Here is a 140,318-nt window from a genome sequence, read left to right on the forward strand (position 1 = left end):
GTGTGAGTCTTTACACTACATTTAGTGATTTTTGCGAATAATATATACTTACGCAGTTTTATATAACATTGATTAGAATAATATCACGCTAAAGACGTTAATAACAACCGACGTCAAAAACAACTAGGTTCTAGAATATTTGCCACGTAATAAAGATTACCTACTTATTGTATGCTTATCGTTAATAAATTGCGATATCTTAAAACTTAACCGTCGAGATCTTTAAAACTACTGAACCAGTTTTGATGAAACTTGTACTCATCATTATCGTCAGCTTGTTGCAGTCCACTGCTGGACATAGGCCTCCCCCAGATGCGCCACAAAGCACGTTTTCCCGTTTTCTGCATCCAGTCCCTGCCAGCTACCTTCTTTAGACGCCCACATAGACTGACATTTATAAATATTATGCAACTCTAACAATATTACATATACAAACACAAACAACCCACTGGCGAGAATAATTCGTGTATAAGCAAAATTTGGTACTATTGTAGTTGAAGGTGCCTTACACAACATACTGAAAGTACTGATGGATGGTGGTGGCGCTAACGGGGGGGGGGGGGGGGGGGTTAAAGGTCCCCTTTTTCAGTTTATCTTAAATATCTCGTAAACGGTGGCCCATAGCAAAAAATGTTCTTTAACGTAAATAATATATATAAAATTTCCTAATCGAAAGATTCAGTGCACTTTTTCGCTAGGATCAACATTTAAAAAATATTAAAGCGGGAAAGTTAATTAAAATCAATTTTATGGTCCATTTTACTATATTTTCGTGAAGAACCCGTAAATAGCAAAAACCTTGTTAAACGTAAATAATTTACACATTTTTTTTACAAAAAAGATTCAGTAAACTTTTTGAAAGTATCAATATTTCAAAAGATATTAAAGGGGGAAAGTCAATTAAAATCAATTCTAAGGTTCCTTTTCTTTCGTTTTTCGTAAATAATTTGTAAAGTATGATCCATAGCAAAAAATCTCTCATACATAAATATTGACCATAATTTTTTTTACAAGAAAGATATATGAAACTTTTCGCTAGGATCAACATTTAAAAAGATACTAAAGCGGGAATATTAATACTAATCAATTTTAAAGTCACTTCTTAGTTTTTCGTAAATAACTCTTAAACGGCAGCTCATAACAAAACAGGTTCTTATACATAAATAATTAACATAATATTTCCTACAAAAAACATACAGAACACTTTTCTCCAGGATCAATATTTAAAACAAAATTAAAGGGGGAAAGTAAATCACAAACAATTTACAAGTCCCTAATTTTTTTGTTTTTCGTAAATAACTCGTAAACAGTGGCCCAATGCAAAAAGTTCTTTATACAGTAATAATAGAAATGTAATTTTGTACAACAAAAGTTCCGTAAATTTTTTCGCTAGGATCAATATTTAATGAGATATTAAAATTTATTATAATCAGTTTCCAGGTCCTTTTTAGGGTTCCATACCCAAATGGTAAAACTCCGCTGTCCGTCCGTCCGTCTGTCACCAGGCTGTATCTCATGAACCGTGATATACAGTTCAAATTTTCACAGATGATGTATTTCTGTTGCCGCTATAACAACAAATACTACAAAGTACGGAACCCTCGGTGGGCGAGTCCAACTCGCACTTGTTGGGTTTTTTTTAGTCAGAGGGGCAAAGTTACTTACAATGAATCCTCAGGTCTCTTTTTTAGTTTTTAGTAAATAATTTGTAAAGTATTATGACCTATAGCAAAAAATATATATGTGTATATAAACAATTATAATATTTTTTTTTACAAAAGTCATGCGGAACACTTTTCCCTAAGATCAATATTTATTAAGCTTTTAAAGCGAGAAACACAAATAATGTGCAGAATTGATTAAAATTAACTTTCGCGGTTTAATATCTCAATAATATTGATCCTAAAGAAAAAGAATAGTAATCTTTTTTCTAGAAAATTTTATGTAAAACATAAATAATGTTTGAACGTGTTTTGCTACGGGCTACCGTTTACGAGTTACTTACGAAAACTAAAAAGGGTTTTTTAAATTGATTATTATTAACATTCCCGCTTTAGTATCTTTTTAAATATTCATCCTAGCGAAAAGTGTGCTACATATTTCTTATAGAAAATTTTATGTTACTTATTTATGTACGAGACATTTTTTTGCTATGGGTCATACTTTAGAAATTATTTACGAAAACTAAAGAAAATGAACCTTAGAATTGGTTTTATTAACTTTCCCTCTTTAATATCTTTTTAAATATTGATCCTTTCACAAAGGGTACTGAATCTTTTTTGTAGAAAGTTTTGTGTAGATCATTTATATTTTACAGCGTTTTTTGCTAATTGCCACCGTTTACGAAAATATAGAAAAATGGACCATAAAATTGATTTTAATTAACTTTCCCGCTTTAATATATTTTTAAATATTGATCCTAGTAAAAAGTGTACTGAATTTTTCTTGTAGGAAATGTTATATAGATGATTTGCGTGAAAGAACATTGTTTGATATGGGCCACCGTTTACGAGTTATTTAAGATAAACTAAAAAAGGGCCATTTAAAGCTAGCAGCCGCGTCGATGCAATTGTCTCACGTGCGCTCCAAGCGATATCATTGTCGCTGGTTACGTTTAGAATTATAGTTTGGCATGCTATGACAGAAATATTTATATGTATTTCTGTTGCCGCTATAACAACAAATACTAAAAAGTACGGAACCCTCGGTGGGCGAGTCCGACTCGCACATGTCCGGTTTTTTAGTCAAAGAGGAGCAAAGTTACTTACAATGAATCCTCAGGTCTCTTTTTTTAGTTTTACGTAAATAATTTGTAAAGTATGACCTATAGCAAAAAATATATATGTGTATATAAACAATTATAATAATTTTTTTTACAAAAGTCATGCGGAACACTTTTCCCTAAGATCAATATTTATTAAGCTTTTAAAGCGAGAAACACAAATAATGTGCAGAATTGATTAAAATTAACTTTCGCCGTTTAATATCTCAATAATATTGATCCTAAAGAAAAAGTTTAAGAAATCTTTTTTCCAGAAAATTTTATGTTAAGTATTTATGTTTAACATTCTTATTGCACTGGAGCACCGTTTAAGAGTTATTTACGAACAACTAAAAAAAGTACATATGAATTGATTTACCCCCTATAATATCTTCTTAAATATTGATCCTAGAGAAAAGTGATCGAATTATTTTTTGTAGGAAATATTATGTGCATTCTTTATGTGTAAGAACGTGTTTTGCTACGGGCTACCGTTTACGAGTTACTTACGAAAACTAAAAAGGGTTTTTAAAATTGATTATTATTAACATTCCCGCTTTAGTATCTTTTTAAATATTCATCCTAGCGAAAAGTGTGCTAGATATTTCTTATAGAAAATTTTATGTTACTTATTTATGTATAAGACTTTTTTTGCTATGGGTCATACTTTACAAATTATTTACGAAAACTAAAGAAAATGAACCTTAGAATTGGTTTTATTAACTTTCCCTTTTTAATATCTTTTTAAATATTGATCCTTTCACAAAGTGTACTGAATCTTTTTTGTAGAAGGTTTGTGTAGATTATTTACATTTTACAGCGTTTTTTGCTTATTGCCACCGTTTGCGAAAATATAGAGAAATGGACCAGAAAATTGATTTTAATCAATTTTCCCGCTTTAATATCTTTTTAAATATTGATCCTAGTAAAAAGTGTACTGAATTTTTCTTGTAGGAAATGTTATATAGATGATTTGCGTGATAGATCATTTTTTTGATATGGGCCACCGTTCACGAGTTATTTAAGATTACTAAAAAAGGGACATTTAAACCCTCCCTCCCCCGTACACAGTAGCGCCACCCCCATCTATCAGTACTTTCAGTATGTTATGTAAGGTACCTTTATCTACAACTATGCCAAAATTCGCTTATACACGAATTATTTCCCCGTTTTTTCCTTCGTTTGGTGGCCTAATACGTACGACTCGAATTGAATAAATTGAATTTAAGAATATAAATATTTAAATTAGACACATCGCATAACCTACCTACTTCATTTGTAGGTACGGTAGAGACTATACTTACGGTAGGTACTACACAGACAGGCAGGCATACGGCAGGTCAAAAAAGAAACAAGTAGAAATATTTTTTAAAACAGTAACCTATGCACCTAGGCGATACGCGAATGAATAGAGAAGTAGCAAGCTGCCACCGCCAGGCAGGCGCGGCGCGCGCGCTGGCGGCGGCTGGTACCGCTCCCGCACCCCGCTTGTACACCCCGCTCCCTACACACTGCTCCCGATATGTTAAGTTTTTAATAAGCTCGTTATTTTTTTGGATGTTTTTATAGTTGGATTGAAATAAAACTGTGATCTTAATTCAATAAATAAAATGGATAGAGAAATTTTTCACAGCGAGTAAAAAGGCAATTTCTGAAAATAGTATAGTTACATGGTTTTTTTTTAGATTTTCATTTTGTAGCTATAAAACGGCAATAAAATGGCATTCCAGTGGAAAAATTAGACGGAGTAATTTTCCGATCCAAGACACGTCCAAAAATTATATTTTATTAATATTGGTATTTCTGCTGGGATATTTTTTTGGATATTTCATATATTGTTGTAATACGTTACATGAATATGTCTGGTGAAGAAAGTTTGAACGGAGCATTTTTCCGTAAAAAGATATTAACGATTTAATACTTTAGGTATTTACTTAAATCCTATTATTATTATTCTTTGGAAATTAAGACAATACTTTTTATTTATTGATACTTTATCATACTGTAAAGTTTTTTCTGGCAGAGGAGTTACTGCGGGGTCCACTACCTTTCTTTCCTACACTATTAAATATTTATTACATTCTGTTTTTTAGTATTTGTTGTTATAGCGTAATCAGGATCCTTATTTAGTCTTAGGGGTGACAGGACTGAAAAGGTTCTGATCTATATTATAAATGCACCCTTACTTCCAGTAACTAAACACTGCCATAGTTCATTTGGCTCGTTCAGTTGCCCAACACAAGAGTTTAGCGCGCTTGCCGGTCCACTCAGTGCGTCTCGATCGACGGCGGCAGGCGCACGTCTAAGTTCAAAATAACTTGAACTTTCGCAATAACTTTTAAACTTTTAAGTGCGAGGACGACCGGTTAAAAGTAAGTCAAGTTTACTGTTATACGTTTTTTTATATTTTGTTGTTAAATAAAAAAAGGATTTAATATCGGGTTTTGTGAGAAAACTGTAATGAACGGAAAAACAATACCGATTCAATACAAGGTTGAGCAAGAGGAAAATTGATTTATGAATGAAATGTTTTTCATCAATACTGTTATAATTGTAATGGAAAAGTAGCTTGATACTTCATTCCTATAGTTCTATAACTGTTTAACTACAAACAACAAAACTACTAATAAGATGTTTGAAAACCCTGTTAATAATCGGTAATTATATGAACTAAATTACCTAACATAAAAAGTTAAAGACTTGTGGTGAAATTTTTACTATAATTTGTTACAAAATGTTATCATCTAAACTAGAAACCTAGATAAACAAAAATATTTTATTCGGAAGCCGCCACACACTCCGCGAAACACAAATGTAATCCGCATGAGCATCGCCACAAACTTATTAGAAAAAACATAAGAATTTTCCCCAAAAGACAATAATATATTAAATGATTGATAATTAGAAACGTCGTGTACGTTTCTAATCATCAGTCATCTAATGCATAGTACGGGAATTATTTCAAATAAAATATTACTCATAAAGGAAAAAATACGTGTGTGGCATAAATGCACATCTGATTGGTTCGACGGCAAATACGACAAATAAGATGTTATCTATGCATGCGAATAGATAAAAAAAACCGGACAAGTGCAAGTCGGACTTGCCCACCGAGGGTTCCGTACTCTATAGCATAAGCATAAGTATAGCGGCAACAGACATACATCATCTGTGAAAATTTCAACTGTCTATCAGTTTATGAGATACAGCCTGGTAACAGACAGACACAGACGGACGGACAGCGGAGTCTTAGTAATAGGGTCCCGTTTTACCCTTTGGGTGCGGAACCTTAAAAAGTAAAAATAATAGGAACTTACCGCTACTGTCTCCTTGGAGTTCTTCAAAGGTTTTTACATTCACAATAGATTGGTCGAAATTTAACGAATTACTCACGGAATACCCAACATTAAATTTCATCATTGGAGATGGAACCATTGCCAAATTTTGCTATGATTTCAAGTTTCAAGAATTCAAGGAATCACATTAATAAAATAAAAATTCGTGATTCTTCTGCCGGAGTACTTTTATTATTTATTAAATAGCTTATTCAATTAAATAAACATTTAGGCACATATTCACTTCTGTATTGTTTATGACTGACATGACATGTCACTGTTTGCTTAAAAGTTACCTGTCAGCTTCAATAATAATAGTTTTACACAACGAAGTAAACAACGTGAAATGAAATAAAAAAGTCGTTTACGTCATCTCAGTACGCCAAGGAATGCAACAGTGTGTGGAAGGGACACAATAAATATCACAAGTCCTGCGAAAATATGACGTCGAATGTGGCGCCGCCGCACTTGGTTGATGCCTAGTAGCTGCAAAGTTTAGCTTAGACTGACTTTATTTATAAAAAATGTATTTTCTATTTACTAACAAGGTCATTCAACATACATTTCTATTAGGACCTAAATATGACTAATATATTTGCTTATTTACAAAAACATTACAATAAAAATTGCTGGTGTTTGTGGCAGTTTAAACAAGAAACGCAATATTTCTATATCATATGTTTATTAAAACAGAGACCGCGAGAATAACGAATTACTCTAATCAGATATTTCTTTATTGGTCATATTGGTGTAAATATGCGGTTTTTCTGACCTCAGAATAAGCAAATTAAATCTCAAACAAGATATATCCTCGACCTACATAGCCCAGGAACCGGCATTTCATTTCGATTCGGCGACTTGGAAATTTGAGCAACATTCTAATATGGCGAAATGCTTTAACTACATAGGTAAACCTTTATATACTTCAAATATTAACACTACTGAACGTTACATTTATTATAAATGGACGTAGTTACGCGAAAACGTTCCAACCCACAAGTCACTCGAAAATGAGTTACCATAACCAGGGTACTATTTTTGACATATTACATCATGTGCACACAAAGATGCTAGTATTTTTTAGGTTAGTTTCATCAATAAAGTTTGACCCAAATGTTCCAACCCACCATTATGCCAAGGACGTGTACTCAAAATAAAGTAAAAACATTACATGCATACTGAAACATATTGTTAAAAACTCTTAATAGAATAACATATCGTTATAATGTTCCACTTGTCTTGGAACATTATACTAAATTCAAAAAACGCACATTTAATTGTTTCTTAAATGATCCATGTGGATTGGAACGTTTTTGCAAAATCTTTATACATTTTTTATTTCTGCAAAAATGTTCCATGTAATTTGAAACCTTTTAGATTAATCCATACTGGGCCCTTATTCGACATGCTAAAAGTGACGTTTCGTGTTGATTTCCATTTGATGTGAGAAATATTGTGACTTGTCGAATTGCTATTATCACCACCTGTCAGTGAACAATATCCACACTAGAGGCGGGGCGATGTACCGGAATAGTTTTTGGAACAGGTTATTTGTAATAGACTACTTTTAGCTTGTCGAGTATTTAAAAGTACGGACTTTGATTTCTGAAATAAAACAAATATGAAACATTTATCACCTCGTACCTCCATTCTTACCGTTACTTTAGGTAAAATAAAATTTTGTTAACAGATGGTCGTCTGGGTGTCTGTTGTATCTAAAAATAATGTAATAATATATAACAAAAATATGACAATAGATTCATCACGCCTTCACTCATTACGTCACCATATTTCCGACCCTTACCGAAATAATAAGTCGATATTTGTATAAATAATCCTTATTTGTAAGACGCCTAAGCACGGCAAATACGTAAACTGCCTATTGGGGGTCATACTCGTAAAACTGGTATTTTAGACGTACTTTTGGTACGAGTAACAGAGACGTACTTTTGGTACGCAGTCCCAGCTCTAGTCAGGATTCTAGTTGTCAAATATAAGCGTGTCGAATACGTATTAGTTAACTGTCAAATGAAATTAGATCAACGGTAGACTTTTTTGTCGATGGGTATGGCTGCCATGTTTGGATTTATGACATTTAAAAGGGGATCCTAAGGCAGAGAGTAGTTTTCTCTGTACGATTTTGATTCTTCTACTGGACGCAAGATGGAGTTAGCTGCCAAATTCCGATCAGGCTGACGCAACTAGGTAGAAAAAAGTTTTGTATGGAATTTGTTTCGCAAATCATTGCCAACGAATAAAAAGAAAACGTCAGTGCTATTTATTTTGTCAAGTTTACATCAAGTCTACTGTCAGCCTAATTGCTTTGTTTGTTTTGAAGGCTTCAATGTTTTGTTCGGGTATTTCGTGTAATTTCTTTATTATTTAGTGAAAAAATCGAAAATAGTCAACCGTGATCAGAGTAAAGAGCGAGTTTGTTACAATGCCAGCGAGAAAACGGTTTACTAAGTGTGAAATATGTGGCAAGCGAGCCACTAGAGAAAATCACGAAAAAAGGGATTTTATGGCGAAATTTCCCTTGGATGAAGACTTACCAGTATTGCTTTAGATACTTTTGACCTTATTTTGGGTCAGCAGGCTATAAACACATCGAAAATTAGATATTTTACATTATTTTTCGTTGTGAACTAGGGATGTACTATAACTATCGATAACTGTAGTTTTATTTGTATATCAGTGTAAATAATTAAATTAAATATGTGAAATTTCCTTAGAACTAGCATGCAATATGACCATAATTAATTCGTCGAAGATTAATAATGCATAAATTATCTATTACTTATGCATTAATGGTCATTAGTTAACATATTTTTTTTATCTAGTGATTATTTAATATATTAACCTAAAATGTAAGAAAATTAATCTCTGTTTTTATGATAAATAAAGAAATATTATAGGACATTATTACACAAACTGACTTAGTACTAAAGTATGAATGGCATGTGTTGTGGGTACTTAGACAACAATATATATATATATACCCACAACACATGCCATTCATACTTTTGTACTAAGTCAGTTTGTGTAATAATGAATATATATATGTGCATAGTCCTAATTTATAAGTATTTATAAATATATAGGAAATACCCATGTCTCAGGAACAAATATTCATGCTCATCACACTAATAAATGCCCGTTCCAGGATTTGAACCTGGGACCATCGGCTTCATAGGCAGGGTCGCTGCCAACAAGGCCAGACCCGTTCTCATGATTAACAGACATATAAATACATAAAAAGTTAAAGCATTGATAAAGGGTTGTTGATAACTGGATGCCGAAAAACACGATTTATAGATGCATATTAGCGCGAAATAATCAGTTAATCATCTCATTAGCAAACACATGGAATATAAACTGTAGATAAAGTCATGTTTTTCCAAGGCTGTATGTTTTCAGATGCAGGCAGTGGGCCAAATTTGTTGGGAACGAAGACCTGATACATCTTCCCATAGAAAAGTTACATTTATTCAAACATGTATGTGCACATCATTATGAAAATCAAGCATTTAATAAAATAAAAAAACACGACTTAAAAACTGTATTAAAATAATTCGGGTCCACATTAAGCCCGACCAGATAGTGGTCCAATTAAGAACTATCCACTATATAACATACAACTTAAATGTGGACTCGATGCTAACCTGATTTCGAGTACAAAATTTGTAGACAGGAGCCTATGTTTCAACCCTCCCCATTTTATCGATATCGATAAGAATCGTGAGCGTGTAGCGTACTACACTATTTAAATCGCTTATGTTGGTACTATGGTTCTTTGACAGTTCTTTGTCGTACATTTTGGTAATGATTTGCGAAACAAACTGATTCCACTCACTAGTATGGAAGTCCCGTCTCTTAAAACGTAGTGATTATATGCTCTTTGACAATGACATGCAGTTGCGTCGATGTAGATCTATCATAAAAACGTACATGTGACGCATGTGACAAATGAAAAAAATATCTTGACAATTAACATAAAGCAATACAATACCACAAAATGTCAACAAGAAAACAGATTTATTATAAAAATACAAATTATATACAAAGCTTCATTTTAAAACCAATGGTCGTGGGTTCTAACCCCGGCTCTTAACAATGTGCATCTTGTAACATGTACCGATTGCTTTTCAGTAAAGTAAAATATATTATCATGAGGAAGATGGAGTATCCCCAATAAGGTATATTTTCCCCTCTGGGTTAGAAGGTCAGATAGTAGTGAGACAGGGAGATATAGTGAAGAATGCGGAAAAACAAGCATTTATTGTGTTGTTAGGCTAGTTTTTTTTTTCAAAATTTGAAAACGAACGCAACAGCATGCTCGAAGCCCCCTGTGAGTCAGAATCTGTTAAATTTAGGCTTAAGACGAAACAGGAGCTGAGCCCGTACACAAATTTGAGATTTTTAGGTAAAAGGTAAAAAATATCGCCGTCGCGCTGATGAGTGTGGCACCCCGTACCTAGCTAGAGACTATCCCTTGTGTGTGTACCAACAAACCAAATTTTAGACAAATATGATACGTCTTCTTCTTCTTTGTCGTTGTACTCTTTGCAGAGCGTCGTGGTCAACTGCTGATATCAGGCGCAGATGTTGCTTGCCGTACGATTTCTCGCCATTTTTCGCGGTTGGGGGCCAGTCTGGCAAATGCGTTCAGGGGACCCTTCATGGCAGATTTGATTTGGTCAGTCCATCGCATAGATGGCCTTTTGCGCGGTCTTTTTCCGTTTGCTCTACCCTGCACCACTAGACGCTCTATGGAGTCGTTGTTCCTCCTCGAGACGTGACCGAAAAAACTGAGTATGCGGGTCTTTACGAGAGTCGGAAGGCGCTGCTTGATACGGAGTTCTTTAAGGATGGAGACATTAGTCCGAAACTCGGTCCAGGATATCCCCAGCATTTTCCTCCAGCACCATATTTCTAGGGCGTCTATCGTCTTCTCCTCTGTCTTTCGGATAGTCCAGGTCTCCGCAGCGTATAAGAATATAGGAAAAACGAGGGCCCGTACAAGCCGAACCTTCGTGGTGTTTGTGACGTTTCGGTGATACGTAGCCTATACGTAAAAACTAGCCAAGACAAATCCTTTATAATTTCAGGATTTTCTACACAGCACAGAACATGGCACCCATATAGATCTCAATTCCGTTGTCGGCGAGTCAACAACAACACATATTCCTAATATTGAACTTAATTGGCTCTCATTTCACATTTATGTTTTAAATTAATTATAGGCATAGACATACCATATCCTATTGTAAGTACAAAGTTTCAGAGCTATCTAGCTAGCCGATTTAAAATGAGAGCGAAACTACATTTGTATGGAGAACCGAATTTGCTGCGGACGCACAATGTAGCATAATCGGATTAGGACCAACCTCGAAATCTCTGTAACAGTCATGAAATTTATTATGTATATAAATTAAAGGCCCCTTTTTCATGCCCAAACCATTTAACATTTGGGGACCTCGAGGAATCCGAGCCATCTTGGAAAATGTGTACCATCAACACAACAGTCAACATTAAAACTTATTAAATTCTACACAAAAAAGTCCTCGATATCTTTGCGGAACAATACATCTTGTTATAGAGAATACTTGCTGAATCTAAGTTTAACGCTTATACACTTCCAGGGGACATTCTCTTAAAAAGAAACTCGGAGGAATATGAATTCTATTTTTAACTATACATTTGTACGTGGTCTACCCCAATATTAACATTTTATTCTACTGCGACTACACCAGAAAGAAGGGTTATGGGTGTAAGTACTGATGTTTCAGTACACCCAGTAGCTAGGTATTAGGATACTGGACGGATTTTTTTAAATGACGTATCGTTAGATTCCTCTTGCCATTCACAACCTACTTTTACTTGTTCTATTAAAGAAAAATCAATACAGCCGCCTTAAGAGGACTCCGAATATTAAATCATATTTTTTCTTCTAGCGCCTAAACTATTGAGTCACAGTATCACCCTGATCAGTAGATCCACAGTTAGTATACAAGTGCTATGCAATACAAAGTTACTAAAATTAACGGAAGAAAAAAGTTTAGGGCTAAATAATACGTCATTTAAAAAATCCGTCCAGTATCCTAAGCTACAGGCTGTCCTGAATCCTCAGTACTTATACCCATAACCCTACTTTCTGGTTAAGTTGCAGTCAAGTAAAATATTGATATTGGGGTAGATTATGTACAAATGTATAGTTAAAAGTGGAATTTTTATTCTTCCAAGTTTCCTATTAAGAGAATATCCCATGAAAGGGTATAAGGGCTAAATCTGGGTTTAGCAAGTATTTTTTAAAGCAAGATCATTTTTTTTTTCGCAAAGATGTCTAAAACTATTTTATGTAGAATTTTATAAGCTTGAATGTTGCCTTACACGATTATTGAATAAAGAACGTAGATTTAGAGTAAAACGCGAATTTCTCCTGGATGGTCCACATTTTCCAAGATGGCTGCGGTTCCTCGAGGTCCCCAAATGTCAAATGGTGTGGGCATGAAAAAGGGGCCTTTAACGTATATACATACCAAATTTCATGACTGTTCAGACATTTCGAGTTTGGTCCTAATCCGACTGTGCTAATGCCACTATGTACGTAAACTGTAACTGTACTGCGGACTCAACCTTCACGTTATAATTTTTTAAGTATTAACGTTGACATAGTAACGAAAATAATAAACACGTCAATTGAAGTAAACAATATTATTATATGCAAGAAAATTTTGCAAAATAGGTACATTAATGATTAATATGTAAAACACCATTAATTATTGAATTAAAATTATGATTTTGTGTTAAAAAATATGAGACCAATGATACAGCCCGATTACACGGGCTACATATTAAAAATAATTATCATGGAAACAGTAAATATACACAGGTGAACAAAGTTATAGTAAAATAGGTGCATAATTTCAGAGCTTGCCTGGCCCACCTGTACCACCTACCATGACCACGGCCGTCTCCTACTATTATTTTTTCTAATATCTATGGCCTTACTAGCGAACAGTATTCCATGTTCTTGATCCAGAATTTAAACCCTTAACTACATATTTGTGGCACTTGGGGTTGAATTTGAAACTCTAGGGCACTAGTGTGGCTCTATGAGAGCGCCTTATATAGGCTTCTGGTGACCAGAGGATCAGCATTGTTAACCAGCGCGGAAATGCACCCAGCCTTCTGAGCACCCTACCGAGCGACCAGAATATAGGGCAAATATATTATGTATACGTTTTTGACTTAAGTGTTTTTATCATGTTTTATATTTAAACTTACAGATGTCGAACTACCAGCAAAGTTTTTGAAGAGGTGTAGTTTTTATATTTCCTGGTACCAAACTGATACAGGAAATTGGAACATCAGTAAATAATCTACACCGAAGACAATGAAATATAGTCACATAACACTTTAATGTTTTATTTTATTAAAGAAATCGGTAAAAAAATGTGTTAACTGAAAAAGATAAATTTTATTTTATTTGTAGTTGAATAACAAAATATGTATTTAATCTCCTTTTAACATAGGAATTCTCTTTGTGTAGGTACATATAAATAATAGGTACTTAGGCCTTGGTAAGTAATATAGACAGTACAGTAGGTCTTATCTTAATAATTTGTGATCTCATACATGCGTTCCGATATATCTGATGGCGACTGTACATACAATGGGGTCGCGTATACGAGTACAAAGAGCATTAAAATAGTTGTTGATAGACCAAGTGAGCGAGGTACTATGGTACCTATCTTTATATCAATTTTATGCATTATGTAATAGCGCTATACAGAAAAAAAATTTGACAAATGTAGTATTATTTTTATAGTAATAAAGGTTATTCATGAACCATCTCGTAATTTAAAAAAAAACGGACTTTATCTCTAAATCATATGCCTTATATTTACAGATGTGTTAGGTTACAACTTGGTTCGTGAACGTGGTTTAGAAGCAACTTGAGACTGGGTGCGGAGTAAATTGCATCAATTTTTTTTACAATTTTGAGCGTTTATAGGAGAATATGTGGAGCGAGCATTATTCGACGTGTAGGTGTGGGTTCAACTGAAAGATCGCATGTCAATAGTTCTTTATTGTCGTTAAAATTCAATTAATAATCGCCTTTATCGACCATCAACTGTGTGGTCACTTTTTAATTGATTGACGTTGTCAGGTACAGTTTCACTACTCGCCGCCGCATTGTTCATAGCGCATTACTTATCCTATCGAATACAAGATGTCGCTGATTCCTGTAAACTTATGTTTAAAAAAAAAAGACGCTTTACTCTATTGCCATATATTGTAGGAAAGGAAGGGTATTCCCTGTCGTACGTCAAAAAATCCAAGATGGTGCCCAAGCCCATGGACAAAAAAGTCTAGCAATAAAATCAACACTTGTCAAAATTTGACATTAGCAATCCACAGTCAGGTGACAATCAAATCAAACCGAACCACTTCGAGTTCAGAGCCATTTCAAACTATATAGTAGTAATAAACAAAGTTGATTTTTGTTTGATTATTTTTTCTATGAATGAGTTTTGATTGTTCCAAATGATAATATCCACAGTTGATAAAATCAACACTTGATACAATCAACATGCGATAGAATCAAGTGTTGATTTGATGTGGACGCGAAATTTGACAGTTGTGCATCTCGAATAAGGCCCCTGTTTTTTTTAAGCTGCGAAGACTGTTCTAAATAAATTGGAACGTTTTATTATAATATATTATTTTCTAATTTTTTGCTATAAACGATCCACATATACTTGATCCGGGATACAGGTGTCTATAATAAAGTATCGGATGAGCATAATGATTTCATTGTAGAGATTATTAACAAACTTCCTAAATATGAATCTCATTATAGGAGAGATAAAAATAACGACGCTTTATACATGCAACCAGGAATGACAGTAGCAAAAATTTATGATTTATATAAACAGAAATTTACACTTAAATATAACGATGAGCACAAATGTGTTTCTTTCGAATCTAAAAAAGGTATTTCTTACCAAATTTAATCTAAGATTCAAATCGTTAAAAAAAAGACACATGTAACAAGTGCGATAAATTTCAAATGAGAATTCGTGATGCCAAAAGTGCCGATGTAAAAGAAAAAGTAGAGGAAGAAAAAATACAACATTTAAGCGTGGCCGAAAATTTGAGACAGCAAATGAAGAGAGATTTTGAGCAAGCACAAAATTCACCCTCAGTGGAATGCTTAACCTTTGATTTGGAGAAAACATTGCCTTTACCCCGCATTCCGACGAATATTGCATTTTACAAAAGGCAGTTGTGGTTTTACAATAGTGGTATCCATAGTGCATCTAATGATACTGGGCATTGTTATGTATGGGTAGAAGGAGAGGCAGAAAGAGGTGCACAGGAAGTAAATTCGTGCCTAATAAAATATATAAATCAAAAACTAAAACCCACGGCTGAACATTTAATCCTATGGAGTTGATTGCTGTGGTGATCAGAATAGAAACATCAAAATCGTCCTAATGATGAAAGCCATCTTAAGCTCTCATCCAACCCTGAAAACCATATAATTCCGATTCCTTGAGTCTGGCCATACTTTCTTACCAAATGACGCAGATTTCTCAAAAATTGAAACCGCACTCAAGCACCATCAACGCGTATATACACCTGAAGAATACATCAATATTATTAAAACCTGTAAAAAAGTTAAACCTCTTCAAGTTTACAAAATGACAAAGACTGATTTTTTTAGTACAACTAAACTGGAAAAGAAGATTAGCAATAGGAAGAAGTTTACGTTAGTTTAAGTTAGTTGGCTACATACAAAAGAAATTAAGTTGGATAAAGATAAAATGTTTTCTATTTTTATGCGGTCTACGATGGAAGACGATTTCAATGAGTTGAAAATTGATAAAAGAATAAAGCGAGAACTGCAATACATAAAAGAATCTGAATTTTGTTTATTGTGGCCTAATGGCAAACCGATTGCTCCAGCGAAATTAGTGGACTTACAATCCATGTACCACTACATACCTGAGGATTGCCTTCAATTTTATAGAACGCTTGATGTTGATGGGTTTGGTGGAGTTCCGGACTTCGAGATCATAGAATACGATGATGATTGAATGTTTAATATAAGTTTTTGATAACTTTTGGAACCATATCAGCTAATTTTTGGCATAGGTTCTAAGCTCAAAAGATCACGTCCTATTTTTTTTGTAATACATTTTCAATTTTTTTTGTTGTTTTTGTATGTTCCTCATTGTTATTTATTATTTTACATATTAAATTTATTTTAGATATATTTTATAAAAATAATACACTTAAATTCGTTTTGGAACGTTTATGCATAATTGCTATTTAACAAGGTTCATACAAAATTAAATTTAGCAAAAACGTTTCAAACTCGTTTTACCTATTTATATGCCCCTTGTATTATGTATTTACAAAAAATATGCATATCATTCCATAACCAGTTTGGCATTCCACAGTAAAACCAATAGTATTTGCCTGAAATAATTACAGGGAAAAAGTGTACCGCTAAAACACAAAATTGCGTTTATCTCAAAATGGGGTCGCTGTGGGTTGGAACGTTTTCGCGTAACTACGTCCAAATAAGAACTGATTTCATTCGTTTCATCTCATAAATAAGATGATGAAATAGTAAAGCATCATTCATATTCGTAAAGAAGACTGTGCTACTTTCTAGACATTTTTTTTTTTGGTTTATGGGAATGGCTCTGGCTCTGGCTTTCTTGAAAACAAAATGGCGTAGGAGTACATACTTTCCCGCCGGTCGACAGATGTCTTAGGTCAATTATAGGTAGGGTAGGCTAGGGTAGTTCGGGACATTGGCTAAACAATGTCCATCTTAGCGAAAAAAAAATTGCAATGAATAAGTAAAGTTTTTTCTATAGATAAATTTTGCGAGTTTCCTTTAAAAGTTTAATGTCTGTCAGTAGGTAGGTATTTCTAAACCAAGTTACATAGTTTTAGTTAAAGGCCCAAGTTATTAGAGAAACCAATTTCTTCAAGAATTGTCATTATCTCTAAAATAACACCGAATTCAGAAAACTTTGTATGACATTTTAGTCTCATGCAGTCAAGAATACACGTTTAAAATCTGTCGTGTCATATGAGCCCACAGTGTATAAGTGACACGATAACACAAATAAACTAAAAAATATATACAATTCATTTGATTGTATGCGTTATTTCAAATTGTACACAAATAAATATGAAATGGGCTTTACTTAAGTTTTTGCCTGTTCTTATCAATTTACTTATCAATTTCTTTTAATATTTTAATGATACCGGGTAAAGTACCTGTTTACTAAATGATAATTATCGGACATTTTCTAATCTTGTTTTACTCATATTGGGGATTTCCTGAAATTGTTCTCATTTTATACATAAAAACAAATCCAGGCCTTATCCATTACAAGATTGAGTAGAGTCTGCCGAAGCTCACTCTGCATGGTATTTGCAAAGACAAAGTGTGGCGCTGCCACCATTAATGATATTTATAATGACACCTCCTTACTGTGCTCTATACCAGTAAAAAAAAAAGTTAGCTTAGACGTACTGTAACGTGTTTATGATAATATCAAATTAAATTGCCTAGATAGAGAAATTCAACCTATACAAGGTGTAACAAAAATAGTGTGGATCCATTTAAGGACATATTCGGTATCGTGTTCTGATAAAAAAAAAATAGAGGATTTAATTTTGACGCAATCATTTTTGGACTTTGTATAAAGGGTTAGCCAATTTAAACGACTTGCCCCGTAGTAAAAAAAATGTATTTGCATAAAAAAAATCTTCTACTATTTCACAGAACAGAACACAATATTAAAATACCCTTAAGAGGGAAGAATAGCTTTTCGAATCTAACGAAATAACGGTAATTTTTCTATGAAATTCCATTTCGGAAGAAAACGTTTTCCACTAACTAAATCTTAACAAATCACTTTGATTTTGATGTCGATCGCTAGACCATAATTTATTCTAGGTTTATGGGTTTCGCTTTTTTGATAAAAAAAATCTCTTTTCGTATGGACGATCACGTGGTATACCTCCCTCTTCCATTCTCTCTTCTTCTCTTCTCCTCATACGGATCCCCACTATTTTTGTTACACCCTGTATAGAGAACTGCCGGAAATATTATTATATTTTTGACCAAGCTGAAACGGTTTTGCTCGCGCTTTTCATTTTCACTGAAAACAAAAAAAAAATAGACATTTCATCATCCTTGCAAGTCTCACTTGCCCTAAATTTAAAATAATCATACGCCAAAAATAATATATTTTCATTCAAATCAGGTTTAGAAAAATGTTCTTCTTTCTAGAAAAATAAAGAAACCTGGATTAGACTCGTACTTATTCTACGCGCATATTGTAGGTACCTATACAATGTATGAACGTGACACTGAAAACATACGTCACTCTATGTACACAGCAATAATAACTGAAGATCTTATCGAGTCTTAAAGCAATTATCAACACTTTACAGGAAATGTTAGGTACAGACATACACATACATACGCTCACACACATGCAGGATATCCTCGTTAAACTTTCCATACTTAGAACTTAACGTTCGATGTTTCCAAGTCTTTATGCCGACCGACCAAGTACCTAAACCTAATAAAAAATTATCGTGATAACCAATAACAACAAGTTAAGTCCTGCGTAAGTAAAATTTTCAAAATTTATTTTTAACTTTAAAAAAGACCTATGACTGACTTGATCTGATATCTCCAGATAGCCAGTTGTACGAAATACTCGTACAAATCACACCAACTGGACCGACCGACTTTCACACCAATAAAAAATCGGTAGTCTGTGCCCTACACTCTTATAATGTTAAAAAACTATAACTATTTAGGCAGTGTTCATCTTTCGCTAAAATTAGGTAAGACTTTTCCAACAAATATTCAGCTATCTATCGCTATATTTAAGTTAGACTTTTTAGACAAAATTTTTGGGTTTTTATGCCACACCTTACACTCCTTAAGCTGATGACCAGTAGATCAGATCCAGAAACCAATACCGACGTCACCTTCTCCTGTTCCTTGTCGTCTGGAGATTGGTTGACAGCACAACATCAATTGTTCTCGATGTCAACTTTCTTCTGGCTTCAAAGCAATCTATAATGCCTTGGTTGCACGCGGTTACGCTACCGAGGTGTTACTAATTAGTTTGCTGTATTTTTCAATGACGTGATAATAAATGCGATAGATGGCATTATTCCGACGTTCTCCGACATATTCATATAAAAAGAATAACAGACGCTGCAGACGTCATAGGCATCTGTAGATCTGACTCGCTCAACGATTAGTATTGCGATACAGCAAGAAATTGTTTCATGCTGTATGGTTTTCATTTGTTTATTTATTACGAGACTAGAATTATTACATTTACATGGACATATGGAATTATTATAAGAGTTAGCTCAGTTATTTTAAGTCGAATATTGATATGTTAGTCGATCCGCTAAAGCGTGTGGTTCCTTTTGAAACTACTCGCTGTGGAGCAAAATATATCGAGCAATATTCAACTTAAAATACGTGAGTGACCCGTTTTAGTATACCTACTTATATTTAGATTTTAACTTTTGTATATTAATTATTTAATTCCGATATAATATATGATTTACCAAAATTAACTTGTTATCAGAATGACGGCAGCCACTTTAGTTCAGCCCACGGGTGAACTGTGGAAGAAGACCAGAATCGAGCTGAATGAAGATCAGAACACGAAGGACCGCGATCTCGATATCATCAAGGAGTGGCTGAGAAAGCAGCCGCATCTGCCGGATGAGTTTGGTGAGTTGGTACACCCATCATCTATCACTGGTTTGAATGTAAATGCTTCACTTGACGATGAAAATACAATAATCACTATGCCTAGGATTTGAGGAGTTCCCTCGATTCCTCATGGATCTCATCCTTAGAACGTTTTCTCAAAAATGGGACCAATCGGTCCTCATCGGTTGAGAAACAACGGAGTTGAAATGTATGTAGGTGATTTACTCTTAATGCACTTCTGATAGTGTCAATGATAATGATTTCATGATATATGACGTATAGAAATGGTTACGTTGGTATTGTACACTTATACAATTTTGATTCTGATTAAAGACCAAATTCCTATTTTGTGATCGACTTTAAATGGTGGGATGGTTTAAAAAAAAATGTTATTGGCTGAAGATTTATATTTTAATAATGATATTTTAGGGTCTGGGGATCCCTCAAGTGGTGAACCATTTCACTTTAGATTTTTCTTAGGCGTGTATAAGTTTGGTGAAGGATTTATTCTAACTTTCACGCAAAAATAAAATAAAAATAAAATAAAATACAATTATTCTAACTTAAAACAAGGTAGGTGTTTAATATAAGTGGATGATACTTATGTAATGAAATAATGTTTTGCTATTTTCCATTTATTATTCATTACGTGTAAAACCGGATAGATACTTTGAACTCATCTATGACATGACTTTACAAATTAGGTACATCTTTGCATCTAATAACGAGGTGAAGATGTAATATGCTGTAACTTTGAGGATTGCAGTTTTGTGGAAATATACTTTTAAAGAAGTATCAGATCATATTTTTATGCTAGCTATGTTTGCAGTGCTTTTGGTAACTTTTAATTTAAACGTCAAACTTCTACAAAAATATGACGTTTACTTAACACTTGTACCGTCAGGGCTATTAGAAGCACTGCAAACATAGTTTAGTGTGACTCTAAAAGTGAATGGAACAGTAAATTAATAAAAAGGAACTAAAGAGCTACTAAGGAGAATCCCATAAAAAGGCGAATGCTATAGCATGCGTGTCACGAAAATGGGGGCACAATTGTAGACTTCACAGCATGATTTTTATTTGCTATAAAACTATGGAATATAACAGTATGCATTGTATGATTTTGATGACTGGTAGAGGAAATGTTGGTGAAAACTATCATACTGTGTCAAAGGGGATTGGTAAGCATATGAACGCAGAAAATTAAAACGGATAACGAATTCAATCCGTTTTAACGCGTACATGCTGCGTCACCACGAGTAGTACAAAAACGGATGTTATGCAAACCGCGTCCACGAACGTGTTAAAGTTTATAATTTAATATAAACTATTATAAGTTGATTGTGGTTTAACAAATAGCAACTTATTTAAATAAAAGGAGTTTAACTAATGTCAATAAGTACTTAAATTGTAACTAAAGCGCAGCAGTTTGCAGCAACATTGCTCATCGATCGAAAACTGTTATCGTTATCGCTTTGCACAGTTTGTTATCTAATCAGCCATTACCATTCTTTGAAATTAAGTGACATACATATATGTACATATATTATCTTGTTGGACATCCACAATTTTCCTAGAACTATAGTATTTTTCACATAACTTGCGTACGGTGACAATCAATCATCAATCATCACAATCGGTAGAGTCTGTTCGGAAAGAGAAGAGTTGTGGAATGTATTGAGCGGATTGAGCCCCATAAATTTCACGATTCTTCTTTTTCCGCACAGACTACATGTTTCGCGTTTAAAGGTTATAATTTAATGAAATTACAATATATGAAGATAAAAATTGTATGAAGATGAAAGCTGTCACCGTACCCTTGGGTACCACTTTTGGAAAAATACCATAAATAATAAAAGTTATTGAATGTTAAAATCGTGAAAGACAATTTGTCTAAAAAATTTACAGTAGTTATCGCTACTTTTATGATAAGTTTCAATGTCCGTTCCAATAAAATGTTCATTTTACGGCCTTTTTCTCAAACTTTTTGATCATGGTTTTAGTGTGTAATTGTTATATTAACTGGTATACTTCAAGAAGGCTAAGAAGTAGCAAAAGGGTATTCTTTCTCTGCTATCTTAGAATTTTTCCCTTATGCTATCTGCTTACTGCGTTCTTTAACAAATATTCTGTTGTATAGAATACATTTCGCGGCCCGCCTGATTTCGTCTCATTTGCACAGGAGACTGATTTTTGAATTTCGACTATCCTCACTACTTTAAATTCTTCTAATAAATTTGAAAACGATTCATCAATACCACTAGATTCCCAAATTCTATCCCTCGTAATTCGAAAATCAGCATTTCACTGTTTTCCACCGATATTCGAATGACGAAATCGAGCGATTTAAGTTCAAAAATCGCCCCCTAGTCATTAACTGACTTGCTAACATTCCAGACGAGCAATGCCTACGTAACTTCCTCCGCGGCTGCAGCTACTCCCTTGAGAAGACCAAGCGCAAGCTGGACATGTACTTCACCATGCGTGCCGCGTGCCCCGAGTACTTCTGCAACCGCGACATGAGCCGGCCGGAGTTGATCGATCTGGCTAACAGAGCGTGAGCATCAATTTTTTTTTACTAGCCTAATTTATAGTTCCATAGCTAGCAATGGCCTGCCCTCGTTTTCTCCACTCGACCCTGTCGTTGATATTTTACCACAATTTTGGAAAGAATTCCGATAGAAGATCGTTCTTTTCGGTCTGCTTGCACCCCGGCCTATACCATCTATATGGTGTTCCTTGGGTCCTACTCAGTAACCATTTTGACCCATATTTTTGGGTGCATCTATACAATATAGATAGGTACTCTTCATTGCATTCCTTAATAAAAAAACAGTAGCTATACATTTTTTTAAAGATAAAAACAAGGGCAGAAAACAGGCGGTAGAATTGCTTACAACGAAATCTTCTAGAATTAAGGATCACAATACCATGCCTCGAGAAATTGGTGCAGCTTATTAAATCTTAAGTATTGAAATGAGACGTGAAATTAAAAGGGTTATACGGTACGAGTATTCTTATCAAATTAGTTAAAGGGATAGGTACTAAGTTTTCTATGAAATCAAAATTTGAGCATGATTATGGTTATATGTCAACAAACATGTAGACCAGCCATGTTACAGCTGCTTTGAATGAAAATATCCTATATTCAACATATGTATAATCTTTTTTTTTTAAATCCCGTTTCAGTCAAGGCCCACCGCTGCCAGGCCTAACCCCGAACGGTCGTCGTGTCACTATCTGCAGAGGTCAGTTTGAACAAATATAAAGAACTCAAATTGTTTTGACAGAAAGCTCATTTTTGTTTGATTGACGTGGTTTTCCAGTTTAATCATGTATGACAAAGACCCTTATGCCATTGACAACCATTTTTTAACTAGTGACGCCAAACTACGAGTCAAGGTGAAACGTTTAAAGATGTTGCGATTGCACACATTTTGGAGTGGGTTGAATCTGCGTTTCTTAAATGAGTTTTTTTTGTTTTAGCAAACTTTTAGCCGCATTAAGTGATGCGGCTAAAACTGTATGCAGTACTTGATAGGAACTGTGTCAGTAATTGGTATCTTTAATCTGACACTCATAGCAATATTTAAAGTTAAAAGCAGGCATTGACGTAAACGAGTAAAGATTGTTTGACCTTTGGCCCAACAGTTTCATACTCGGTAGTTAAAATTTATATTTTCTTGTTTTTAAATGACAAATTTACATTTCCAGGAATAGACAAGAACGTTGACACCCATCAGCTGATCGACGCGTTCAAAATGGCGATGATGATCGGCGACGTACGACTGAAAGAGGAGATAGAGGGAGTTGGAGGAGATGTTTACATTCTAGACGCTTCCATCGTGGCCCCAAGCCACTTGGCAAAGATTTCACCCACCGCTGTGAAAAAGTTCTTAATTTGTGTGCAGGTAATTATGGAAGCTATGTACATAATGCAATTTGGGGCAATTGCTTCCGTAGGATACTTGAACCTACTAGATGAAAATATGTAGGGCCTTTCAACTTAACTGCACATTTTAAAGAAAGGAATGGGAATGCCATACTTGAATTAATAAGTATGAAAAACAAGCATTTGAAGCAATTTTTCCATAGCTTTGGTGGTGGCTCTTTGGCATAGCTGGTTGGTGGTGGTTAATTTGAATTAACTTTCCCTTTCAATGCTATATTAGTTATTACGGCTGAGGAAAAACAAATGCACAGGTTTGCCATATAAGATGTTGGAAAGTTCGGCACAAATTATGTTAACTAAATTTTTCAATCTTCTCATCACATCTCAACTACACTTTATACAAGAAAAGAATTCCATGATTTATATAACAAAAGAAAAATGCAAATATGTTATCCCATTTAATTCCCATTAAGCCCATCATAATAATAATGCCTTGACATAACCACAAGTTGATATATTCCAAGGTAATCAAAAGTGAGAAAAGTGCCCGTGCGCAACTCTTAATTTACACCTTGGCCTTGGTTGAGAAACTTGCACTTAAGAGTAAGTTTCAAGGTGAAACTCAAATGTGTGTTGAAATTACACATCATTCTGATGGTCACTTACATGTGAATGGTAAAAAACTGTAATTATTAAAAATTTTTAGAGTTGTGAACGTTTTAATGGACATGTTGCAATTTATTATAATCTGTGCCTCTAAATTCAATTCAATTCATTCATTTATTAATAAAATCATAGTTTTACACGTAATAATAGTTGCAATAATTTAATATTTTACTTAAATTACAATAAATTATTATACAGTCACAACAGGACTCATGTGATAAGACAGTTGAATTTTTCAAAGGTGATATATTTCTGTTGCCGCTATAACAACGAATACTAAAAAACAGAATAAAATACATATTTAAGGGGGCTTCCATAAAACAAACGTGATTTTTTGCCGTTTTTATAGATAATGGTACGGAACCCTTCGTCCGACTCGTTATTGGCCGATTTTATTTAAGTTTTAATATCTTCATAGACTCGGCTTTAGATCTTTGAGCCGACATTTTTTTAATTTTGCTAACCGTGTGCGGGATGATCAGAGTTCTTTGCGATGCCTGAGGTTGTATTTGGCTTCCCCAGCATTAGACTGGAACGTTTCAAAGTTGAACCCTACCTATTTAGCTACCTTTGCGATATAAAGGCCCGGTAGTGCAAGGATTTTATTACTGTAGGATGACTCACGCTGAGTAGAATTGTAAAGGTCCAGGCCAAGGATTCCGACTTTTTGGTTTCTATCGTGAGTGATCAGTGATCTTGTGACGCTTTCTATAGAAAACTGACGTGCCGGATTTGTTGGTCCGGACCCGGACCTTTCTAACGTGAGTCATTCTTTGTGTCCGTCCCATCCCATCCACACCCGCCCATCCGTCATAAATAATAAAAAAAATTATGAATATTTTCAGTCTCTGGGAGATTTTCTTTCATATGACATTTATAAAGTCACTGAAAATGAAGTAAAAGTTACTAATAAGACCTTAAAAATAATGTCCTACCTAATACTTTTCAGTTTTTTATGATTACGAAAACTAGTATGTATTTTTGACTATAGAGAGTAAGAGTATTTTTATTGTGTTATGTTATATTTACTCACGGACATCTGTCTGGGACATCATCAATCTGGGACATATTTCAAAAGAATGCGTTGAGCACGCGTAGGGTTGGACTCCTGACGCTTGAGTTTTGTAGAACATCTCTGAAGTTATAAAATTATTCAAACATTTTATTTTATTTCAGGAAGCCTACCCAGTGAAGCTGAAAGAAGTGCACGTAGTGAACGCGTCGCCACTCATCGACAAAATCATCAACTTCGTGAAGCCTTTCCTCAAAGAGAAAATCAGGAAACGGGTAAGAACTGCATTTGAACGTAGAAAGCAGAAAACCATGGCTAGCAATCTGACTTTGTGTTCTTATTTTTTCTTTCCGTTACCCAAGTTAAGAACACTGGTGATACAAATGCGTATGATTTCAATAAGCTGGAAAACTAGATTGGGAGAAGTGTGAACTGATGTAAAGGGGCCCAGTGTTACAGTTCGCAAAAGCTGACAATCACGAATGACAAGCGGGCATCTCGCTAATTTTTGCCCAGAACGTGCAAGTTGTGGAATGAGCTACCTTCTGAGGTGTTTCCCTTCCGCTATGACATGGGGTTCTTCAAGAAGCAGGTATTTAAGGTTTTCAAAGGTTGGCAACGCATAAGTGGCTCCTCCGATGTTTGCTTATGTCCATGGGCGGCGATGACTGCTTCCCATCAGGTGGCTCGTCTGCTCGTTTGCTATCCGGTGAACAAGTAATCAGTGGGCCCCTTAAGTCACGACCAGAAATTAGACCACAGTTATCCTTCACTTTCGCGCAAGGAAGAGATTTTTTATGGACATCATCTGTGTATGTGCAGACTGTGCAGTTGAACTAATATAACATTCTAAATAGTATACATAAGTATGGTACCAACTAATGTAGCACACATACTCGGTTTGAGCATTATCTGCTTTAAAAACGCCTCGATAAAATAGATGAACACTAGACAGTAATATCACAAACCGTACACATTTTATCTTTCAACTAAGTTTCATTTAAAATAATTATACAAAGGGCAAAATGGACAACATTTCAAATTAAATAATTAATTAATATGTATTTTTAAATATCTACTTAGTTATTGAATCTTCAGAAACCTTTGAATGGCGTAATATTTACGTCATAATACCTAGGTTACTATCATCAAAGGTATTGTAATTTAAACACTATCTATTAATCATTTCTAGATCTTCTGCCACACCGACCTGTCGACTTTGTACGAACACGTCCCACAGGAGATGCTCCCGGAAGAGTATGGTGGCAACGGAGGATCCCTTGCCGATATTAACAGTAAGTTATATATTAGTAAATTATTAGTAAACCTTACCTTACATAATACATATATGTTCTTTTTACACTTACTTTTCTAACGGCAACCGTATTTCCACGTTTAAGGTCTCGGGTTCAAATCTCGGTAGGACATTTTATTTGTAAGGTTATCACGAATATATTTGTTCCTGATTAATAGAGGCTTCCTAGGTATTTAAGTACTTCTCTATCTATTATATATGTATATTACCTACAACACAAGCATTATTGAGCTTTCTCTAGAACTACTTAGGTCTCAAGGAGCGTTTCAACTGCTTAAATTCTGTAAAGGCTCTCGCGCTGTCTGCTTATTTCCGCCCCATCTCCTTTTATAACACTTCATTTATTTTTCAAGCTATCTGACTCTGGAATTCTTTACTGTTGGCATGAGACGCGCTCAATCTCTTGCTGCTTTCAGAAAATGACTTATAGAACATTTTCATAATTTATCGCTCCCTTAGTGTTTGTACATACGAGTAGTTATTTTTACTATCGAGCTGACATGCTTTTATATCTATGTCTATTTGAATTTCTTATGTGTGTATCACTCACTGTAATTGCATGTGAGAATGTAGGCTTCACAGCGTTTTTGCAACACCTACTTTTTCCATAAATTTTTGGGTTGTCTGGAAGAGATCGCTTTTTAGCGATAAGACTGCCTGTTTTTTGCCTCTACATTTTATCAATTGTTTTTTTTTTCTTTTCCTTTGTGTTTTTTTACTGAGGTGTGCCAATAAAGAGTATTTTATCTATCTTCACACTCTTAATGATTTTTAAAGTTAAAACTATCCTTTGTTTTTCCCCAGGACTCAAACTATCTCGTATCTCTTAAATTGGTTTGCGAGTGAGGTTTAAGAGTGAGGAGATTAAAAAAAAGTTTTTGCTCATATTTTAGATGTTTTTACTTCAGAATGCGGCTAATATGCTATCATAAATGAGTTCGGCATCTACGATTTACACAAAAACGATACCAGACTTGGCCTAGTAGCTTAAATTATAGTTATTTTTAATAGGCATTAAATAGGCAAGGAACAGTGGACTCTATTTATTATAATCATGTATTCCAGGGGTGGCCAACCGGTCGATCGCGACTGTTAGTCCAGTCGATCGTGGCAAGGCAAAAAATATAAATACGTAGACCAGTTTAATTTAAGGTTTTAAGAAGTATGTAATTGGTAGATCGCACAGGGTTTCGTTAGTAAACAGGAGATCTTGGGTGAATTGGGTGACCTCTGATGTATTCGATTGCATTCAATATGATCCCCATTTAAATGGATTTTTTTTGATAGTAGCATAAGAAAGGTTAAAGTGCTTCTCTTTTAAAATATCACGAATAACTATAACCTAAAAGTTTACCGAAGCATGGCAGGCGAAGCTGACCGAATACACGCCCTGGTTCAAGGCCTAATGAATAACTATAACCTAACCTTAAATTTACAGAAGCATGGCAGGCGAAGCTGACCGAATATACGCCCTGGTTCAAGGCCCAGGAGTCAGTGAAGGCCAACGAAGCACTCCGGCCGGGACGGCCCACCAACTACGACGAGCTGTTTGGCATCGATGGCTCTTTTCGACAGCTCTCTATAGACTAGATGTGTTCACGTCTGGACGCAGTTTGGCGTAAAGAAATTACTTTAAGGACTTTCTCATTCAAGTGGTGGCGTAACGCCAAAAAAGTATTGACCTTTTTAACCAGTGATTGGAAATATTTTGTGGAATCAAAACTTTTAAATTTTACAAAAGACGAAAAATGCACGTGCTATAATAATGATGCAAGCGTTCAAATGTGGCTTCACTAGGTCTAGCTCAGGTGCAGCGCGACAGTATCTCATCTGCGAGATAGATTACCACTCTTATTATCTCGATATCAATTAGAGAGGAACGGGTAGTCTCTCTCGCGGAAATACTGTCGCGCCGCTCCTTAGGCCTACAGCAGCAAAGAATAGATACCATACACCATAGAATTTGAGACGAGTACCGCCGTGGCCACCCGGTCTAGTGGTCAGGATGTTAGCCGCGTAAACTGAAGATTCCATTTCGATTCCCGCCTCGGCCACCGGTGGAGTTGGTCACTTTTTCTTTAGTGTATGATATCTATATTTCAGTTTATAGCAGTAAAGTTCCTTAAAACACAAGCTAAATACATATAATATGGCTTGCATCTTTACTAAAATACTTCTTTAAACTGAGTACTAAATTGTGACGTATGCATAGCTCACTGTGGCGATCTTTTTAGGGCTTTGTAATTGATTTAAGACTGTAATTTTAAGATAAACAGAAGGATATTTTGAACTTAAGTCCGTTGTCTTAAATAGTTTTTTTAGTTGCTTATATTGAATACCTTTTTTACAGTGGCTTAGGGAAATTATGTGTTTAAAAAGTGTTACATTTATGTTTTTTATTTGTATTTCGTGATATTAATGTTGTAAGGGCTATTTTCTTTATATCCTTATTTTACGTCTATTGCGTATATTGAAGTGGGTAAAATAAGGTTACCGTTTACTTTAATATCATCCTTATAGCTACCCTACTTATTTTTAGGTTTACTCTTTCAGTTTTATAATAAATATCGATTAAATATAAATTTGTTTATTTTTTTTTTACTTTATGAATATTCAACTTCCTTAAACCAGTTACCATTTTTAGGGTTCCGTAGCCAAATGGCAAAAAACGGAACCCTTATAGATTCGTCATGTCCGTCTGTCTGTCCGATTATGTCACCGCCACTTTTTGCCGAAACTATAAGGGCTATACTGTTCAAACTTGGTAAATAGATGTATTCTATGAACTGCATTAGGATGTTTACACAAAAATAGAAAAAAAAACAATAAATTTTGGGGGTTCCCCATACTTAGAACTGAAACTCAAAAAATCTTTTATCATCAAACCCATACGTGTGGGATATCTATGGATAGGTCTTTAAAAATGATATTGAGGTTTCTAATATAATTTTTTTCTAAGTTGAATAGTTTGCGCGAGAAACACTTCCAAAGTGGTAAAATGTGTCCCCCCCCCCCCGTAACTTCTAAAATAACAGAATGAAAAATCAAAAAAAAAAAAGATATATATTGCCATGCAAACTTCCACCGAAAATTGGTTTGAACGAGATCTAGTAAGTAGTTTTTTTTAATACATAATAAAATTTATAAAAAAAATATTTTTTATCAAACCCATACGTGTGGGGTATCTATGGATAGGTCTTCAAAAATGATATTTAGGTTTCTAATATAATTTTTTTCTAAACTGAATAGTTTGCGCGAGAGACACTTCCAAAGTGAAAAAATTTGTGTCCCCCCCCCCCCCTGTAACTTCTAAAATAACAGGAAAATTGGTTTGAACGAGATCTAGTAAGTAGTTTTTTTTAATACGTCATAAAATTAAAAAAAAATTTTTTTTTTTTCATCAAACCCGTACGTGTGGGGTATCTATGGATAGGTCTTCAAAAACGATATTTAGGTCCCTAATATCATATTTTTCTAAACTGAATAGTTTGCGCGAGAGACACATCCAAAGTGAAAAAATGTGTCCCCCCCCCCTGTAACTTCTAAAATAACAGAATGGTAACCTAAGGTAGGTAGGCGTCTGGCTGCACGCTCCACGGCTATTCCATACGTTCGTATACTCTTTTACCTACTCAAGAGTTTGAATAGCTTCAGTATTGTTTAAAAAGGTAAGTAGGTACTCTAAACTGAACTATAATAAGTATAATAACATAGAAACCATATAGATAAATCTTTACTATATTCTCACTTTAATATGTAACGGTGCATATAACGGTGTTGTATTTTTTAGTTATTTGAATATGTCATTATTTTTTGTGATTATTTATAGGCATTAGTCTGAAATAAATTTTTGAATTGAATTGAATAACGGTGCGTTACACTATCAACTTCTATTATATTTCTGGCACATACAAATTCACTTTTCAAATTCAAATCCTTCTTGGTGTCCCTATCACTGGCTTTAATTTGATCGAAAAACATTTATTCCAACATCATTTTCTAAACTTAAGATCTTACTTTTATTTACAACGAAACACAAATGGGTAGAAACATAATAAAACACTTAAATTAAAAACTTAAGTAATATTATATTCTCGAATCTCATTGTGATTGTGATGTTGTTGTGTTTTAATCGAAAGTGGAGTGCAATAACTGTGAGCGTCAGGATGGCGGGTGGATCTCAGCAGAACGAAATACTTATAAACATATTGTACCTTCGGTGTACCTCAGTGTACCTTTAATATAATCCAGTGTTCCTCTCCCTAAAACGTGATATTTAACAAAATGGTCCATTCGCCATTTTGACGTCAGGATGGCGGGCGGACCTATGAAATCTTGGATTATACCGCACTACAAGTATGTAGTTATATTGTACCTTCAGTGTACCTGTGCAAACCTTAAATAGAAATCAGTTTACTTATCCATAAAACGAGCTATGCTTAAACTAAGGTCCACCCGCCAACCTGACGTCAGGTTGGCGGGTGGACCTCTGGACCTATTAAATCTTGCATTATTTCAAGCAAAATATATGCAGTTATTTATATTGTACCTTGACTATACCTCAGTGTACCTTCAATATAAGCCAGTGTACCTCTCCCTAAAACGAGATATTTTAAAAAGTATGGAGCACTGCACCAAGGCGGACTTATTATTAGGTGTAACTTAGTTTTGGGAGAGGTAGGTACAGCTACTTTGCTTGAAGGCACGCTGAAGTACACTTAAGGTACAGTATAACCACTTACATTTTGCCTGAAATAAAGCAAGATCCTGACGCTAGGTTGTCACTTTAGGGTTATATAGGAATCTAGGTTCTATTTGGCCTTTTCTGTTCCTGAATGTGAAGGCCTTAAACATTTTACGAATTCGAGGTTAATCGGGAACCAAGCGGTAGGGGAGAGTGAGGCAAGATGGAGTACCTATTCCAGGAACTCGGGAACTATTTTATAATCTGTGATAAACTAACAATTAAAAATAATAATCTGTTTATTTAAATTTCAGTGTTGAGATACAGTCCGAACTCAGTTACAATCTCTATATTTGGAGATTATCTCAACTAAGTTTAGCCTTAATTATATGTATAACTACCCTTACCGTGACTCAAAAACAGAACCGCCGTCTTTGTAGGTAGCCTCTGCCAAGGCAAGAAGGTCATTATCCGCCAACCGTGGCTCTATAATTCACTACAACAAGACACAATTGAGTACGAAACACCATTAATATTGTGCTCACGAACTACCAAGTGGCCTACAAGTTCATACGTCAAGTTATTGATGCGCAGCGCACTGCACGTCTGATCAATTGATACGCGGTTGAAGCTTTTGTCATTGTTTCTAAATTCTAACCAGTAATAAAGTAATTATCTAAGCGACGCCAGTCAGTTAGGGGGTGTGATGCCCGCGTGGGTTCTTTCCTGGCGCAAAGGCTATCCATCGCAATTCAACGCGGTAACGCAGCGAGTGTGATGGGCACCTTTGCGCCGGGAACAACTCGCAGGGGCCTCTTTGAGTAGTTTGTTAGTTTTAGTTTAGCTTAAGCTTAATTTGTACTGTATGACATCATTATCTATTGACGTAATACGAGTGTATTTGAATTAAATTGTAAATTCTATGAATCAATTATATAATAAAAAGTTATAAATTATCTAAGCTATACCAGAAATATACACACTACATGATGATCAAGATATATAATAAGTTACCTAACTCTATAAAAAATCAGGAAAAGACTACTACATTCACTAAACTATTAAATATATTTCTAATAAATAAATGCTATTATTCCCTAAGTGAATACTTTGAAGAGGATACTAATGATTGATGCTAATACTAATGGTTTATGCTAGAACTCATGTATTTAATTGCAATGTTTAGATTATTGGTTTCTCCTTGTTTAAAGTAGATTTAGTCCTCTTAAATTGCTGTGCCCTTGCAGGGCGTCACATCACACATGTACTTCTACACCTTCTGTTCCATCTTATGTGATTTGTGATATGCAATAAAGATTTGACTTTGACTTTGAATATATGATCATTGTCAAAAAGGCGCTGTTATTCTCATGTATAGCGTGACAGTTCAGTTTAGTGTGAAAAATCTATTTCCTACCACATCCTTCCACAAGTTCAAAATATTATACCGAACATTTTCCTCACGTGTGAAAGTCAACACCGACCCACGATTCACCCTGTGCGAATTGGCAGGGAGTAAAAGCCAGAGGGGAAAAAAAACATCTAGTTCCAATGAAATTCCGCAATATGGCACGTGATCATATATTACTGATCAGGCATTAAGACCACAAGATGTTTGTTTGACCAGAACCGTGTTTGTACAGGTATACATATATGAGCAGTACTCTCCTGTGCTTGGAATTGATTCATGTAGTGCTGGTATTCGGATCTTATGAGTTTATTTTTTAATTCGAGTCACTTTTATGAGACTTAGCGCTTAAAAACTTTTGAGTATATTGAGATTCCAGTAAAGTCGTTGTTATGTTTTCGAAACAAACTTATATATTTTTAAAATAAACTCATATATTTTTTGACATATTATTCTATAAATTTCTTAAATAACAAAATAGTAAAAGTTTAAAGTTTAAAAAAACCCGACGTCAACTTAACGACTAGTCTAACAACAGTTTGTTAAACTTCATGGGCCCGATTCAAACTTTAAGAAACGTCAAAGATTTCCTAAAAATACCATACGGACGTTTTTAGTTTGAAGAAACGTCATTTTTGACACTGACATATCTAATTCATATCGTATCAGCAAATGTTTGACGTACTTATCTAAAGGCTCATCTTTAACAACACTAGATCCGCTTACCCTTCGTCAAGTTAGTTTCAAAAACCAATATATAATAGATTGGTCTCCAATTACGCATAGTTCTAAAAGATCAAAAGGCCACTTTAGACTGGTGATCCGAGAACTTCGTGATGACTCGGCTTCCTTATATCAGTGGGCCTACCGCGAACCACGTTCGACGTGTTGCCACCCTGTCACACTTATGTACGAATTTACAAGTGCGACAGAGAGGCAACACGTTGAATGTGGTTCGCGGTAGGTCCTCTGAACGCAAGAACGTCGTTGTGGTCGGTACAATAGCAGAAGCCTAACTGTACCGGTCAGTCATCTCTAGGTAAGGCGGCCAGGCGGACGCCCTATAATAGTTTACTCAATTGTCTGTGATATTTTGTGCCAGCCAGCGTAACTAAGTAAGTTCAGACTACTTTTTAATTATTAAATATACTTATTTTGAATGAAACCTTTTCTTAAATAATAAGGTTTTTTTTTGGTAAGTTAATATTTCATTCTATAGCTACATCCTGAAAAGCTGGATTAAGTGTACTAATTATTTCTGTAAAAATATAGTGTTTGCAGTTCTATCAATCTGTCCAGCGCGGCTGTTTGTCCACGCGACCGTATGTCATTAATTAGTATCTTATCCAAACAACCAATCCTATCATCATAAAAAAATATATATTTTTACCGAGTGTAGTAAATAATCTTCTATATGTTTTGAAAGATTGATTTTTGGGTAAGAAAGATTTTGAAGAAGAAAAGTCGTGCAAAATCCATATCTATTTCTATTTTCTAAACAAATTTTCCAATCGTAAAAAAATAAAGATGAAACGCTTAAATACTCTGTTTCATCTGTATTTTACCATAACTATTTTGCAAATATGTAGGTACTTGTGTTAGTTTGTTAATTTCTTTTATTTTTTGTGCTTTGTTGTATCGTATAGGCCATGGATCCCTTTTCATGGTCCGACACGCAGTTAGCCAGCTTTTATTATTAAGCGTACCGTCTGTGTAATAAATAATATTATAATGCATTTATTATATTGTAGACAATTTAAATCAAGACTAGGGTAGTTTTCGTTTTGCGACCCGGGTATGTCCTTAAACTACGTCCAAAAGAGAGGTATGGGCAATGTGAATGTCATCTCGCCTTGTGTGGTAGGGCACAGCACAGCAGATGTCATTCCAGATCTAGAGCAGAGCCCAACTGGGGAAGTACCTCCACCTTACAGAAAACCGCAGCCAAATAACACTTGACCCTACTCATAGTGTTGTGTTCCTGCCGGTGAGTAAGGTTGCCAGAGCTCAACGAGGGGGGTGGGGTTAGGGTCGGCAACGCGCATGTAACTCCTCTGGAGTTGCAGTTGTACATAGGCTACGGAGACTGCTTACCATCAGGCAGGCCGTATGCTTGTTTGCCACCGACGTAGTATAAAAAAAAAAAAAAAAAAAAACAAACAGTAATTATAATTTATTAGAATCAAAGAGCAGTATTTAATACAGACTTTCAACCTGAAAATAACATATTGGTGTTGTCATTCCAGATATTGCCATTAAAATTCAATAAATTTCATTCTACCGAATTCTTTCGAATTTAAAGATTGTATGAATATTTTTCGATAACTTTGTTAAATCGCCTGTTGTAAATCTAATTTTATTGTTATTGTGGGTACTCAGGCAACGATATATATAAATACTTAAAAATATCGAAAACACCCATAACTGAGGAAGAAATATCCGTGCTCATCACACAAATAAATGCCCTTACCGGGATTCGAACCCAGGACCATCGGCTTCATACGCAGGGTTCCACTATGCCAGACCGGTTAATCTTGTTTTAAAAGTTCATTATATGGTGAAAAATCATTTCGAAAGAAAATCTACTTATGACTACATGACAATATAAACCTATAATTTTAATTAGTGTACTTATTGTGTGATTAAACATTATGATTTTTATTGGGAACTAATAAACAGTCGGCCATTTTGATTATGTATATTTTCGTTTAGACAATTTTGATTCAAACTAACCGTTTAAGACTGTAGTACAAAAATATACGGCCCTGTGTTATTCCCTGTCATTAATGTTATTACATCCTTGTCTGTGCTAAGGGGCAATCCGGTTGAACGCCCTGTGGACTATGAGCGTAAAAGGCAAGGCAAAAGTTGGGAACCTGTTATAGTGAAGTTTGTAGACATATGGGGGATTCTCGGGGTTCAAGTGCTTGAGTAGTGCAAGACGTCTAGTGTTGAATAAAAATAATGTTGGAAGTTTTAAGTGCTTAAACCATTTATTGAAATCTAAATTAAAAGTGTTTAGTTCTGACACTACACACACGTAGTTACGCTCATTTTAAAACGACTAGCTAGATTTCTCTGAAACATTGTACTTACAATAGGATAAGGTATATCTATATCTGTAATTTATATACCTTCAAATACCATAGTGCCATAGTTAAAAATTACAACGAATTTAAGTTTTTCACTCCATATCAAGGAGCATCACCCAAATCGTTGACTTTTATAATGTCCACAGGAAAAACGCCCGATATCTAGAACATTTTAAACTCATTCAGAACATTTTTAAACGAAACAAATAAAAGCTAAAACATTAATATTGCTTGGTAGTCAGACTTTTACCCTAACAAATATCAAAAGGTCACCATCCAGGTATTCGAGAAGCATTAAATTGGACATGCATGTAGCTTATGTGGACAAGAAAAAAAATGGAAACAAGTCGTCAAGTAACACCCACTAGACAACTTGTTCCAGAGAGAATCTGCCACTATAGTAACTTTGTGTTTATTAAAATTATTGACATGATTGACGAGTGGATAATGTGGTTGGTGTAACCAGTCGTCTTAATACAATAGGGTAGTTAAATGTATAAAAAATTAAACTTCAACATAGCTACCATGAAATGGCATTTATGTAAGTACACGGATGTATTTCAATCAAGGTCGGTTAAAACGCTTTTAGTTTTTAGTTAAGTTTGTAAAACTTTAACCTTTAACTTTAAATTATGTGTACATTTAACCTTTGAGGTTGTTGTTGGGTTCAATCAGTTTACTTATCCATAAAACGAGCTATGCTTAAACTAAGGTCCACCCGCCAACCTGACGTCAGGTTGGCGGGTGGACCTCTGGACCTATTAAATCTTGCATTATTTCAAGCAAAATATATGCAGTTATTTATATTGTACCTTGACTATACCTCAGTGTACCTTCAATATAAGCCAGTGTACCTCTCCCTAAAACGAGATATTTTAAAAAGTATGGAGCACTGCACCAAGGCGGACTTATTATTAGGTGTAACTTAGTTTTGGGAGAGGTAGGTACAGCTACTTTGCTTGAAGGCACGCTGAAGTACACTTAAGGTACAGTATAACCACTTACATTTTGCCTGAAATAAAGCAAGATCCTGACGCTAGGTTGTCACTTTAGGGTTATATAGGAATCTAGGTTCTATTTGGCCTTTTCTGTTCCTGAATGTGAAGGCCTTAAACATTTTACGAATTCGAGGTTAATCGGGAACCAAGCGGTAGGGGAGAGTGAGGCAAGATGGAGTACCTATTCCAGGAACTCGGGAACTATTTTATAATCTGTGATAAACTAACAATTAAAAATAATAATCTGTTTATTTAAATTTCAGTGTTGAGATACAGTCCGAACTCAGTTACAATCTCTATATTTGGAGATTATCTCAACTAAGTTTAGCCTTAATTATATGTATAACTACCCTTACCGTGACTCAAAAACAGAACCGCCGTCTTTGTAGGTAGCCTCTGCCAAGGCAAGAAGGTCATTATCCGCCAACCGTGGCTCTATAATTCACTACAACAAGACACAATTGAGTACGAAACACCATTAATATTGTGCTCACGAACTACCAAGTGGCCTACAAGTTCATACGTCAAGTTATTGATGCGCAGCGCACTGCACGTCTGATCAATTGATACGCGGTTGAAGCTTTTGTCATTGTTTCTAAATTCTAACCAGTAATAAAGTAATTATCTAAGCGACGCCAGTCAGTTAGGGGGTGTGATGCCCGCGTGGGTTCTTTCCTGGCGCAAAGGCTATCCATCGCAATTCAACGCGGTAACGCAGCGAGTGTGATGGGCACCTTTGCGCCGGGAACAACTCGCAGGGGCCTCTTTGAGTAGTTTGTTAGTTTTAGTTTAGCTTAAGCTTAATTTGTACTGTATGACATCATTATCTATTGACGTAATACGAGTGTATTTGAATTAAATTGTAAATTCTATGAATCAATTATATAATAAAAAGTTATAAATTATCTAAGCTATACCAGAAATATACACACTACATGATGATCAAGATATATAATAAGTTACCTAACTCTATAAAAAATCAGGAAAAGACTACTACATTCACTAAACTATTAAATATATTTCTAATAAATAAATGCTATTATTCCCTAAGTGAATACTTTGAAGAGGATACTAATGATTGATGCTAATACTAATGGTTTATGCTAGAACTCATGTATTTAATTGCAATGTTTAGATTATTGGTTTCTCCTTGTTTAAAGTAGATTTAGTCCTCTTAAATTGCTGTGCCCTTGCAGGGCGTCACATCACACATGTACTTCTACACCTTCTGTTCCATCTTATGTGATTTGTGATATGCAATAAAGATTTGACTTTGACTTTGAATATATGATCATTGTCAAAAAGGCGCTGTTATTCTCATGTATAGCGTGACAGTTCAGTTTAGTGTGAAAAATCTATTTCCTACCACATCCTTCCACAAGTTCAAAATATTATACCGAACATTTTCCTCACGTGTGAAAGTCAACACCGACCCACGATTCACCCTGTGCGAATTGGCAGGGAGTAAAAGCCAGAGGGGAAAAAAAACATCTAGTTCCAATGAAATTCCGCAATATGGCACGTGATCATATATTACTGATCAGGCATTAAGACCACAAGATGTTTGTTTGACCAGAACCGTGTTTGTACAGGTATACATATATGAGCAGTACTCTCCTGTGCTTGGAATTGATTCATGTAGTGCTGGTATTCGGATCTTATGAGTTTATTTTTTAATTCGAGTCACTTTTATGAGACTTAGCGCTTAAAAACTTTTGAGTATATTGAGATTCCAGTAAAGTCGTTGTTATGTTTTCGAAACAAACTTATATATTTTTAAAATAAACTCATATATTTTTTGACATATTATTCTATAAATTTCTTAAATAACAAAATAGTAAAAGTTTAAAGTTTAAAAAAACCCGACGTCAACTTAACGACTAGTCTAACAACAGTTTGTTAAACTTCATGGGCCCGATTCAAACTTTAAGAAACGTCAAAGATTTCCTAAAAATACCATACGGACGTTTTTAGTTTGAAGAAACGTCATTTTTGACACTGACATATCTAATTCATATCGTATCAGCAAATGTTTGACGTACTTATCTAAAGGCTCATCTTTGACAACACTAGATCCGCTTACCCTTCGTCAAGTTAGTTTCAAAAACCAATATATAATAGATTGGTCTCCAATTACGCATAGTTCTAAAAGATCAAAAGGCCACTTTAGACTGGTGATCCGAGAACTTCGTGATGACTCGGCTTCCTTATATCAGTGGGCCTACCGCGAACCACGTTCGACGTGTTGCCACCCTGTCACACTTATGTACGAATTTACAAGTGCGACAGAGAGGCAACACGTTGAATGTGGTTCGCGGTAGGTCCTCTGAACGCAAGAACGTCGTTGTGGTCGGTACAATAGCAGAAGCCTAACTGTACCGGTCAGTCATCTCTAGGTAAGGCGGCCAGGCGGACGCCCTATAATAGTTTACTCAATTGTCTGTGATATTTTGTGCCAGCCAGCGTAACTAAGTAAGTTCAGACTACTTTTTAATTATTAAATATACTTATTTTGAATGAAACCTTTTCTTAAATAATAAGGTTTTTTTTTGGTAAGTTAATATTTCATTCTATAGCTACATCCTGAAAAGCTGGATTAAGTGTACTAATTATTTCTGTAAAAATATAGTGTTTGCAGTTCTATCAATCTGTCCAGCGCGGCTGTTTGTCCACGCGACCGTATGTCATTAATTAGTATCTTATCCAAACAACCAATCCTATCATCATAAAAAAATATATATTTTTACCGAGTGTAGTAAATAATCTTCTATATGTTTTGAAAGATTGATTTTTGGGTAAGAAAGATTTTGAAGAAGAAAAGTCGTGCAAAATCCATTTCTATTTCTATTTTCTAAACAAATTTTCCAATCGTAAAAAAATAAAGATGAAACGCTTAAATACTCTGTTTCATCTGTATTTTACCATAACTATTTTGCAAATATGTAGGTACTTGTGTTAGTTTGTTAATTTCTTTTATTTTTTGTGCTTTGTTGTATCGTATAGGCCATGGATCCCTTTTCATGGTCCGACACGCAGTTAGCCAGCTTTTATTATTAAGCGTACCGTCTGTGTAATAAATAATATTATAATGCATTTATTATATTGTAGACAATTTAAATCAAGACTAGGGTAGTTTTCGTTTTGCGACCCGGGTATGTCCTTAAACTACGTCCAAAAGAGAGGTATGGGCAATGTGAATGTCATCTCGCCTTGTGTGGTAGGGCACAGCACAGCAGATGTCATTCCAGATCTAGAGCAGAGCCCAACTGGGGAAGTACCTCCACCTTACAGAAAACCGCAGCCAAATAACACTTGACCCTACTCATAGTGTTGTGTTCCTGCCGGTGAGTAAGGTTGCCAGAGCTCAACGAGGGGGGTGGGGTTAGGGTCGGCAACGCGCATGTAACTCCTCTGGAGTTGCAGTTGTACATAGGCTACGGAGACTGCTTACCATCAGGCAGGCCGTATGCTTGTTTGCCACCGACGTAGTATAAAAAAAAAAAAAAAAAAAAAAAAAAACAAACAGTAATTATAATTTATTAGAATCAAAGAGCAGTATTTAATACAGACTTTCAACCTGAAAATAACATATTGGTGTTGTCATTCCAGATATTGCCATTAAAATTCAATAAATTTCATTCTACCGAATTCTTTCGAATTTAAAGATTGTATGAATATTTTTCGATAACTTTGTTAAATCGCCTGTTGTAAATCTAATTTTATTGTTATTGTGGGTACTCAGGCAACGATATATATAAATACTTAAAAATATCGAAAACACCCATAACTGAGGAAGAAATATCCGTGCTCATCACACAAATAAATGCCCTTACCGGGATTCGAACCCAGGACCATCGGCTTCATACGCAGGGTTCCACTATGCCAGACCGGTTAATCTTGTTTTAAAAGTTCATTATATGGTGAAAAATCATTTCGAAAGAAAATCTACTTATGACTACATGACAATATAAACCTATAATTTTAATTAGTGTACTTATTGTGTGATTAAACATTATGATTTTTATTGGGAACTAATAAACAGTCGGCCATTTTGATTATGTATATTTTCGTTTAGACAATTTTGATTCAAACTAACCGTTTAAGACTGTAGTACAAAAATATACGGCCCTGTGTTATTCCCTGTCATTAATGTTATTACATCCTTGTCTGTGCTAAGGGGCAATCCGGTTGAACGCCCTGTGGACTATGAGCGTAAAAGGCAAGGCAAAAGTTGGGAACCTGTTATAGTGAAGTTTGTAGACATATGGGGGATTCTCGGGGTTCAAGTGCTTGAGTAGTGCAAGACGTCTAGTGTTGAATAAAAATAATGTTGGAAGTTTTAAGTGCTTAAACCATTTATTGAAATCTAAATTAAAAGTGTTTAGTTCTGACACTACACACACGTAGTTACGCTCATTTTAAAACGACTAGCTAGATTTCTCTGAAACATTGTACTTACAATAGGATAAGGTATATCTATATCTGTAATTTATATACCTTCAAATACCATAGTGCCATAGTTAAAAATTACAACGAATTTAAGTTTTTCACTCCATATCAAGGAGCATCACCCAAATCGTTGACTTTTATAATGTCCACAGGAAAAACGCCCGATATCTAGAACATTTTAAACTCATTCAGAACATTTTTAAACGAAACAAATAAAAGCTAAAACATTAATATTGCTCGGTAGTCAGACTTTTACCCTAACAAATATCAAAAGGTCACCATCCAGGTATTCGAGAAGCATTAAATTGGACATGCATGTAGCTTATGTGGACAAGAAAAAAAATGGAAACAAGTCGTCAAGTAACACCCACTAGACAACTTGTTCCAGAGAGAATCTGCCACTATAGTAACTTTGTGTTTATTAAAATTATTGAGATGATTGACGAGTGGATAATGTGGTTGGTGTAACCAGTCGTCTTAACACAATAGGGTAGTTAAATGTATAAAAAATTTAACTTCAACATAGCTACCATGAAATGGCATTTATGTAGGTACACGGATGTATTTCAATCAAGGTCGGTTAAAACGCTTTTAGTTTTTAGTTAAGTTTGTAAAACTTTAACCTTTAACTTTAAATTATGTGTACATTTAACCTTTGAGGTTGTTGTTGGGTTTTAGCTTATATTTCCCGGCATTTTGGAAAATGACTACAGAGGTACATATTTCGGCATATTTTTGTCTTTCTCAGCCTTTGCAGTATTGTACTATTTTTAAGCTTAGTTACTTCAAGAGCAATTGGATTGTTAGACCAGGGGCCCATTTCTCGAACGGTATTAGACTAATATTATTAGTCCACGAACAGGGGCCCATTTCTAGAAAAATATTAGTCTAATATTATTAGTGTGTTGCTGTGGTAACCCACACACTTCGTGGACTAATAGGACTAATAATTAGTCTAATACCGTTCGAGAAATGGACCCCTGTCAAGTCGTATGGGTTACCATGGCAACACACTAATAATATTAGACTAATACCGTTCGAGAAATGGGCCCCTGTCAAGTCGTATGGGTTACCATGGCAACACACTAATAATATTAGACTAATGCCGTTCGAGAAATGGGCCCCTGTCAAGTCGTATGGGTTACCATGGCAACACACTAATAATATTAGACTAATGCCGTTCGAGAAATGGGCCCCTGTACCTATTAGTAGGTTGCGGTTCAACACTTGGTTTGTGGTTATATCATTTGTCGATTTTCGCAAACGAACTATTAAAGGATAGGTATATACCTATATTAACATAACACGTTGTTTTGTGTATCGTTTACTAAGCTCGTAGTGGCACATGGTTTTGATTTTGCATAAATATTAGCAGATTTGAAATTATAGGACATTGCCCTAAATATATACAATAGGTATATAATATTATGGGACATTCTTTCAATAGTAGTTACTTAGGTTAGTACGTAGAGAATATATTACCGTGAAAATAGAAGTAAGTTTAATACATAAATAACGTATTACATTTATATTATACCCATAGCCCATAGAACTGAAAAATCATTGAATACAAGGCCATTTATTTATTTTTATTTTATTTTTATTTATTTGGAGTTCCAACAGCTGTGACATTAACATAGAAAAATATAGTAGATACAGGAAGCCAATTATAGGAACTCACAGGTAGTGACATAATACTAAACTAAGATTACGCACTATTGCATTGCAACCACATATGTGAACAAAGCGAATACAAATGATACCTAATAAGGATAATATGGGAGTTCAAAATACTAATTAACTTAGTAACATAATGAGGTCTAAGGTAAAAGTATAAATATAAAATAAGTAATTAATAGGTATTCAAGAAGGCGACAACACGCTCACTCAAAAGACTCAAAGTATTTCTGCACTAAATTACGTCTCACGCTAGGAATGCCACAGTTGAATATATCCATATCCAATTCTTTAGATAGCTCATTTAGCATTATTTATTTTATTAGCTTATTTAAAAAAAATTATCTCTATAATTATTTATAAATATTTTAATTCACATACACGTCTAGACAATTTTTTTCTCTAAAATAGCTATAAAGCTAGTAGTAGTATAGTAGTAGTAGTGTTTGGCTAGTCAAAAATTAGATAGCAAAGTGCAAATGGTCAATCAAAAAATAAATATTTAAACTCCCAATGCCGTCCGTTTAAAAATATATACTTAATTGTACTATTAATTAACAAAACAATACACCTAATATTTGAAAATTACATATCATAGCGATACCTACATTTTTTCGAAGATCCTACTTGTGCTATGATGTTAATAAATAAAATAAAAATAAAAATAAAAATCATTTATTTCAGACCGATAGGATCCATAAATTTTGTTAGTAACAGCAAAAAAAAATTCTTACACCCTACGTTAGTACCAATTAATTTACATAAAACTAAATTAAAACTAAATCATCCAGCTCATTTAGCCTTGCCTATCAACACGTCTACCCAGTAGCTCGTGAGATGGCAATCAAGGCGTTCAGCCAACGTCCTTAGGAGGCTGTTGCTACTGCCGCGCACGCGTGTCAGCAGAGACGCTATTCTTTTGCGCCTGATGGCATAAAAGTCATCCGTTCGCGCCTCCGCGAACATACCGGATGCGCTACAGTACCTCGGCAGCTTCAACAGCATCCTCAGGACGTTATTATACTGAACCCTTAGTGTATTGTAGGCTCGCTGCGTAAATGTTGCCCACAGACTGCACGTGTAAAAAGTTTGGCAGTATGCTTTAAAAAGTGTTAACTTTACTTGTTTGTTACATCGTGCAAATCTGCGGGCAACCATATTGCCCCTTATAGCCATGGCTCTCCTTTCTCTTTCTAGATCCATATCATCTTTCATATCTCCAGTGAGCACATGCCCCAGATACTTAAAGCTCTCCACCACTTTGAGGGGTACCCCTCCCAGCATGATCCTAGGCATAGTTGAATCTAAATTGTACTTTCGAGCCTTAAAAATGAGTATTTCACTTTTGGTTGCATTATACCTAAGACCATGCTGCTCGGCGTAGCCCTCGCATATGGTGATTAGCTTTTTTATCGAGCTGACTGAGGGGCCCAACAGCGCCATGTCATCCGCGTAGCTTATGTTATTGAAACAAGTTCCTAAAATATGACATCCAACACGCGCGCTGCTGAGCCTCCCAATCAGTTCATCTACATAAAGGTTAAACAAGGTGGGAGATGTTAGCCCACCCTGTCTAACCCCGCATTGTAGTCTATACTCGTCTGAGTACTCCCCATCCCATCTCACTTGATTGACCTGATTGTTATACCAGTATTTTAACAAGCCTACGCACTCTTTAGGTATTCCGGTTTTAGCCAGCTTGTCCCACAATACAGGGTAAACAACCAGGTCAAAGGCCTTTGACAGGTCCAGGAAACACGCGTACACAGGCGTGTTCCTGTCCCTGTAATACCTGACAGCTTGCTTAAGGCACAAAATTGCGGTTTCTGTTGACAGTCCAGGTCTAAACCCGAATTGCGCGTCGTTCAGCTTTATATGTTTCTGCAAATGTGCATTAAGCAAGCCATCAAGCACTTTTGCCATAATAGTTGCAAGTGAGATGGGTCTGTAGTTCCCTAATTCAGACAAGTCACCCGTTTTATTCTTAGCGAGCGGCACTACCACAGTACGCATTAGCTGGTCAGGAAGATAACCGTGCCTTAGACATAAGGTGTAGAACATTGCCAGAACACGAGGCATGTGTATCCCAGCGTGCCTGAGATGCTCAATACTGAGACCATCATGACCTGGAGATTTCCCCCTCTGCATGCTATTTATGCCTTAACATCTTTAGCCATAAACATTACAGTTGTTCCTCCCATGATAGTCTCAGCACCCAGCATCCCATGCGCAGTCGCACTCAGCGGGCTCACTGCAAAAACACTCTTGAAGTTATTGGCAATAGACTTTTTATTGGATTCCCCGCCAACGCTCACAGGTACACTCGGACGCGCACTGAACTTATTAGTGTTTTTCCAGAAGGATTTAAAGTCTTTTTTAGTCTGATTTGACGCCAGGATGTCGCTTTTTATCTGATCCTGTCTATCCTGACACCATTTCAGCCTTGATTTAAAAATCCTTCTGGATGCACACATTTGTTCATAAATGTATCCCGCAGATGGTTTGTTTGCTCCAACCCACGTCAAGAACTTAATCCTCGCCTCCCTATGAACGCCAGCAACATATTTATTCCATCCCGCTATATGCCTACCCTGTCCGCCCCGCCTCTGCTTACTCGACTTCCTGGCCGCCTCCGTCATTGTATTGATAATATAGTTATACATATTGTCTAAAATTACTTTATGGTTATATTCATTACATACCTTATCTGCACAAGACGTTAACTCGGCCGGAAAATCGAGCAGTTTCAGCTTTTCATGGCAAATCGAGCGGTACAGTTCCACTTGCTCGGCTTGTCTCTCGCCCCATACTATCCCCTCATGAAGCGGCTTCGCCGAATTACACTTAATATGGATCTTATCCATGTTACACTCAATAATAAGCGGCAAGTGATCAGACCAATACACGTCACAGTTTATATGTATATTGCACACTGTTTGCCTCGCTGCTTCTGTGACAATGCAGTGGTCCAGCCACCTGCTACAACCATGTGCTTCACTCGTGTATGTATGTGTACCCGACTCAATACCCAACATATCCAGGTCAACGCAATACCAATTCTGAGATTCACAGAAATGCAGCAGCTCATCACAAAATAACTCATTAGGGTGAGCATTAAAATCGCCGAGTACAAAAACCGCTTCGACGTCACTATATTCCGCACTTATCGCAACTATTTCCGCTAAACATTCTGTAAAAACTGGTAGGTTGTCCGGTAAATTTACTGGCATATATACACTAAACACTAACGATGACCAATTCGGCATTTCTATTTTAATGGCCGCCAAGCGCACACTCTCACATTTTACAACCGACACTTGTCTAAAGACCGATTTTCGCCACAGAATCGCTACGCCACCATGTGGGCGACCAGTAAGTACACCCGCCCCCGAGTCCACAGCTGACACTCCCGTGTATGCGAAATCTTTATGAACTGCTCCCAGTACCGTCAAGTCATGCGACATTAACCAATGTTCCTGTAACGCAAGTACGTCGGAAGTTTCACACAAGGCTCGAACACCCTCCATCGACCTTTTGAGAGACTTACAGTTAAAACTGATTAATCTACATATTTGTTTATTACTCATTTTGATGTTTCTGAACTCGTGATCCACTCTCAACGTGTTGCGTGTGTGTCTCATTACGCCCCTCCCTTAATGAGATAAAACGCCTGAAACACACCCCCCTCGGCCACAGTGACTCGTTCATAAACATATCCAGCTTACTACTTGCAACAAACATCTTAAAAGAATTATAGTCTTTTTGCTTACGCATCGTCACTCTGAGTAGAGACACCTTCTCGCCCGTTTTTTGCAGAATATATTCTTGAATGTCACCCACTGTCACATCTTTATGAACGTTATATTATAAATATATAACGGCACGTTATAAACATAATACATGCCACAATATATTTGTCTAGTCAACGTCAGCGCGTTTTTTACATTTTGAACTTTATCCCATTGTCATAAGGGGAAATTTTAATACATAATAATATATACGACGCACACATTTGTGTTAGCTTTGCGCTAACATGAAAATATATAGACAAGGCTGTAGTGGATCTCAAACTCGGTAAAGATACTAACTATACCTAACTACATATTTTTAGTTTTAAAATTAAATCCATAAATGCATTAGTTTTGCCAGTGATATTATCATAAATTCTGGATGAATTTCCTATTTGAAATATTTAACACCCCATATGACGATAAGTCACTCAGCTATAGAACCGAGTTATAAACAACAAAAAGATTACGTATACCTAGGTTCTTTTACAACAGATTTATGACCGGTAAAGTAAAATATGTTACAACTCTCCTTGGTCTTTTTTTCCATTTCATTTGACAGATTTGTCAAATCTAACCTTTAATAACATGGCAATACGAATTAAGGCACGCGTCTTCGTGAATGACACGATCATACTTGAAAATAGACCTACTCTAAATTTCGGGTTTGTATTATGTCAAATAAATCAAAATACGATTACTTTACTAACCACCTGAGTTCAGAGGGCCTACCGCGAACCACGTTCGACGTGTTGCCTCCTTGTTACACTTACGTACGAATTTACAAGTGCGACAAAGAGGCAACACGCCGAACATGGTTCGCGGTAGGCTGAAATAGGTAAGTGATATAGATTCCTTCTAAGCCAGCGTTGCATTTACTTGAATAGAATAAAGTGAGACCGTGTCATTATAAGCGTCATAATTATTTTCATATAAATTTGACATTAATGATGATATTGCCACACTTTGTCATTGAAAATGTTTTATTTTATTTATTAAGTACAACCACATCGTATATATTACATCACAATAATCTTAAAGTAATTCACCTGATATAATACAACAATTATGGAGTACATAGCGTTGTTCAAGTATAATATTGAGAACGACATAAAAAGTATGGGACATTAAATTTGTAAGACTTATAAAACAATTCAATAATATATGTACATTATTTACAATTTTACAAATGAATACTAATACTAATATATATTTTAACACAGAATAATTTAAATTTTAAACTAAATATTATTTTTGTTTTGGCAATATCTTAGATTTAAATGTGGGTAGACGATCATGAAAGATGTCAATGAAATTTCGTGGGTTGTAAGGCTGTTGTAACTCGAGCATTTTCGTACCCCGGGGGCTTGCAGACCAATGTTTGTCTTAGTAGCTGGTAGTATAGAAAAGGGTTTAGCTATAGGCCGCCGTGGGTAGTTGAAGGGTGTGGTAAACGAGATTATCTCAAGTAATCTGCTGCAATTGTTAGCGTATCCGACTCTAGTTAGTAGTCTGGACGCACATAACATTCGAATAGATTTTCTCATTGTCCTCTTCGGTCCGTTTACGATCGACTTATTATGTCATTTCCATAAATTACGAATACATAATATAATATATGCAAACACGAGAACGGAACGTATCCGCATCTTGTTCTAAAGGCTAATTCGAACTTATATTTCGATGTCAAAAATGACGATATTTTGTTATCGTTCGCTCGTGCATCTTGTTCACGCCAATAGAGGTAAGAACAAAAAAAAAAATATGTTTTTGATATCGAAATGTAAGTTCGAATTGGCCGCCTGGCCATCTGTAAACGCAGAAGCATGTAGATGTGAAATGCTCGTCACACTTTTAGAATTAGCTAAAAGTACCTTAAACTTAATGAAGTACAAAACTAGGTAATTTCCGTTTGTATTATAATGTCCACAGGAAAGTCGCATAACTTCAATATATACTTTAAAAAATGCATCAATATTCAAATACTTATATACCTACTTCACTATTTACTTTTCTGCCCTCCGGGCGGAAGGCGTCAACTTTGCTCCCGCTGCGCTAAACGAAGTTGCCGCTTTCCGCCTCCGTCGAGCAGAAAAATAGTATGCGCACCACGGGAGGAAACGAAGGACATCCCATCCCGCGTGTTTGCCATCCTCGTCTTCGGCTCGGGTAACAATTTTACCCGCGGCACGCAATTCCCTACTTTTCCTCCCTTGGAGCACAAATAACTATTGTAGTAGGGCGTGGTAGGGCATACTTAAAATATTCTGCCTTTTGTTTGACAACTTTCCATTTTAATTCGTGCAAGTTATTGTGCATTATCGAAGTAAAATCAAATAATACGCACGACGCATCAAACGTCGAACGCTCTTCTTCAAATTAAGGCCCTGTGTTCATTGTAACTGCGTATATGTTCCGTAACGTCACAGACCGTGACGCAAGCCATTACTCCCATATTAATCTAAAGAGGTATACTTATGATCTTGAAACCGAATCTGCTTTGACAATTTGATGTGGTTTTTATCTTGTTTCAATGCGACCTTGACCATGACCGTCGATTGGTGCTGACGAAATGTTTATATCATTATTATCTTTTACGTGTTATGGGACAATTTTACACGGATTGGCATAGCCCCACAACTCCCATAGTAAGCTCAATAAAGCAAAGTAGGTGCTAGACGACGATATAATAGTTATTTACAGTATATATGGCGCTATTTTACTACACTAGTACGATAATTAGCACATTACGTAACTATACACACTGGACAGAGAAGCATGGCGGGCGGTCTTTGGTGTGGGAGGCCAAGATCCACTTCAGGTCGCTACGCCACAGCAATAATAAGTATGTAAACATGTAGAATTTTTTAAAGGCCATATGTACTGTAAAACGCTGTACGATACATGTACGAATAGGTAATTCGCAAATCATGTTTTAATTTATCGCCATTCGTTTCGAATTCCCTATTTTTTGCACTTGTATCGTAATGTAATATTGTTTTACAAAAGTTGTTTTTTAACCGCTTGTGATAATATTGCAAGGCATTAAGTCCGCCATTTGTGCCTTCATGTACTGTGCAATAAAGATTAATTAAATAAATAAATATTTATAGTCGAGAAAGCGAATGATTCCAAAATTTCAACTCTCTACGCTCGTAGATCAAAAAGTGGAATTTTGAGCGTTGCGATGGTTTCAATGCACGAGGGTTGATGAAATTTTTGCCACCAAGTGAAACACAACTTTTTCACCATACGAACGCGTTAGGCTAAGGTGGGACGGTGCAAACGCGCTGACACACGTGGCGTCCCACAAGAGGCACCGACCCTTTTGCCATGGAACCAATGTGAGTCCGTCCGGCCTTTTACCATCAGTGCGAGACAATCCTGGAGGCTAAGTGGTAAACTCAGGAACTAATATTTATGAAAAACACACAAATAAATGTTTTTACCAGGACTTGAACCCCGGACCTCCTGCTTCGTTGCCAAGATACGGAGTAGGCTTAGAAGTCGTATTAAAACCATATAAAATTGATAAAACACAATCAACCACCGTTGCGTATTGTCACAGCGTGACATACGCCTCTTCGGTTTGAATGGTTTATTGGCGATTAAGGCTTGTTAGGATGCATGCATGCGCTCGGAAAGTTATCAAGATCATTGCCACAGCGCATGGGCTCTACAATAATTTAAAGGGGATCCATTATAGTCCGACTAAGTTAACTCTGCATCGACGTTGCAATGGCAAAATATGGATATGCCAGAATTCTGACATATTTTTATAGGAATTTGACTAACAACACTATAAGGTTTGTAGCCTATGTCGTAGGACGGTTAAATGGAGTAAAAATTTACGAAAAAGTTATGGATTTATATGATTGTTTTCTACGTTAGTTGAGAAGTTAAACGCATTTATATTGTAATATTCTATGTACGATATGGGTTAGAAGTAACATAAAAATATTTTAAGCGCTGGAAATTCAAAAATAATTGTAATAAAGAGTTATTAACAGTAATAATGCAATTGTCAATTTTTCACGCATGTCGAAATGTGTTATCTAAAAAAAAACAAAATAATTAAACTGTGTAACCTACACAATACTAAAAAACATAAAATATATAAAATTAGGATCTTGACGATTAAGTGTTTTCACTTTAATTCGTCAATATGAACGTCAGAGTGAACAAACCTACTTAAGCCGTAAAGATATCAAATATTTGGCTTGAACTCGTCAACCGAAGGTTTGCGACACCTGACCTTGAGTATAGAACACCATATACCCTAGTCTTACCTACATGAGGCCTCTGTTTAAACTCGTGCTGTATGGTTGGCGATGATAAATTAGTTAATTATAGAAGTATATAGTTTTTCATTGATAAATACTACTATTCCTAAAATGTATGCAAATAAATGATAAACTGAAATTGTAAACGACTAAATATGGCTCCAGGGTAAGTGCGACTAGCCTTCACTTTGGAGTCTGTTTACACATGTATTAAGTGTTTATTGCTGGTTCATACACCACTACCACACTTGGGGCCACTAAATGCAAATAGCAAGTAGCAAAAAGTGCTTGTTGCTAGGCCTATTTAAATAAAGAATATATAGACTTTGACTAATAATAACAATTACCACTAATCAATGTATAAACAAGCCCTAATGTGAAGGCCAGCCGCACTTATCTATATGCCACACTTACCAGTGACCTTACAGTGTGTAAATGAAATACGGGCAAACCTTTAAACTCTGGTTAGCAATGCTAACTTAGCATAGGACCTAAGAAGTATATTGAGATAACTTTTGCTTAGAAATACAATGTAAATATTGACCATACAAATTAATTCGGCCCGCAATGTAAGGTAACACACAAGTTACACACAATGTAAAGCAACACATAAGTTTGCTTGTCTCATAATGTTTGCAGTACATTGCTGCTCCGATTTTTTTAAATTAATTATAGGGTGATAATCAGTGTAACTTAAAAAACAAACTTCTTAATTCATGATTACAAGGGTAATAAATTAAATGCCTGGTTTGATTTATTGTTCGTAATGGATATACACATTGTATAGAATACACGGAACTATCGTTTTAATGCTAAATGTCACTCAATGAACACACTTAACATGTGAGGTCATAATCAAGATGCATTGTACAAAAGATAGCAAAAACTCAACGGACATTCATTAGAGCCGTTCAAAGTTTACAATTTATAAAAAAACCTATAAATTGATATTAAAATATAAAACACTTATATAAACGGATGATTACAAGGATGTGTTGCTAAAGCTTTAATCTAAAAAAATGTTACTTACCGTATCAATCAGCAATTTTATAAAGGATAAGAAAATAACACTTAGCACACAAAAACTATATCTATTCATGATTATAGTTCTTGTCATCCACGATGACGCGCAGATTTGTCAAATCTAACCTTTAATGACATAACAATACGAGTCAAGGCACGCGTCGTCGTGAATGACACGATCTAAGTGCGGCCTCTGCGAGTGGATTCCGGATAGTAATAAAATCATAATAAAATGCCAATAAAACTTTTTGCTACTCGTCGACTGTAATGGTTGAATTAATATTTCGTATACCAAACTGACATTGGGTACTTTTCATGTATGGGCATTGGGCTCCCAACTCAACTATAATATTCATTTCGAAAAGATTTAGTCAACTATAATGAAATTGACCAATAACAGCTCGCCGCGGTCAGAGGACGAAACAAAACGATAGCTCAAATTAATTAGTTATTTTAAGTTGTATAGTAGAAACAATTGCTTCATAAGTCATAAACGCACATGTGACACCCTTAATATAGCAACATCCACAGACTACGAAAACCGCTTACTATTGTTTGTTAGTCTCCATAGGCTACGGTGGCCAAAATCGAGCAAAAACCTGTCTAAAAATTTAATTTAGCAAGGAGCAAGTACCAGGGCCTCATGAGTTACGAGAGGGTGTCGTTGACTACCCCGCCGGGTCCCGGCGGCCGCCTACTAGTATCAAGGTATCGCGACTGCTCGCGTATCTTTAATAGCTGTATACTTTTGGCTTGTTTACCTGTATGATTTTATTAAAGTATTATTTTTATTGACTCGTAGAAAAAGTATTGTATACAATAGTGATATAATCAAGCTTTTCAATCTCGTACCTCACTTTGGCAACTCAGCAAACTTCGTTGCCAAAACACGGTACTAGACTGAAAAACTCTCTATTATATCACGATTGTATAAAATACTATTATTGTTCGTCAGATTTAAATGTTATCGTAATAAAGTGAGTGCGAATTTGAACTTCGAATTACACACGTGGGATGAACGATTGTGCGACAGTTCGCTATCGCGATAAACTGTTGGTCGACAGAACAGTTCCACGTCGAAAATGTTGTATGTGATGTTTTCAATGGATTAGAAATTAGGTCAATGCGGCCAATTCCAGCTGCGGGAAATTCCGTACATATGCGCTTTTTTCTTAAACCGTTTGTTTAATTTTTATCTTCATACGATTGCAAAAAAAGGAAAATACATTCGTACACGGAGTTTCCCGCTGGCGGATTTGGCCGCGTTGACCCCTGTTCTGTTTGACCATATGTGCCTTTAGTAACCCAATAGTGTCATATTAAGGGGCTCCCTGGCACTAGTGTCCTTTGATCTGAACTCCTCAGTTGTCTAATGTTTTTTGTAGCTTATCATAATAACAGTAACGGCTTTAAGCAATATAGTATTCCATATTTACTTATAAGTTCATTCTCTTCGAGACACGGCATGAAAATTTAACAATTTTAGGCCAAAAAACTGGTTTTCTCGCCATAATTTTTGTGTTAGTTCATTTAAAATCTCTAACCAGTTTTTAGAGCCGTCAAAGACGAACTCAAATATGTAGATCCTTCTAATGGAGATAAAAGATTGAAAAACCGATAGCTATTTGTCTTATATTTCTATCTGTAGTACAGTCAGCATCAAAAGTAGTGGATCAAATAACGCTTCATAAGTATCTACCATTCTGTAACAGCTTAAAAAAAAGTGATGTCTTTAATATAGAACCACTAAGACTGTAAAATATATACTTTAGAACGCGAATTTTATAAATTTATCTGTATTTGGAATAGTTATCCGGAATATCAGATACGTATGGCGCGTTGTTTCATCCGCTACTTTTGATGCTGACTCTACTAATGTAGGAATATCGACTCAAAACTAATCAATGATCGATGAAAACCGTGTGGAGCCCCTTAAATATTTTTATAAAAATAACGGTGAAAAGAAGGCGACAGGTGTTTGTCGATACATTATAATAAAAACAAGTTATAGGAATGTACATCATTGCTCATCATCAGAAGATGGTACCTATTTTGTTTATTAATAAGATAAGGCTTGTACCGAAGAAAAAAACTATCAACTTCAAACGGCTGTAATTTTGTTTCTAAGCAAGATGACTAGGGATTTCTTACCGCGATAAATTATTATTATATATTCCAATATAAGTATTTTTTAGACTGTGCAACGTTACACCGGTAAATAGAAGAAATCACTGATAATTGGTATTTCCCAAATAGCAAGAAAATTTGCAACAACCTATATGCTTGATTTCGAATCACTTAAAATTACCTCGAAGTTTCGTGCACTTCATATTTAATAACTAATGTAGTATGTCGTCTCTTAAACAGAGGCCTCCAAGCGACAGACCTTTAGGAACTAGTGAATCTGCCCATCAGAAGCATTGTTAATAGGATTTGCGAAAACGAAGGCAACGAGGCATGCCTATCATATGTATCTATTGTAAAAATATACGACTAAAATGCACCGAGCTACGACAAAAGTCAGTTTAGTTCTTAGCACTAAAATTAGGATACCTAAAGTAACAACATTTGCGTTATTTAATTCTAGGCCAAGTCGAAAATCATACAATCTCCTTCGTACAAAAATCGCATTTGGTAATTGACCAAGAGCAGACAGCAGTAAGAGCACCAAACGCCCTGCAGTGCCGTTCTCTCGTCTATTGGGCAATAATCAAGAAAGTTTTAAAAAGGAAGAATAAAACAGCCAAAAAACTTTAACAACTCCAGCTGGTGTCAGGCGCTACGAAGAAGCTGCCTATTACTATAGAAAAAAAGAAACATAATAATAATAAAAAAATCACAATTAAAAGTAGCGTTTTGTTGTAGCTACATAATTTATTTACATAGTTCCTTATCACTTGCATCAGTTATTTTTTATTATTTGAAGTATACAATTATTTTCGGCGCCTAACACCCACGTATATCCCTTTTTATCAACAAAAACTAGTATCAGATATAGATATATATATTACGTAAATGTTCATGCCTAGATTCCAGTAATTGGAGCATATCGCGTCCATTTTGATTTTCGCGTTTTTAGGGTTCCGTAGCCAAATGGCAAAAAACGGAACCCTTATAGATTCGTCATGTCCGTCTGTCTGTCCGATTATGTCACAGCCACTTTTTTGTTGCCAATTATGTATGCTAGGCCAATTTTTAGCGCTTTTACAGTAACCAAGTTCTTATAAAACAAGAATTAAAAAAAATAAACAAAACGTACAGACACAGATTAATACTGGTAATAATTGGACTCATATAAAAAAAAACATCTCGAGCCAAAATCCAGACAGGAAAATATCGAAAACGTTTGTATGGAAAAATTTCCACTGATGTTTCCTCTTAATGTGCAAAAAGCTTGTAGATAACTACTACTTGGTATTTTGTATTAGGTGATTTAAATAAATATTTATGCTTTAAATATCACCCTCTTAAACTTGGCAAGAGTACCTACTCGTTTTGCGGTTGATGTAAAAACCAGCAACCGGGTATGAAGTCATACACCTAATCATTATTATTCTTTGGGATGAAACATTTCATCAAAGTTTTTACGATGAAGATGAGGGTAATGTTCGAATGCACGTAGCTATGCCTATGTTATATACAAATATAGGTATATCAATAATTTCAATATGACTTGCGGCCTAAACAGCTCAGCAGATTCGAATTTTAACGCAAAAGTTGTCGTTAAGTGTTACAATCAGCAATATCGGCATCAATAGTATCTTCCACCCTGAAGGCCTTTCGTAGAGGAAAGTATCTTCTGGCCTAGATTACTCTTCCAAATAGAGATAAATCTCTACCGGTCGCGTTCAAAAGGTATCTGTTACAGTTAAATTGTTCTACATATATAATCATCTCTTTTTGTTTAATTATGACGCGACGCAATTTATTATCAAAACAATTGACAAATCTAGTATAGAAATTATTTCTAATAAAAAATATATTTATGTTACAGTAACCATGAAGTTAAAATCAGAACTCCTGGAGCAACCAGCCGGCGAGATGTGGAAAAAGATCAGGGAAGAGCTAAAGGAAGACTTGGAGACTTGTGACAGGGACGCGGCCCTCATCAGGGATTGGCTGAAGAAGCAGCCGCACTTGCCTGATGACTGGGGTAAGGTACATCAAAATATAAGTATAGATCAAGGAAGTACTGAAGGACTTGGAAAATTGTGACAGGGACGCGGCCCTTTTCCGAGATTGGCTGAAGAAGCAGCCACACTTGCCTGACGATTGGGGTAAAACACATCAAAATACACGTTTAGATCAGGGAAGAGCTGAAGGACTTGGAAACATGTGACAGGGACGCGGCCCTCATCAGGGATTGAAGAAACAGCCCCAATTGCCTGATGACTGGGGTTAGGACATATTACTACTAATATTATTAATGCGAAACTAATTCTGTCTGTCGGCCGTCTGTGACCTCTTCATGCTTAAACCGCTAAACCAATTGAAAGAACAAAAAATTGGTATAGTTTAAATAAAAGTTTTATCGGTCATCATCTTCATCGTCATTCCATCAGAAGAAATAACTGGCAGAAGTTAGTCAAAATATAAGTATAGAAATGTGACTGTACCTAACATAATCTTACTAAGCTGTACTATAGTAGCCTGGGCCGCAAAATATTGATCTAAAAAAAGAAAAATACGTACTTATAGATCGTAATCGTTTGAGGGCAAAAAATAATAGATTTAGTACATTATGACAGCTCAAATTGATTTGATAACTTATTGGTATCGCATCAGCATTTAACTCTCAAAATAGTTACCTAAAGACTAAAATAAAATTAAAACTGCAATTTAATGTTAAACTTAAAACTCTAGGTCCATGGGGTCCCAGCGCGCATACGTTTTTTGCAGAAATCGCGAAGCGTCTGATTTCCTCGCACAACGTATCAGTATTGCGATACAACGAGGAGATGCCGCCAGCATATTTAGTACAATGCCTCAAAAGCCTATTTTAGATTTAAGCTAGTCTAGCTAGTAGCTCCTCTGTATATATCAATGATGTGTATTGTTATTGTAAATATAATGGAACAGATTTATTGAAAAAAAAAATGTTAAACATGTCTCCTACCTAATATTAAAGAACAAAACTAATTAAAATACAATCACAATAATTGAATTTAAACGACATAATGGGCTTCGGTTTTGTAAATATGAATTTAGAATGTAGAAAATAATAGATTAATGCATTAAACCTGTTAATAAATTACTTACTCAAACGAACACGTCAGGAGATAAAATAATGTCCCAAAAACGTGTCGTTATTTGACTTGAATTTATCACTATCAATACACTTTATTAAACAAAGTCCCCCGCTGCGTCTGTCTGTTTGTATGTATGTTCGCAATAAACTCAAAAACTACTAAACGGATTTTCATGCGGTTTTCAGCAATCAATAGAGTGATTCTTGAGGAAGGTTTAAGTGTATAATTTATTAAGGTTTACTGTAACCCGTGCGAAGCCGAGGCAGGGTCGCTAGTAAGCCATATGTATAAGTAATAGGCGTAAAATTATACCTTTATCATTATGGTTCTATTTAACTATAATGGATCATTTTCTGCTTAATGTCATAAATCGAATGTCTCTTTTAATGCCAAACAGCCCAAATACCCCGACAAAATCGTGTTTTCTCATTCCAGATTACCAATGCCTGGTCACTTTTCTTCGCGGCAGCAGCTATTCGCTAGAGAAGTGCAAGCGTAAGCTGGACATGTACTTCACCATGCGAGCTGCTTGCCCTGAATTCTTCACTGAGAGAGACATCACTAAGCCAGCCCTCAAGGACGTATACATGACCAAAATGTGAGTATTCTCATCAAATTCAAGAGGAAAAACCCCCACGGTAAACTTTTCAAACCTGACTACTCACGTTTACGATAAATTATTATAAAGAAACGTAACAAATGTCAATCAATAGTAATTATTTGCAGACGATCGTTACTTATCTATTTAAAATGATTGATATTTGCTTAATTAAAAAGCGGCCAAGTGCGAGTCGGACTCGCCCATGAAGGGTTCCGTACCATTTATGACGTATTAAAAAAACTACTTACTAGATCTGGTTCAAACCAATTTTCGGTGGAAGTTTGCATGGTAATGTATATCATATTTTTTTTTTAGATTTTTTATTCTGTTATTTTAGAAGTTACAGGGGGGGACACACTTTTTTTCACTTTGGAAGTGTCTCTCGCGCAAACTGTTCAGTTTAGAAAAAAAATATATTAGAAACCTCAATATCATTTTTAAAGACCTATCCATATATACCCCACACGTATGGGTTTGATGAAAAAATCTACTTACCAAGTTTGAACAGTATAGCTTTTATAGTTTCGGAAAAAAGTGGCTGTGACAGAATCGGACAGACAGACGGACATGACGAATCTATAAGGGTTCCGTTTTTTGCCATTTGGCTACGGAACCCTAAAAAATGATATTAGAAACCTCAATATCATTTTTAAAGACCTATCCTTAGATACCCCACACGTATGGGTTTGATGAAAAAAGATTTTTTGAGTTTCAGTTCTAAGTATGGGGAACCCCCAAAATTTATTGTTTTTTTTTTCAATTTTTGTGTAAACATCTTAATGCGGTTCATAGAATACATCTACTTACGAAGTTTGAACAGTATAGCTCTTATAGTTTCGGAAAAAAGTGGCTGTGACATAATCGTACAGATAGACGGACATGACGAATCCATAAGGGTTCCGTTTTTTGCCATTTGGCTACGGAACCCTAAAAAAACGATTATGATCTTGGTATCCGACTAAAGGATTACTCATGTTAGACTAGACCGAGCCGGGTTCGAGCCGAAGCTGCCGGCGCATCTATCTATCTATTCTATGACAGATGACCGATGATCATGTGATGCTTTGCATAGAAAACGAAGCGCCGGAAACTCCAGCCCGGGCCCGGCCTTTTTTTTTTTAAGAGGGGAAATGCGTTTCGCATACCACCCAGACGCGGGGACGGGCCTGGGATGGTTATGTGGGACTCCCGTTTAGGCTGATGAGACCCATGGTTTACCCACTAAAACCCCTCTGTTGCCGCCTCAGTGCTATAGGGCGAGGTCCCAGGAACGCCGAAGTACTCTTCCGCAACCTCGCCAGCGGCCGTCCGGACTCGGACTCGACTCGTGGGGGAATATATATCACCCCTCCACCTGAGTGGGCGCGTTGATCATCCATCGCGCCCGCCTGCGCAGGGACCCTTGTGTAGGCGGCAGACGTCCCCGAGCCTGCCGCCCACAGGAACCCTTATACCCAGGGGGGTAATCGGCGGTCGTATGCCAACCGCCTTCGCTTTTGCGGCGCATTGGCTGGGAGGCCGGATCTTCCTCCCTGCCGCGCTCCGCCGCCTCCTTCTGCGCCATCACGTCCTCGCAGAAGGAGGCCGCAGCCACCCATGGCCTCTCCCCACCAAGCATGGCTTTCACCACCGCTGGCAAAGAAAGGTCGCTCCCCACTATGGCCACGAGTGCGGCCCGCTGCTCCGCCCACGCTGGGCACACCGCCAACGTGTGTAGCGCTGTGTCTTCGGCGTCGCCGCAGTCGTGGCACTGCATCGTCGGTTCCCGTCTCGCCCTCCTACACAGGTATCTCCCGAAGCAACCATGCCCCGAGCGGACCTGAGTAAGGTGGAAGGAGAGGAACCCCCCCTTTCTTTTGACCCATCGCTCCAGAACGGGTCGAATAGCTTCGACGGTCCAGTGGCCGGCACTTGGCGCCTCCAACCTTTCTTTCCACTTCGGGAGGAGCACTCGACAGGAGTCAAGTCTCCACCGTCTGACCTCCTCCAGGGGTGGTTGGATCCCACTGGCTCGTGCCTCGGTGACACGCCAATAAACGTCAGCTAGCGCTGCTGCGTCGAGGTCCCAAGGCGGAGTCCCCGCCAACATGCACGCTGCCTTGTGGGAGACGGAGCGGTATGCCCTCGTCATCCTGACCGCCATGACCCACTGTGGCCTTCGCAATAGGGCCTGATTTTCGGCGGTCAGGGAGAAGGCCCAAATCGGCGCCCCGTATAGGGCCATCGACCGCAGCCCGGGCCCGGCCTGGTCCAACGTGAGTCATCCTTAAACCGTGACAACCGGTCATGATGATACTATTCCCTAATGGGAACGTGCTCGTTAAGATCATGAAATTAACTTTTGCACTTAAGAGTTAGACGAACCCGCCAAGGTGTGAGTAGAAGTTTTTTTATGTAAAAAATGTGTACTTATGTAAAAAACTCCTTCTCGCTCAATTTATTTTTATTGCAATTTCTAGTAATCAAACCAAGACTAACAGCCGGCCCGATTCGAACTTTCAGATACGTCAAAAAATTTCTAACGATACGATATGGATGTTAGTGTCAAAAGACAATTTTTTTTAAGAAAAGTCTCTTTTGACAGTGACATATCCAATCCCTACCGTATCTTTAGAAAATTTTGACGTATCGCAAGTTCAAATCGGACGTATCTATATACGTTACTTGATAGTTCATGTCACTTTTATGTTATTTCATGATGTCCTTTTAAAATGAGAGCGTAATTTCATTGTATCGCTGCGGCTAGTGTTAGGGGCGGGTGCACCAACCACAGTTGACGGATTGACTAGTACGTCATTCAGCAGTGACTTATGAGACTCCCCATACAACAAAATTTAGCAAACTCTTTAACCGTGACATACGGTTTGGTGGAAATCGTTTTCTTCCGAAATAGACTTTCAAAGAAAAAGTACCGTTATTTCACTAGAATCGCAAAGTTTTTCTTTCCTCTTAAAGGTTAAATTCAAATAGCGTTGCTAGCGTCACGTGGCTAGTAGGCGCGGGCCATGTTACATCACATATTTTCATCAAGAATATTTACTGCTTCAGTGTAGGCAACGCTGTAAAGATACGGATGTAGATTGCATTACTGCACGACATTACTGCAGATTGATATACTGCCGCAAATGTCAAAACCGATGTTGCTGCCCGGATGTCGCTTTGCAATACTACTGCAGCAATGCTGGTACAGTCTGAATCGATCGGTACCTTAATGCCATCTTTAAATAGACGGGTATTTATTAAAACCTATCCGCTGTCATATTCAATTTATAATATTAGGTACTATCGGAAGGTAATTTCGGAGTTGACCTTTGATCAAGGCCACTGGTCATGCCACCTTAGCCAATATTTACCGAGGCGCTTCGCGTACAAAGATTTACTTGCATTACTCGTCTAAGTTTTAAATGCATGGTGTTTCTTTAGTCAAATTTTCAGTTCAAATTTTCTCTCGCGTAGAAAATGAATGGTCAGACAGCCAAAATGTATGAAACAGCCAATTTTTTTTCGCGATTTTGTGGTTGGTCCCACAGTAAAAGTTGCTCAGTATGACCTATATATTCACCCCGTAAATTATTGCAGGTGATTAAATAAAAACCCTGTATACTTGATACCAGTAGGATAGCATACCTACGGAAAAATAGGTAGAATCATATTAGCTTGTACGATCAACAGTTCAATACTTTTTAACACGAGTTAAACGTATACGTATACGACTTTCCTATGGACATCATAAAATAAATGTCAAAGTCAAAGTCAAAGTCAAAGTCAAAATATTCTTTATTCAAATAGGCCTAGCAACAAGCACTTTTAAATCGTCAAATTTTACAAATATCATCTTAATCTAAATATCATGGACTTCAAATCCGATTTTTTTCACCGTACCCTCACAGTCATGTTCCAAGTTGAAACTTCCAACCTTCTACTTCTAAAGCTATACTTATGATTAAAGTAAAATACTTTCGTATTGCCCACAGAAAAGATGCCAGTTTTCCCGAACGCTTTTGAGCCATTTACTCTGAAACCACTAGTTTTCATACATTTTATGCCCGGGATACACGAGGCTAGTTTATCAAGCCAGGATAACAATAATCTAGATAACTTGCTAGTAAGCTAGTGATACTGTCCTCGCTTGGACACATTAGCATGTGTGCTGCTGTCTATAATATATGATGCCAGTCATTTTAAGCCAGTCAGTTAGTCAGTCAAGTCGATGGCCACACGAAACTAGTACACTACTAGCTCAAAAAATAGAACGGCAAGCTATTAAAACTATCCTGGCTTTATCACTATATTACTAGCCTGAAAACAAGCTACTTTTGTCTACACGAACATAGAAGCACTAGCTTACTTGTTTACTAGCACTCCTGGCTTGAAAAACTAGCCTATGTATCCTGGCCATTTTCACGGTTAACGCGCTTTTCGTTTCTTAATACGAGTTTTTGGCGATCTGTTCAGAGCCTTCTTACGTGGGGTTTCCTGTACTTAAATTAATGAAACTTATTGAACTGTTAATTTAATATAAACAGCGTACCTAATTGTAAAAAAAAAACATTTCAGACAAGGTCCGCCACTACCGGGTATCACTCCGAATGGAAGAAGAGTCACATTAATCAGAGGTAAGCTTGTAGATATAAAAGCTACTTTTGTGTATATATGTCGTGGTCAGATCATAGAATTTGATTATTTCATTAATTGCTATTTTAGAATTTATTAATTGCTTGTAAAAATACGGAAGTAAGTGTGACGGGTTAGCATTGATTGATTAGCTTGTTATCTTTTCGCGGATTAGCAAAGTAATATTTTTTTGCTTTTTCTCTCAACCTTCTCAAGAGACGAGAAAAACCATCAACAAAATACAACGAGTTGATGTAAAAAGCAAAGCAAAGAAGTAATACCAAATGAATTTAAAATAAGTAAATAGATAGGTAAAAATGGAAGATTATGCTGTTACTAAATTTTATAACTTGTTACTTCCCAGGGTATCAGTCACATTGACATTCGTGTTTCCTAAAAAGATAGCAAATTCATACTTATACAAAGATTTAAGTCTCTATAACAATCGTGAAATTTTTTATATAAATTAGTAAAAGCTCTTGTTTTCATTTTAAGACCATCTGACGTTTTGGTAACTCGAGGAACCGCCGCCCCCTTGGAAAATGTGTTATTTGTGCATCCTGTAGAAATTCGCCTGTTTAATTATCAGAGATTTTGATTCAATGAATAGGGTGTTAATCTTCCTCGTTTTAATAATTCCAGGCACCCATCCCAATCTCGATTCAAAGCAGATCACTGACGTGCTGAAACTGGCGTTGATGATTGGTGACGTCCGACTCACGGAGGAGAAAGTTGGAGTTGCTGGAGATGTTTACATCATAGATGCCACAGTTTTGGGACCTAGTCTCTTAGCTAAGCTGTCTCCTAGCGTCATTAAGAAGTTCTTGATTTGTGTCCAGGTAAGATTGCTTGTAGAGTAAGGTGAAGGTTTGGTAAGGTCAATGTGATAATCAGTGACGTCGGACTCACTTAGGAGAAGGTTGGGGTTGCTAAAGACGTTTACATAATCGATGCCAAGGTCCTGGGACCTAGTCTCTTAGCTAAGCTGTCTCCTTGCGTCAAGCAGAAGTTCTTGATTTGTGTCCAGGTAAGATTCTAGAGTATCTGAGTTGAAGATTTAGTAAGGACAATATGGAGACGACCGTCTATAAAGTAAAGCCTCACCAGTAATATATGATCACGCGCCATATTGCGAATTTTTCATACTAAACTGAACTATCACCCTATACATGAGAATAACAGTGCCCTCTTGACAATTGATCATATATTTCTGGTCAGGCTTTAAAAACCTAAGTACGTCTACAAGTTATTTCGTTTGTACTGTACACTCCAATTAACGAGCGTGAGCAGGGCAAAAGGAGCACTGCCTATCTCACTGTGTGAGGTACGTATATAAGAGAGTTCTTGACCTACGCCGGTTTCTTAAGGAAATAAATCAACCATGCCGTTTTTCCCCACACTTGTATTAAAAAATTAAAATGTGTTACCACAAAGGTCCACCCAGGTCCACGTGACCCAAAGGTCACGGTTGTCAAAATGCCTGATCTTTTGTGTCTGATCTTACAGCATCTATAGGCAGATCGGCACCCTCTAGTAAATATTCTTGAGGGGATAAAAAGCATGTCAATCCTTAGGGTATCAATCATTGTAACATTGTATATGTTTGAAAATATATTTTTCTAACTAGCTGATAATAAAATGTAATTAACGTTTTTACAGGAAGCCTATCCAGTAAAACTAAAAGAAGTCCACATCATCAACACATCTTCAATCGTTGAGCGCTTTATCAACTTTATCAAACCTTTCCTCAAAGAGAAAATCAGGAAAAGAGTAAGAACATTTTGTTTTATGATTAAACATAAATGCTAGGTTAGGTTACTTTCATTACATTATTGCATCCCTCCTAACAAAGCGAAAATAACCGGCCCAATTGAGTAAATCGACGATTGGTCATTGTCACAGAAAACCAATGTGCATTGGGCAGCGTACGATCGCTCGCTGAAAAAATCCCTGGATGAGACCTTTGTTCAGAGATGTCGACTAATAATTGTTTCAGAAAATTACCTATTGACTTCTTACCATTACTCAACACTTCGCAAAAAAACAAAATTGTTGTTGAATGTACTTTACGCCTTCAATAAACTTGAGCTCTTAAAACAAATCATAAATAAAACTTATAAACCCAATCTTATGTGGTTTACTATAATCTGTTTAAAAAAAGGATTGTCCTTTGGAAATAGTAAAATAGAAAATGTATGGCGTAGTTTTTCATTGTAAAAAAAGGACTATAGTAGACCCCGAAGATAAGATAAGATAAGATAAGATAAGATAATTCTTTATTGTACAACCGTGTTACAGAGGTGTTATTTAATTACATGTGTATGTTTCAACGGTAACCCAATTCGGGTATACAATATACACTTAAAACTAACTTAAAAATAAGAAACACATTTCCGTTAAAAACATCATATCAATCTATACAGAGTATACACTGAAAGAAATGTTTGCATAACTGTAACAAAATTTTGGTTACTGTTTACACAAAAATTGGGACTTGCGAACTATGTGTTATATGTTACAAAACCGTGTTTGGCTATCAGTGTTCAGGTACTGGGTATACACTACAAAATAAGTTTGTAAATTTATGCAAAGTTTATTTTCTTATAACCGTAGTTTAGTTATTTAGTAAAGTTACAAAACCAGTTCGGCTATCTATTTTTTTCAGTGTACGGTATCATGACGAATATAATTCAAAGAAATCCTTTAGAGAGTAGAATTCATTCTTAATAAGCCATTTTTTTAAACTACGTATAAATTCCATGTCATCTAACATTTTTAATTCATCTGGAAGCTGATTAAAGACTCGAATCGCAGTAATATATGTGCTTTTATCGTAAGTTTTATTTCTGACTAGAGGCAGTTTTAAATTGTACTTATATTGAGAGCGAAGGTTATCGCGGAGGGAAGCTAATGTTGTAAAGTAATTCTTGTTGCTCTTAAGAAATTTACAGAGTTCGTATATATATATGCCAGTTAAAGTTAGAAAACCTTTGTTCTTGAAAACATTTCTCAGTGATTGTCCGTGGTTAATACGATAGATAATTCTTAAGCACCTCTTTTGCAAAATGAATGTGGACTGCACGTCTACGGAATTGCCCCAGTATATGACACCATAAGTCAATAGAGAATATATGTTGGCGTAGTACGCACTAATGACAACATCTTCAGAACACGTTTCTGATAATATAGATAATGCGTAACATTGACTGGAAATTTTGTTATTAATCTTCTCTATATGATGTTTCCAGGTCAATTGAGCATCTATTGTTAAGCCTAGGAAACTTATGTTGTCTACTTCTTCTAGTAAAATGCCCGACTCCATCACATTCAAATTTATCGAAGTTTGTTTATAGTTCCTGAACTGCATAAGTTTAGTTTTTGTTAAATTTACGTTTAGGTTTATTGATTTTAACCAACTGACGACAGTCTTTACAGTTTTATTGATATTTGTGCAAAAAGCATCGTCTATTGTTTCACCAGAAAATAAAATTGTTGCATCGTCGGCAAACATTACACATAATTCCTCGATAATATTTGGTAACTCATTGACATAGATAAGGAATAAAAGAGGCCCTAAAATACTGCCTTGAGGAACGCCCAAATTTACAGCTTTGTATTCTGATTGTACTTTTTCAACACTTTTTGTATCTTTATTGTAACTATCGATAACAGTCGCTTGTTTCCTGTCGGTAAAGTAGCTTTCAAATAATTTTAAGGCATTTCCACGGATACCTAAGTGTTCTAGCTGTGATAGTAGGATGGATGGTACCACGCAGTCGAACGCCCTGCTCATATCGAGGAAGAGGCTGACACAAGGTTTTTTGTCATTAACTGCATCCCAAATATACTTGAATGTTTTAAATATTGCCAGTGAAGTGGATTTACCTTGCTGAAATCCAAATTGGTTGCTGTTTATTAGGTTGTTCGCGGTGACAAAATGTACAACTCGGCTATAGATAACTTTTTCAACAATTTTTGAAAAGGAAGGTAATAACGCAATGGGTCTGTAATTACTAATTATATTTTTATTTCCTGTTTTATGCAATGGTAAAATTAAAGATTTTTTCAAATCATCCGGGAAGATTCCCGATTCGAGAATTAAGTTTATTATATGAACAAGAGGTTCCGCGATATATTCAAAACAAGCTTTTATGACTGGTAGCGGTATGTTATCGTGGCCTGAGCTTAATTTGTTTTTTAATGAGTTTATAATCTTTTTTAACTCGGGTATACTAACTGGGGAAAGAAATATGCTGTGAGAAAGTGATGAGCTTATTGGTTTCCAATTTAATGATGTTGTGTCGCTGATGTTTTGGTCTATCAAAAAAGTATTAAATGCTCTCACTATTTCCAATGGATCTCGAGTAACTTGCCCATTCAGATCAATGCTATCAATTATAGGTTTTATGGTATTTGTATTGGATGTGTACTGTTTAATTAACGCCCAAGTAGCCTTTGTTTTGTTTGAGCTGCTATTGATAAATTTATTGCTAGCCAAAATTTTGGAATTACGAATGACTTTTTTTAATATTTTTGCATAGTTTTGGTACTGGATTTGATATATGTTAACATTTTTTCTTTGGAGATATTTGATATGCATGTACCGTTTTTTTTGGCACGATTTTTTTATACCTTTTGTTTTCCAATTCTGTTTACGCTTATAGGTAACTTTTTTTCGCTCCAACGGAATACAAAGGTTGAAAAGTAGGGAAAACTTCTCTAAAAATATATTGTATGCCAAATTTGCATGAGAACACTCTAAAACGTCCGAGAAACTAATCTGTTGTATGTATTTTAAGAAAATTATTAAGTTTGAATATGTGTTTCTTGTCCAAATAAACCAATATTTTTCGGAAAAACTTAAATTAGTTTTTAATTTTATTAGCTGACCTGTATGGTCCGCTATGCCTAGGTTTAAAACTTCCGAAGCGTATGTATTAAAATTCGTGACGATGTTGTCGATACAAGTACAAGATTGTTTGTATATTCTGGTGGGGGTTTCAATAGTCAGGTTTAAGTTAAATTTTTTTAATGTTGTTTTAAATAATTTTGAAGCTCTGTCATTTTTTAATACATCAATATTAAAATCACCTGCAATCACTATTTTTTTAGCCGCATTCCGTGAACGTAATGTTAATTTATATAAGAGCAATTCTAGATTTTGTATAAATACATCTAGATCACTATCAGGCGTTCTGTACATACTAATTATAGTTAATTGTAATTCGGGAATTAAGATACCACAGACTTCAAAGTGTGATTCAAGTGACATATCCGAAATCCAGTGAACTACTTTATATGTTAATGAATTTTCGACATATATGCATACTCCACCCCTTGATTTACGCTTCCGACAAAAATGTGAAGCTAATTTATAACCGTCCAATTGCAGCACATTAGGTTCATTGCCTTTCATAAAAGTTTCTGAAAAACACAACACATTGTAACAATTTTTTTGCGTTATTAATTCAAGTTGGTCGATTTTAGATTTGAGACCTTGAACATTTTGATGCAAAATTTGGAATGTAAAGTCTTTGTCCTTTTTAGGTACGAAAACAATCTTGCTTGTACGTAGGAGTTTGAGGTAGGTCCTGTCTGCTTGAACATGGTCTAGAAAGGGACTGGTTATTCATATAACAAAAATCGTCTAATGTTCCGTCCGTTTGGGTGGCTATTTCCGTGTAGTTCGTGGCCGACGTGTCGCCCTGCGTAGGTGAGTTTTCTTGATATGCGGTGCTAGTAGAGCTGCGGTTCAGACTATGGTCAGCATTTGTCAAGGTAGTTTTGGCTTCTCCCTTTGCTCTATGTTCTACTCCATTTATGAACAACTTATTGTTTCTGATGACTGCGTACTTCCCGCTTCTACGTGCATCGATCATCGTTGCTCTTAGCGATTTTCTATTATCTAAGGCTTCCTTGTTGAGAACCTCAGACACAGCATAACCAGTGGACCCGAAATAGCGCGCGTTTTCCAGTACGTACCTCTTCATTCTGGAACTGATGACCTCAATAATTAGAGGACGGCGATTTCCCTTTTTTCCAATTCTTTTTACTGATTCTATGAACCCGTTTATTTCAATACCTAGAATATCCATGAACATACTGTTAATACGTCGGTATAGATCGGTCTCCACCTCTCGGTGGTATTCATCTAAGCCATATAAGATAAATCTTTTTTTATTATCATCAATTATTGGGCTTTCCGAGTTAGTGGTTTTTGATAGTATTTCTTGTAACTGGTATTTAATTTCACAGTTCTCTTTTTCCAAAGTCTGTATTTTTTTATCAATAAGTTGCAATTGCTGGGAAAATGTTTGTTGTTGAGCTGAAAGAGCGGAATTATTTTTTTCAATTACTTCTCGTTTAAGCTTGTCCAAGGCCAAGTCTATTTCTGATTGAATTAATGTTTTTAACTCCTGTAAAATGTTAATATTGTTTTTCTTCAATTTAGACTCCATTAGGGTCCCGATTTGTTCAATGGTAATACTAGAGTTTGATTGATACGTTTCCGTATCATCCACCGTGCAGTTTCCAGCTCCAGGGCAAGAAATATTGTCATCAACTGACATGTCCGTGTTGTCTAGTGCTGTATCTAATTGTCTCCCAACCGGGGTGTCATCATTTCGAATACGCCGCGTAGTGATATTTATGCACATCGGACAGCGCCAAGTCCTTTTTATCTGTTGGTGTTTTTCTCTGAACTCCGCTGATGTAATATTCAGGCACCGGTAATGATAAGCACGAGAGCAAGCAATACATTCAAGTTTTTCCAAACTGCTTATTTGTAAGTCGCAAATAAAGCAGTTCATTGTAACTGGCTTATTTTTATTCTTTGAAAATATAAAATAAAAATGCCGCTAATATCTAATAACAACGCTATCAACAATAACAAGTAATAGCATTTCTTCGAGCCTCATTCATTAGCTGAGTGGTATAAGTGTCCGGACAAGACGGAGGCAAATGGTCGTAAGCGCCATGAATTTTACGGCACTTACGACTTTTCGTCACACAACACTGCAGTGATCGTTGCTTGCAATCTAGTTGTCGGTTATTATCACTACAAATACACAATTTATCGAGTTTCTAGTTCACAATACACAATCGTCACAGGATCTAGACTTAAATTCACTTCAATTTAACGTGTTGACACTTAAATTTGAATAGTATTTAGTTTTTATTTTACGGAGCTCAAATAACAGATGTTAACGTTTACGCGAGCGGAGGGTAGCCACCCACCGAAGAGTTTTACTATCCATGTTTGACTATTAGAATAAGGTTAAAATAAAATCGAGTTACAAAATTAATATAAGTTTTTTTAAAAATCCGTCACATTACAGATCTACGTCCACAAAGGTATGAAAGAGCTGAGCAAACACATCCCTCTGGAGATGCTGCCAGCTGAGTACGGTGGCAAGAGCCCCAGCATTGACGTTCTACATGGTGAGTTTAACCTATGTCCACAAATGAATGGTTAGCTACATTCGGATGGCGGCAACAGCGTTACTGTTTTTATTATTTGATTCAAAAAATTTACACAGCATTACAGCGAACTAATACACTGTGAAATATATAATAGACAGTATTTATACAAACTAGATACATAAGACAGTCTATAAAGGACAAACAGAAAAAATGTAAGAAAGAAAGAAGATAGAAGACTCTCGCTTATCCATCGTCTCGCTCATCCAACTACTTGCAAATACATCATATTCCGGTGCTGATGCGAGGAGCGCGTTAATATATTGTAGAGCGCGGACAAGTGGTGATTTGCCATAGGACATAGTGCGTGTTTTAGGCACAGTAAAGGTGCGACCAGACCGCAGCTTAAAAACGGTCACGATACGGAATCGCAGTGACGCGTCGTATGCGTACCGTTTTTGACGCTTGCTCCCCACGCCGCTGGGAATATGGGACTATTGGCACGGCTAAAAGTCATCACGGAGCACTTTGATTTGTTGAAAAGGAGCTTGTTGTTAATGCTCCACTGATGAAGGCGATCGATATCCTGTTGCAAAGATGCACAGTCGGACAACTGCTGCACTCCATAAATAAGCTTTAGGTCGTCAATATCTGGCGTGCTTAGGGACTGCAGCTAAGTCTGACTCCGGAACGTGTGTGGTAGGATTTCGATATGAAGTATCCATGCTGCACGCACTGCTGTCGACCGCGCAGATAACTAGCGAACAACCGGAATAGCTTCGGCGAGAAGCCAACACTACATAGCTTGCTCAACAGTACGTCGTTATCCACGCGATCAAAAGCCTTCTTGAAGTCAAAGTACAGCACGTCAACTTGTATTCCCTTATCTAAATGCTCAGAGACGGAGTCAACCAGAGTAATAGGTTCGTTTGAGAAGATCCCTTTGGCCTGAAACCGTGCTGAGAATCGCAGAGGTAAGTAAGGTTTTACTTGAGAAGCGACAAGTCTATTTACGATTGACTCAAACACTTTTGCAATAGAAGATAATTCTATAGGGAGGTAATTCTTGACCTTAGACGTTTCACTCGATTTTGGGATGGAACGCACTCGTGTAATCTTCCATTGACACGGATACTCCCCAGAACCAAGTTGAAATTGTGAAGTAGTGGCCCAGTTAGCCATTGCTTACACTCCTGGATAACGTCTACGCGCTTTACCAAATTTTAATTTCCTAGGTATGCAAATGTCAAACATGTTGTATATTATAGTATAAGACTGGGTGACAATCAAGACAAAGATGAAAATCCAATGATCAAGTCAATCAGAGTCCTTTGAGTCTTTTGCTTTAAGATTTGAGTTTTTCAGTGTTTAGTCAGACCTGAGTATTAATTGTAAAGACTTGAGTCCTTTTGAAGACAATTCTCAAATTATGTACAGTTATTTAAAAAACGCACTGTCTCCATATGAAATTCCCGAGTTATGTAGGTATAACCTGTCCGATTTCTAAGATCAAGTTCGCCATACATTTACTATGGCGTACTTGATCTTAGAAAAACGGTCAGACTATACTCATAATTAAATACCGCCTATTTTTCTCTAGTGTTCATTTAGATAAAACCTAGATTTTTGGCGAAATATTTATCTGAAGATTCTGAAGGCTCCAGTCCTTTTAAGTTGTGCTTAAAAGAGTAAATGAAGGACTCGATTCGGGAATTTAAAGACTCAGAAGTTTTTAGCGCAGTCGCGTAAAACCAATTCTATCGTATTTTTTAAATCAACTATTATTAACTGTCAATCCCCTTGATAAAATTAATGAGGAATTGAACGTTATAATCGCATCAGCAAATGCGATAACGATAGCAACACGATCAAGGAAACTGACAGAGACATCGCCAGCGTCAGCGCTATAGCAGTGACGTTTGCAACAGTAGACGCTAACTAGTAACGCTGATGCAGTCGACATCCGAATGAAACCTATACACTAAAACTTAATTCATATATCTACTTAATCTGATATGTATTTTTCTATGGATGCTTGTTTGTTTCACACACGCTGGCAAATATGCTGCCGCTGTTTTACTTTAGCGTCAAGTCTGTATAAAATGCTAACGCTATATCACTCATTTCAGAACAATGGCGACTAAAGTTAGAAGAATACCGCGATTGGTTTGCTGCGCAAGAGTCAGTGAAAGCCAACGAGGCGCTCCGGCCGGGTCAGCCGACCAACTACGACGAACTCTTCGGTATCGATGGCTCCTTCAGACAGCTGTCTATAGATTAAGCTTAACCAGACCGCTTGGAACACACCGCTTGACTTGCGTTGTCTCGTACGACTCCATATGACTAGCGCGACTTCAAGTATGGATGTTATGCTAAGCGGTCCCTTATTTCACTAATTTGGCATAAGTCATCTGCTCTGGCACAAAGAGAATTTGAAATAGAAGTGGATTGTCATAGAAAACTTTGTAGTCGCAATAAATTTACAGCCATCTTTCGACACTCGATTAAAATTTTAGAAAGCCATTTTACTTTGATCCTTATTCTTTCACTGATATGTGTTAAATTTGTTAGATATCAAAAACTGGTGCCATCTAATAGATCAAATACCACAACCTTTAGCCGATTCCCATTAAGATGTCGCCACTTTTTGATATTTAACAAATTTAACGCATATCAGTGAAATAATAAGGATCAAAGTAAAATGCCTTTCTAAAATTTTAATCGAGTGTCGAAAAAAGGTAGTACATTTCTGTGGCTAGGAATATTTCTTTGTCAATCCACCTTTATTTCAAATTATCTTCGTCTGGCATTGTCATCTTGCTGAAAAACAAGCTCTACGTCTAATTTGCCTAAAAAAGGACACGAACTAAAAATGATGGCAATAAGGTGGTTAATACATATTTATACTAAAATGGTCGCATTATTATTTCAGACCTCTTAAATAATTATATTCTTATACTCAAGTAGATTCGGACCACACTAAATCTGCACAGACTTTGCAATGACAAAGTGTGGCTGTTTCAACATAAACTTCAAATTTCTATGAAATTAGGAAGTTTATTTTACTGGAATGACTGATTCTATACTGGAGTTATATTTGTTATATTATACTATAGTTATTTAGCAGCTGTTCATCATTAGGCTCTAGATGTGATAAGATTAATGATTGTCAAAGGGTCATGCAGATAAAATCATATTTTATAATATAATTATAATTTAATTAGTACTTTAAGTTACAGAATCACAAATGGGGAATCTATAATTTACTTATGTTTCTTTTATAATACATTTTATAATTATGAAGTATTTACCATCTAAAATACTAGATGGTAGTACGTACTTTTGTGTTTTATTTCTCACCTCGCAGTATTTACAAATCATACACATTCAATTTATATCATCTTTTCTGAAATTTCATTTTGATCTCTTTGTGATTAGCTCAAAACTAGATTGAACAATGGATAATCAAGTTAAATAATGGCGTTAAATAGTCCACAACTTTCTATATGACATACTGCATGCGTCTCAACTCCTTCGTCTAATCGTCTAAGATTAGGAGCCCAGCTATTCACAGGTCCTGTAATTTTGGTATCTGCCTCTTTATCGCTCGAATATGAGACTGATAGAGAGGCAGATATAAAAATTTGGACTTTCGATTTTCGCGGTAAGCTATCAGATTTACCAACTACATTTTTACGGTTTTGATCTTATTTTGATGCGACCTTGAAAAGCGTTAATGCTGATTAGTGCGTGCAAGATGAAGTAACAGTATATTATTTAAACGCGTAAATGCTTTTCTAGTCGATTATGTAGAAGCCAGGCGCTGAGTAATAGTAGTTTATGTGACTGCTACATAATGAGACATTAAAACACAAGTGTGAGTGTGAAACGAACGAAGTGAGTTTCTTAAAAGGACCACACGAGTATTTCAATGCCTGATTATGTAGAGTTACAAACACTATTTTATCTACATACATATTATAAACTTTCTATTATATATACACAAACCCCAATTACAGCCAACATTGGGAAATCGTTGCTCTTTTGGCGGAATTCGCGGATATGTGGCGGCGTCGCCGAAATATTTTTATAGCTCATTTTAAACTAAACTTTTGCTATTGTTACTTTAAAAACAACAAAACAAACTCATTTTATACTTAAAACTAATTAAAAGTTAAACTGTACGTCAAATGGCGGTAAATGAAAACTTTTTTCACACATTCGTAGAGACAAACTAGATTCGGGCGGGCCTATTTCCGTATCGTTCGATAATTGTATGCAATTTTATTTACATTTCATGTCGAACAAAAAGGCATCTCGACTGATATTAGAATAGAGGTCGAATCGAATTGCTTTTTTTTCAGAGATGCTCGAAATTTGAATATCATAACCAAATTTTGATGTTACTACATCATTTGAAGCTATTACAACGTTTTCGCAGATAAGAAATTTGTTGTAACCAAACAGTTTACCTTAATGTTGGCCATTACTTACGGATTTTTAAGGCGTCATAGAAGGTTTATGATATATGTGTAGATCAAATTTATATCCTTATTCCTTAATATTTTACGTGTAGGCAATCTACTCTTTATTAAAAGGGTAATACGGGTGATCTAACCAGAACACACCCTTTATTACTCTGGTATTACTGTTAAATTTGTTGATAGCTGCAATTTCTTCCTCCGTAAGGTTGAAATCGTAAATGTCGATGTTCTGCTTTTGGCGATGCTTGTCTGCTGATTTGGGTACTGGAGCTGTTCCGCGATCAACCTACAATTAAATTTTGAGAAAAAATGTATTAGTTAATTATTGGCGACCAATGAAATGAGTGGAGTTTGAGAAGATTGCAGCAAAATTTCGTCTCGCAGTCCTGAGAGCCTAGTCCGGATGACACACGGTGATAAAAAACGCCAAACAAAACTTAAATAATATAGGGAAATATAGTTCGTTTTATCGACGATGACGCGCAGATTTGTCAAATATAACCTTTTAATAACATGACAATACAAGGCACGCGTCTTCGTGAATGACACGATCTATGATCACGTGAATTTTCGTAAGCATCTGTCATCCCGAGATTTTTTTTTGAGATGCCTTTTTGTTTGGCGTTTGTTGTCTTTTTAATTGTCGTCTTCACTAGGCCCTCTGGTTCCAAGGTAGAAACGAAATACTATGCTACTAAATTATAAATGCTTACCCCCTTATTCATAAACGTCTACTAAAGTGACGATGCCGCTAATAATCGTTTGTCCCTTTCCATCATATCAATACGTCGGTACGATTATTAGCGGCATCGTAACTTTAGTAGACGTTTATGAATAAAGGGGTTAGTGATTACTTCCTGAGGTCTCGTACAGTCACGGATTTTAATTGTAGATTTTTGACATTTAGACATTTACCCCCCTTATTCATAAACGTCTACAAAAGTTGACAAGCTGCTAATAATCGTTTGTCCCTTTTCGACTTATTGGTATGATAGAAAGGGACAAACGATTATTAACGGCTTGTCAACTATAGTAGACGTTTATGAATAAGGGGGGTACTTTACATTGGACACATCATACCGTTAGTCATGATTACATGATTGACATCCAAATTAGCTTGAACCCTAAATGCATCAACAATTTTATTAAAGTCTTTGACAGTGCATCGACATACGTCAAATGAAAAATAAAATTTCAATTGTCATCTAGGCCCTATAGGAAAATGTCTCCAATACACGGTATTGTAGCGCGACATTACTGCCGACTGTATTGCTATTTGCTACCTTAAATGTGAAAATCAATGATACTGACCGGATGTTTGACATTTTCGGCGGTAATGTCGCGTTGCAATACTGCTGCAGTAATGCTGGTGTAGTCTGAATCTGAACTGTAAGTGACACGTATAAGAAAGAATATAATTATTCCCCTGCTTACCAAATACCGCAGCACCACTTGAAACGTAGTCTTCCCATATTTCTTCGCTATCTTCGTCAGTACCGGATCATTGGGTGCGGGAGGCGGGGACTCCAGAGATTCTCGATCTACCATGAAGCCGAATGGGCTGTGGGCCATGACCACGATTCCTTTTTTTTGGCAGTAGGTTACCAAAGATTCTTGCGTCAGCGACGGGTTTACCTGCGGAACGAAAAACGTTTGTACTCATATATGCTTCTTCTGATTATGCTTTATAATTTATGTATCTATAAGGGAATGGTTTCGGTACTGAATTTGTATGAAGTACCAGTACCAGGAGCACTTCTTAACCTCAACGATGAGATTTTAAAAATATACCACTTGATAATGCTCTTGCATTGAATTCAATTCACTTCCATATTGGTACCTTTTGGTTGTGATCAAAAAACTCAACAACCTTGAAGATACGATTGACCAAAAATGGTGGCGATGTTCGGATTTAGTATTTACTCGTAAAACAGTAATAGGTTTTTCTCTAATACTCGTATTTATATGATTGGGTAGTATTAGGTAGGATTCTCATTTGAAAATTCTACCTCTATTTGATTCACTGCGGGTATCGTGTGGCTGTTGGCGATAATCCTGTCTATCTGCTCGCTGTTGAAGTTGGACACTCCAATAGATTTGGCCAGTCCCAGCTTTTTGGCGTCCTCCATGCCCATCCACGTTTCAAGATAATCTGTATCCGCCAGTTTATCATTAGCCTGGAAGTTAAATTGTATTATTACTTGCAAGGCAATCGGCTCATTATTCTAATCTTTTGGAGCTTGTTGCTTGTTTTAAAAACTACCTAGTATAGATAGTAATAGAAAAGTAGATAAAAGTTTTTGGACCCGGGTACGTCCTTAAACTACCTACGTCCAAAAGGGAGGTATGGGCATTGTGAATGTCATCTGGCTTTGTGTGGTAGGGCACAGCCAGTGGATGTCATTCCAGATCTAGAGCAGAGCCCAACTGGGGAAGTATCTCCACCTTATAGAAAACAGCAGCCAAATAACACTAGACCCTACTCATAGTGTTGTGTTCCTGCCGGTGAGTAAGGTTGCCAGAGCTCATCGAGGGGGGCGGGTTTAGGGTCGGCAACGCGCATGTAACTCCTCTGGAGTTGCAGGCGTACATAGGCTACGGAGGCTGCTTACCATCAGGCGGGCCGTTTGCCGTGGGTCATCCTTATATCTTCTAAATTAAGATTTTAGTTTTTGTATTTATAAAGGATGACTCCCCAGAACAGTCCCCGAACAACACTTGTGATAAATCTCCAAACGTGAATCATCCTTATATCTTCTAAATTAAGATTTTGGTAACCGGTCTGGCCTGGTGGCTAGTGACCCTGCCTATGAAGCCAATGGTCCTGGGTTTGAATCACACACAAGCACACATATTTGTTCCTGAGTCATGCGTACATATAACGTTGTCTGACTACCCACTACATAAGGCTTCTTGAGTTTACCGTGGGACTTAGTCACTCTGTGTAAGGATGTCTTAACATTAACATTTATTTATTTAAGACTTTCTTGACTTCAAATAGAAGAAATTCTAACACACAAAACAATTGTCACATTAGTGAATTAGGTGGTTGTTGCATAGTTGACGCTAGTAGAACATTCAATGGTTAAAATTTGCTCTTAACCAACTATTTATTAACTACTCTATGTAATTTCTTATTTCTTTAGATTTCATCTGCTGGCGATATATATTATGTAAGTAATGTGGATAAGACAGTTTAAAAATAGGTACCTTTTCACCGATGGGAAAATGGATGAGGTATAAGTCCGCATATGTCAAGTTAAGTCTTCCCAAAGCTTCTTTTAATGCCGGAACTACGTCTTCTCTGGAGTGCTTGTCATTCCAAAGCTGAAATGATAAAATAGTACATTACGATACAAGTGCGAAAAATAGGAAATTCGAAACGAGTGGCGATAAATTAAAACACGACCGAAGGGAGTGTTTTAAATCGACACGAGTTGCGAATTACCTATTCGCACATGTATCGTACAACGTTTTACAGTACATATGGCCCTTTAAATGTTCGACACAGTAACATAATATGCTACTGTAAAACAATTTTTCAAGTTAAAACTTTTTATTGGTTGGAAAATTTCAATCACTACAAATATGCAACTAAACCTTGGATGGCATTCGGATGTCAATAAGTTTTTAGCAAAATAATCATTTACAACAGGGCAAGTTAAATTAAAGCTTGTAAAATTTGAACTCCAGCTGCATCACTGTCCCGGGCTCATTGTTGCCGTCGATAAAACTGTCAATTTCTTTGTTAAAATAAGTGACGTTCGCCGCCACATTACACATTTTTCCGCTCCGCCCGCGCCTGCGAGACAGCAACATTGATTTAAATTTCTACGACTAATATTTCCTTCCTTTATTACCTTGGTTGTAATAAAGAGATCCTCTCTCTTGACTACTCCTCGCTTAACCACATCAGCGACAGCTCTGCCTATCTGCTCCTCGTTTTCGTAGATGACTGCAGTGTCGATATGCCGATAGCCTAGCTCGATGGCCGAGACAGTGGCTGCGAACGCTGCCTCACCGGTCTATTAGAAGCATTAGATCAGATTACCAATAAACGTATTTTAGAATTTAAACTATCGTGAGATATAGTAAGTACATAATCAAACGAATTTTACGGTTTAAACTCCTTTCTCAAGCACTAACAGTGCGAGCAGCGTTCACGTTGTGACGCTCGTCGTGTCGCTGTAACTAAATATACGTGAGTTTAAATTAAAGCGTAAAATTAGTTTAAAGATCTTTCTGTTGCTGTTAGATATAATATCCGTAAACTAAACCGACAACCGGGGTAGTAAAACTTGTTATTCAAATTGCAAGAGTGACAATGATAAGTAAGGTAAGTAATATGACTGGTCATCTGTCTGGTTTGTGAAAAGTATCTTGTTGTTGTCCTAAGACACTCCAGAGGTACAGAGGTTCACAGTTCACGCCACGCATTCTCATCTTCAGCGACCTTTCTTTTTGGGAGTATTTCTATAGGTACACAGTTCCCGACTATACTTCTTGTCCTTTGAATTTCTAAAGGGGTCACCAATCTAAGCCAATATTGGGAGTATTTAACGGAATTTGAAGAAAAAAAAATACGTACGGCCGAATGAAAATTCTGCAAATGAAACATCTTTGAAATGTTACCTCAAGAACCGGCTAAATGCGTGTCGGTGAATCATGATATTTTAAATGATACTTACTGAATTGTGCGTCCCCAGTGCAAGCATCGGCATCTTGTTGCCATCGTTCAACACCTTCACTGGAGCCAGCACCGCTGCGGCAGCCTGGAACATTTGCACAATAATAAACATGAAACTAATGTAATAAAAATGGTTTGTTTAATGTTTTTCGTCCCGAGTGTGATGTCTCAATATCTCTCTATCTTCTCTAGTCATCAGTGACTAATTTGTAATAATACCTATACTTATTACTATTTTTCATTTCCCATTTCTTTATTTCCGCATATTCACAGTAGTTTACGAGTGTTAACAGTTGTTAGAGTGTTAACAGTAGGTGTTGTTGTTGTGTACAGGGATAAACATAATGTAATATCTGATAACTATAGTACCCATACTATTCGTTTGAAGTTGTTACTATTCCTTTCCTAGTTAAGTAAAATAAGTAAATTCGATGTAACTATATCCACTATACAGCCCCAAACTAATAAAACTGTTACCATTAATTCTTGTATCATGTTACATACCATCCCAACAAAAACTCCAGAAGGTTTGCACAGCTTTGAACAAAAATATTCTATCAAGAATACAAACTTAGACCATTATAAAATAATCTGGCTAGGTCAGTTACATATATTATGTAAAGCTTTGGCAAGGGTATTTTATACGAGTTTTTTAAGAGCCTATAAAGTGTCCCAGTGCTTGGCAAGGGCCTCCCCCCTAGACTTCCAATCCTCCCGATGAACTGCAGCATCCGTCCAGTTGTTGATAAATGCATCCAGGTCGTCCCGCCATCTCCTCTTAGGCCGACCATGCCGGCGTTTACGTTGTGGCACCCACTCTGTGGCTAGTTTAGCCCACCTCTGTGGGTGTATTCGTCTAACATGGCCTGCCCCGCTACACTTTAGCCTAGCGGTTTTGACCCCAACGTCGACGATGCCTGTTTCGGTGCGCAACGTAGTGTTTCGGATCCGGTTATACGAGTAAAAATGGAATTTCAACACGTGAATAAATAAGAATTGTTTTCCATTTACTTTGAAATTAAATTGATTGCCTACTTTACCTGATACCTTACCACAAACCAAATCGTAGGCGCACGCAAAAATTAATCAAGCAAATAGGTATATAAACAAACAAATAAGTAATAGGTATTAACCATGTTTACATCTCAAATATAAGGAAAATCTGTAAAAAATAGCACAAAACATATTCCAAGCAACCAAGTTTGATGATCAAAATAATTATTTGTGCGATGTTTTTCTTTACAAACAACTCAATAAATAATCAAACAGGGAACTCACGTTTAGCGTCACAATTGCCACAAACAACACGAGACCCGAGAACATTTTGCGCGCAAAGCTGGTCTCAGACTACTTGGAAGTGTAAAATGAAGCGACGACCTAACGCCTGGCTTGGCACCCAAGACCCTTGGTCACAGTTCACGATACGTCCACGATAATCGTGAGGCTGGTACATAATATAAACTAAAATTGGTGGAATAGTATTTGTGATGGTGAAGATACTATTCAAATCAATTAAAAGGAATCCCATCACGTACCTATATTTTTTTTATCGCAACACCGAATGAATATAGAGTAAGCTGCAAAACTAACTGACCCCAGCCCCTGCAAAGAAATTTATATGTAGGGGGGTCAATTATATCTGCAAGTTACTGTACTTGAAGGAAATTTACATATGATATTTAAATTAAGTGAAAAGCTTAAATGTACCTACATTAATTAATCATTTTCATATTTTTCATTAATTAAACAATACTTGAGGTAAGAAATTATTACCATAGTGCCTTAGAAACAACTAGATAAAGTAAGTTTAGGTAGGTAAATAGTAGGTTCACGACGATTAATTGAACTTCTTTACTTAAAACTATATTGTCTCATTCTAAATGGCACGGATACTGCCACTAAGGCGACAAGCAGTTATGTCATATTGCTGTCGTGCTTAAAATAATTATCTTGAAATTAAATTTAATTCAAAGTTATTTAAACTGTGCAAAACAAGTTTCCCATACAGGCTTCTGCAACGGCGCTGGCAGCTATATATAGCAGTAAGTCAAATTATCTTAAAATTGCTAAGCCACCGCTGTGGTGGCACTGGCAGCGTGGTTCTATTTTTATCACTTGTCACTTTGCTCGTCACTTTCGCGCTTACATACTTGTTAGAACGTAACAGTTATTTTAGTTCTGACGTGCACCATTCGACTCGATGGTTATATGCTTTTCAGAAGGCGGTGTTGCTCGAAGGTTATATGTAAATATAATATTTATAATAGAGAGAGAGCGTTTATTCGTGGCAAAATAAAAGAAAGAAACAACACGTAACACGATATTACCTAGTTTTTCCGTGAAGGAAGATTTATTAAAAAAATACTTAATTCTTTTTAAGAAACCTTTGTCGAGAACGGTCAGGATATCTATTACGGATCGCAGAGTGTAAATAAGACAACTCCATATTCAACTCAAACAGGTTTAGAAGATACTATATAGAATAATGAAATCATTAGGTATAAGGATAACACGACACGATGAGACGCACAAAGGAAAATGTTTAGATCATGTATTGCTCTAAAATTATCTTTATATACATACTTAGTCACATCTTAAGTTCTGTCACAAAAGTTTTGTCTAATAAAATGTTATACAAAGCTTTTAATAAAAAAAGTTAGCCATGGCTAACTTTTTTTAAATCATGATTTGAAATTTTGTTTTATGAGACTATACTGACCACATACGTAATATGATAAAGTATTTTAAAATTTAGATCGCGACTTTATTTACTAGTTGTTTACTTTGGATTGTAGTTAAACGTGAATACGCGCCTGCATTGTGAAAAATTATTCTTCGCAAAAGGGGTCAAAATCAGTGTCACGTTAATAAAATAGATATAATTGTTTATTTGTATAAACCTACTTTATTGGAACGTTATTCTATCACCAACATTTAATTCTCTAACAGGTCTGTACTTCTGCTAATTTCCTTTTCCTTCAAACTCAAAGAGTATTTTTAGTAACACGCTTATTATTGACTGCCATCCAACGAGTAGGTTTGGTATAACATGTACAGTTGCAATTTTGGCAGTACCAATATACATTAATATATATCTAAAAAAAGAGGCAGCGTTTTCGATTAAAGCTCCTAGAAAGCGTGATTTTTCCGACAACATCCTTATATTTCAACCAATTTACACAAAACCTTAACAAATTATATATCCAAACCTTCCTCAAGATTCACTCTATATAGATAATATTGATAGATGACAGTCGTATGAAAATCCGTTCAGTAGTTTTTAGTTTTGGAGTAGTTTTATTGTAAATTAACGTTTTCCCCTAGATTTGTGGATGCTAGGTTACGTGACAGTCGTGCACATGGCGAATATGAATAATTATGGCTCTGTGTCTGTACCTATAACTTTTTTATGGGTAAGAATCTTTGTGACGGAACTTATGGCCTGACTTACTAAGTATTTTGCAAGCAAAGCTATCCTTCAAGCCTCTCGTCTATTTGCCAGCGTCACTCGAAGGTGTTTCAACGGGTGTACAGTTTAGTGAACTGACATTAGGAATGCTTGACATCGGTATGTTAAGTATTCTGTGTGCTTGCGAGCGCACTTTAATGTGCATAATCTATAAACATAGTCATGCTTGGCCTGTTATTATTGCACTTGCAAGTGGTGATGCGTCTAAGTTTGAGCAAAAAGTTACTGTTGTTAACTAAGAAAACTTGATATGTATTGGTTAGATTTATTACACTATACGATTTGCAATATTGGCCAGGGGATTTGCAGGAGCACTGTTGGTGTTAAAAGCCACAATACCTCACCCTTTTTGGGTTTAATGCCTTATGTTAAGGCCGGTACAGGCGGACTGTAACCCAATTGCAAATTGTATGTTGGCGTGCAGCCGGCGTGCAGCTCCCATACACATTGCAGTCGGGTTGCAATCCTTCTGTATAGGCCTTTACTTTTACCGTCCGACTGTATACCAACGTGGTCATTTCATGGCTTCAACTTAGCTTTTGGTCGAACGTGAACCCTAGATTCATGACCTCACTTGACAACGGTATTACTTACTTCTCCATTGAATTCCTAGTTTACGAACTTTTCAAGTTTCTTCTTTCTTGTGGAAGGCACTTGTTAAGACTTGCTCATATTTATGGACTAACTTTATCTCGCCATATTTTATGCCCGTGAGCATTGCGAGAGATTTTAACAGTATATTTCTGATCATATTTAAAGACTAAAACGTCATATAAACTTTTTGGAATGAAATTCGCCTAATTTCAGAGTTAAGGCCACTTACAAAAAAAATACATATTTTTATTGTTACTTAGTGCAAAATGTCTTTTTGAATGCGATGTTGCCACTGCGGGACCTAGTCCAAATATCCTCAATGATAGATGTCAAAAAGTGACAACAGTTTGCAAAAAATTATTTTACATTTATGTCCAAATACAAAATAAACATACAAAATATCAAAAAAATAAAATAACCATATATTTTCCTTGTGATATTGACCTAAAATCATGTAGCATTTATTCCTGGCCTCAGAAATGCGTGCTTAAAATCACTCGGGTTCCTCTTGGGCAAGTTGTATAGGTATCAGAGTTGTAAAAAAGCGGCCAAATGCGAGTCGGAGTCGCCCATGAAGGGTTCGGTACCATTTATGACGTATTAAAAAAACTACTTACTAGATCTCGTTCAAACCAATTTTTGGTGCTGGAAGTTTGCATGGTAATGTATATCATATATTTTTTTTAGATTTTTGATTCTGTTATTTTAGAAGTTACAGGGGGGGGAGGATACATTTTTCCACTTTGGAAGTGTCTCTCGCGCAAACTATTCAGTTTAGAATAAAATGATATTAGAAACCTAAATATCATTTTTGAAGACCTATCCATAGATACCCCACACGTATGGGTTTGATGATTATTTTTTTTTAATCTTATGACGTTTTAACTAGATCTCGTTCAAACTTCAAACCAATTTTCGGTGGAAGTTTGCATGGTAATTTATTTAATATTTATTTATTTAATATTTTAATATATATATACAGCATTACAGTCGAGACCAAAGCACTGTACAATTCAGATTATATGATAGGATTACATACTAGGAAAAACAGATCACAATCATCTTTCGTCCATCACCTCGCAATACCGCAGACACATATCACAATCTGGTGCCCATGACAGAAGGGAGTTCAGCAGCCTTAGAGCCCGCACAGCAGGCGCGTTTTTATGTGCTACAGTGCGTGTAATTGGGACGGCCAAAAGCTTGTGACTTCGCGGTCGCAGGAGATTTTTGGGCACAAATGGAATAGCGAGTCTAACAGTTCGTCCTACCAGTTCAGGACAGTCTGTCTCGCCACGTAAAACTCCACATGCTGTCACCAGGAGATTGTAATTGCGTCTGACTGCAAGGGAATTAAAACCTAATGATCCTAATAAGTACTTGGTCGGATATAAGAATGGATAGTAAGTATATAGCTTCTTATACAAGAACCTAAGAAATGTTTTTTGCACTTTTTCTACGAGAAGGGCGTATGTGATTTCAGCTGGGTTCCAAACAATACTTGCCGCCTCAAGCTTTTGAGTAATGTATATCATAATTCTTTTTTAGATTTTTCATTCTGTTATATTAGAAGTTACAGGTGGGGGACACATTTTTCCTCTTTGGAAGTGTCTCTCGCGCAAACTATTCAGTTTAGAAAAAAATTATATTAGAAACCTAAATATCATTTTTGAAGACCTATCCTTAGATAACCCACGCGTATGGGTTTGATGAAAAAAAAATTTTTTTTTTTTAATTTTGACGTATTAAAAAAAAACTACTTACTAGATCTGGTTCAAACCAATTTTCGGTGGAAGTTTGCATGGCAATGTATATTTTATATTTTTTTTAGATTTTTCATTCTGTTATTTTAGAAGTTACAGGAGGGGGGGGGGGGGGAGGGACACATTTTACCACTTTGGAAGAGTCTCTCGCGCAAGAAACCTATATATCATTTTTGAAGACCTATCCATAGATACCCCACACGTATGGTTTTGATGAAAAAGATTTTTTGAGTTTCAGTTCTAACTTCTAAGTATGGGAAACCCTCAAAATTTATTGTTTTTTTTTTTCTATTTTTGTGTAAAAATCTTAATGCGGTTCATAGACATCTACTTACCAAGTTTGAACACTATAGCTCTTATTAGTTTCGGAAAAAAGTGGCTGTGACATAATCGGACAGACAGACGGACATGACGAATCTATAAGGGTTCCGTTTTTTGCCATTTGGCTACGGAACCCGAAAAACATAGCTGGGTATTAAAGGTGTTAAACAAGGGCATGTTGGCGGTTCTAAGCAATGAACTGTCACTGCTCAGCGTATTTCTGGTTGATTAAATATTACTGACAACTCACAGATCATATCATATTTGACGGCCGGTCTGGCCTAGTGGGTAGTGTCCCGCCTATGAAGCCGATGGTCCCGGGTTAAACCCGGTAAGGGCATTTGTGTGATAAATACAGATATTTGTTCCTCAGTCATGGGTGTTTTGTACGTATATAAGTATGTATACATTCCTAGTAGTAGCTCAGAAAGTAGCTCAGTTTGAGCAGCAGCGTCTGGAAGACCTAGATGCTAAGCGTCATATCCGCAAGACGCGACATAAGCCCTCCTACACATACACCCGCAACTCGACTGGACAACTCCATTGCACATCGTGTGACCGCATCTTCAAAACAAAGTTTGGTTTTGCGAGCCAAATAAGGGCATTTCATAATCCGGATAAGAATTGTTGATGGAGTCGCCATTGCCGGATACGGCAAGGAAGGATGATACATTCCTAGTACTCATAGTACAAGCTTTGCTTATTACTATGTCGAATTGTTTCAGATTGTCCCCAGTATTTATAATGTATACCCACAAGCTAATAAACATAACATTGTTATTTTTTATAATACGTCAGGGGCAAACAAGCGTACGGTCCGCCTGGCGCCCGCTTTATGAAAGATATGGATGCTATCATATAAAAGGAAAGCCAAATCTATTAATTTTATAACGTATTACTATAGAAAATAGGTAAACCTCTTATCTAAAGTGGAGTCCAATAGAAATTGCAAATAATGTAAACAAACAAATTTACCTTCGATACTTCGTAATCACGCACTGTTTGACAAGAATCATGATCTTATCAACAATTTATGTACTTAAATATTTTAATTGTATAATTTTTTTGTTAAAATATATGTTATTTAAAAATATTTCAGTGAAATCAACCTCCATAAAATTTTTAGATTAGATGTCTATATGCCAATAAAGCTGTCATATTTGTTTATTATTTGCTTTTTACAAGCTTTTATTTAACTTGCAATGAAACTATGTATGTTTGTACGGGTCAAATCTTTGACCCACTTCCCGATTTCCCACTGGGCTATAATTTTGAATAAATCGGATGACAATGCAAATTTAAATAAATATATGCAATATGATGGAGACAGGAGGTGGCCATGGAATCATTGACATAAAAAATATAATGTGTAATATAATAAAATAAAAAAAGAATTGTCTTGATGTGTATTAGTTGCCTGTGGAAAGAAAAGTACAGTCTGCCATAAAAGCTTGTACCAAAAATATTTTGTTTGCCAAAAACTTATTAATGATAGATAACCACGTTATCCTGACTGATGAGAAAGCTACAAAATTTAAGGACACATTTTAAAATTTTCTAAATTGTTTATTCAATAAATAAGATTAAATCCTAACAGGTACATAACAACTTAGTCGTATTGTTGATAAGGTAACTTATCTTAAAACTAGAAAGTAAACTTATAAATGCATTGTCTTGTTTTGGTATAAAAGCTATTAACATAAATACTGTTTGCTATAGAAATCTACAGCCACATATCTGAATTAACGCAAACATGATTTGTTTTGCCTTTGATATGGTAATTAAATAATAACAATATCGTACGCTATATTTTTATGGCTTGGTTACAAATATTAACTTTAGTGTCCTGGTACTTGCTTCTGTTAACATTTCTGGTTGTCAGTCAAACAACCCACAGAAGCTTAACTTGGTAAATTAAAAATATATTAAATTTAAATATTGTAGCCTGCGAATTATAATATTATATAATTGATACTAAGGGATATTCTTACTTAACACAACAGGTAAATGCAATAATTTTGAGCAAATTGTAAGTAAAAACGCGAATACTAAATACACAAATATGAAAATTAATCCATCATAATTATATTTATAAGATATGTATTTAAAACTCGCTGGTCCTGTAAAAATTAAAGTAGGCAATCTGAAGTAACAGTTGACGATCATGAAATTGTACTATTTTTGTCTTTAAGTAGGTATTAATACCTAAAGATAATTCAAAATATAGTCTCTTATTTTTGATAATTAGGTAGTAGATGATACCAATTGAGCACAGAACTTGGTCGCTGAGTTAGGTATAGGGGCTGTGATCCACGCTCCGATTTAAACGGCTATAGAACGCCGCGTTTTGGCGTGGAAACGCCGCTAGTGGTAGCTACGGAACTTTTGGGCCAGGATGATCCTTTTTAAATTACTTTACATATTAGAATAGCCGACACAACTTAAAAACCGGCCAAGAGCATGTCGGGCCACGCTCAGTGTAGGGTTCCGTAGTTACTCTTCCGTCACAATAAGCTAAACTGGAGCTTAAAGTGTAGTAAATGGTACCTTTCACCCGAGTTAAACAAATAGGCAAATTTGCATAATCAGTACCTAATTAAAGTAAGTCTTTTTACTATGAAGGGAAAACTTTTTGCGATAACTCAAAAACAGCTAAACTGATCATGTCCGCTATAGTTTTCATTTATTGTCTTTCTTAAGCTCTACTTCCACGATTTTTTTCATATTTTTTGGACCTATGGTTCAAAAGTTAGAGGGGGGGGGACACATTTTTTTTTTCTTTCGGAGCGATTATCTCCGAATATATTCACTTTATCAAAAAATGTTTTTTGAAAACCCCTATTAGTTTTGAAAGACCTTTCCAACGATACCCCACACTCTAGGGTTGAAGCGAAAAAAAAAATTCACCCCCTCTTTACGTGTAGGGGAGGTACCCTAAAAAAAATTAAATTTTTAGATTTTATTGTACGACTTTGTCGGCTTTATTGATTTTTATATCCATGCCAAATTTCAGCTTTCTAGCACTAACGACCACGGAGCAAAGCCTCGGACAGACAGACAGACAGACAGACAGACAGACAGACAGACAGACAGACAGACAGACAGACAGACAGACGGACATGGCGAAACTATAAGGGTTCCGTTTTATGCCATTTGGCTACGGAACCCTAAAAATGAGCACAATACTTAACAATTAATAGGCTACAATCACAATTATCAAAGGCAAATACACAAACTGATGTTCCAAATTACTATTTAGTAATCGTCATCATCACCAAAGATACCATCGTCATCGTCGTCATCACCAAAAAAGTCGTCATCATCATCATCATCGGCACCCGGTGGAACTAGAGCACCATTCAACACATCACCAACTTGCTCTTGGAAACCCATCATCTTCGCAACTCCATACACAACCCTCATCACCAGAAGCCTAGTGAAATCTACGGGCGTCGTTTCCTTTCTTTGCAAAGTCAACTGCTTCTCCGTTGGATAATCCCTCACTTTTTTCCTCTTCATTTCACAGGACGAAAACACCAAGCACAACGTCAATAGAATTAAAAAGCCTCTCATATTTGTAAATAGTTTTCCCGCCGAAACAAACGTCAAGTTGCGATGCGTTCACAGATAAGACTTGTAATATTTTTTTCGATTTTTCGTTGACCGAGATGCTTAATGGAAAGTGAAGCCGTCTCAGTAGCCGACTAACGGAATGACTTGCGAGCGAGTAGTGTGTTCGCGTGCCGGCGCCAGCGCCACCATTGTGTGTCAGCTATGCCAATATGTATGGATAACTGTCGTCAAAACGTGCGATCGCAAAAAGAAACGCTTACCGTTATCTATGTACATGAGACCAGTAAACGATTGCTTACTTTTTGTGCTCTTTCTCTTTCGTTTCTCTTTACCAAAGCCGACGGTCAATATTAACTGACTGTCAATGTTTGTTTTCTTTTCGCTAGAATTTTATGAGCAATGCGTTACTTTTACTTTCCCGTTGCATCGGTAATTATTGACAGGAATGTTTGCCTTCTAGTCCATTAATTCATTTTTCATCACACTTGCTCATAAACGGTGTTATTGTATGCCAGCAGACTTGGATGGAATTAGCTATATTAAGTCCACGGGCGGTAATAGCACAGATCATATAATACTAGTGTAATAGTTTTTATTTATTTTTCATTACGTCCATTGGTATATTGGGCATAATGTTTTTTTCAACGATAAACGAGTTTTACTTTTAAAATACTCATGAGTATTATAATTTCGTTTTTGTGAATATATAGGTCTTACTGAGCAACTTTTACCATGAACCAACCCCGAAATCGTTAAAAAAAACACAATTTCATACATTTTGGCTTGACATCTTCTATGGGAGAGTACTTTTTTCGCTTTTTCGGGGTTGGTCCCATAATAAAATTCACCCGTAAAATATCGCAGGTGACTAAATAAACATCCTGTACATTTATAAATATTTAATTTGATAAATTTAATAGCCGTTGATTTTTTTTAATACAATTTTCAATAGTGGCTTAATGCCGGATAGGTCTGTGCCTTCGATGCCTAAACTGACAAAAAATTACAATATGGCGGACTCGAATGTTTGAGTTTTCACCGCATTGATTTTTTTTTTTTAATTTAGTTTTTTCTTCACAAGTGCGATGAAAATCATTGTGTGTGCCAAGGGGGTACAAGAATTACGAACTCGTGTTAACACTTGTTCGTAAATTCTTTTTTAAACGCCCTTAATACACAATGTACTATTACAGTTTTAAAGAATGTCATTATTTTGTCAATCCTAGCAAAGGACCCTTATCCAGCAAATAATTACGATATTTCAATTACAAATACCTATACATTTCCATCACCTATTTAGTAATTCCATATTAAATATTAATTACGCAATTTTGGAAAAAATAAACTTTTTACGTAATCAAAATAATTTTACACAAAATTATTTATATATACATACAAGTACAGAAGCTGTATATGTATAATTTACATTTCCGTATTACCGTCCATCTGACCATAATTTTCCAGACCAAATTTTACTGGTCTTGCCAAACCTGGGTTTGTAATTATTTGCGATATGTGCAGAATAATGTGTACATTAGTTCTCAGGGTTTCTTATATATGGACTCTATGGTTTGAAGTTCTTACCGCTTTTTCTTTCCAATCCTTAAGAATAACTATAATATATACCTAAGTGCTTGTTTCTTTTTGTCTTGCCGTGGCCTTGATCACGGGCGTGACTTGACTGTGACCTAGTGCAACCTCGGTACCGAGACAATATCAGAGAAGATAGGTTATAGGTGTTCAGCGGTGTGTGTAACATACTAAGGTATGTATGTTGAGTGTGCAATAAAACTACCTAATTTAAATCTGAATTTTACGAAGATTGTATAATTTCCTATGCAATTTTCCTTATTCACATACGAAATCAGCATTATGAAATTAGTTATTTGTTTTACGAGGGAGTAAAGTTGTTGTTTAACTGCCCGTGTTAGTATAGATACTCAAACAAGCAAAAGATTCCGACATTGAATCACAAACGTAGCGAGTGGTTTGACAAGTGGAATCTTTAGCGTTGCGAGGGTTTCGAGGCACGAGGGTTAAACTAACTTTGCTTCCAAGCGAAACACAAATTTGTTCACCTCACCAACGCGAGAAAAATCAACCTAAATCAAATCCAAATAAACGTAATAAAAATTTATCATTATAACATTAAAATAATAATTTAAAATTCAATTCTACCAGCTAAGGGATCAACTCAAAAATTTGCATCAGATTACTTTGCCCCACATGTGGACAAAATCCAACTTTCTCATTAGTTTTTGAACAATCAAGAGGGCCTTTACCAGTTTGTGAGGAGTTAAATTTATAACAATGTTAACAAAGAAACGCCGGCGAAATACCATCACTGCACGGTAAAATTTTCTCGCTAGATAATACGCTAACAAAAAATCTGGAAACATCGGATTTTCATACATGCACTTTCGTTGGTTGCTCAAGCGTTGCGTTTCTTCGCGCTGAGCGTAAATACCCGATTATTGGGTTATTTACCTAAAGAAACCAAATAGCTGATAACTAAAAAACTCAAAATAAAACTAAAAACAATTTACTTTCAGATTGATATTTTTTTTTTTAATTTATTTGAATCAAAAGAAGATTACAAAAAGCCTTAAACTACTAATCTGCCAAACTGCAGTACAGTTTGTATGTTTTTGTATGGTCACGTCTGAAAATATCGATACGAAAAAAGTGCCAAAATTATGTCTACACTACTTTATTGCCCATATATTAGGGCAGTGTTTACATAATTTTGGCACATTATTAATAATTTTCAGGCACATAATTTTCAGACGTGACCGTACCTACTAATCGAAGCTCATCTGAAGTCAGTTTTAGCTTTGGGGGTCCCTATTCTCTGCTTTTTACTAAGGGCACCTTGCGCGTTCCATGGTTTGCCAACTAACTACATGTATGCACAGACAGTGCAGTTAGCCAGTTACGAACCAAGTAGCTAAACTACTTAAAAAAAAAACAATCTCAGATTTAAAAAATATTCTTTGGACTAAGAATTTCTTATAGCTCATCGAAGTCAGTTTTCGCTTTGGGGTCACTTTTTGTCCCCTATTTACATTATTGTGGGCATTAAAAATACCTACTTATTAATTAAAGAAACGTGCACCCAAAAAAGTCGACCGGTAAAGATTTTAGGCATTTGTGCAAATGAGTATTGAAATGACTCATTTCTGAATATTATTGTTTTTCTCAAACTTGTAATGAAATGTTGACATGACTTATTTCAAATTAGGTCCGGAAATACCACATATCAGGTGCGATGAGTGAAGATGATATGTAAAGGAATTTCATAATGCGTTACACAACTAGGCCTGTAAGGCAACCTTCTTTTGTTTTTAACGTCAAATTATGGCACGTCTTGGAATTCAACCTTAAAAAACCTATAAGCAAAATTCAGCCAGCTTTTTTTTTGCCTAGGGCCTAGGGCCTATTACTGAGACTCCGCTGTCCCTCCGTCCGTCCGTCCGTCCGTCTGTCACCAGGCTGTATCTCATGAACCGTGATAGTTAGCCAGTTGAAATTTCTACAGATTATGTATTTCTGTTGCCGCTATAACAACAAATACTAAAAACAGAATAAAATAAATATTTTTCCCAATCTCGAGGTTCTCATCCAATCACCGAAGTTAAGCAACATCGGGCGGGGTCAATACTTGGATGGGTGGTTTTTTTATAGATAATGGTACGGAACCCTTCCTGTGCGAGTCCGACTCGCACTTAGCCGGCCTTTTTTGTTGCCTTTGAAGCCCTGAAATAATATTTAATAAACACAAAAATGAAAAAGACAGAAAAAAAAGCATAATGTCTGAATTGAAACCCGACGCACTGAATGATCTATCACATTAGTACATGAAACAATCATCATCATCATCCTATTTTTAGGGTTCCGTAGCCAAATGGCAAAAGACGGAACACGTCACAGCCACTTTTTCCGAAACTATAAGAGCTATACTGTTCAAACTTAGTAAGTGGATGTATTTTATGAACCGCATTAAGATGTTCACACAAAAATAGAAAAAAACCAATAAATTTTGGGGGTTCCCCATACTTAGAACTGAAACTCAAAAACTCTTTTTTCATCAAACCCATACGTGTGGGGTATCTATGGATAGGTCTTCAAAAATGATATTGAGGTTTCTAATATCATTTTTTTCTAAACTGAATAGTTTGCGCGAGAGACACTTCCAAAGTGAAAAAAGTGTGTCTCCCCCCCCGTAACTTCTAAAATAACAGAATGAAAAATCTAAAAAAAATATATGATATACATTACCATGCAAACTTCCACCGAAAATTGGTTTGAACGAGATCTAGTGAGTAGTTTTTTTTTTAATACGTCATAAAATTAAAAAAAAAAAATTTTTTTCATCCAACCCATACGTGTGGGGTATCTATGGCTAGGTCTTCAAAAATGATATTTAGGTTCCTAATATCATTTTTTTTCTAAACTGAATAGTTTGCGCGAGAGACTCTTCTAAAGTGAAAAAATGTGTCCCCCCCCCCCCCTGTAACTTCTAAAATAACAGAATGAAAAATCTAAAAAAAATATATGATATACATTACCATGCAAACTTCCACCGAAAATTGGTTTGAACGAGATCTAGTGAGTAGTTTTTTTTTAATACGTCATAAAATTAAAAAAAAAATTCATCAAACCCATACGTGTGGTGTATCTACGGATAGGTCTTCAAAAATTATACTGAGGTTTCTAATATCATTTTTTTCTAAAATGAATAGTTTGCGCGACAGACACTTCCAAAGTGGTAAAATGTGTGTCCAAAGTGGTAAAATGTTGAACAAGATCTAGTAAGTAGATTTTTTTTAATACGTCATAAATGGTACGGAACCCTTCATGCGCGAGTCCGACTCGCACTTGGCCGCTTTTTTTTTTTTTTTTTTTTTTTTTCTTCTTCAATTAAAATTATTTATTTTCGTAAAATATACAGGTGTTTATAAAGTAGGGGATAGTGCTACCCGGTAAGCAAAATTTGCCTGTATTGGGCAACACCGCTCTTCCTTAATTTACAGATTGTCACACGAAAATTTAAGTAAGTCTAATAATATATGTATACAATTAAAATCACATATAACAATTGTTTATAGAACTAGTTATTGTTTATAGAACTTATTATTATTTCATTGCAAGTTTGAGAAAAGCACTATCCAAATCTCGGCGAGAAACGGGGTTGCCGGCCGCTACGCTCGGCCGTCTATATCTACTTGGCCTGCAACCCTTCGTATCCCGTCCTCTATAGTAATGTACTATTATATAAACGAAAATTGTTTTGCTTTGTTATTATTTATTGCATAATTTACTGAATATTTACAAATTGTAGTAGTTTTGAGCTTGAATTCTTTATCAATATAAAGCCGCAATGCACTTTTATGGCTAATGGTGCATAGGAACGTTCAAATGCATCGATTTTGGAAATTAATATAAGCTAGCGTTTGTATTTAGTCACACAGTCACACCCTTAATCCTTTCCTTAAAGCGGCATATATATTTACCACCATGATTTAGGAATTATTTTAAAATGGTAGAATTTCATTTTTGGTAATTTCTGATATCCTTCTGTATTCTTTTAGGTTTAAATACATCTGCAAGCACAATGCACCCAGCTGCAAAGGGCATATCTCCTTTATAAATGAATCCCATTCATAAAATTGACAAGCACTTTTGCAGCTCGCTGTACCTAATTATTAAATAAAATGTGAAGATACGTAAATAAATACATTTTTATGCTGTTGTATATGTAAATAAATACATTTTTATGCTGTTTGTACAAAATCCAACATTAGGTAAGTAGTTTGTGTTCAATTGAAGCTTTGACTTCACTAGGGACACGTCACGCAAAATAGGACCACGTCACCGCGACCTCATCCATAGGCAGCTAATTTTAATTAAAAAAAAACAAAGCATCGTACGCAGACGGTTCTGCTTGTTAAAAAATTAATTTGGTTTAGAAATACTTGCTAACCATAAGTTGCTGACCAAGTATACATTTTGGCTGACCAAATATACATTTTTGTTCATCAAAATAGAAATCTTTTGCTGATCGATTAAATTACACTCAATATTAAGTAGGTATTAAACAAAATAAATGTCATATACAAAGAAAAAAAACCGTAGGTATATATTATTATACGATGTTACTAAAAATTTACGGTTTTCGCAATTTTTCCTTTATTTGTGCTATAAGACGTTGCTTCGTACAAAATTTCAAGATTCTGAGTTCACGGGAAGTACCCTGTAAGTTTTGCTTTCCTTGCGAGTGTCGAAAATTTGCGGACTTTTGCGGTATAAACGACTGTATCTTTTGATTGCGTTGGCTTAGAAGTTTGATTTTTTCACGGCTCTAAGGGACAGTAGACCTGAGTATTTGATAGGTATAAATACCAGCTTGATACCTCCACGCGCTCCTGAGAAAAAGGGTCTTGACAGACAAAGAGACGGACGGACAACGGTTCGGATAAAGGTTCCGTTTTTTCCTTTCGAGGCACGGAGCCCTACAAATGACCAAGGCCTCCAATGCCAAGGGCTGGAATCAAACTAGCGTCCTCCGTTTATGCATGGGTTCCAAGTATAATTATGACAATTTTCGAAGGCTTGTGGCGCCCTCTAACCTTTTTTTTTCCTTTGTATATGACATTTATTTCGTTTATTAGTAGTATGTCTACTTTGTACAAAACACAAATCAAAATATTTTCATACAAAGTAATTTAATTTGTTTTGAAAATATTAACATACCTATTAGAAAACGCAGAATTCATGAAATCACCTTACATTGGGTTACGTGTTATTTATGTTTAAAATATTATAATTAAACGTAGCGAAATTTATTTTATATTTTAATTGTTGGACAACACGAAATTGAAGAATTTATGTTTACGTGATCGTCAGTTGCCTGTTTTTTTTTGTATCAAATATTTCGTAGGATGTCAATAATTTTCTTTCGTAGCTATATTTTTTTAGAATAATAAATTTCTTATGTTCTCAATGTTTTAATGTTCGTTAAAATAGGCAAGTTACCGAATTAAAAATATTCAAGTTTCTCATTCAAATTAATTTTTATTAAAAAAACAAGTTGCTTTTACCTAAAATTTATTTTCGCCAATCAAATTAAATAAATAAAAAGCGTTTAGAGGAATGTAAATAAAAATGTTTAGTTGCTTTTTTTAGTCAATATTTGACAACTGACCGTCTTTAAATAATATTCATAATATTATTCACTGCACGCAATACCTGTAACAATATAAAATTTAATGATCAGCCAAAGAGTTGCATTCAAATGTTAAATTAACCAAACGATTCCCTAAAAGGCCCTTGATTTCTAATCGATGCATTCGATCCACTTGTCGATTCCGAATCAGTATCAGCGTCCGGCAGAGAAAGTATTATATTATGTAGGACGCACCGGTTACGATTGTTATAATGGAACATACCCTCAATTTTATATAGCCTTCATGGAACTTCCTTTATACGCATTATAACAACCGTAACGTAAGTAAACTAATTAGTTAGTAATAATCCAAGGAAAGATTCAAGGGAAAATATCGTCCGGACGAAGACGTAACTCATGGGGTCAAAAATTTTCGGACATGGTTTCAAAAGAGTACACAATCATTATTCCGCGCAGCGGTCTAAAGTCCGTACAGCCCTCATGATAGCCGACCTACGGTAGGAGATGGCACTGGAATATGAAGAAGAAGACCACGCTAACTTTGCACCCACTTGGCAGTGCGAATGCATAAGATTAAATCCCTATGAGCTTCCCTACTTGACGAAGCAGTTGGTATGAAATTGTAAATTTGACTTTGAATCTTTAATATATTGCATGAGAATACGAAGACCAGTATAAAGAATAAAATGAGACAAAGAAACAATGAAATGAATTTTCGCATACATAGGGGGGCGAAACTGATCCTTACGGGGATTCTCGGCTCCGTTCGGTTCAGCATTGCTTCGAGCAATTATCAAGGTTGGCACAACTTGGGACGTCGAGTGCACAACCACGAATATGATAATAACTTGAATTTTGAATTTTTAGCCGAAAGGGATAGTGCCATACATTAGGAATGGACAGCATTATGGAAGGTAGAGGCAAGGAACAAAATCTCCATATACCAAAAAGTGTCCGACAAAACACCATAAATAGGTGGCGCTACAATCCTAGAATACTTGAGAAAAAAATCTAATCATAGACAGCGCACTTCACTCCGTCAATAACGCCTAGGTTCTTAGCTACTCTAGCGCTACTCTGGAGAGATTTGGAACTATTATTTATAGCTGACAGCTGGACACTTTTGCAACAATTCTGCCTAAGGAGTTTCTGTTCCTTGCCTCTACCTGCCATAGACAGCGTGTTTCGTCTCTGAATAGCTGTAGCTGCTGTGTAGCGGTTTTGTAGGAAGCTTCTTTTCTGTACGGTAGTATTACTAATCTGTGGTTATGCGTGAAAGAAGTGCCTTCTGAACTCAAATAGCTAAACAGCGCAAGATTTACACACACATGCAGTTCAAATAGGAAGAAACTAATACGGAAGGTGGAGATAAGGATCGAAATTTCCATATACCAAAAAGTGTCATCAAAAAACTTTAAATAGGTGGCGCTACAATACCTAATACAGTACTTGAACAAAAAAAATCAAATCATAGACAGCGCAATTCACTCCGTCCATAACGCCTAGGTACTCTAGCACTACTCTGGAGAGATTTGGAACTATTATTTATAGCTGACAGCGGGACACTTTTGCAACAGTTCTACCATAAGAGATGCCACTCCTCTTAATTCCACACTCCATAGAAACTTGGTTACGGTGACAGCTGCCATCTCCATACAATTTATAATTTTTAAAACGAAAATATTCATTGAGATGACGGGTTTCACTGTACCCAAGTCAGAGGAAAGAAAAATAACAATAAGTAATTAAGCTTATTTTATTATTTTAACTTCTAGCGCCTGATAAAAACATCAAGTTGGCAAGCGTGTGCGTGTGACTTTGCTAAACACTTATATGAGGAATATTTTTACTGATTTTTATTTCACTTGAACATTATTTCATATTTAAATATCATGACTATTAAATTATTTTTTAAATTAAAAGGAAAAAAAATGCCTCACATCATTTTGGAAAAGAGCTGGTAATCTTCAAACTGCTAGATCGATGTTTATAAAATAAGTAAAGCTAAGAAAACTCATTCTCACGTATAAAACAGTACCTATCGAAATCGGTCCATCCTTTTGAGAGCTACGATGCCACTGAAATAGGTTTAACATAGTCAGTGCGTGTTTTAATAACTTGTTTTTAACATTTTTAGGGTTCCGTACCTCGAAAGGAAAAAACGGAACCCTTATAGGATCACTTTGTTGTCCGTCCGTCCGTCTGTCTGTCTGTCAAGACCCTTCTTGTCAGGAACGCGTGGAGGTATCAGGCTGAATTTTATATTAAATACTGAGGTCTACTGTCCCTTGGAGCTGTGAAAAAATCAAACTTCTATGCTGCAAATTTACGCAAATTTTCGACACTCGCAAGGGAATCAAAACCTACAGGCTACTTCCCGTGAACTCAGAATTTTGAAATTTGGTACGAAGTAACGTCTTATAGCACAGAAAAATGAAAAATTGCGAAAACCGTAAATTTTGAGTTACATCATATAATAATATATACCTACAGGTTTGTACGGAACCCTCGGTGCGCGAGTCCGACTCGCACTTGGCCGGTTTTTTTTCTAGCAGATTTCAAATACGTCTGCAAGCAATACTACATTTATTTTTATTTTTTCCGTTATCCCTTTAATTTTAAACTTGTTTTGAAACATTGCACTATTATTACACAGAGAACCAGTATTTTGCGCCATTTTGCGCCATGAGCCAAGAGTTATTGTTGTTTGGACAACAGATCATAAAAGCGGGTGAATCTCGCGACCTAAACCCGTAAGCGCTATGAATTTTACGTCGCTTACGTTTGTGACAATTTCCTCGTTTAGTGTGGCTTCTCTATACTTAGTAATAATACCTCAATGTTTTGAAGTTCAATATTTGCATTCAGCAGTGGCAGCATGGTTCCATTTTTATCACTTGTCACTATGCCCGTCACTTTCGCACTTACATACTTGTCGGAACGTGACAGACATGGTGACAAATGATAAAGAGCCGACCATCTTAGCCCTACAGATGAATAAACAGGAAAAAGAGATTTCCTAGCTATAATTTTGTACAGTTTATCAACGGCCTTCCAAGACCAACTTCTCGTATATAGGTACCTTAGAAAAAAAAGAGCTAAGTACAGCCGCATCGGCCAAGAATATAGTTTTACCCCTTTTGGTGTGGAAACACTTGGCCCGTGGGGTCCCGGTGCCCTGAATTTTTTTGGGGCTTTGTCAAAGAGGCTTGTGGATGCGACTGGGGACCGTAGGGCTGGCAGCTTCCTCGCACAGCGCATTAGTATTGCAATCCAGCGGGGTAATGCTGCCAGCATCTACGGCATCTTGCCGAGGGGCGAATTTTTATTTTAGTTTAGGTTTTGGGTTTTTTTTTCTATTTATTATTAATTTCGATGGTTATAATTTAGTTTAGTTAATAAGTTTTGATACAATATTTATGTTATTTGGTTTACTAATAAATACATTACCTTATAATAGTTAATTTTATAACTAAACTATGTTAAGATACAATATAATATATTATACTACCTTATACCTCGTATTACTTACTTATCTAATAATCCTCTCCCGCCCTCCCCTCCCCTAACTCCTCCCTCCAAGAAAAAATCAGAACCCCAAAATAACAAATAATCAGCAAACATATAAAGGGAAAGCATAATCTGATAGCTCAGGATGAGAGCAATCTAGTTTTTGTTTCTCGACGCAAATCTTGGACCACTCTGTACTTATTTGTCATTTGTCTCCTGTATCTTACCAATCCAGTAGTAACAGGACTGATATGTAAGGTCACTTTTAAACCGGTCTTGTGTTTATAAAAATCATCTAAAATGCAATTTAGCAATTTATGAACGAACCGGCCTCGACGCGTCAACATCATACGTATATTTGTTATACATACATATTCATATATGGAATGTTTATTTTTTTCAATTCATAGCCGAATTCTGTTAATATTATATAGTTATTAAATATCATAAACTTGTAGATCATACTTAACTCTAAAGGGGCTCATTGATTACCAGTTCGCCGGACGATATCAGCCTGTCAGGTATTCGCAAAAGCTCAACAATAACAATTCGCGAATAACTGACAGGCCGATACAACTTCATACAGCGGAGATGAAAATGCTTCGTTGGGCAGGTGGCGTAACGCGCTTAGATAGAGTGCGGAATGAGTACGTACGAGGATCCTTCAAGGTGGCACCTGTAACTGAAAAACTCAGAGAGGGCAGACTCCGATGGTACGGTCATGTGATGAGACGGGACGACAACTATTCCGTGAAAACCGTCCTCAATATCACCACCAAGCAAAGAGCAGGGGGCAGACCTCCAGCTTCCTGATGGTCCACTGTCAAAAGAGACCTGAAGACGCAAAACATTCCACCACTGACAACACGGGACAGATTGTCCTGGCGCAGACGCACAAGGAGGCCCGACCCCAAATGAAGTTGGGAAAAGGGCAGAATAAAGAAGAAGAAGAACTGACAGGCCGATATCGTCCGGCGAACTGGTAATCAGTGGGTCCCTTTACAAAGGGACTAATACCAAAATCGTGAAAAAATATTTGCACTCCTATAAAAAACATCGACTTAGGATACTCAGATGACTGGTCAGATCTGGGGCCCTAGCTAAGATGACAGTTCGTTTGCAGAAAATTAATTGAAACGCTATCTGTCTCTATCGCACTAATATGGAAGAGTAATGAAGAGACTGATAGCATTTCGTTGTCGTAACGCAAACAAAGACCAATAAAAACGCCAAAAGGCGAGGACATTTCCTCGCGCGTATGCTCGCTCTTTGTGGATCCGTCCCCGTCTATTCGAAAATTAAAAAATACCCGAAAATAGTGACGTGACTTTTCGTAGCATCTGTCATCCCGATACATTTTTTTATTCGTTTAGAGTTTGTCAATTGACGTTTGTCATCTTAGCCAAAATAAGGGTGTAAAAGGAGAGGGGGAGATTTTTTCATAAATTTTAATTAGAATATGTGTCAAAAAGGGGTGAAGGTGAAGCAGATATTTCTTACATATTCATGCGACCAGCTGACGGTCTTTCCACCGTGATACAACCAGCTGGCTGCCGTTCCTCTACCAACAGCAGAGCGACAGCTGACATCCACGAGGGCTCATTACTCTCTATTAAGGGCAAAGGCCTTTAACCACTTTACAAGTTATCGCCCGCGATGCGATGATTGATGAAATTTGAGCCTGGCCCGAGGTCAATGTCAAAAATCGCAATCGATTAAAAAATATATTTAATCATCGAACCTGCACACAAAATTTCACGCGAATCGTTTGAAAATTGCGACCTGTAGAGGAGAATATAATATGCAAGATTTTCATTGCTGCTGATCGAAAGAAATAAAATTAAGAAACTTAACTCCGAAGGGTCAAAACCTATCCTTTCAACCCACTTCATAGATGACCACTGAGTGACTTCCAGATAATTAGAAATGAAAAAAGTTATATTATAAATTCATTTAATGACTTTGATTTATAAATATGTATAAATAAGTATTGTATATCAAAAACCACAACCCAAATGGCAGTATACAGAAAAAATATCTCCATGATACAATAATCGTATGAAATTACAGGATTTCTGAGACCATAGGCGAGTATTACAGTTAGCGTGAACAGCATTGCTTTTGATTATTACTAACTTTGCGATGTCTACAGGGAAGACACGAACGAGAAACATACAATCAAACGTCTATGACCCAAGGTCGTAGGCCCGACGTGAGCTTGTCAAGGCATTTACTATTGGGTCGTGTTTAAGCTCCAACTTCCCCGTTGGTGGGCCTGTCACTTGACGCTTTAGGCCTTCGGCCCTACGCGGAGCTCGGCTGTCGGCCTTCGCTGAGTTTTGAAGCTCACTGTCGGGCCTTATTCATTTGACTTAATCAGCTTAATATTTGAACACCATCTTCTGTTATCTGTATATGAAAGTCAGGTATCGCAAACACTTTTTCAACTCCTCGGGTACACTTGAACAGGGTAGCCATTGACGGAGGCAACTGATACTGCCATCACGAGGCGCATGTCTTCGTACTTCTCTGGGGAAGTCAGCAGAAACTTTTGAAGCATCTTGACGCATATAGTCTTCACAAGTTTAATAGCAAAGTACCTCCCTGAAAGCAAAATGAAGAGTTGGATCGCATAATGAAGCTGAAAGCAAAATGAAGAGTAGGGTCGGTAATACCATAGCATAAAATTGAGCACCAACCATAATAGGAACTTAAAATACACGCAGTACAAGTCGGAGAGTATCACAGAAAAAAAAATCTTACCCATGCAATCCATTGGTCCAAGACTGAAAGGAATGTAGCAATTTGGATGGCGTAGCCTGGAGTTTTCAAGACTAAATCTTTCCGGTTCGAAGGCGTCCGGATTGGTCCAATACCGCTTGTCACGATGCAGGTGGTATATTGGCACCACGAGCGAGCTTCCAGCGGGCAGCGTCGCTTTGCCTGCAACACAAAGTATTACTCCTAGTTTACTACTACGAGTAGTTTAGTATCCTAAAGCTCCGCTAGCATTTTATTGAAGTAAATATACGATAATGGAACACTGACATAACTTTCTTATTTCCCTTTAATCAAATCAGTCAACCATTTCGCTCATGGGCTATTTTGACCTGGTTGTATCAATTTAATCTATTTTCACGCATCCACATCGATAAGAGATACAGGTCAAAGATGTCTAAAAGAGAATTCGGTACATACTTATTTTAATGTCTTCAGCAATGGTTCTTTGAAGCATCACTCCGATAGGGAAGAGTCGAATGACTTCCTTGAACACCATGTCCAGGTACGGCATCAGTTTTAGGTCATCTTCGGTGACATCTCGGACATTATCTCCGAAAACCTCTTTTATTTCAGCATAGACTTTTTCCTGATTAGAAAAAGACAATGTTTATACATTTGCTTTGATAATATTTTGACTGCACGTTATAATTTATCCATTAAGTATGTGAATTTAATATAAACATTAGATCGTTAACTATCTATCTGAAACGTACTACTTACATACAATTTGGTAATAGCTAGGTAATATTATGTGAAGCAAGATTTTGTGTAATTTCCATTTATGTATAAAAATGATAATAAGTATAAAAATTGTAAACGTTATTCCATTGATAATGAATTGGTCAATTTAATTATTGATGAACTAAAATAATTTACTAAATGCGAAATACGGTACGGAATTGGTTATGAAACAGAAAACTGTTATCACCTAAATTGCATGATTCTTAACTTTTTAAGATTATTGTATGCATGTTAGTCTGTATGTATCTTTAGGCCTGATTTGTCTGATAATAAATGATATTCGATTTTGATTTTTGATTCGACTATTAGTGTATCTCGTTCACACTCATGCGTAACTATAGCTTAAATTACAGGCGTAATCGGTCCCGGTAAAGTGATGGAGGGGTTGCTTACCTGGCATTCGGGATGATATGCCATCATTAGCAAAGCGTATGATGTTATTTTGGCAGTCGCCTCTTGACTCTGTAAGCATAATAATAATAAAATTCTTTATTGTGCACTACTAAAGAAAAGCTCATATTATAAACAAAGACAGGACTTAAACATGTTGAGAAGCTGAGTAAAACATTTTATTTTGTAACTAAATAATTTTGTTAATAAATTTTAATAACATATCTCGTGTACAGGCAGATACGTCATAAAACTTTATTTTTTATGAGTTCCAGTAGTTTTGTGTTGCTAGGTCACCCCACAAACTCTCTCCCTCTGATAGATCTATCATCTTTGTGGGATGACCTTGCATTTCTTCGTGAACTCTTCATAATGCGAAGTCTGTTTTAGTATGTGTTGATGTTATTACTTTTTATCATACGTACTGCTGTAAAGAGAGTGAACCATTGTTTCACCAGTTCTTCGTGGCTCGGTAACTGATTAGACAACAGAAGTCTGTCGATGACGCTGAGCTCTGTGTTATGTGTGCTGTCACCCTCTGCGTTCAAGATCTCATTGATCTTGTTTTTGTCCATCGATTCTAGAACTTGCAGTCTATGTTTTACATTTGTATTTGCGATTTCAGTGATCTTTTTAATCAAACCTTTTTGTCTTTGATAATATTTTGTCATCCAGTAAAATGGATCAACTTGAAGGTACCATTGAGTCATTCGCATGAAAACTGTTAAGTACATACTAAAAAAAAAACAGCAATAGCTAAAGTACACGCAAATGTAAAAAGTATTTAAAAGTTCGAGAGTTGCGAGTTTAACCACGCCAGATACTGGGTTCTATGCTAAAAATATATTTTGTATGATGGTAGCATCATTTTACAATAGAAATACGCACTAGAATAGATTTATATATTTATCTATCAGGGTTTATTATACGCATCACTGCCAACACAGGCATAAAACTGACGTTTGTTAAATGGACTTCAACTTTCAATCATTAATTTTATTAAAAGGGAATAAGTATTTCGCGAAACTCTGCGTAGGGAGCGCCACTACCACAATCTGTCACAATCGGAGGGTCTACCGCGAAACAAGAAAATCAAAATTTCGTTATCTAACCTCTCTGTCACGCTTGCATATTCGAGCGATGAAGAGGCAGATAACTAAGTTTCGATTTTCGCGTTTCCCGGTAGGCCCATTATAAACAAACCACCTTGATGCATCAATCTTATATTTTATCATCATTGAAAATTTGTCAAAAAACAGTAAGGCACAATATGTATAAGTTACTCTATGGTTTACGCAAGGTGCTAGTGCCGCACTCTGGCGGCAGAACATTGCAGTAAGGCAGTGTCTTACGTGAGCGAATAACTCGCGAACGCGAAGCGGCGCGGGTGAATTCAATCCTTTGATACCTATGGAAGTGTCCTACGTGGGCGATCTCCGAATGTCGTTGGACCGCCGCGCCGCGTCGCATTCGCGAGTCATCGCCGCTGCGTACTCCCAGCAAGACAGACGGACAGACGACCAAGTTTACTGTTCCACTTATCACATTTCGAGTTACAAACCACAAGAAATTGTACAAAAAAGTGTTCTCACTCGTGTGCTTCGTGTAGAAATTTGATATTCATATTTGGTAGGTTCATGGTCTGTTCCTTTGTCAATCCCATTAATGTACCTGAAAAATTAATATCTTTTTAGGTATTTCTGAATCACATGTACCATCAGCCGTAAAAGGGTAAGTCCACGGGACTGTAACGTCTGTTACCAATTCTTTCGTGTGTCCTTACATTAATTAAGCAAAATTTAGTGTCTGTATGTCTGGCGCAGCCTTACAGGCAGCATATATCAGGGGGAGGGAGGGGAACGTAAAGAACCATATCCAAACCACATTTGTTTCGAGCTGAATATAATTTGTTTATCTTCCCCATACATTAGAACTTTAGAACATAACGTGACCGAATCATGAGAATTATACGTAGGTATAATGTTAGTGACACTAATGTTCAGTCTGACTACACTTACGGCAAACTGTGTAAGTGGTGTCCAAGACGATGTCATCATATATGTCAAAAGTTCTTCCTCCCGCTTTAGTCATAAACCGTTTTACAGTAGCATTTGCTTCGTCGTTGATTACTTCATCGTAAGCCTCTAACGCCTTTTTGCCATAATTAGGAAGTACCGTTTTTCTGCAGATTCGCCAACTAGGACCTAGAATGTTTGGGTTTTAAGGGTAACTTGTACCATCCCACAAACCCGGGGTAAAGCGTTTAAACTGTTAACCCAGTGTCAAATTGTACTGGTAACCAGAGTAACTCCAGGTTTAACCAGTTAACCCCGGGTTAGCGAAATGGTGCAATGGCGCTAAGAAATTGTACATTAGGCAACACTTCACACATTAACTTGCTGGGTATAATATGGTATATTAGCAGCATTCTCTGCTCATAAATTATATAAGTAGCAAAGTACCTGCGCTGAAGAAGGCCCGGTTCTTTGCTTGCGTGCTTTAAAAATTTTATACTCAAAATATACATTTCATAATAGTCAATGGATCTAAATTTTGCTTCCATGTTTGCTAGTACCGTAAAACCACCCAACTATAGTCCAAAGCTCCCAACTATGGTCCACAAATAAACTAAATTTTTCTCGTTCAGGTGTGTATTCTACTATATTTTTGTAGTTCTAAGGCAAGGATGTTTATAAATGAAAGGTAAAACTAGGAGTAAACCAAAAGGAACATTGGTATAGATACTTAATTTCCTTTCGAACTTGTGGACCATAGTTGCAGTATTGGACTATAGTTGTGTAGGTTTACGGTACTACAAAACAAAAGGACAAGTTCAAATATAAAAAAAAATATGGGCATTTTTTGAAGCAGGTATGTTAAATATAAATATTTGTGACCTTGCCATAAGGACGAAATTGGCTCGTATCTTTATACGAATAACCTGTCAGAGCGTCCTTATGGCAAGCGACAATGTGGTACATTTTGCTTAAGGACGTCACATTTATTAAGAGTGATCTTGAACAATTGTAATGTTTCATCAAACACGCTTATTTGTAAATAATTTCGGAGGTACCTGAACCACTAAGTAGGCCGGATCCGCAGTAATCTTTTATGTACTTATACTGGGGGCCTTTAATACTGGTCTTCTGGCTTTTGAGAAGCGTCTGCGAAACGAAAGACATATATAAGTATTCATATGCAAATTGAAATACTCGTATAAAACTTTGAGTGTATTTTTAATAACCTGTCAAAATATAGCTATCTGTCAGTTTCGAAAGAGCCGTATCGCCGTTAAGTTATATGTACATTTAGTTGATATGTTGAATCGGTACATGTTTACCTGATCACCATGAACCTTGATATCAACAACCGGTGTGAAATAGTGGACAGGGGGCAAAGTAACAAAGAGAGCGACAAACACAACAAGTAATAATAACTATGTACCTAAATCTTAGAAATATATACTCGTATGATCAATCCGTATCAAAATGTAATGTGATCATCCCGTTAGGTATGTATATGCTTTTATTTAGATCTGGTCTTTCTGTTTATATTCCAATTGTTTACTACAGGTTCGTTCGATTTCAAAGAATCTTGAAATTTTAATATTCGTAATGCGTTTTAACTTACTCTAGCTACTAAAACATGATATGCACAGAATAGGCCTCTATATTTGACCCTTGGTTTATTTTTATTTTTAGAATTTATATGCAAACATACACCTATGTTACCGTCCCAGCCCTATTACTCAAAATGACAACATTTTTATATTTTCATATATAAATATATATGAAAATAGATACAATATTTTTTACTTTGGTTACAAGGTATCGTTAGTGCGGCATTAAAATGTGCTTTAAATTGATGGAAAAAACCAGCAGTAAAAAGAAGAAAGACTCAATAATATTTATCAAGGAAATTGACAGTGACAAAGCTCACAACATAGCACAATGAAGAGTGATATGGCCCAATTGCCGCTGCTACAACTGTGCAGCAACGCTACTGGAATCACAATCCAAAATGTTCCCTCACTCTGGGATGTGATGAAACCTATAATTTTGTTTTGTCTGCTTTTGGTGAGATTTAATCTGGACTGGATGTCTGTCGATACCCCCCGTCAGGGGTTGAGGGGCCGCTACCGCCTTCCGGCTGCGGCGGCTGTCGCGGGTCGCTCCCCACCGACCGGTGGGGAGGTCAAATTGCCGTCATTTGGGGGACGGTGTGTGTGGCTGGTGTGGGCCAGCTCTTCGCTACCGATCGTTATCTTACCCCACGACCCCTAACCTGGTGATACCGTTTGAGTGGGGCCAGGTTTCGGGGCCGCGGTGAAGGCGACCGGTAGCTTAGCTGGCGTGTGCGGCGTATTTTTTGCTGATTAAACACCAGCATGTTTAATCAGCAAAAAATACTATAAGCATAAGATCGTGTATTCTAACTCAACTAGTTGCGACCAATAGCGCGCCTGATACGAACTCATCAACCAATCGCGTTGTGGCGTTAAACTGCACGATTGGCTCAAATTCGTGTGTGCGTGACACCGCCGTACTAGGACCATTCTTAGTGCTCGTAAGTCGTCCTTAGATATATGTCAATGTGTTGGAATTAACAAAACTAAATCTATCTTACTCTAACAAGTATATTGTTATACTTTTTCTTTCACAGATATAAACTATTGAATAAAAAACAACAATCCATAGTTCCTAAACTAAACAGTCCGCAGCAAGCTCGGTCGAATTTCACCTTCCCATACAAACGGGAGTTTCGTTCTCAGTTCTCACTATGAAAGTACGTGCTGGATTGTAATCAAACTTTGCACATACAATTACGTGAGCTATATCCATGCCTGTAATCAGTTTATATGGTTCCAGCTTATAAAACAAACGAACAAAGCAAAAACGAATTTTCTATGAAAAAATTAAATTCGCTGTAGTTTTTAATTATGGTATCTGAAGCTGCATACTCTAATTACAGGCAAAGATATACCTTATCCCATTGTAAGTACAACTTTTCATAGATATCTAGCTAATTGTTTTAAAATGAGAGCGTAACTACGTTTATCTGGAGAACCGAGCTTGCTGCGGACTCTACAACATTGCGATAAAATATACCAACTCTTATAAATCGCTGATGTATTTTAATTACCTAATAGCCGACATCCAATAAATTACACCATCAAAACAGGATTCTGTTATGTGCAAATCAGAATTTTGTGAAGGACGTTTTTTTTTGAGGAGCGGATTACCTAATTGTTTTACAAGGTGGTATAGTTGTTGATACGCGAACAAGCGAAACGTTGCAAAATTGAAACGTAAAATCTTAAGCGTTGCGAGGATTTCAAGGCACGAACTAGGGTTAAACAAATTTTGCCACAAACACAAAATCTTTCATTATGTACACCATATTTAAATGTCAATTCTACGCCAGCTAACATAAGGAATCAACTTAAAAATTTGCATCACATTACTTTGCCACTCTTGTGGCATGCAAACATCTTTGTTTTTATCATTTTAGCTATACCCATCACTCAAAAAGGAGGATAATGTTTATAATGGCCATAATACCACATAAGTGTAGTTCTTAATATCTTCTTCTTCCTCGCGTTATCCCGGCATTTTGCCACGGCTCATGGGAGCCTGGGGTCCGCTTGACAACTATTCCCAAGATCTGGCGTACGCACTAGTTTTTACGAAAGCGACTGCCATCTGACCTTCCAACCCAAGGGTAAACTACGCCTGGTTGGGGTTAGTCCGGTTTCCTCGCGATGTTTTCCTTCACCGAAAAGCGACTGGTAAATATCAAATGATATTTCGTACATAACCTCCGAAAAACTCATTGGTACGAGCCGGGGTTTGAATCCGCGACCTCTGGATTGCAAGTCGCACGCTCTTACCGCTTTCTTTATTAATTACCTTAATGTCATCGGGGTCGTTCACAAAAATATTAAGGTCAGGTCCAATCCATACCCTGAATAGGTCACCATACTCTTGCAGGTACCTTTCAACTGTATTTGTTAACTCTGTAACAATAAAACATTTCATTTTATGTACTTTCAAGATGCTTATACAAAAATAGCCTCAGCTGAGGTATTTGCCATTTTTAGGGTTCAGATTTTTGGCGATTTGGGGCGAATCTGTCTGTTTCTCCGTCAGTCTGTTCCGTTGCTAAATATCTCGGGAAATAAGGTACGCCAGGGTAAGACTATCACCGAGGCAAGACAAACACTTGTATGGAATCCTCATCCCCGAGAAACCAGCTTTATCATGCGAACGTCTAAGGAGTGGAATTCACCTCCTGCAAATCTAGTCCAAGTCCACTATAATTTGGATCTTTTTAAATCGAGAGAGAATATTTTAGGTAAGCATGTTCCATCCTAGACTGCATCGGCACTTACCATCAGGTGAGATTGTGGTAAAAAAAACTTGACTATTTTCATCTTATCCCATCTTACCTTACATACTTACGCTATCGATTTGAAATTTCGATTTATTATATACAGCTAGCTTGTTTAGCTTGTTTTTGACTCTGGTAAAATTTAATTTTATGTCTATCTTAATATAGAATAGAATAGATTTTATTTGTATTGATTGTATATTACCTAAAATTACTTTTTACACATAACAGTGAGCAAAACAATAATAAATTTCTATGCAAATATATATTATTTTTTAATATTAAAAAAGGATTTTCAAACTCTTATTTCGTATTTTTTCTCTTTTTTATTATTTTACTCACTTTTATGCTATTTTTTGGTTAATAAATAAAATACTATCTGAATTTTCAAACTTAGTTCACAATTTAACCGAATTTGACAATAAATTTATACAAGGCTTCGAGTATTACCTTATAATGTTTGTGTATTAGTAGGCTTTTTAGGGTTCCGTAGCCAAATGGCAAAAAACGGAACCCTTATAGATTCGTCATGTCCGTCTGTCTGTCCGATTATGTCACCGCCACTTTTTTCCGAAACTATAAGAGCTATACTGTTCAAACTTGGTAAGTAGATGTATTCTATGAACCGCATTAGGATTTTTACACAAAAATAAAAAATAAAAACAATAAATTTTGGGGGTTCCCCATACTTAAAACTGAAACTAAAAAAAACTTTTTTCATCAAACCCATACGTGTGGGGTATCTATGGATAGGTCTTTAAAAATGATATTGAGGTTTCTAATATCATTTTTTTCTAAACTGAATAGTTTGCACGAGAGACACTTCCAAAGTGGTAAAAAGCGTGTCCCCCCCCCCCCCCCCCGTAACTTCTAAAATAACAGAATGAAAAATCTAATAAAAATATATGATATACATTGCCATGCAAACTTCCACCGAAAATTGGTTCGAACGAGATCTAGTAAGTAGTTTTTTTTAATACGTCATAAATGGTACAGAACCCTTCATGGACGAGTCCGACTCGCTCTTGGCCGCTTTTTTAATTTTAGTTGCTTTAATAATAATCTTACAGGGGATTCTAAGGACGTCTTTCAACAGCGACGCTCTAACCTTAAGTCCCAGAATCGTTTGTTTCGTTTGAATTTGGAATCTTGACTTATATAATCAAAGTTAAAATTACGTTTTGGTATAAAGCCTTTAAAATGGTCTATGGGACCCAGGAGGCTTAACTAAAATCCCAACTCTGTGCTCAATGATAAAGAGTTCCAAGAATATCATATATCAGCAGATTCAGAGAACCTTAGGTACCCAAATGGGTTAAAAAAAAGTCCTACATATGTATACACGTCAGAAAACATAAATCTAAATAAAGTACCTGACCCATGTAAGGCCCAGTACCAAACAAGGCCCACTTTTAAAATATTACATCCTTTTTACGAAAATGGTTACAGTTCATATTAAATATTGTTTTCTAAAAATAGACCGCAGATTTGACATGTCCACCCATCTTGTCAAAAAAACTTTTTTAGCTGCTTTTGTCAGCATCTTTCTTTTATCGATTTTTGATCTATACAGCGGTGGCAGCATGGTTCCATTTTTATCACTTGTCACTATGCCTGTCACTTTCGCGTACTCACATACTTGTTAGAACGTGACAGGCATGGTGACAAATGATAAAGAGCCGACCATCTTAGCCCTCCAGCAGTGGCAGTATGGTTCCATTTTTATCACTTGTCACTATGCCCGTCACTTTCGCACTTACATACTTGTCAGAACGTGATAGGCATGGTGACAAATGATAAAGAGCCGACCATCTTAGCCCTCCTGGTTATTTTAATGAGGTATGTGATAAAAACAGGTATTCTATCCTTTTTTATCATTAGAAAATTCAGTACAACGTAGTTTTTCTGATGTTTTAAGGGTGTATAGGAAATCCTTACCTTCAGGAGGGCCCACTATTTGTAATGCGTTACCCAATATCGGTATCGTAGGAGGACCAGGGAGCTGATCGGAAATATCCAGCAATTTCTTATTCTTAATCCGCCATCCCATCCAGTAAACAGACACAGCAGACAGCACAAGGGCGATGAACCAGATCATTCTGTAAACAGGAAAAATAATATCAAAAACAAATAAAAGGGAGTCATTGACAGGTGATACGGCACGTGAGTCGACGGATGTTTGAAACTTTTTTTTTCACTTATCGACTGTAGATTGATTTAAGATTGCGTACAACTATACTATTGATTACAGTACATATGGGGCTACTTTATAGCACTAGTGCGAGAAGTAGCATATTACGTTACTGTGTCGAACATTTAAAGGGCCATATGTACTGTAAAACGTTGTACGATACATGTGCGAATAGGTAATTCGCAACTCGTGTCGATTTAAAACACTCCCTTCGGTCGTGTTTTAATTTATCGCCACTCGTTTCGAATTTCCTATTTTTCGCACTTGTATCGTAATGTACTATTACAATACGCAGTAGTCAACTAAAAAAAAAGACTAATCACCTGCCGCCGCGCCAACATAGAAAAGGCTGAACGGGCACGGGTACTGAGATACAATACATACCAATTTTCATGAATTTATTAGGTTTTATAGTAAAAAAATATTATTTTAGACTCGTAGAAAAAGTATTGTATAAGGTCATGATATAATAGAGAGCTTTTCAGTCAAGTACCGTGTTTAGGCAACGAAGCTTGCTAAGTTGCTTAAGTAAGGTACTACTAAGTATGTAATTTTTACGAAACAATTTAATAAATAATATAAAAAAATCAGGAATGTATTATTTGATATTTAAATTTTAAATAAAATAAAATTACCAGCCAAGCTGCAACACTAAAAACTGATTACAAATATGATTTAAATATTAAAGAATCGGAAAAAAATACAGTCAAAATAAAATAGGCATTGAGAGTTAAAAAAAAGTAAAGTGTAATGATTAAATAGATGATAATAAATATTAATTATGATCACTTAGTTTGTCCTAATAAAATAATTACAGTAAAGGTTCTCAGTAATAAGGTTCCCCAGTAATACATGCATCTGCCTTTTTCTGTAAAATGTTCAATATTTAAACCAAATTTTAGTAAATCACGCTTTTTGTTTTTAAAAGTTCAAAATAAGTGGATTTTGATTTTAAAAAAATCTAATGGTTTTAGAAAAAAAATATTAGAATGTAAACTTATATAAAAAGCAGTAAGACCCTGTTATGATAGTTACATTTCTTTGTCATATTTAGTTGCACTAAGGAACAAAATTATATTAACAAAAATGACACTATAGTTTTCTTGTCAATATCAATTTAAAAAAAAAGTCATTTACTGTCGCAAAAAAAGTACATAAAGCAATATAGCGTATATTTATTAACTCACCTCTTAACGCTTTCACTTACTCACGTAAAATTTGGTAACATTAATGTTTAATGTTTTTAAAATTCGTACATACGAACTTAGTTTGAACTGTAATAAAAATTCAAGCACCGCACTACACACATTGAATGCAGATAAACTTATGATAATAAATCGAACATTGGAAGGCTTCAAGGTTAGGGGAAAGGAGTACAAGACGATTACCATAAGCAAGAATATAACACACATCAAACAAACAGGATGGCGTTTACTACTGTCTATCTTACTTTGGTCATACTCAAAATATTTAATCTAATAAGTTTTACACCCTGGTAGTTAAGCTGCTCCATATATAGTACTTTTCCGTAAAATCCAACGCGTCGCTCACGCCGCCACTGCCAACGAACTGAGGCAAGGAGACATGCCGTCTTGCTAAATAATTCAAGTAGTTGGCGTTAGGTGTTTGCGTCCAACCGAAAAGGATCATTTTACCTCTTGGGATCAACACATGCAACTTTCCCCTACCAAAAGTTTCCAAACTAACGCACGTAATGCAACATTTATCAACAACAAATAAAGTAAATACTAAAGTAAATTTAAAATTTGGCCGTTTGTGACCTTATCGTTTTCCTGGTTGCATCCTAAAGGAGTCCGGGTTCCGCTTATCCAACCTAATCCCGAATGCATGAAACGTGCATTAAACTCTAGTTGATAAAAAAAAATAGAAAATGCCTACTCTGTAGCTGACTTTTAGTAGCTTCAACTGCTCTTGATCGGCCGCGGCTTAACTTGGCAAATTTTGGGCAAATGGCAAAAAAAGTGATATAAAAATTCATCAAAAAAAACCTCATCATGGAGTGTGTACGAAAGGAGCCTCATCGAGCAACTTTTAATACTGGATTGTACAATGTTGTGCTGGCTAACCTAGAGTCATGGCAAGCTAAGTTACTTTATAAGACTTAAAAAGCGTGTATTAATTAAAACTAAGTACCTAATGCTACTGTATTTTTGTGAACATAGTGAGTGCCACAATCGCTCAGCGACTAAGCTCCTAAAATGATGCATAAAAAAACGGCAATGAAATATATAATAATACAATGAAACTTGCATCTGTCTTATCGCTGGGAAAACGCGAATTATAAATAAAATAAATAAAAAAAACTCAATATATGAAGCTTGTATGGTAACATAATGGCCTTTCAGGGCAGTAAAAAAAGTGGTTGGAGAAATCCTGCCTTGGCAGGTTTCTATCTCTGTCACGTTACAGCTACAATGTACGTCATCGAAAAACAGAATGGAAAAAACGGATTATAATAGCTAAATTAAACCTGTTGACGGAGTTATGCCTTGATCGGCCTCATCTTAGCCTGACCACATTTTTTTTATAAATGTGGTCGGACTGCAAAAACTTCCTATAAATAAATATTATGCGACATTTTTACACAAATCAACCTAGTCCCATGATAAGCTTAATAAACCTTGTGTTGTGGGCACTAGGCGACGATATATAGGCAGGCTTAGGACTTTTGGTACCATACCGTGGTTCTAGAATGAATGGAGTCGCAAAATTTATTTTTTTCACAGTCAAAGTAAATATTTCATGTATATTTATATGTGAAAATTACGTAAATGCTAGTAAACAGACTATACGATTGGGGTGGTAGGAGGTTCGTTTTTGGAACATAAAATTTTTGAGTTTTTTTTTCTTTGTGCCAATATGCATACTTTAATGTTTATAATCAGAAAATACATATTTCAATGTTATGATTATAAAATATAAAATAAAATAATACTTAAATATAAATAACCTAACAACACAAGACATTAATATGAGTAAACACGTCTAACGATAAACATACATAGACATACATACATAACAAAGTATTTATTAAATAAATAAACAACAGTGTCATTTGAGGTGTCATTAATAAAATCTAAGGCAGGGAAAGATAGTATTCCTTAAGGTTTGATTTGAAGGAGGTAATAGATTAAGAACGGATTAATTCAACAGGGAGAGAGTTCCATAGTCAAATAGCTTGAAAAGTAAATGAGCAATTATTTTTATTTATTATTTATTTATTATTATTTTATTTATTTATTTATTTAAAAAAAAAAATTGGAAGATGAAGATAGCACAGATAGGAGCAAATTTTGAGAGGATCTAACAGAATTCAGATAAGAGAAACGCTCTTTGAGATAGCGGGGAGTTGCACCATTAAAAAGTATAGAATAAATAAAAGAAAGTATGTGGGAGTTACGACGATGAATATCTACCCTCATCTGTCATTTATTTGCGATAAGAAATAAATGATAGATAATATTGATATTGACACATTGCAAATAGGTTGCTTAGTAAAATTGCGTACCGACAGAACACAATAATTACGTTTTATAAATCTTGACTTGAGACTTCATTTCAAAAATTTATGGAATTCAATGACCATCTAAAATACCATCTTATTAGTAAAAGTTCTTACCTACCTTTTTTTTTCATGCTAAATTTGACCAAATAAGGTTCCGTTGTTTAGCCGTAAAACGGTGACGCAAAAATAAACTTAGTGACTATCGGCCCGATTCGAAATTTTGACACTTACATATTTAATCCATATGGTATATTTAGCAAATGTTTGACGTATTTTAAAGTTCGAATCGGGCCGCTTCACGTTTATAATTATTAGTATTAGTAGGTCTATTGTGATTTTTAGACACGAAGCTGATTATTATTGACCGAATAAATTTGCACCCATAATTGAAATCTTATACCTTTAAACGAGCAATTCTTGTATATATATATTTCTGTGATCTCGGAAACGGCTCTAACGATTTCGCTGAAATTTGGTATATGGGAGTTTTTGGGGGTATACAATTTATCTAGATTAGTCTTATGTTTGGGAAAACGCGTGTTTTCGAGTTTTCATGCGTTTTTCTTTCGACGCAGAATATGGTCGCTAATTTCGTGTTACCGGCCACTATCCGTCTGGTCCAGCGGGTTAAGACGCGGACTGCTAAACGAGTGTTACGGGTTCGAATCTCGCCCGGTGACAGACTTTTTTTTTTTTTTATATATTTAAGTTTATATATAATTTTTTAATTTTTATTGTTTTAGACAAGTTTAATTTTGTAAAAAAATTACCTATGTAATAAGAGAAATTGACAATAGATGGCGTTACTCTGTGACAAATGCTGTAAGGTTAAAATCGATTGTAAATAATAATAATTGTCAGTTCACATTTTACTTTTTAAGTTTATGTAGATTATCACATTTATCACCTATACACCACCATATTACAATAAATAGTTATAACCGAGCAAAGCTCGGTCGCCCAGGTACTATGATATTTATTTACGTCATCAGTATTTGCGTCACCGATTTTATGTATGTATAATACTACCTATAGAACAAAAACCACCTAAGTGCGAGTTGGACTCGCGTTGCAAGGGTTCCGTACATCACTCCATTTTTGTCTCTCTGTATCTCTGCAAACTGTAAACCTCACGATGGACTTCATATAACTAAAAACCGACTACATAAAAAATCCGCGCCACGTACCTATATGAGGCGTTGCCCGACTATATCAAGCCTACCTACTACGCGACGAGAGCATCGGATCACGAGCAGAGCGCCCTGTAAGTTACCCCGTTAATATTTTATTTATTTAATTAAGAAACAAACAGTCGTTTACAAACAATTTTACAAGAATATTTCTTAAATTAAGACCTGGAGTTTCCTTATTGTATATAAATTGCAGTCTATAAAACAACAAACAAAAATAGGTACTAGGTAGTTAAGTTTGAAGGTATAGGTAGACTCACGAGAGCCGGCGGCGCACGTTTTGTGCACAATGAGGATGCCTTTGGTTCCCAGGACTTTACGTCGGCCTTCGCCCGCCTCTTTGAGTAGGTGTGAGGACGCCGTAGGCTGCGTAAGCGTCTGACACTGGACTGCGCGCAGTGCTTCTCATACTTCAGGCTTATCAGTCGAAGGATCAAGGGCGCTTCAAGCGCTGCAGGCGAGGGCACCCCAGGACGCTCGCAGCGGGCTTAGTTCAACTTTGTAGCATGTGGGCGCTGCGCCCGGATAAGTAGTTATATATACGCCAGCGGCCCGTGGTTGGAAGACAATATCATACTTACTTACTTACTTACTCCGTTGGCTCAGCGACCCAAAATGAGACTTGGCCTCCGACACAAGACAGCGCCACTTTTCTCGGTCCTGTGCGACCTCTCGCCAATTGTCGACTCGAAGCTCGCGCAGATCCGCCTCCACCATGTCGCTCCAGCGATACCTAGGGCGTCCGATAGGACGTCCTCCTGCTAGGCGACCCAGGTACGCTCTTTTCACGTTCCGATCTTCAAGACAATATCATAGTTAATACTTATTTTGCTTTACCAAAATCAAATTACACGCGTAGATATGGTATAGGAACCGGATTGCGGATTCAAAATCTACTTTCCCTGCGAAATCCTTGTTTTAGTGGATAAATCAGGAGCATGCAAGCAATTATTTGAAATGTGCTACACGGTATCATTCTTTAACTATTAGACTCCATCGAAAATAATTTTGCACCGCCTTTAATAGCACGAAGAGGGTAACCTAAACATAATTTATTTTCTTCAAAATTTGCCATGTAGAGTTATCTTGGTTTGACTTTATTTTATTATTCGTGACCGACTTAGGATTACATAAGGGCAAAAATTGTTCAATGACGTTATTTATTTAGCTACAAGAAAGACGTTTCGAATGACACCTCATTTGTCAAATTATAATTAGTAATTTTAGAGAGAAAGAGAGAGAGAGAGAGAGAGAGAGAGAGAGGATTAGAGCCGGCGTAGCTTTATTCGACGTTCATAAAAGTTTTGGAATATGCCTACTTGAGAATAAGTTTTTATCAAAAAATAAATTTTTGATACAAGCTTTTATCGCTGACTGTACTTTTTTTCCACAAGCGATTATAAATAAATACTCAACCTCTCTGATTGCGTTGTCTTATCACAGAAGCCTAATGGCCACCTCCTGTCTCCATCATCATAATAAGTCCAGTCTCTAAGACCACGATCGTGGTCCATAACAATTGAAAATCAATTGTGTCTGGAATCTCCGTACTCGAAGCATTAAGTTGTTACGTAATAATTAACAGCATCTTATAGTGACGCATATCAATATTAAAATTCTTTAATGTTTTATATAAATATATTGAGACTTGGCCATCGCACTAAATAATTGAATTTACATGTGTTTTCAGGCGATTGAATTTACACGTGTTTTAAGTACGGAGATTCCAGATAATGCTTCGAGTACGGAGATTCCAGACACAATTGATTTTCAATTGTTATGGACCACGATCGTGGTCTTAGAGACTGGACGTATTAAGACAGAAAGTCGCTTAAGTAGAGACTGAATAAATTAATAACCGACTTGGTATTACATGGATCTCACAACTTTTTACCGCAGAACAACTGAGTTGCGAGACTTGGTTTTTTTGACAAGTATTGTTTTTGATGGGATCTCATTTCTTTTTGTATTTACATAAATAAAACATCGTTACGAATAAAGCCAATATTGAAAAATTTAACTGAAGACTTGGCTGTATGGGCTTAATCTTCTTTGCGGTCTTTTCTAGATTTTTTAGTTTTTCCTTGATTCATACACCAAACACTACTTATATTCCAAATTTGAAGCTTCTAGGTCTGCTAGAAGTGCCTTAGAATTTTGATGATCGGTGAGTCAGTGAGTGACAAAATTAAGAAATTTGACCCGTTATAATTCTTAAAATACTGGTTCAAATTGAATGAAATTTGAAATATACCGTGTCTTTACAATGCCTGCATGGTTACTGAAAATTTCAGTCTTCTAGTTTTATCCACAACGAAGTTACAGGGGGTCGAAAATGGTCTGAATTGCTTCGAGAAAAGGATGGTACGGCCGTGATGCTTTTTTGCTCGACTTGGTGGGGGCACTACCGTGCCCCCAGATACTGCTTTTGCTTTGCTGTAGTCGGCTAAAATATATATAAAAAAAAAAAAAAAAATACTTACTTCGTTAAGTCATCACCACGAGCTCACAATAAGTGCCATAGCCGTTAAAGGCGCTTAAGTCCTTTGAGCCGATCATCGCTATATTTAACATTTTCCAAAAAAACTAAACAACAGAGAAGTTCTATGTAACTATCAAACTTGCTCACAAAATTTCACCAGAGCCGGTAACACCTTCGCAGCGGCTTCGGCAATTAGTGTAACTCGTAACTTAAGTGTTTTTTTCTTAAGTCCGATTTACCCTTAACTGATAGATTTCTAATAAGTTTTCCTGTGATCTTTAGATAAAGAATTATTTTGTATACTTTTTTCAAAATTTTAGACCCAGTAGTTTTGGAAATAAAGGGCCCCAATGGTCATTGTTTGCCTATTTTATTGAATTACTTAAAGCTAATTATTTCAAAATAAAAATATAATATTTTGAAATTTTCATAATAAGCCCTTTCATTTGACATATAACACGATATACTTTGCAAAACTATTATTTTTAATTTTCTCGTTAACCCCCCAAAAGTGGCCCTTATGTTTGAGATTCATTTATTTAAGTTACATGTCCGTCTTTGGTTCACAGATTTACATATGTGTACCAAATTTCAACCAACTTGGTCCAATAATTTCGGAGCAAATAGGCTGTGACAGACGGACAGACAGACAGATGCACGAGTGTTCCTATAATGGTTGCGTTTTTTTTCTTTTGAGGTACGGAACCCTAAAAACCAGTCAAACTTGAGTCCTATTAAAAATATTTTTTTCTTTTCGTAACATGTCTAACGACTAGATACGATTTTAAGAGGAAAGAGGACGATCGATTCTCCATACAAACATATACCTTATTTTCCTCCCTGACTTAGTGAATATTGATTGTGCAAAATATTTTTACAGAATTTTATGTATTTTAGTCATAGCTATGATATTTCCGGTCGAGTCGGGGTAAAGTTAGTAGCAAAAAAACAGGTTTCATACAATTTTTTAAATGCTCCTAACACTTAAAATATTGAAAAAATCGAAAACCATCAAATTGTGTAAAAATATTTTCAATAATGTTAAAATCCAGAGAGGAAAATAGGGACTAAGTTTGTATGGAAAGGCGGTTACGGGGGGGGGGGGGGGGGGGGGGGGGGAATTAGGATTCGAATCCATAAAGTCGCTAGAGTTTATTAAATTTTAAGCAACCGTATTGTGGTCTAAAATTTCGGTAAGAGTTCTTAAAAACTCCGCTCTCTGAACCAACGGCACCTTAAGTTCGGAAGTAGATGATTTTTTTTTAATACCACGTCGGTGGCAAGCAAGCATACTGCCCGCCTGATGGTAAGCAGTCTCCGTAGCCTATGTACGCCTGAAACTCCAGAGGAGTTACATGCGCGTTGCCGACCCTAACACTCCGCACCCTCGTTGAGCTCTGGCAACCTTACTCACCGGCAGGAACATAACACTAAGACTGGCTGCGGTTGGGCTCTGCTCTAGATAATAAATACTAATAAATAAATCTTTATTGTTAAAAACATAAATCTGGAATGACATCCGCTGTGATGTGCCCTACCACGCAAAGCGAGATGACATTCACAATGCCTATTTCTCTCCTTTGGACGTAGTTTAAGAACGTACCCGGGTCCGAGGACGTACCCGGGTCATGTTTTTGTATATGCAAAGTTTCATACAATCCAACACGTAATTTTAAAATGAGAACGAAACTCATTTGTATGGGAAGGTGAAATTAGGGAGAGTTTGCTGGGGACTCTTTACATTATATATGTATAGTTTTACGTAATATTCCATATTCTTACTTATTTCTTAGTAGGTTTACATTTCCTTAGTACGTATACCGAATATACCGATAGTAGGTAAGTGTGTGTAGGTAGGTATGATAGTTTAGTTCAGTTTGTTATCTATACTGTAGGTATTAGATAAGCTTTTTTCATGCATTATTTCTACTTATTCTCTTTTTTACTTATCTTCCCTTTCATTTCAAAAGGCTCCAGTTTCCCCTGAAGGTCTCTTTCGCCATGTCCATAAACAAGTCGCAGGGGCAAACTCTCAAATTCGCCGGAATAGACCTACGACAGGACTGTTTCTCCCACAGTCAGTTCTATGTAGCGTGCTCCCGCGTAAGTTCACCTCAACGTTTGGTTATATTGCTACCACTTTCAAACATGGCAAAAAAATTTTGTTCATGAGGAAGTACTTTAACAAGTATAAAGTTGTTGAACACTTCATGCATTTTTCAGAACATGATGCCTACATGCGTTCATACAAACATACGGGTCAAACTGAGACCCTTTTTTTGCCTAATTCGCGGGCGAAGCCGCGGGCAATAGCTAGTATGTGTTCAAAATCAACTATTATTTATTATAAATATCGAAAATATATTGGAATCCATGATATTGCATTGTAATAGCGCGCCTATATGGACGTTTTTAGCGGTTATGTAATAAACAATGTTACGAAATAACTAGTCTACAGGTCAAGGCAATTTAGAATAAAACGCAACAGTCCCAAACCTTAACCACTCGTTTCTAAATATAAATGTATAACTGGTTTTCTAAATATAAAATATAGTTGCAGTAATAAAATAGTAATGTGCCCACAAACAAATAGGCACAAGATCAATAACTACTAACTATACTTTTATTTTTCTTTCCACTCGGTAGTTGAGCTCCTACAGTTTTTATAAATGCAACATTGCAACGCATGCAAAAACGCAACGGTCCCAAACCTTAACTACTCGTTTCTAAATATAGAGGTTTAACTGGTATTCTAAATATGAAATATAGTTGTAATAATAAAATAGTAACGTGTCCACAAACCAACAAGCACAAGCTATCTACTTTTACTTTTACTTTGCTTTCCACTGGGTAGTTGAGCTCCTACAGTTTTTATACATGCAACATTGCAACGCATGCAAAAACGCAACCGTCCCAAAACTTAACTAGGTACTCGTTTCTAAATATGGAGGTTTAACTGGTATTCTAAATATGAAATATAGCTGTAATAATAAAATAGTAACGTGTCCACAAACCAACAAGCACAAGTTATCTACTTTTACTTTGCTTTCCACTGGGTAGTTAAGCTCCTACAGTTTTTATACATGCAACATTGCAATGCATGCAAAAACGCAACGGTCTCAAACCTTAACTAATCGTTTCTAAATATAGAGGTTTAACTGGTATTCTAAATATGAAATATAGTTGTAATAATAAAATAGTAACGTGTCCACAAACCAATAATCACAAGCTATCTACTTTTACTTTTACTTTGCTTTCCACTGGGTAGTTGAGCTCCTACAGTTTTTATACATGCAACATTGCAACGCATGCAAAAACGCAACGGTCCCAAACCTTAACTACTCGTTTCTAAATATAGAGGTTTTACTGGTATTCTAAATATGAAATATAGTTGTAGTAATAAAATAGTAACGTGCCCACAAACCAACAAGCACAAGTAGGGATTGCAATCCGGTCCGGCGGATCCGGTAATCCGGCCGGATCCGGCACTTTTCAGGCACTACCGGATCCGGTAAAAATCACCGGATCCGGACCGGATCCGGTATAATAAAAAAACGCCTAAATACAGCACGCGCTGTGCGTTTCAGACGAGGAAAAGGCAACGGATACGAGGTATGAAGTTGAACAGAACAAAAAACGAATGAAAAAGTTTAAATTTAGTAAGATAAAAATATTTTTATTATGACGATGACTGGGAACAGAAGAGGATTTCTTCTTCTTTCATGTTGGTGGCACGATATTACGATTACATAAAGACTGTAATAGAAGGAAAAATGAAAGGATGGAGAAGCCATGGAAGGCATTTGTAATTTATGCTAAAGAGAAGGTTCATGTCGTGTCATAATGTTGTGATAGGAGATTAACCGACTACAGTTGGGCTCATCAATATGTGTGAATGAAGAATATATGATAATATTGATAATCTTTAGTTTTCTCCGATATATGTATATATATATGATAAAATATAGATTCTTTTCTATTCAAATTTAAGAGAGAATCTTTTGTCTTTACAATTTCATCCAATCTTATGCAATTTCCTTCATCTCCTGGTACATGCTACTCTACGTCTAGCCAATTCTTTATTTGATCTACGTAACTTTCCCTTTCCGCGATGGTTTTCAATCCTACATTCTATTATTTTTCGCATGAGATCGTCGTGTCGTGTGTTGTTCCTTATAATTTGACCAATATACTTTTCCATAAATTAAAAAAGTACTATTTTTTTAAGTCATACAGTCTACTACTTTTTCGGACAAATAAATTAGAGCAAGATAATACTAGAGCGCATTTAATATCATAATTGGTTAAAAGTAAAATATCTTCGTTAAAAGTAATAAATAATAGTAAGCGTAGGCGTTGAAAATAGAGTTCCGGTTACTCTGGTTATAATATTAGCGGAAAATCGTTGAACATTAGAATTTTTGTTTGCCGCCATATCTATTGTCGAGTAGCAGTACTGAGAGTTCCGCTACTCGATGCTAGATGTCGACTACGAAAATAATAAGCGTTTTGGTACCAAAACTGATGTACGGAGTGAGCAATCTATGTGCTTCTTATTTCTCTATGCTAGAATGGATGTCAACGTTAGAGTTTGTGAGGAAAGATAAGAGTCGTGGAATGTATGGGGCCCAATACATTCCACGACTCTTCTCTTTCCGAACAGACTCTACAAAGAATTAAATCAAAGAACAGTTACGAAAACTTGTCCTTTCAAGGAGCTCCAATTCCCACCCCACACCGCATCATGGAAACTAAGCAAATTTATAATTGTAAACGAAAATTTGAGTACTTTTGAATGGTTAAATATAATAAATTACCGATTAATTTTTTTTGTTTTTAAAGTGATATTGACATTGTGACACTTTTTACTACCAAGTTCTATTTTATTGTTAAGAAGTTATTTATTAACTTCAAATTATAGATTTAGGAATACGTATTACGCAAAAAACTAGAAAAATATGTCATTTAATTAACTTTTATATCCCTATACCAAACCGGATCCGGTCCGGCCGGATCCGGCCGGACTACGGCCAAAATCCGGCCGGATCCGGCCGGATTGAAAACCAATCCGGTTTGCAATCCCTAAGCACAAGCTATCTACTTTTACTTTGCTTTCCACTGGGTAGAGGAGCTCCTACAGTTTTTATACATGCAAATTTGCAACACATGCAAAAACGCAACGGTTCCAAACCTTAACTACTCGTTTTTAAATATAAAGGTTTAACCGGTATTCTAAATATGAAATATAGTCGTAGTAATAAAATAGTAACGTGCCCACAAACCAACAAGCACAAGCTATCTACTTTACTTTTACTTTGCTTCCCACTGGGTAGTTGAGCTCCTACAGTCTTTATATATGCAAACTATATCACAACTTCATTTAATTAATACAACAATATTATAGTGGCAATGGTCTACTTTAAAGCGGTATATGTATATACATACCTACCTTTCACAAAAATGCAAAAGCAAAGCACGCCTACGCCTGCTTCCAGCTCACAGAACAATATAGGTCTGTGTTCCCGCCAACCGACTGACTGGCCTATGATCTATTAGAAATATGAAAAAATAAGTATCAAAGTCAATTAAAAGTTTTAATCATGTGTCGAAAGATGGCAGTAAATTTACTGTGGCTAAAAAGTTTTCTTTGGCAATCCACCTCTATTTCAAATTATCTTTGGTAGTAAGTAATACTTTAATGCTGCGTAACCAATTTGTATAATATAATAAAAAATTACGCTATACACGTGCCTAACATAAATCAACCAAACCAACTTCCCTAAACAGCCCATGAGTCCATGGAGCCCAAGCTGAATGGGATATAGCAGTAGGGATGACGCACTATGGAGCTCTCTGAACTGAACCGGTCCGGGTCAAAGACGTTCGGATCTGATCAGAACTCCTCGTCAATCAACATAATTGAAAATCAACACAGTCAGGGAACTGCCTGCCGGGAGCGTAACGCCGTGATCTGGAAAGTAAATGTACCTATTAGTCTAATTTAGAAGATTATTGGTTTCATTTAGAAGATTAAAGGGCCTACCGCAAACCTCGTTCTATGTGTTGCTCCTCTGTCGCGCTTGTAACTTCGTAGGTAAGTATGACAGGGAGGCAACACGTCGAATGTGGTTCGCGGTAGGCCCTCAGTGCGGGCAAACGACCCGGACCCGGGTATGTCCTTAAACTACGTCCACGGACCCGGGTATGTCCTTAAACTACGTCCACAAGAGAGGTATGGGCATTGTGAATGTCATCTCGCCTTGTGTGGTAGGGCCCAGCACAGCGGATGTCATTCCAGATCTAGAGCAGAGCCCAACTGGGGAAGTACCTCCACCTTACAGAAAATCGCAGCCAAATAACACTAGACCCTACGCATAGTGTTGTGTTCCTGCCGGTGAGTAAGAGCTCTGCCAGAGCTCAACGAGGGTGAGAGGGGGTTAGGGTCGGCAACGCGCATGTAACTCCTCCGGAGTTGCAGGCGTACATAGGCTACGGATACTGCTTACCATCAGGCAGGCCGTATGCTTGTTTGCCACCGACGTAGTAAAAAAAAAAAAAAAAAAACGACAACATTATGCTGTGACGAACCCATTTTCAGGCACGTTTTGTTCTACTAATTATTATTATTTTATTCCTTATATATACGGTGCCGTAAAATGGGGTCAATCGCGGGGTGCATAGAGAAAATTTGAAAAAAAAAAACATGTTTACAAACGTTCACCACTATGATCAGTTTTTCAGCATACTAGGTAAAATATGTATGCTCCACGGTAATACCAAAAAAAAGCCCCATAATAGTTATTTTACTTTGAAGTAAGTCCTCGCCGACGTAAGAAATGAAGCCTGTCTAGCCTTTATTTTATTAAAAAAATATATTATTAAATTATAATAAAATTTGGTAATATTTCTTATAATAAATTAAAAGACAAATTTTCTCTTTTATATAAACGATAAATTACTGGTATATCCTTGATTGTTAAAATTTTCTGATTAAATCTATCTTTTTTAACCGTATCTATTTTTACTGAGGTTGTTCTTTTCCTACGGAGGCCCTTGGGGGTCACGACCCACACGATGAAAAACAATGGGCTACATTACGTAGCTAGCTTTTATGACGGTAAAGCATTAAAATATACAGTATGATGTGTCAAATTCCAATAAATTCATCCTTATAATTTAACTATAAATTGTTTCGCACCTGGCAAAGATCTCAGAACCGATCAATTATGTATCAACCCCTACCGACGATCCAAAGTTGTTTTAAAATTAAATATATTCAGTTCGCAAAATTTTTCAACGGGGCATATATTTTCCTTTCCTCGTAAAGCAGAGACGCGTTCTATATGGATTTCGTACTATCTATCTATGGGTTTCGTACCTGGTGCTATCTCTATTGCACGCGTAGTGACTACCGGCATCATGGGCGGGACAGCATGCGCGACTTCTCGAAAAATATATTCAAATATAAAGTACGTACTCCCATCTTAAAGGCTTGCAACGCACTTGCAACCCCTCTGGTGTTGCAGGTGTCCATGGGCGGCGGTAATCGCTTACTATCAGGTGATCCGTCTGCTCGTTTGCCTCCTACAGGAGGCAAACGATACATCATAAAAAAAAAATTAGATATATTACAGGACATTATTACACACATTGACTAAGTCCCACAGTAAGCTCAATAAGGCATGTGTTGCGTGTACTTAGACAACGATATATATAAAATATAAATATTTATAAATACTTAAATACATAGAAAACACCCATGACTCAGGAACAAATATCTGTGCTCTTGCCATTACCAGGATTCGAACCCTGGACCATCGGCTTCATAGGCAGAGTCACTACACACTAGACCAGACAGGTCATCAAATTTAGTGCATTTTATAATGAAAATAATTAAATCAAAAATTTGACATTTGATTATACCATAGATTCATTAAAAAAGCTAATATATTTACATTTTGATACAGTTTTGAATCAAGAAAATAAAATTGTAACGGTAATTTTCGCATGACCGTATACATGTATGTATGTATGTCGCTTTATTGCACATAAACAGGTTAACATAAAACAGACAAAACAAAACACAAAAAATTGCTATGTACAAAGGCGAACATATCTTAGATAAATTAATATAGCACATCCCATGTGTATGTTTAACATTGTTAACACACAAAAGTAGATAACTATGACACGTGTAGTATAATTGCAAGGCCAGTTTACTCATAAATTTCTAAAAAGCATTTTAGATGTTTTTCTTCAGCGCTAAACCGGTTTAAAAGTACTCTCAGTCAAAGAACCGGATATTCGGTAAGGTACAAAGGTACAAGAGGCAAATGACATAAAAATCAGGTTAATCCAAAGATTTGCGCGATAAAACAAAAACCAGATTGCTCTCATCCTGAGCAATCAGATTATGCCTATCATTTTATGTTTTTTTTTGTTATTTCGGAGCTACGTTTTTTGGAGGGTGGTGGATTTTTGAGGCAAGTAATTTGTATATATAATATCTTTTACAGTACATATGGGGCTACTTTATAGCACTAGTGCGAGAAGTAGCATATTATGTTACTGTGTCGAACATTTAAAGGGCCATATGTACTGTAAAACGTTGTACGATACATGTGCGAATAGGTAATTCGCAACTCGTGTCGATTTAAAACACTCCCTTCGATCGTGTTTTAATTTATCGCCACTCGTTTCGAATTTCCTATTTTTCGCACTTGTATCGTAATGTACTATTATGGTTGCTTCTTAAAGGTATTTCTTTTTGTAATATTATCCTTCCAGAGTGTACTTTCTATATAAAATAAGCAAGTAGTAAAAAATATTCAACTTAGGTCATTTTTACAACTTACATACGAAGATTGTTTCACCATTATTTTTGCTGTTTAAATGTAGTCGTTATGAACAGACTATATTGTATTAATTAAACTGATCCAACAGATTTCATTCGCCATTCAGCGCGGTAACGCAGTAGGCAGTGTAATGGGGACAATTGAGCCAGGTACGATTCGTGTCGGTTACTTTAACTTAAATTATTACTAAGGCAGTCTTACCTGAGCGAATAACTCGCGAACGCGAAGCGGCCCGGCGCGGCGCGGCGCGGGGGAATTCAATCCTTTGATATACAGAGGGACCTTAGCCATTGGACAAACCCTGAAATCCCACGTAGGGTTACTTCTCAGGAATGCTCTGACGTTAATATTTTTTTGATTAGAACACAAGATAAAAAAGAAAATTTTGTAACAAAAGTTATTTGCAATAATCGACAACAAAAAGAAACAGACTGTGTTTATCTTTGGCAGTGTTTTTGACAATTTGTTCGAAATATTTGATAATGATGACATTTTTAAAAAGTCAGAAGCTTATTAGTGTCATAAATAAAAAAGATAATCAAAAAGGTCGAAGAAGGTTCCATACTATTCTTTGAGGATATTACCTTAGGAGCTACTAACACATACAGGCTGCTCCAAAGTAAAAAATCGTAATTAGTTAATTTCTTCGAAACCGCTACACCGGTTGTTATGATACTTTGTACACTGGTTCGAAATACCCTAATGCATATGTACATTTCGGCTTTGTCCAATGGCTAGGGACACACTGTATACTTCCATACCTATGGAAGTGTCTTATGTGGGCGATCTCCGAATGCCGTTGGGCCGCCGCGCCGCGCCGCGTCGCATTCGCGAGTCATCGCCCACGTAAGCCGCGCTGTAAAAATGATGATGCCTGTTGCGGATTTTTTTGTATACTACGTCGGTGGCAAACAAGCATACGACCCACCTGTTGGCAGTAATGAGGCCTATGGACGCCTGCAACTTCAGAGGTGATATATGCGCGTTGCCGACCCTAACGCCCCGCACCCTCGTCGAGTTCTGGCAACCTTACTCACCGGCAGGAACACAGCACTATGGGTAGGGTAGTGTTATTTGGCTGCGGTTTTCGGTAAGATCCGCTATGCTGTGCCCTGCCACACTAAGCGAGATGACATTCACAGTGCCCACATCTCTCTTTTCGACGTAGTTTAAGGACATACCCGGGTCCAAAGTTCAAGGATATCATCATTGGTATGTTTGGGACAAAGCATATTGTGATTTTCATTTGTGGCCACCTGGCGAAACCTGCCTTGCGGAAATCTTACATATAAACTAGATTTTGGTCCGTCAATAGTTTATTCTACATTAATTACAAGGTTGCTGAAAACATACCCAGAAAAAGATTGTGTTATTCGTGATGGAAGCCATAACTTAAACTTAAGACCTACTTAGTTTTCGTAGGTACTTTTGTATGAAGCAACAAAAATATGTTGTAAATTATCGCACGTATATGCGGGCATGACACTGTTTATATCTTTTCATCTTTCATGCTATGAAAGTGGATCATTGTTGTTCTATGAAGTGTGCAGAAAGTTATACGTTTATGCACTAGAGCATTTTACATTCCAAGTACGTTATATATATTTTTACGATAAGCAATAATTTAGTTTTAAATGAATTTGTTAGAAAATTTTCATTCTACTTCTCTCCCCATTTCTCGGTAATTAACTCCCCATTCCATAAATAACGATGTTTTACCTAAAATATTAATTGGAAGTATCCTGTATGTTTATAAGTACTTATGTTTTTTAATACACATGTATGTTACTTTCCTCGTATTTGAAATGAAAAGTAGAATGTTTAACTCGGATGAAAAGCACCATTTCAGACTCGGACTTTTGGCGATTTCGCTGCATTCAACAGAAATGAGTACCTTTCATCCCTTGGTTAACAATCTACTATTACGGACTTCAAGCATGCTGATATATATTTTAAGGACCTAAACTATTCACCTCTTTACCGTGAGTTTAAAATTAAGGTTTTAAATATTTATCTCACGACTTCGGTTTCTCACAAAACTTGGAAATATATACGTGATGCATAACAAACATTACGTTTATTAAGCTCCGTGTCATAAACATGTTATTATGCACAGCACGGTTATAATGGGTGAATTGACCTCGACTTCATAGTGGCATGGAGAAAAATGTTGCAATCTTATCTTTGAGATCAGTTATGGCATTTTTCCTTACGTACAGATATGATACTTACATTTTTATTGTGTATCGTGTTCAAAAATTCCCGTACTTGCTAAAATGACGGCTCCGATATCAGACAATATAAATAAACGCGACTATTATAGATAATTGTCGTATTATATCAGGTGAAGTACTTTAAGATTATTGTGATGTAACATATGTAATATATACGATGTGGTTGTACTTAATAAATAGAATAAAATAAAATAAAAATAAAATATAGACGCGGTATTGTATCATATTGTAATACGGGCGATTTTCCGCAACTCGACGACTGGCGCCTATTTTGCGTGACAGGGGGGGTACTCTTGCCAACCCAACTCCTCGAGGAATCCTATCAAACCTTTGATGTTGAGTATGACCTCAGGGAGGTCTCTCGGGGATCCGAGATGTTTTGCCCTGTATGGGGCCACTCCGCTGCATTCCAGCACCACGTGAGAGGCTGTTTCTTCTATCTCCATGCATCCTCGGCATAGGGGAATGTCTGTGACACCTGTTATGAAAAGATGTTTGTTAAATAGTCCATGACCTGTTATGACACTGGTTACCATACTCAGTCGGACCTTCCCTAGTTGAAGGAGCGCCCTTGTGAGTTTTCCGTTGGTGTTTGGCCTGTCTGCAACAAGTCTGGTTTCTCCAGTGTTCTGTGTGTGGTTTCCCCGTGCGTGCCAGCAGCATTGAGCGTACCTTGCTAAACGGTATCGGGAGAATCGGTTCCGAGAAAGTTTGTCCATCTTTTTGATTTGATTTAGTAATGTATAATTGTTGGTTCAATAAAGAATATTTACTTACTTACTTATTTATTAAAAATACATAAGCATTACGGAGCCCCTAGTGTAAATTTATTCGATGGTGTAACATGACATTTTGTATGGGATTTTGAGTTTCCAAAACCTTCCGTTTGGCGCGCTGTTTCTAAATTCCATACTAAATGAGACTAAACACAAACGCGTACGTCACGTTTCGCTATCGAATAAATTTACACTAGGGGTACAGATCATGTCCAAGTCGCTTACATACTTATACTTTATGTAACTTCTTTACGCTTAAATCGCTGAACCGATATAGTTGAAATTTGGTATAGAGTCCTGTATGGTACAGTAATGTAATTTGTACTGTAATTTGGTATAGAGTATGTATTTAGAGTCCTGGACAAGGACATATCATAGTTTTTATCCCGGAAATCATAAATCATAAGAGGGTGAAAATTTTCTAACTTTACTCCTTGAAAGTCAGATAATTTATGCAACGCCTGACAATTTAATTGACGTTAGCATATCACGTAATGATTATCTAGGCGCTGTAGTTTTTTTTTTAGGCATCTATTTTGATAACTTTTTTTTAATTAACAAAAAATATGTTTCTATTCGTTGATTGTAAAGGTAGAATTAAGATTTCGTATATCAAACTATAATTGCGTACTTTTCATGTCTGAGCTCCCAACTCACAAAGTGGTTTACCACTTTTCGACTCTATTTGTCGAGTAATAGATTCGAAAAGTGGTAAACCACTTTCTTGGCTGACTGCACCTAGACTTGTTTTAATTTTACCATTTTTTTCTTGTTATTATAATTTATTTAGGGCGGGTTGCACCAAACCGTAAACCACCATCAAAGCTTTCATTAAATCTTATTGTATGGGATGTTTCATATTTCACTTTCGAGGGACTGCAACTGACTCTAGACAAGTAGAGGGTAAGTACTTACAATTATTTTGGCACATAAATCCTTGCAACCACGCACTGATAACTCCGTTTTATAATATAGTTAGTAACATTTTGTGAGCGTTTTGGGGTCAACTGTAAGCCCACAAGAGTTAAAAAAAAAACAGACTACAATATATTGAACGAAGCTGTATGTACAGTCAGCATCAATAGTAGCGGATGAAGCAACGCGCCAAAAGTATCTGATATTCTGGATAACTTTTCCAAATATAGATAAATCTCTAAAATTTACATTCAAAAGTATATCTTTTACCGTCTTAATTGTTCTACATATAGAACCATCACATTTTGTTAAGCTGTTACAGAATGGTAGATACTTTTGAAACCTTGTTTGATCCGCTACTTTTGATGCTGACTGTACCACTGTTTCAGGGTAGAGCGAATAACCTGTAAGTACAGAGGCAAGATGCACATTACTACCAACGTAATGCAAAGTGACCTCAATTACTTTGATAAGTGGGCTATTAGGGAAAGACGTCACGTGGCAAATTTGAATTTGCTCAAACGTAAACTGGTGACCATTGGTGACATAGTGACATTTGTTTGTGTGACAATGTCAATTAACATTTTTAACCGACTTCAATTTCATAGAAGGAGGAGGTTCTGTATTCGGTTGTGGCTAATTTTTTATGTACGTTCATCGATTACTTCGACACCCATGTGGTACGATTTGAGTAATTATTTTTTGTTTGAAAGGAGTTATCTCCAAGTTGGTCCCATTTTAATTTGGTTCTGATCTGATGATGGAATCCATGAGGAAATGAGGGAACTTCTCATTTTTTAAACGACACCGTTTGGCACCGACTTCAAATATATCAGTTCGTAACGCATATACTTAAATAAGGATAATATTTTATTTTATCCGTTTTGAAGTCGGTGTTCAATAATATTTTTAACATAAAGATAATTTTTCAATAGTTTGTATAGGGTAAAAGTGTGTCTCAAACTGGCCACATTTTTTATTTTAGTTTTAATGTGACAACACTAAAAACATCTGTCTTTTCCATAACAATAAGAAATTGACCATGTAACATTTTTAATGAAACGAAATATACGTTTCTACTTCTATCTAGCTGTTTTACTATACAGTCGGTTTACTTTTTTTGTAAAAAGTTTTTATAATATTAACTACTCAGCAATTATTTTTGTGCTGTTAGCACCTACAATAACGTATACATTGTAAATAATAGGACATTGTGCCTTAAGGGCGGTAAACAAGAATTAACGACCAAGTGTTAATTTTAAACACATATAACGACCAAGGGCAGCTTTATTGTGCACAGTGCGACCGGATATTTAAGACAAAGTTTGATTTTGCGAGCCATATACCATAGCAGTTGTCGGACATGACTTGGAGGACTAATATATTTAAGCCCAAAGTCAAAGGCGAGATGTTAATTAACACGAGTTCGTTATTCTTATATCGCCCGTAGCACACTTGGCAATATGTTTCATCAAACTTGTGAGGAAAAAACAAAATTTGAAGCAAAATAATTCTTAAATACGGTGACATTTCAAACATTCGTCATTGTCATTTTTGATAGGTTAGGCATCAAAGCCTTTTCGGCATTCAGCCACGTTTGACGTGCGAGAAATAGGAAATCCGTAACACGATCGAATGAAGTGTTTAAATCGACTCGAGTTGCGAATTACCTATTCGTACATGTATCGTACAACGTTTTACATATAATTATGACCCTTTAAATTTTCGACATAGTTACATAATGTGCTAATTTACGCACTAGTGCGGAAAAGTAGCACCATATGAATTGTAAAAATATTTTTCAACACACTTGCTCAAAACGACTTTTTATTCCACCGATTTTTGGCTCATAATCCTAGATACAACACACCCGCGCCTAAACACGCGTGCTTTTTCAGTATATTATTATAACACTCGTGCTTTTTGATTATAAATATCATCCGACTGAGTCAAGAAGGTAACCATAAATCGTACTAAATTTACGGCGGGGAATACAAAAATGTGCGACTCTGATAAGGACAAATAATAATACCTAATACTTTATATGCTACTCCTATTGAAAGACACATAAGACTATTCCGTTCTGTCTTTTTTTGTGGGGGGGGGGGGGGCACCACTCACTTTTCTAAGTGATGGTGGTTTCCGACTCAGAGGTTTAAGCGTAAAGAGGTAACAAACAAACATACAAGAGTTACTTTCGCATTTATAATATAAATAGGGATTGCCAATGGTTACAACATTTCCTAAGTAATATTTTCAGATGAATGTTTGTTTCTGCGCGCAAAAACTTCTAGAAGCCTAAATTTGCCAACACATATTGCCGTATGTGACCAAATACGTGTACTCTGTGCACGTTTTTAGAGTTCCGTACCCAAATTGCAAAAAACGGAACCCTTATAGATTCGTCATGTCCGTCTGTCTCTCCGATTATGTCACAACTACTTTTTTCCGAAACTATACGAACTATAGTGTTCAAACTTGGTAAGTAGATGTATTCTATGGACCGCATTAAGATTTTCAGACAAAAATTGAAAAATATACTTACTTAGAACTAAAACTCAAAATAATTTTTTTTTTCATCAAATACGTGTGGGGTATCTATGGATAGGTCTTCAAAAAATTGTTTGCGCGAGAGACACTTCCAAAGTGGTAAAATGTGTCCCCCCCCCCTTGTAATTTCTAAAATAAGAGAATGATAAACCTAAAAAAAATATATCATGTACATTACCATGCAAACTTCCACCGAAAATTGGTTTGGACGAGATCTAATAAGTAGTTTTTTTTAATACGTCATAAATGGTACGGAACCCTTCATGGGCGAGTCCGACTCGCACTTGGCCGCTTTTTTATCTTAGGTAGCACTATTTAGCAGTTCTTCCTTTCATGCTGCACACGAAAGTAACGTCATATACTCGTATCTCAGTCCTGACGAAGCCTGCGTTGCGGATATAAAATTATGGTCCATGACTAAAAATTGTATATTAAATATGCAAAACCAAATAAATTTCTCAGAGTCATATTTGCTCAAATACCTGTGCAAAATGTGGTGTGGGAATGAAACCTCACTTGTAATGATAAATACATGTTTTTAACACACTTGCTCAAAACGACGTTTTTATTCCACCGATTTTTGGCTCATAATCATAGATAATAAATACGCGTGCTTTTTTAATATATTATAACACTCATGCTTTTTCATTATATTATCCGATTGAGTTAAGAAGGTAACTGATTGCTAATAATATGCATGGAAACGGAGCCTTCTTAATTTGGTCGAGTAATACATTTTTTTTAACCAACTATTAGGTTTCAAATATTAGTTCAAAGGTTTTATCACACCAAACATAATTTATAGATTATTTAATCTTTTAATTTTTATCTCGTAAATTACACTAATGAATAAACATAACATTTTATCGATTTGATCTCCATCTGTCTAATAGAAATACGAAAATATTAGCTTTTAAATTTTTTTAATTGGTTGTGGTTGATTTCGTTGGCATTGGAATCATGCGTAAAAATAATAACGCGCCAGCCGTTTTTCGTATTTGTCATAAAATTTGAATAGTTTTGCATGTTTTTAGTTTATATATTTAATTGACGAAAATGTGATTTTCAAGCATTGAACGCATAAAATTGGCGCTGCCAGTAATACTAATAGAGGCAAGAGCCGAAACGATAGCCTTTTACCATCAAACTCGGGTGAAAAATAATTGGCGGCATATGAAACTTTCATTCAATGGAAAATCAGCAAAAACGCCATTCTTTCTTGGAAAACGAGTTGTTAGCTTACTTCAATGAACTGGCGAATAAGTGCCTACAAGCCCAGCATGCTTTGGTGTCTTTTCGATGTTAAAACTGTAAGCCACCATTTTGAAAATTGTACTTTTACTGTTTTGACAAAAAAAAACTATAAGTTTTTTTTTTCTCGCAAGTGTGTTGAAAAATGTCGTATAAAATGCGTGTGCATTGTTCATTACCCAAACAACTTAGCACACTTGTATCATAATGTACTATTAAACGGCAATTAAATTAATCAAATTAAATATTTATAAACATATACAAAAAAATTATAAACGTCAGTATTTTAAAAGTAAAACGCATTAATACCTACTTACTTGAAAAAAACATTATATGCCCATGGCCGTAATGAAATTTAAAAAAATCTATTACGCCCGTGGATGCATTATATAGCTCATTCCATCTCAGTATGGAGGCATACAATTACACTTAGAAATAAAAAAACCGGCCAAGATCATGTCGGGCCATGCTCAGAGTGGGTGCGTCCTATAATATATACGCACTTTTGGAATAATTTCAGTTTACAAACGTTAAAAATGTATACAAATCTTATGTATAATAAAGTAAACGTATACTTTCAATTAGTATAACATACAAATAATATAACATACGACATACATATGGCTGTTTGGTATAATATACATATAAGTTAAGCTCATTTCATATAGCTGTCATAATATATACATATTAAAATATAAATATCATCTTATATAATTAAGTAGTAAAATTAGTAGGATGACCTAGAATTTCAAACCTCATAGAACACACTACTAGAAAAAAAACTGCTAAAAGTGGGTTAGGTTAGGTTAGAACTGTTCTTTTGTCCGGGTCTACCTAAAACGTAGTCTGACTAATTCGCGTTATGCCTAGACCAACCGAGAAATAGTCGCACTGAGACTTGGGCCTAATGAGTTTTTGTCCAAATGCGAATCTGGCACAAGAAGATTTAGGCCTCTTGCATTATTGTCGAAAAACGAATCTGGCACAGAGAGACTTACACTTATGTATTAAGTTTGTATCCAAAAGCGAATCTAGTGTTACTTCTCCCATAATAGATTTTTTCTAATAATTTCTTTTCCAAAAACATTTCCTGTTAAACGCAACTAGACGGAGCCCCGCAAAGCGGGGCTCCTATTTCTGGGTAGTGTGCCCTCCGGGCATCTGAAGCTACCTAACGAACCTAACCTACCTAACTATTAACCTGACTAATTGTGACTTCCCTGAAAACATTACACTTTGGGGGGCGACTAGGTAATTAGGCGTATCGCGAAATGGACAAACAACTACTTAGGCTTACTGTGTTTGGGACATATTGCGAAATAGGTAATATAAGTAATAGGTCAATAGAGATTTAGACGAATAGTGAATTTCAAATGAAGTTTTGTCATAACGCGAATTAGTCAGACTACGTTTTAGGCAGACCCCGACAAAAGGAGAACTGTGACCCCCTAGGTAAATAAATTGTTTCCAGAATAGGTAGCAGGTTCGGTTAAAACTCTGAGGCTTCGGAAAAAGAAACTGTTAACAGAAAAGTGGGTTAGGTTAGGTTAGAACTGTGACCCTCTAGATAAAGAAATTAGCACCAGAATTACCACAGAAAAAAACTGTAATCTGTAATAGATAAATACGGAGCAAACTACGTTGAAATATAAATTCGCATAGTATAGATGTTTCAAATACATTGCTCATTTCATAATAATTTAAAAACTGTATCTGTTTTATTATTAACTAACACACAAAAATATATTTAAATAATGTAATTTCGGTAGTGGTTCGGTAGTTTTAATGTATGATATTTGTTTTGTATGTTATATTATTTCAACGTTATACCTTTCTAATGTTATCGTAAACAATGATATATGTAGTGTTTATTATACAATTTACAATTTTAGAATTTGTTGTTATACATATTGCATGTTATTGCAATTGAATGTTATTCCGATCAAAATTATACAAATTGAATTTATACATTCAGAGTGATATATTATAGGTTTGTATACGTTCTATTACTTACCCGCTCAGAGTAGGGTTTCGTAGTTACTCTTCCGTCACAATAAGCTAAACTGGAGCTTAAAGTATGGTAGGTTGTTAACCAAGGGATGAACTGTGGGTGTACGTCTTTTTACTATGAAGGGGAAACTTTTTGCGATAACTCAAAAACAGCTAAACTGATCATATCCACTATAGTTTTCATTTAATGTCTTTCTTAAGCTATACTTCCAAGATTTTTTTCATATTTTTTGGACCTATGGTTCAAAAGTTAGAGGGGGGGGACACATTTTTTTTTCTTTCGGAGCAATTATCTCCGAATATATTCACTATTAGTTTTGAAAGACCTTTCCAACGATATCGCACACTGTAGGGTTGAATAAAAAAAAAATGTTCACCCCCACTTTACGTGTAGAGGAGGCACCCTAAAAAAATTAATTTTTTAGATTTTATTGTACGACTTTGTCGGCTTTATTGATTTATATATCCATGCCAAATTTCAGCTTTCTAGCATTAACGACCACGGAGCAAAGCCTCGGACAGACAGACAGACAGATGGACATGGCGAAACTATAAGGGTTCCTAGTTTACTACGGAACCCTAAAAACAATAGCAATCGTTTGGTGGAAGTTCTTCAAATGACAAGAACACTCGAAAGCTCAACAGCAAAACTGCTAAGGAGCTTCTAGGGCTCAAAAGACACAAAACCTGCGCGTTGACCAAAATATTGACTGGACACTGTAAGTTAAACAAACACATGTTCCAAATTGGAAAGAAACAAGTTGCGACATGTAGTTTCTGCCAGGAGTCAGAGGAGACTGCAATGCACATTTTCTGTTCTTGTGGACCACTAATGTCAAAAAGAAGTACCCACATAGGGCGGCACGTATTGCAACTCTATAGGTACAGAACATTATGGCCCAAAGAATCTGGAATGTTTTGGATTCAACGGGCATTAGTAATGAACTTTAAATGGCTGTCAAAATAGGCCGACGCCCACGCACTCGACGGCCCACAAACTCACAAAATTGCCAGGTAAGTAATACATTTTATTTCAGAACAATTTGTTAAATTATCAAATAAGTAAATAGAAAAAATTGATAGACATACAAATTGTTGTTTGTCTAGCAATTGTGCTAGACATACAAAAACGCGTTTTCACTGATTGACAAAACCTCACTTAAACACAATCAATCACATGTAACGGGAGCTGATTTTTAAATCAGTTTTACTCAATAATATAATCTATATTGTGAAAATCAAGACGGTAATTTATTGACCAATTTACATACTGCGTTTTTTAATCTCTAGCCCCGTTGCCTGTTGGGTTATTTATAATTCATTGTGCAACAAAGCTGTTTATTAAAAGCCAAATAATTTATTTTAAAAATATAATTTATTATAAAGGACAGATACAGCCCAACCTAAACTTTACTCAGATAAATCGTGTGTTCGTGTGTTTTAATTTATCTTATAACGACAAAGCATCATAGAAACAAACAGTCAATGAAAATGTTTGTATCTATATTTTATAAATGATTAAATGTAGGATTCAGACAGCTAAAGGTTAGTAAATGGGACTCCATTCTCATTCTTCGGGTTCCGTACCCAAGGAAAAAGAATATAAAAATATTTAACCAAATTGAAGGCCTTCACGTAGCGTCAACAACAACAATAATGAAGCATGCGCCTACCTTATAAGAAGATTGACAATATTTTGACAATCATATCCCTGAGGTTCTAATATGGAAAATTGATAGAGAGACATTAACCGTTTCGTTCGTTATGGCGCAAATGATTGGCATCTTGGTTAGGCCCTTGGTTAGCCTTGGTTAGTGGCTACAGGTAGAAGTATACAGGAACAAATACCTAGGGACTACAAAGGGACTGCATACTAAAGCTGAAGACACTGCTAGGTTTCGTGGAGGAGCTGGAGCAGCTAGCTAGACTACCTCGGTGCTACCTCGTTTTCACGCAAAATAGGCACAATGGTTGTCAATTTGCGGAAAATTCCCAGATTAACTAACTAAGCCCTTGGTTTATATGTCCATAGGAAAACCTAGTTTACTGTATATACTCGAACAAAATTTACGACATAATTACGTTTTACGATTAGGTATACCTGTGTTTAAATCAAACGGTAATTATAAGTCGTAAATGTATAGGATTTATAGTTATAAACTGTCAGGGTGTCTAACTCTGAATACAAGATTAGTCTATCGATTTATAAACTTTGATTTTTTTTTATAATGCACAATATAAACATTTTTTCGAACATTTCGGCTAAAGCTCTAAATATATTTTACCTATTGAATTCTTCCCTTCACTTTCCCGAATGAAGGGTGAGGGAGGCGATGGCTGAGATATGTACGCGTCATACTCGTGAATGTGCGTTGTTTGTGGAGACCGGTCTGT

General features: G+C 36.2%; 4 protein-coding genes across 6 annotated transcripts; 2 read left to right on the forward strand and 2 right to left on the reverse strand.

Annotated features, from left to right (window-relative positions):
• Positions 1 to 4,973: 4,973 nt before the first annotated feature.
• LOC133528901 (alpha-tocopherol transfer protein-like) lies at positions 4,974 to 29,352 on the forward strand. The gene is made up of 8 exons (XM_061866402.1): positions 4,974 to 5,133; positions 19,755 to 19,903; positions 22,283 to 22,442; positions 23,075 to 23,133; positions 23,600 to 23,796; positions 25,620 to 25,730; positions 26,648 to 26,750; positions 28,209 to 29,352. Exons 2-8 carry the CDS (start codon positions 19,756 to 19,758, stop codon positions 28,358 to 28,360), a joined length of 930 nt encoding a protein of 309 aa, XP_061722386.1. The 5' UTR covers positions 4,974 to 5,133; position 19,755; the 3' UTR covers positions 28,361 to 29,352.
• A 9,945-nt stretch (positions 29,353 to 39,297) lies between these two features.
• Positions 39,298 to 73,394, forward strand: LOC133528900 (alpha-tocopherol transfer protein-like). 2 transcript variants are annotated; one of them, XM_061866400.1, is made up of 8 exons: positions 39,298 to 39,424; positions 56,167 to 56,325; positions 57,857 to 58,019; positions 62,580 to 62,638; positions 63,279 to 63,475; positions 64,296 to 64,406; positions 69,974 to 70,076; positions 72,185 to 73,394. In XM_061866400.1, the coding sequence occupies exons 2-8, from the start codon at positions 56,172 to 56,174 to the stop codon at positions 72,334 to 72,336; spliced, it is 939 nt and encodes a 312-aa protein (XP_061722384.1). In that variant the 5' UTR covers positions 39,298 to 39,424; positions 56,167 to 56,171; the 3' UTR covers positions 72,337 to 73,394. The 2 variants fall into 2 exon arrangements, with proteins under 2 accessions (XP_061722384.1, XP_061722385.1); XM_061866401.1 differs by lacking the exons at positions 39,298 to 39,424; positions 56,167 to 56,325 and adding an exon at positions 56,546 to 56,569.
• On the reverse strand, positions 73,252 to 80,610 carry LOC133528899 (aldo-keto reductase AKR2E4-like). The gene is made up of 7 exons (XM_061866399.1): positions 80,505 to 80,610; positions 79,228 to 79,311; positions 78,400 to 78,564; positions 77,750 to 77,866; positions 76,549 to 76,716; positions 75,974 to 76,174; positions 73,252 to 74,825 (listed from the first exon to the last, which is right to left on the reverse strand). The coding sequence occupies exons 1-7, from the start codon at positions 80,547 to 80,549 to the stop codon at positions 74,637 to 74,639; spliced, it is 969 nt and encodes a 322-aa protein (XP_061722383.1). The 5' UTR covers positions 80,550 to 80,610; the 3' UTR covers positions 73,252 to 74,636.
• Positions 80,611 to 102,023: 21,413 nt separating this feature from the next.
• LOC133528983 (cytochrome P450 4C1-like) lies at positions 102,024 to 126,919 on the reverse strand. Of its 2 annotated transcripts, XM_061866534.1 has the most exons (12): positions 126,811 to 126,919; positions 124,783 to 125,304; positions 111,883 to 112,043; positions 109,464 to 109,570; positions 106,628 to 106,718; positions 105,573 to 105,758; positions 105,147 to 105,225; positions 103,980 to 104,289; positions 103,558 to 103,626; positions 102,841 to 103,009; positions 102,406 to 102,585; positions 102,024 to 102,246 (listed from the first exon to the last, which is right to left on the reverse strand). In XM_061866534.1, exons 3-12 carry the CDS (start codon positions 112,040 to 112,042, stop codon positions 102,086 to 102,088), a joined length of 1,512 nt encoding a protein of 503 aa, XP_061722518.1. In that variant the 5' UTR covers position 112,043; positions 124,783 to 125,304; positions 126,811 to 126,919; the 3' UTR covers positions 102,024 to 102,085. The 2 variants fall into 2 exon arrangements, with proteins under 2 accessions (XP_061722518.1, XP_061722517.1); XM_061866533.1 differs by lacking the exons at positions 124,783 to 125,304; positions 126,811 to 126,919 and adding an exon at positions 113,323 to 113,866.
• Between the last annotated feature and the right edge of the window lie 13,399 nt (positions 126,920 to 140,318).

Source organism: Cydia pomonella, chromosome 20 (assembly GCF_033807575.1).
Source record: "Cydia pomonella isolate Wapato2018A chromosome 20, ilCydPomo1, whole genome shotgun sequence".
NCBI lineage: Eukaryota > Metazoa > Arthropoda > Insecta > Lepidoptera > Tortricidae > Cydia > Cydia pomonella.

What these genes read in the sequence shown, in the direction of transcription:
- LOC133528901 (XM_061866402.1), top strand. Translation starts at nt 19,756, where the DNA reads ATGACGGCAGCCACTTTAGTTCAGCCCACGGGTGAACTGTGGAAGAAG. An exon ending in AAGAGAAAATCAGGAAACGG is followed by an intron (nt 25,731 to 26,647) that starts GTAAGAACTGCA and finishes AATCATTTCTAG; the next exon opens with ATCTTCTGCCACACCGACCT. An exon ending in ATCCCTTGCCGATATTAACA is followed by an intron (nt 26,751 to 28,208) that starts GTAAGTTATATA and finishes TTAAATTTACAG; the next exon opens with AAGCATGGCAGGCGAAGCTG.
- LOC133528900 (XM_061866400.1), top strand. Translation starts at nt 56,172, where the DNA reads ATGAAGTTAAAATCAGAACTCCTGGAGCAACCAGCCGGCGAGATGTGG. An exon ending in GACGTATACATGACCAAAAT is followed by an intron (nt 58,020 to 62,579) that starts GTGAGTATTCTC and finishes AAAACATTTCAG; the next exon opens with ACAAGGTCCGCCACTACCGG. An exon ending in CAGCATTGACGTTCTACATG is followed by an intron (nt 70,077 to 72,184) that starts GTGAGTTTAACC and finishes CACTCATTTCAG; the next exon opens with AACAATGGCGACTAAAGTTA.
- LOC133528899 (XM_061866399.1), bottom strand. Translation starts at nt 80,549, where the DNA reads ATGTTCTCGGGTCTCGTGTTGTTTGTGGCAATTGTGACGCTAAAC. An exon ending in CACTGGGGACGCACAATTCA is followed by an intron (nt 78,565 to 79,227) that starts GTAAGTATCATT and finishes TGCTTCTAATAG; the next exon opens with ACCGGTGAGGCAGCGTTCGC. An exon ending in ATTTTCCCATCGGTGAAAAG is followed by an intron (nt 76,717 to 77,749) that starts GTACCTATTTTT and finishes TTTAACTTCCAG; the next exon opens with GCTAATGATAAACTGGCGGA.
- LOC133528983 (XM_061866534.1), bottom strand. Translation starts at nt 112,042, where the DNA reads ATGATCTGGTTCATCGCCCTTGTGCTGTCTGCTGTGTCTGTTTACTGG. An exon ending in CGGCCTACTTAGTGGTTCAG is followed by an intron (nt 105,759 to 106,627) that starts GTACCTCCGAAA and finishes CAAACATTCTAG; the next exon opens with GTCCTAGTTGGCGAATCTGC. An exon ending in CATATCATCCCGAATGCCAG is followed by an intron (nt 103,010 to 103,557) that starts GTAAGCAACCCC and finishes TTTTCTAATCAG; the next exon opens with GAAAAAGTCTATGCTGAAAT.